General features: G+C 43.5%; 2 protein-coding genes across 2 annotated transcripts; both read left to right on the top strand.

Moving 5' to 3' along the window:
• Nucleotides 1-22,129: 22,129 nt before the first annotated feature.
• Nucleotides 22,130-22,533, top strand: LOC307057745 (dolichyl-diphosphooligosaccharide--protein glycosyltransferase subunit KCP2-like; the record flags this gene model as incomplete). The annotated part of the gene is given in 2 exon segments (XM_079710987.1): nucleotides 22,130-22,456; nucleotides 22,459-22,533. Coding segments are annotated over 2 exon segments (345 nt in total). The 5' UTR covers nucleotides 22,130-22,186.
• Nucleotides 22,534-27,747: 5,214 nt separating this feature from the next.
• Nucleotides 27,748-143,619, top strand: VWC2 (von Willebrand factor C domain containing 2; the record flags this gene model as incomplete). Its single annotated transcript, XM_079711145.1, has 4 exons — nucleotides 27,748-27,918; nucleotides 29,738-30,521; nucleotides 52,874-53,003; nucleotides 143,468-143,619. Exons 2-4 carry the CDS (start codon nucleotides 29,859-29,861, stop codon nucleotides 143,617-143,619), a joined length of 945 nt encoding a protein of 314 aa, XP_079567271.1. The 5' UTR covers nucleotides 27,748-27,918; nucleotides 29,738-29,858.
• Between the last annotated feature and the right edge of the window lie 560 nt (nucleotides 143,620-144,179).

The following is a 144,179-nucleotide window of genomic DNA, read 5'->3' as shown; positions in this document are numbered from 1 at the left end:
AAGCTACCAAAATGTCCTTCAGTAGGTGAGTGGATAAACTGTGGTCCATCTAGACAATGGAATATTATTCAGTGATAAAGGAACAATCACGCCGTGAAGGAACCCTAAATGCATATTACTAAGTGAAAGAATTCAATCTGGGAAGGCTACACACTGTATAATTCCAACTCTATCACATTCTGGAAAGGCAAAACTATGGAAACAGTAAAAAATCAGTGATTGCCTAGGGTTGGGGGGAGGTAAGGATGAATAGGTGGAGCACAGAGGAATTTTCGGGCAGTAAAAACACTGCTTGATACCATAATGATATATTCATGTGATTGTTCATTTGTTCAAACCAATAGAATCTACAACATCTAGAGTCAGCAGTCATGTAAACTATGGACTCTGGGTGATAATGACATGTCAGTGTAGGTTTATCCCTTTCAACAAATGTCCCCTCTGGCGGTGGATGTTGACGGCGAGGGAGCCTGTGTCTGTGCACATGGCAAAGGCTATACGGGAACTCTCTGTTCCTTCCCCTCAATCTTGCTATAAACCTAAAACTGCTCGAAAACATGAAGTCTTAATAAAATGATTTTTAATATATATAACTATTTCATTTATTAACATTTTATTTCCAACTTTTTATTCTCTCCTTCGTTGATTTATAATTATTGTTTGTTCATATATTAAGGTCTTACGTCTACTAAAACCTATTCTGAAGAACTTCTGTTTCATTGATCATGGAGGATTTCTTCATTGTTATACATGTATATGTTTTGTTGGGATGTTTTTGTGTGTTTTATTTCTTTTGGGGGTCTTTCATATGGTCTATCACTAGATACAACAGGCAGGCTGCACAATGTATGTTGTAATAAAGAATAAGATAGGTCACCTCCCATTGTCTTCATTTTCAAAATACACTTTGCAAATCATGGAGTTGGGGAGGAATTCAGGCAGAGTGCATTCAGCTTCTGGATTTAAATGGAAGATTAAACACAGACGTCCAAATTTGCTCCTTCCAGATACACTTTAAAAATAAATGTTCGTTTGAAAAGAGGCATAAACCCACAGAAACGGTGAGAACAGGGAAGGAGATAAGAAGAGGAAATTTCCAAGGCTTCAAAACAGATGGATGGGGTGGGAGCTGACCTAGAAGACCTGAACAAAGCGAATCCCGAGCAGGGAAGCAGCTGGAAGCTGAATGATTGACAGGGCAAAATCCTGAGTGCACACATGACTGATGACTCCAGTCTCTGTATTCAGAGCTGCTGTTGGGATGGGGCTAAATACAGAGGAGCGAGGTGGGCCATCCCTCCATCCTCTGCAGAGACCTGCCTCCCAACAGCTATACATGGGACTGTGTCTGTCATTCGTGGCAGACCTCCAGTCCCAATGGAGAACCCCTCAATACCAAACAAGAGTGGGATGCCTGCTGAGCTGACAGATGCACCGACCCCAGTAGCCTCCCATCCCAAGGCCAGGTGGGGTCATGGTCCCCAAAGGCTCAAGTATGACTAGCATATCACAGCATCAGGGACCTTCACTGCAAAAGACTAGTCACAGTGTGTAGCAGTGGTATGATGTGTCCACCTGGGCCAGACAGCCTGACAGGCTTGTGGACTCCCTATGCTGGGCAGCAAGACCAGCTTGCTCAAGCCCTTCTTCAGCGGTGTCCCCCAACTTGCTCATCACTCCTGCGGATGAGAGGAGGACCTAGTACAGCCCACAGTACCACAGCCCAGACCATGAACTGTGGAGTTCCAAGCACCACAGGCAGCATTGCAGCAAACAGGCACAGTACATGTTGGAAATGTGCAAAGGATGAAGTATCCTTACACATGGAAGAAACAGTTATGCTTTGTGAACAACACATACCTACATGGAGCCCAACCCACCAATATAATAGAATGCAAGAGAACAACTGTAACAAGCTTCAGTGCACAGCATCGGATGATGGCACCGCACGATCCCCAGCAATGGACAGCATTCAGAAAGACCCCAGGGAGCTTGCCTGTCTGCCTTGATCCCCAGTTGCCTGGAGTCATCAAGTCAGACCAACTCTGCTGGCTATCTGCAGCAACTGTGCTTTGGCAACAACAGGGTGCAGGTGGAGGTACAGGACTCTGTGCCTGGGATGCCCCGGGGGAGAAAGTACCTTTCTGTTTGGCAGTCACATGCTTGCATGCTTCAGAAATTGGCAGATGCAATTCAGAGCTCTTTTTTAAAGGGATTTTTTTTTTGAGACCAGATAGTCTTTTACTTCTAAGTATGTATTTCAGTATTTCTCAGGAAAAACTAGGATAAATATATTTCTTGGAGTGCTTTTAGCATTTTCATATCATACGTCCACTTCATTAGCTTACTTATAAAACATGAAGCAAAAATCAAGTTAACCTGCATTTTTAAAGTATTTGCCAAAAATCTATTAGATAATGTAATATGTATGAAACTTGTGAGCTCATGTGTTTTATGAGATTCTGGTCAACATTGGTGCCAACATACAATTAAGGAGAGTTACAGAGGATTTATAATGGTTACTAATACTGAATATAGATGAATATTTTATTTCAGATTTTAAAGTATTTCGGCATTTATAGAAACACAGTGAGTCACTGGTTACTGGCTAGTGTTCTGTAACATACAAATTCTTTCTTTTCACATTTTAAGCCTTTTTCCTCCCTGCAATGTCATGTAGAACTTCAGTATTTTTCATCAGTTTAATATTCAAAACAACATTCCATTTATGGACCTAAAGGTGGATACACTAAGCAAAGCACAGAAATATTCACATAATGTACAAATGAATTAACAAATGGGAGAATATATAGGGAAAGTAGCTTCAACAAACAACTCTAGGAACCAAATGACTTCCGTAACACACCATTGTAAAGCAATTATACTCTAAAAAAGATGTAAAAAAAAAATCCCTTCCTGTGAGGAAGCCTCCTGCATTGTTGGTGGGAATGTAACTTGGTGCAGTCACTATGGAGAACAGTATGGAGGTTCCTCAAAAAACTAAAAATAGAGCTACCATATGATCCAGCAATCCCACTCCTGGGCATATATCCAGACAAAACTATAATCCAAAAAGATACATGCACCTCAATGTTCATAGAAGCTCTATTTACATTAGCCAAGACATGGAAGCAAACTAAATGTCCATCAACAGAGGAATGGATAAAGAAGATGTAGTACATATATAAAATGGAATACTACTCAGCCATAAAAAAGAATGGAATAATGCCATTTTCAACAACATGGATGGAACTACAGGTTATCATACTAAGCGAAGTAAGTTAGACAGAGAAAGACAAATACCATATGCTATCACTTATATGTGGAATCCAAAATATGACACAAATGTATCTATGGAACATAAACACACTTGCAGACATAGAGAACAGACTTGCAGTTACCAAGGGAGAGGAGGGTTAGGAGAGGGAAGGATTAAGAGTTTGGGATTAACAGGTGCAAACTATTATATATAAGATGGATAAACAACAAGGTCTTACTGTGTAGCACAGGGAACTATGTTCAACACCCTGTGATTAACCATAATCAGAAAGAATATAAAAAAGAATGTATATATGTGTATTACTAAGTCACTTTGCTGTACAGCAGAAATTAACACAACATTGTACATCAACTATACTTGAAACAAAATAAAGTTAAAAAAAAAAAATCTGTTCCTGTGAGTCTACGGCCTTGTGTGCAGCTTTGCTGTGTTTGTGTATTTGTTCATTGCACTCGGAAGTGGAAGCACAAGGCCTGCGTGTGTTCAGAGGCCATCTGTGTTTCCTGCCCGTAGTCACTGATCCACCCAGATCTCCCTTCCCTTTCTTAATGAACCCAGGGAAAGATCTACATCTTTGAGAGTATCCTTAAAATTTATAAAAGAAGTTTTATTTAGAATAAAAAGTAACCTTTGGACATTTTTTTTCAAAAAGAGTATTGAGTGACAGCAAGAAGGGACGCAATGCTGCCCTAAGATGACTTCCACTCTACATGGCTAGACAAAGGCCAGAAGCCTGGAAGTGCCATAAGGGATTCAAACTCACCTGAGAGTACAGGTACGTACTCACCATTAAAGGAGAGTTCAGAGACAGGGCAGGGTCCTGCTGGGGACAGAGCATCCACCCCCCACTCCCCACACCAAGCTCCCCAGTGATGATGGAAGGATGGCTCTCACCCCACGGTGGAAAGGCTCTTCTCTGGCTAATTCAGCAAACCCAACAGGAAGGACCTAGAGATGAGATGTTAGTGGTTACCCCACAACAGCTCCCCTGCAGATGGGGTCAAAAGTAACAAGCCTCATCCATTTCAGAGCCTCTGATCAGCTTTTCAGCCCTCAGCCCTTAATTATGAGACAGCAGCCATGTATTATCACGTATCTGAAGAAAGCTCTTATCAGGGAAAAGAGAGACTTCCTGAAATAATAGGAACAGACAAAAAACCAACTTGGAGGCAATAAAGACCATGCAGGGAGGAGAAAAGTAAAACACAACAGAAGTTAACATGCTCAGAGGAAGAAAAGAACTACCCCATAAATGAAGTAAGTAATTATATATAATTAAGAGATATATGTGATAAATATATGACATCTATCTTGTATACATAATATATATAATTAATCATATAATCATAGCTAATTGTTAATAAATAAGAACTGTATGCACATCCAATATATGTATGTATTTGACATATGTATGGCATACATTTCTGTTGTATGTATTACATTCAGCAAAGAGTAAAGTGTTCATAAAAATTGAGACATGAGAGCGTGAATATAAAACTGAACAGAAGAATCTCCAAATAGGGTCTGATCAAGACTGCAGAGCAGGAAGACCCTGAGCTCACCCTCTCCCAGGGACACAGCAAAACTATGACTACATATACAGTAACTATCTCTGAGAATGACCTGAAGACCGGCAGGACAGGTTTTCTACAGCTAAGGATATAAAGAAAAGGCCACATGGGGATGGGGAAGAGGTCCAGTCAGAACCAGCACCCTCAGGGCAGTGACTCACAAGTGGGGGGCATATCACTACCACAGATGCACCCCTGAGGAACAGGGGTCCAAGCCCCAATTCGGGCTCCCTAGCTGGGGCACCTACACCAGGAGAATGAGCCCCGCCATAAGTCTGACTTTGGAAACCAGCCAGGCTTACATCCAGGCGAGCCTAAGGGCTGCAGGAAGCCGACCTTGCTCTTGAAGGGCTTCCATATGAACCCCCTCCTTCCGAATTCCAGAGCAGAGGCAGCAGCTTGAAAAGCACCTGGGTCTTAGTAAGAGGAGATACATTGACTCATTTTAAAGAGTGTGCCAGGGGGACAGGGATCTCTTGGAACCTTTGGAACTTTCTTAGGGATGGAAACAAGCACTGGCAGATCCGCTGTTTTTTCACTCTCCTTCCACCTTGCTGGCCTGTCTCTGTTGGGTATCATTTCTGTCGCTCTCCATCAAACTAGCTCACCCTGTGCACCCTGCCTTGTTGTTCCCCTGAGGACTTGCCCTGACCAACCCACCCACCCCAGCCTGCCCCTCCAAAGCAGCAACTGCCCTCCCCCCACTGGAGCAGGTGCCCCACTAAAGTGCCTCCCACCAGGGGGGCCAGACTCACCCCCCAGGCTGCCCGCAGCAGTCACAGCCCAACCACAATAGGAGCCCACCCGGGGGATAAGCCTGGGGCACCCAGCTCTGGAGACAGGGGGACTGTGTCACTGGACCCAATAGGACACCTTCTACATAAGGCCACCCCTTCAAGACCAGGACATACCTGAAATACCTAATACGAAGAAACAACACAGAGAGATTGGCAAAATGAGGACAAACAACGTTGATTTAAAAAGTGGGCAGAGGACCTAAATAGACATTTTTCCAAAGAAGACATGCAGATGGCCAACAGACATATGAAATATGCTCAACATCACTAATCGTCAGGGAAATGCAAATCAAAACCACAATGAGATGTCACCTCACCTGTCAAAATGACTATCATCGAAAGGACAAGAAATAACAAGTGTTGGCAAGGATGTGGAGAAAAAGGACATTCATTCACTGCTGATGGAAATGTAGATTGCTTCAGCCACTGTGGAAAACAGTATGGAGATTCCTCAAAAAATTAAAAATAGAACAACCATATGATCCAGCAATTCTATTTCTGGGTATTTTTCCGAAGAAAACAAAAACACTCAATCAAAAAGATATATGCATCCCTATGTTCATTGCAGCACTATTTACAATAGTCAAGACATGGAAGCAAAGAGGTATCCACTTAGAAGGATAGATAAATGGATAAAGAAATTGTGAGATATATATATATATATATATATATATATATATAGGTGATGAAATATTATATTAGATTTTAATTTAAAAAATAAAATCTCGCTATTTGCAACAACATGGATGGGACTAGAGGGTATTGTGCTTAAAAAATGATAATCCGAATTGTCCTATCTCTATTACAGAAATTAAATTGACAGTTCATAATCTTCCAGCACAGAAAACGTCAGGAGATGATGTCTTCACTGTTCAACTTTTAACACTTAAGAAAGAAATAATACGGAAACTACACAAACTCATCCGGAATACAAAAAGGAGAATATATTTTGTGATGCAAGCCTTACTCTGATACCAAAACCAGGCAAAGATGGTACAAATAAAGAAAACCACAGAATAATATCACTTACGAACATGAATGCATACATCTTTTTTTTTTTTTTTTTTTTTTTTTTTCAGTATGCGGGCCTCTCACTGTTGTGGCCTCTCCTGTTGCGGAGCACAGGCTCCAGACACGCAGGCTCAGCGGCCATGGCTCACGGGCCTAGCCGCTCCGTGGCATGTGGAATCTTCTCAGACCGGGGCACGAACCTGTGTCCCCTGCATCGGCAGGCGGACTCTCAACCACTGTGCCATCAGGGAAGCCGTGAATGCATACATCTTTAATAAACCCTCACAAATAAAATCCCACAATATGTAAAAATTGTCATATATCATGACCAAGTGTGTTTTATCCCTAGAATGCAAGCTGGTTCAACATTCGAAAGTCAGTCAGTGTCATTCATCATATATCTTATGTTAAGTGTTTTTACCACCATAAAATGAAATAATATTTTTTAAAAAAATAATGTGACTCTTCAAGAGTAATAGGTCATTTGGAAATTTAGGTGATTTGGGGAAATTTGGGGGGAGACCTACTGCCAGGGTTGCTGGGGTGTGGGGATGAAAGGTCAGGTGAGGTGAAAAGCCTCCACTGGCATCTCCCTGATGGATAAAGAGCCGAGTGATGGGGTACCACACTGCCACCTCCTGCTCTAATTTCCTCATCTGTGAGCCAGGAGTTAGAACAGAGTGGCACTCCTACAGGAATGTTCCCCAACATCAGGCTGAAGAAGAAGAATTATAGGAATAAAAAGGATGACAGGAGAAACATGAGCATTTATCTTCTAATTCAGAACTTAAAAGGGCGTAGCAAACAGTGAGGCATTTTACACATTTCAAGGCTGGAAGATGTTTGTATACTCACCCTCTTCTAGTGAAATCAATGAATGGGAGCACTGGCCTCCCCAAACGGTCCTTCTGGTGAGGATTCCAAAGCGCCTACTTACATTTGGAGAAGTAAGAAATAAGAGAGTCCTGAATACAGTTTTTAATTAAAATCAAGTATTTATATGTGGCTGCTAAATCGTGATTTCCCACGACTCTAAATAACAGGGGAGAAAAATTGTGTGAAAGCGTCTCTGGTGTCTGACCTGTGGAGCACAAATGTCAAAGGTAGTTTCATCCGCCAATTCCCCATAGAAGGAGAAAGGGAAAGTCAGAGACAGCAGTAGAATGAAAGGGAATTCCTGAAAGTGACTTTCAGGTGAGCAACGTATCGGCAGTTACCTGGACATTTTCTTCTTGGAAAATGTAACCCTACTCTATGTCTTCCGCCAACTTTTTTCTATATTGAAAACAGATTGGCTCATTACTTGCCAACTTCTCTAGATTTTCAAAGGTCAGAGTTTTCCTTGCTTACAATGTTAAATATGCTATGATTGGTATTGGTATTTTTCTTTATATATTGCTGCAGCATGTAGGCAGACTTTACCCTTCCTTTCGGAGCTTTCTTTCAACTGAGAAAAGTCTGGCAGGGTTTCTGTTAGGGAAGTCCAGCTACTTCTGTATCTGAGGCTCACTGAGCACCACATAGCAGCAGCTCCTTACACGTTGAAAAACAGATAATTGCCCCAAATTATGGCATTCCTATTTCTTTTTTTTACTTTAGCTGTGGCATTTCATTGTTTTCATTTTTTTTTCAATAAATTAAAGTAATATAGTCATTGTAAGAGAATAGGAAATGCAGGTAAACAGACATGGAAAAAAAAGTAACATAGAATTCCATTTTCTAGAAAGAACCACCATTCATGTATTAGTTTATATTCTTCCAGGCATATATGCTTATATGTGTATAATAATTCTTTGCCTTTACTAATCTACTTTCTTCGAATGCAAGGCTTTCCATGTAATAAATTAAATAGTTTTATCATTTTAAATAACTACTGCTTTGAAGATCCCATAATTTATTTTTAAATGGCTAGCTTGAGGCTAGAGAAGAAGTTTTATCAATAAAGATGGACTTTTAAGGACATAAAATGGCAAAGGCTCTTGGGAGACTGTGTGGGCAAGGACTTTATATTTTAATAAATGAATCAATTTACTAAAAACCATTTGCAGTGAGTCTTCTGAATACATGGCAATCTTCTTTAAAAGAACTAAAGATGAAACAGACCAGGATTCTGATCTCACAGGGTTTACTATGTAATGGGGAAAGAGACAAGTTCCTCAAAGAAACTTTTATTTGGCAAGCCACATGATAAGTGAGGACACCTTTATGGGTGCGTGAGATGGGTGTAGAAATGTGTCATGATTATACAGAGACGTTAGCTATGTCCCATTGGGGGACTGGAAGGAGGTTTTCTGGAAAAGATGGCATTTGATTGAGTGCTTGAAAATGATGACTCTCAGGTCCAAGTCGACTAGAAAAGTTCCCAGTGACGAAAGAACAGCCTATGCAGAATGCAGGGCAGGAGAGACAGACCAGAGCCTGGGGGTCCAGGGGTCACACCAGCTCCAGGCTGAGTGGGGAGGAGGGGGCCCAGGGTGGACATGTAGGGCAGACAGTCACCAGATAAAAGCTGGCAGTGAATTCATCAGACGTTCCGCAAACAAAACTCCCAACTGCTTAAGACAGATTCACTGGGCAGAATGGAAGAGAAGGAGGAACTTAAGCCCTTTGTGAATGACTTCTTCGTGTCGGGAAAAGATGTGCCTTAAATCACAAAACCGTACACCACCTGTTTGAGGGAACATCACTGACTCAGTTTTGTAAACTGAAAAGCATCAAACTTGTCCTTCAATCTATAGATAATAAGTGACGGAAGCCCATGGAAATTCATGTTCATTAGGTTTCAGAGACTATTTCAGTCCCATCATTGCCACCCTGAAAGTGATTTAAATGCAGGCAGTCACATGAAATGTGCTTTTCAATAAAAGGGAGGCCTGAGCTGATGGAGGAGTCCAGGAGGGGATCTAAAGAAAAAGATGAAAAGAGGAAGAAAAGAAAGCAGGAGGACTCAGTCTGGCCGACAGGCTTGCACCACTAACTGATGCTTCTTCTCAACTACACTGTCTGGAAAAAAGGTCTCTTATAAGCCACAAAATACCAGCAGAACCTCTTTTCCCAGTATGTTGACCACACTTCTGAGGGAGACCCAGAGTCTCCAGGGTGCATGGAAGCCTGGGTACCCAGGAAAGAAGGTAACCCTGCTCACATCCATAACTTACATAAGTGCAGACCGATTCAAGGAAGCTGGATTTGGGGAAAATCTGCAGCCGAACCCCAAGCACTTGAGCAGGGAGCATACAGGCCTGTATGACCATTCCTGGCCTGACCTCGCTGCCTTCCATGGGATCTTTTTGTTCTAGGAAGGAAAAGGCAAAGCTGAAATCCCTGTGTCACCCACAGCCCCAAAAGCTCTGCTGTGAGCCCCCTTCTCTGAAAGAGCTGGGTGTGCAGGGAAGAGTCACTTTAGAAGGCTGGGAGAGATTTGTAGAAGGAGAGGAGGGTGGCTCAGTTCCAGACACTTGGCAGGTGGAGAAATATTTATTCAGTGAATTTGGGACCAAGTATGGAAATGACTTTGCTCAGTTCCCTGAAGCAGGTGGATTTGTAAGACTTGGAAGCTTCCTTGAAAATTTATTTGAAGAAAAAATTGGGGGAATATCAAACAGGACTCCCTGGTAATCAAGACTCCTGAAATTTAAGCTCTATTTCCAGCCCATAGAAGCACCAATTTTTGAAAGCAGGGGCTTCCTTTCACTTCTGTGCCATGGTTCCCCAATGTTCATGATCTGTGGAGAGACTAGTTATTTTCAGGATGGGGTTTTCCAAAGCAAAGAATATCCAGGGCCACCTGTCAAATAAAGATATTTATTAATTTTAAGCACCCTATTACAATTGAAATGCTCTATGCACGGGCCAGGGATAAAGCCACAGATACTAACTATGCAGACTACCATATGGCCCCCCAAGTTCCTATTTGTCACTGCAGTAAAATTTTTGTGGACAACGTCCATCCTCCAATAAAGGGACATCAAAGGCTGTTTCTGAACTATTGAGATGGCCTTGTCCTACCTCTAAGAATTCCAACATCTTCCTCCTTTGGGTCAGTTGTATGGTTTCTTCAGCGATGGATGGCTTCCACTCTAGGTGACTCTTGCCCTCTTTAGCACAGGATGGACACAGCTCTTCCAACCGAGAGCAAGTTCAGGGGGATGGGAAAGCCAACTGCTGGCCGGACTCAAAACTGCAAAAAAGCAAGCAATTAGCTGCTGTGACTGGAACAGGTGGGTATCTGCAAGGGGAAATCCGAGAGATGCTAACCGGGAGGTCTGAGGTTGTCTGTATCATTTGGAGAAGCAAGCAAGAGGTCTAGAGTAACAGAGAAAGACAAATATCATATGATATCACATATATGTGGAACCAAAAAAAGATGCAAATGAGCTTATTTACAAAACAGAAACAGACTCATAGAACAGAAACATAGAAAACAAGCTTATGGTTACCAAAAGGCCTAGGGAGGGATAAATTAGGAGGTTGGGATTAGCAGATACACACTACTGTATATAAAATGGATAACCAGCAAGGACCTACTGTAGAGCACAGGGGACTATATTCAACATTTTATAATAACCTATATGGGAAAAGAATTTGAAATTTTATATATATATCTATAATTTGAAATTATATATATATATATATATATATATATAATTGAATTACTTTGCTGTACCCCTGAAACATTGTAAATCAACATTGTAAAACAACATTGTAAATCAACTCTACTTCAATAAAAAATAAATATAAAAAATACACAAAAACTAACCACCTCCAAATTTAAAAACAAATGAAAATTAAAAACACAGTTACTAAGACACAAAAGGCAGAGCCATCTTAGGCCTTCAGAATTGCACGTGTGTGTAAACAGGTATGAAGTCAGCAGGTAAAAGTTATCTTGCAGGCTAACAGAAAGCTGTTTCTGTAAACTCGCATAGAGCTATGGTCACAGTCTGACTGCTAGAATATGAGACATAGCAATTCTAAAAATATGACACATACACACCCTTCCTCTGTCTATAAAGAGTGAAAGGAATGGGTCAAAGCGTGAAGAAGCTTTTCTTGAGCGGTCACATTATTGTTTATTACTTTCTTAGACATTGCTATAATTCCCCAGATGTCCTTAAATGAGCATGTATTATTTTTTATTAAATGCCATTCTAATATCAGTAAGAAGAGTGTGCCCTTGTCCGCATGGAGGTTACAGTATAATGAAAGAAACTTTAGTTCCACAAAACATTTGCTTGGATCCTTTCCCCAGAAGTCAGGATCATAAAGTGACTTCACTAAATGTCAAAAATCTCTACCTATAAAGCTCTGGTCACAGAGAGTAGTAGAATGTTAAAATAGGCATTTATTTTTACCTTTAGACTTGGAAAAAAAGGAGAAGCTGTCATTATCATGTCTTCTTATAGAAACTCTTAACACAAAAAGTCAGCATTATGCAATGAATGGAAATAGGGTTGTCCGCTTCAGCAAATAAAAATGGAGGATTCTCAGTTAAATTTGAGTTTCTGATAAACAGCATACAATATTTTTGATACAAGCATGTCTCATAAGGTATTTTATACATTTATCTACAATCCCAAGTGGAAAGAATCCAGGCTAAGAAGCCTTATTTTTTAGCTCAGACTCTTGCCCTGGCTCTGAGGATCTTGCTCTCGGTTTTCTGGGTTAAATAAGAGGGCTCACCACTGACTGTTCCAATATTCTATATAAAGCTTGCAGGACAAGGAAAAGTTCCTTATGAACTTAGCCTCCCAGAGAGCTGTGATTTTCTAAAATAATTTTTTTTCTAAAGTGAGACCTGAGGATCCTGAAACTTTTGCACATAGCCTTTGAGGTTTTTGTATTTGTTTCATTGACTTTCAGTTAAGTTTCACTCATCAACTAATTTTTTTAATCATATGAGCAAATTTCACTTCAGTTAATATTTAGAAGGATGTGAAAAGATCACTACTATTATACCAATAAAAAGTCATAGGAAAGTGTTTTAATGAAGCATTGGGGAGTTGTATACGCAAAGAAATCTAAAAACAACGAGACTCCAGAAGCTCTAGGCTGTCCTAGCAATCAAGGGCTGGGGCATCCTTACCCAGCAGGAGAAAAGAAAGGAAAGGAATTTGTTTTTTAATGTTGGCCAAATTTGTTTTTCAAACTTGATCAAAAACAGCAATCCAGAGATACAGAAAGCTCTGCAATCTTTAAATAGGATAAGTATAAATGAAATGACACCAAGGAACAGCATAGTTAAATGGCTTAAAGCCACATATAGAAAATCTTTAGAGAGGCTAAAGACTTCCAAAACTATGTTGAATAAAAGTGGTGAGAGTGGACATCCTTGTCTTGTTCCTGGTCTTAGAGGAAACGCTTTCAGCTTTTCACCATTGAGTATGATGTTAGCTGTAGGTTTCTCATATATGGTCTTTACTATATTGAGATATGTTCCCTCTCTGCCCACTTTCTGAAGAGTTTTTACCATAAATGGGTTTTGAATTTTGTCAAAAGCTTTTTCTTCATCTACTGAGATGATCATATGGTTTTTATTCTTCAATTTGTTGATGTGGTGTATCACATTGATTGATTTGTGGATATTGAAAAATCCTTGCATCCCTGGGATAAAGCCCACTGGATCATGGTGTATAATCCTTTTAATGTATTATTGGACTTGGATTGCTAGTATCTGGTTGAGAGTGTTTCTCTCTATGTTCATCAGTGATATTGGCCTGTAATTTTCCTTTTTTGTGGTGTCTCTGTCTGGTTTTGGTATCAGAGTGATGGTGGCCTCATAGAATGAGTGTGGGAGTTTTCCTCCCTCTGCAATTTTTTGGAACAGTTTCAGAAAGATAGACGTTAGCTCTTCTCTTAGCCATTAAAAAGAATGAAATAATGCTATTTGCAGCAACATGGATGGACCTAGAGATTGTCATACTGAGTGAAGTAAGTCAGGCAGAGAAAGAGAAATATTGTATAATATTGCTTATATGCAGAATCTAAAAAAAAAATGATACAAATGAACTTATTTACAAAACAGAAACAGACTCACAGACCTAGAGAATGAACTTGTGGTTACTAGGGGGGAAGGGTGGGGGTGAGGGATAGTTAGGGAATTTGGGATTGACATGCACACACTGCTACGTTTAAAATGGATAACTAACAAGGACCTACTGTACAGCACAGGGAACACTGCTCAATATTCTGTAATAACCTAATTGGGAAAACAATTTGAAAAATAATAGATACATGTATATGTATAACTGAATCACTTTGTTGTACACCTGAAACTAACACAACATTGTTAATCAACTATGCTCCAATATAAAATAAAAAAGTTAAAAAAAGGAAGAAGCTGAAGAAAAATGCCATATTAGATACATGAAAACAAGGTTCAAAAAGTACTAGACTTTGTATTCAAAGCAATGGAAGACCAAAAATAATGAAACAACATCTTTAAAGTTCCAGGGAAAATAAAAATCTATCAGCCTAGAATTCTATATCCAGTGATAAGAAATTTCTAAAATGAAGATGAAATGTTCAGATAAATGAAAGCTGAGAGATTTTATTGCCAGCAGACCTGTACTATAAGACAAGCTAAAGGAAGTTTTTCAAGTTAGAAAGAAACTAAAAAAGGATACCAGATGGAAACTTCTATCTTTAGAAAGAAATGAAGAGCACTAGAAAGAATAAGCATGTGAGCAAATAGAAATGTTATTTTGCCTTTTTTCTCATTGAAAAAAATTTTGTGACTTTTCAAAGCAATATATATATACATGTCTTTATATATTAATTAATTATATTGGGGTTTATAACATATGGAGAAGTAAAATGTCTAACAATGGTAGCACGAAGAATAGGATAGGGTATAAATGGAATTATATTGTTGTAAAGTTCTTATCTTATACATAAAGTACTGTAACATTAATGAAGGTGAACTGGCAAGTTAAGGATACCCATTGTAACCCTTATAGCAACCACGACAAAAGTAACACAAAAATATGTAGCTAATAGTCAATAAAAGAGATATAATGAAATAATGAAAAGCACCTAATGAACCCACAAGAAGACAATAAAGGAGGAACAAAGGAGTCACAAACATAAGAGACAAATAGAAAACAAATAGATGATAGACATAAACCTGATTGTGTGAATAACTGCAATAAATGAAAATGCACTAAACTCTTTACATAAAAGGCAGAGATTTTCATTTAAAAGGACATAAAGAAGGGACACAGATGCTCATGCCTTGGGATGCTCACATTTATGCTGGTCCCAAGAGATGAATGTTAAATATGAAGGTCTGCAGAAAGATTGAAAGAACAGGAAAGACACACTATACAAACGGTAAGAGCTTAAAAGTTGATGTGACTATGTTAATATCAAACAAAAAAGAATTTCAGACAGGAGCATAGCCAGATAGGAAGAGGATCATTTCTTAATTTAGCAAGCCTAATTGTGTATGAAAATATATAATAATTTTAACATATTGCAAGCAAAAATGGACAGAACTAAAGGTATTAAAAGCAAATCCACAGTCATAAAGATCTTTTTTTTTAAGGTATATTTTTCCTTTAATGTTAAGTTCATAATGACAGAAAATATAAGTTCATAATAACTAAATAGAAACAAGCATATATAGAGGTGTGTGTGTGTATCTTTTTCTTTTTTCAAATTTAATTAATTTATTTATTTTACTTTATTTATTTATATTTATTTTTTTTATACAGCAGGTTCTTATTAGTCATCCATTTTATACACATCAGTGTATACATGTCAATCCCAATCTCCCGATTCATCACATCACCATAAAGATCTTAATACCTCTCTCTCAGTAAATTATAGGAAATATAAACAAAAAATCCCTAAGAATATAGAAGATATGCATAATATTATCAACCAACTTGACGTAAGTGACATTTGTAGAACACTACACCTAATAACTTCAGAATACACAATGTTTTCCATAGCTCTAGGAATATTGACCAAGGCAGATCACATACTGGGTCATGAAACAAGTCCCAGTACATTTCAAAAGACTGAAATCCTAAGTATTATATTTTCTCTGCTATTTAAATTATATTAAAATTCAATTTCAGTAATAATAAAATATCTAGAAAATTTCCAAATATTTGGCAAATTTGTGGCAGACTTTAAACAAGAAATAGATCAAAGGAAAAATAATCTCCAAAAAAATTAGAAAATATTTTGAAATAATGGTGAAACAACAACATGTCAACATATATAGGATGTAATATAGTGTTCCTTAAAGTAAAATTAGTAGCTTTAAATGGTTATATTTTAATAGAATAATACAAAATTAATTGTCTAAGCTTCCAACATAAAAACAGTAGGAAAAAAAATGGAACATGAAATACCCAATGAAACAGAAAATAAGCTACAGAACACATCAATGGAGCCCAGCATTTTTTTAAAAAAAAAGATTAATGAAATTTCAAGAAAAATAGAAAGAAAACACAAGCTGTAAGGATGAGATTGGAAAGACAACTACAGATTGAATTGTTCAGGTAGTAATAGGATAACAAGGCATAGTATGAACAACATTATGCCAAAATCTGACAACTTAAATAAAATGACCAAATTTCTTGAAAATATCTTACCAAAGTGGCACAAACTAGAATATCTGAATTGTGATATATTTATTTTAAAAATTGAATTTATAATTGAAATTCTACTCCCAAGTGTTGGGTTTGCAACCTCAGGAGCTTCCCAGGTGAGATCCGAAACTTGTCCCCCTACTCAGGGGGCAGGGAGAGAATGAAGAAAAAGGCAGAGTCTCCAGATGGGCAGGTGGGAGGTTTAACAAGCAGGGAACTTACTTGAGGCTTGTCTTGATCACCTCAAGATGAGTAGATCTCGGCACCTGCCTGCCAGAATCTTAAAGTTTAAGATTTTAAACCCAACAGGCCTTACCTGGGTTCAGTTACATGTACCATCCGAGTGGTCTAAACAACACTCTCTCTACTCCTCAGGCAGCTTCTATCCTGGGGAAGGCAAGTAGGTCACACCTTCCAAGGATGGGGAGGGGTGAGGAGCCTCCAGTTGCCTGGGTCCAGCTCAAGGGTCAACCAGCAGTCATGTCCTCTCAATGACCACCTCCAAAAACAAGGAAGCCCCCAAGTACCGATGGCTTCACTGGTGAGTTCTAGAAAACATTTAATGAAGAAATAATATGAATCTTAAACTCTTTCAGAAAAGAGAGGTTGAGAAAATGCTTCCCAATTTCTTCTGTGAAGCCAGCATTAACTAACAACAAAATGTGATAGAGCTTTTACAAGAAAAAAATATATAGACCAATATTTCTGTTGAACATGAACATAAAAGTCATCATTAAATATTAGAAAATTGAATCCAGCATTGTGACCTAGTTGGGTTTCTCCCAGAAATGCAATATTTGCCCAACATTCAAAAATCAAGCAGTATAATTCACACATTAAGAGAAGATCATACGATCAGGTTAACAGATGCAGAAAATAGACAAAATTCAACACTTGTTTACCATAAAAACAATCAGCAAATAAAAAAATGGGAAGAAATTTCTTCAATCTAATAAAGGTAATACACAAATAAACCTACAGCCAACATTATATTTAATCATGTAATTTGAATGCTTTCCATGTGGGATAGGAGACAAGGCTCTGAATCTTTTTTTCCACATTTTGTTGGTGGTCCTTAAAGAATACAGTGGAGCATTAAAGAAATAAAACATAATAGAGATTGAAAAATAATTAAAACTGTCTTTGTTTGAAGCCCATATAAATTTTTGCTTAGAAAATTATGAGCAATATACAAAATAATTATTAGAATTAATAAGTGAATTTACCCCGGTCAGTATGTAAAAACCAATTGCATTACTATATACTAGCAATAAACAATTGGAAAATAAAATTTTAAAGTGTCATTTACAATAGCATCTAAAAACAGAAAATATTCTTTCCAGTAAATTTAAGAAAGTATGCATAGGATTTTTACATTAAAAATTCCACAGAGAAAATAGAGCTAAACATATACAGAGATATACTATGTTCATGGATTAGAAGACTCAACGTTACTAAGTTGTCAGTTTTCCCCAAATGAATCTATAGACTCAACGCCATCCCAGCAAGCATTTCTGTAGAAATTGACATACTGGTTCAGCTACTCACATGGAAACCCAAAAGACTTATTAAAGCTAGTAAAATTTTTAAAGGGTTGGAAAGACTTACATTAATTGATTTCAAGGCTTACTATAAAGTTATTTAAATAGGGCAGGATATCTGTTGCCATACTGATGTTTGTATAAATCCACGCAACACAAGAAATCCAAAAAATACACATGGTGGTAAATAGAATTTTGACAATTCTGAAAGAAAAGTTGTCTTAACAGTGATGCTGGAAAAACTAGGTATCTATGTGAAAAGTAAAGAAATAAATCTTGACTTCTAACCTTGGATAAACCACAAAATTATCTTGACCTGAACATAAAAGGTAAAGCTATAAAGTATCCAGAAGAAAACAGGGAAGAAACTGTGCTCAGCCTCGGAGTAGGCAAAGATATCTTACAAAGCACATACACACACACAAAAAAGAGTACTAATGAATAAAACACAACTTTGATAGGCTATTTATGAAAATTAAAAATTACTGCTCTTCAGGAGACAGTTCAAAAAATGAGACTATGAACTTTTAAAACTTTATTTTAATTTCATTGTTAAAAATTGAAAATGCAACCTTTTAATAGTTTTTTAAAACAATGAAAATGGGAGAAAACATTCATGATACTTATAGGAATTCTATTGAAAATGTATAAACTCCAGAAATTCAATAAGAGATAGACAACCAATTTTAAAAAGGGCAATTTCAGACAGTCTTCAAAACGTAAGATACACCAAAGCCCAAAAAAGCACATGAAAAAGTATCCAACTTAGTCAATAGTTAATAAACATTGCAAATGCAAATGAAAACCACACTGAGATTCCACCTCACCCACTAGAGAGGCTAAAATTTTAAAAATTTGATCAAACTTGTTGATGAGTATATGAGACAGTGGGAACACTCATACTGCTGGTAGAAATGTACAATATTTACAACTATTTGGGAAAGTAATTTGGTAATTTCTTTTTCTTTTTTATTCTTTTGTTTTTTGGCCGCGCTGTGCGGCATGCGGGATCTTAGTTCCCCGACCAGGGATCGAAGCTGCGCCGTCTGCAATGGAAGTGCGGAGTCTTAACCACTGGACTGCAAGGGAAGTCCGCTGGTAATTACTTATATAGTTATGTACACACTTATCACAGACACAGCAATTCTACTTGGAAAAAAATGGAAACGTGTATCCACAAAAAGACTTGTATAAAAATGCTCATGTCAGCTTTTATTCTAAAAGCCAGCAACAGCTTAAATGTCCATTTGCAGGCAAGCGAAAAAACAAGCTATGGCAGAGCTATACAAAGGAACATGAGTCAGCAATGAGAATGAGCATCCTCCTGGTCCCCAAACATATATAGGAATCACAGACACATTGAAAGAAGCCAAGCACAGAAGGCTCTAAGGTGCTGCATGATTCCAGGTAAAGGAAGTCCTTAACCAGCAAAATGAAAGAAGTTTTTGGGGACTGGGGAGTGAGGGGTGGAGTTGGTAGTCAGATAAGGAATTCACTGAAGGTGTTAATAGGGCACTTTCTGAGGTGTAACCATGTGCATCTTGATCGGTGTGTGGTGACTCAGGTATATACATTGGTCAAAATGTAGCACAGTACACAAAGTCTATGCAAGTTACTGTTTGTAAGTTGTTCCTCAATAAAGTTGGTGAGAAATGTAATAATCCTGATCTAGACCCCCAGGTGACCACCTCACGGAAGACGGTGACATGATTCAATTCCCACAACTCAGTTACGATCATGAGTACGCTGACACCACACTTGGTACAATTTTAATACTCACAGACTCAATAAGAAATAGCGTGAATGAACTTATTATCAAAACAGAAATAGACTCACAGACATAGGAAAAAAAAAACTTATGGTTACCGGAGGGGAAAGGAGGGAAGAAGGGATAAATTAGGAGATTGGGATTAACGTACACATTTTACTATATATAAAATAGATAAGCACAAGGACCTACTGAATAGCACAGCGAACTATACTCAATATTCTGTATATATACATATATATATATATATATATATGAAACTGAATCACTTTGCTGCACACCTGAAGCTAACACAACATTGTAAATTAACTACACTTCAATTTAAAAAATGGTTATTGAAAAAAAAATGAATCAGCAGTGGGACTTCAAAAATAAATGTTGTAGTTGTGATAAGTAGAGGCCAATGACCTTAGAGGAAGCCATGCTCATTGAAGTAATTTGAACACAGGAAAATGCTGGAGGATCCAGACCCCACCAGGCACGAACCCAGTCACCATGCTGAGCTCAGAACCTACGTAATGAGGACACAGCCGCTGACACTGCCCACAGATCTTCAGCGGTGGTCCTCCCCTCTCTCCTTAAACTAATATGGTTCATGGCAGTTCTACTGGTTTCGTAGTTTATTTTTCATCTGATCTGTAAATTTACTTTTATAGGTACTTAAAAGCTAAAGGCCTAAGAGTTTCTAGTGTTTAATAGTTGCATATGTTTAAGTAAAATTACAATAAAAAGAATTGAAGTAAACATTGGGGGTCTGTGAGAATATTTCTCCTTTTAAAGGGATCAATACATTATTCAAGGCTGGGAGCTGCTGAGTATTTCTAAATGGTGTTATAACTGGAAGAGACCCAGAAAACTTGATTGAATGCTGGGGCTGCCAGAAAAAAAATGTAGCAGCACTGGCAATGGTGACTCTTTGTACAATTCAGAAACAGTTCTGCCTCTGAGCACACAGAGGCGGATTTGCTGGGATGGCATGAAAGGAATTTTTGTGTAGAAAAAGCAGTGGCTTCGTTTCTAAGTGAGAGGGCACTTTTGCGAATGCTGACAAAAGGACTAAAACCATTGACAGTCTAACCATTATAGTGGGATTTTGGTGTCTGCAGATATATTGGGCACCACTATTTGAATTATGATATCGTTGAATTCCATCAATGAACCATTATATTTGCCAGGGCTTTTGAGTTTGCAAGGGATAGAAAACTCCAATTCAAATAGACTTGGGCAAAAAAAGATACGCCTTGGCTTTGACCACTGAAGACACCAGTCTCCTCTGAGGCTGTGAGGACCTCACATAATATTTTCAGGACTAAATTTGTCATCTTTTTTTGCTTCGACTTTCTTCGGGGCTGTCTCCATCTCAGGTAGAGTCTACAACCAGTGATGCCCCTGGTAGGTCCAGCCTTAATTTTTACGAGACTCAAGTCAATGAGAAAGAGAAAAACACTTCAATTCTCAGATGATTCAAGCAAAAGTGATAGACCTGACTCACAGCCTCAGCAGGACCACGCGACCATCCCTGATGCAACCGTGGCCGAGGGACAGTGACCCCGGCCAGACCTGGTCCCTTGACCCATCTGACAGCTCTGCCTGAGAAGCAGGTGGTTGAGGATGGAGATGGGCTTGGTTCTCTAGAGGAAAACGGTCAATGTTTGTTATCAGAAGAAAGAGAACAGATATTGGATGGCAAATATCCAGTAAAATCAGTGTGAACATAAATAAGTAAACCTCTAATGAATGAAATAATAACAATATATTTGGGGCACAAGGGAGAAATATGATTTGAACGCAGCGTAGAAGGTGGGTTTGGAATTGTTTGAAAAAATGTATTCCAAGAATACTAATTAGTGAATCGGTTTCCATCTGGAAGCAAAACAGCAGTGGTACCCTGAGAAGACCCACCCTTGGCCACAGAAACACGAAGCTGTGCTCATCCCATCTCCGGATGAAAGAAACTTCGGCTGGTGAGTTAATTTATGGAAAGATAGAATGAGGATCACGAGAATAATGGACCAAATTGAATAACTTGATGTAAAGAATAAAATGAAGACTGATGATTGTGCACAGAGGACCAACTCCACAAGTATATGATGGAGCACCCTTGCCAGTGGAGACCCGAGTAACTCTTCACTGACCAGTGGTGGTGACCAGGTTTTGAATCCCTCAACCCTCAATCAATTCCTCAAAGGATTTCTTTCTTGAATCTCGCAAGAAAGTGAGGGATAACAGGATGAAGAGGGCACGGACTGAGCAGTGGACGAGACCTATTCTTGGCTCAAGACTACAGAGAAGCTTCCCGCTTCCCTATGCCTGGTGCTGGAAGAAAGGAGTTTCTCTCGAGAGCTAGAGATAAAACCTAACTTGCATATTTTTGAGTGAGGAGAAGAAGGGTAAGAGTGAAGAGCCTCGAGCAGCGCTGGTCGGGGAAGAGGGCGCTGCGTTCAGGCGCCGAGAGGGAGAAAGAGGAAGACGTGGGGGAGAAGCAAGTCCACGTCGGGGGCTGACGCATGCGCACAGCCAACCGTGCCCGGTTCGGCTCTCCTCTTGTACAGAGCGGTGGGTACAGGCACCTCGCTGGCGCTCTCCTGCCTCCTGTCCCTGCTGCTCTTCGCTGGGATGCAGATGTACAGCCGCCAGCTGGCCTCCAACGAGTGGCTCACCATCCAGGGCGGCCTGCTTGGTTCCGGCCTTTTCACCTTCTCTCTCACTGCCTTCAATAATCTGGAGAATCTTGTCTTTGGCAAAGGATTCCAAGCAAAGATCTTCCCTGAGATTCTCCTCGGCCTCCTGTTGGCTCTCTTTGCATCTGGCCTCATCCACCGAGTCTGTGTCACCACCTGCTTCATCTTCTCCATGGTTGGTCTGTACTACATCAGCAAGATCTCTGTACCACTCTGTACCAGGCAACAGCTCCAGTCCTCACACCAGCCAAGGTTACAGGCAAGGGCAAAAAGAGAAACTGACCCTGAATGTTTAATAAAGTTGATTCTTTATAAAATAAATAAATAAAAGAGTGACGAGAGCCTGGCGGAGGGCAGAGGAAGTCGAGAGGCCCCCGAGCGCACCTGCAGGACTTCAGTGCGTGACCAAGCACAGTGTGGAGGTCGGGGAGTAGCTGGAGATGCAAGCAAGGTGAGATCCTCAAAGATCACGCTGTCTGCATCTTCCCCTAATTCATCTGATAAACATTTGTCACGGCCCAGCTACATACTGCACAGGCCACAGGAGCTAGGGATACAGGAGTGACTTACGGTAAGGGGGTTGGGGCACAGAAGGTGAGAGGGCTCATTAAGCAAGTATATGCAACACTGTCTTAGAGATGCTCAGTAGTGTGGATTTGAAAATAAAAGGCTGTTGGTTGTGTGGGCAGTTTGACGGTGTCAGCCTTGTCCTGGTTTGCAGGTCCAAATCACCACCCCCACCCAGCGAGGACCATAGACGTGGACTCCACGGAAGGCTCTGTGTGCAGCAGGACCGGGAGGAATGAATGGTTAACATGAGATACCTGATGAATGACACTGACATCCTGTCCGTCACACGCTTCCCACACTCTCCTTGGTCCTTGATTCCTCCTGGTTTACGTGCAAACCACTGACCATTTCCTTCCAGCTGTATCTCAGATTTATGACTCAGACACCGTCCCCCTAAGTTCTGGATGTCTGGATGGTCCCATGTTTGGGGTCTATGCAGAAGTAGTTTGGGGCAAGGAAGCACTTCTTTTGATCGTTGTCAGGCACTTGCTCATGTTGGAAGCCCAGGGCCTGAGCCCAAGCAGTGTCCCGGGCCAGGTTCCCCTTCCTCTGGTGCTGGCATTGCTCCAGGAGCTGGTGACATCTGGAGAGCCTTGAGATCCCCCAGAGAACTTCAAAGTGCCCTTAGCATACCATGGAAGGGTCAAGAGGCCAGTCAGTTTGGGGCCTGGGGGAGAAGCCATCCCAGGAAGATACACTGCCTGACTCTCCAGCAGACATGTGTGCCAGGCACGTGTGCTGTGGGTCCTCCTAGAAATATGCTCTCCCCCGTTCTCTGCCTTCTGCTGTGAGGTGCCACGGCCCACTTTGGGGGACCTGAGGGCAGCGTACAAACAAAGCTAGGTCTCTGGTTGTGCCACTGCCCAGTCTGGTCCAGGACTCCTGGGAAGACCAGGAGCCAGAGATGCAGTCCTTAGAAAACACATCCCATCTCAGAAGTGCTCCAGAGTGGACCCCAGGCTCCCTTTATCAACCAAGGAAAACCCTGCCTGGGGTCAGCATGTCACCCAGCACCTGCCAGGCTGCCTCCTCTGGAGCTGTCCAAAAGGAGGAGGAAAACAACCTAAATCGTGTCGCCCAAGGCTTTTCTGCCTCGCTCGATGCACACAGACCCTCGTCTCCGAGGGCACGGCCTGTGCCAGCGAAGCCCAAGCCTTGTGCTATCCTCCTTAGGCCAATCCATGCTGAGGGGCCCAGGTTCCATTAGGACTATTTAGGAGACTTCTGTATTGGTCCACGTGTATGTGGTCTGGGGGTCTGGGATGTTAATGCAGCGCAGGCCATTATAGTATATTCGAAATGCATCTCTGGCCACCTCCTTTCAAGAAACATGCTTTTCCACTGATTTGAGAAGAATTATCTGTGAGTCATCCGTTCGATTATCTGAACAGATGCTGCTGACTTTGGGTAGAACAGCAGGAGCGGTGAGTCCCCGAGGTGTGGTGTAATCAGGCAGCCCGTGCAGAGGGCCAGCACGGGAACAGTAACTCTCCACCCCAGCCGTGGATCAAAGGCTGATCAGGATGGAGCTGTTGCCTCTGCTGACTGTTGCCCCTGCTGACCAGTAGCCCGATCCAGAGCCGAGCTTAAGTAGCCAGCTTGCTCTGTGCACATCACAAAAAGCCACCCGAGCGCCTCAGGTGGCTTCTCTCACTCATTACGTTGAGTTAGTGGTCCGCCTTCTGCCTGGCCACAAAAATCCTGCTGACCCTGATTTCATGTGCGAGTGCCTTTTATTCCCTCTAACCTGGAAAGATGAAGACTTTACAGCTTTTCTTTTCTCTGGCCCAAGTCCAGAATTCAAGGTAAATGCGGCTTTGCGAAGGTGTGAACTAAATAAAAGCAACCCTTAGGCATTGGGCCCAGGCAATCAGGGAACAGCAGGATTTTGTGAGAGGCTCGAGGCTTTGCATTTTATGCCCCGTCTTTACCTGGAACAGGAGTTTCCAGAAGGCTCTCCTTCCCACAGAAGCCATCTGCATCCCCTCCCTGTAAGGCTGCCAGCACCGTCCCCGTCCATGGCCAGCCCTGGAGAAGTTCTTCCTGCAGCCACAAGCAGCTCTTTACTCGTGGAGAAAATGCACAGGGCGCTCGGCCCCTAGCATCTGCTCTCCAGTCTCCACCAGGCCCTCTGTTTCGCAGCTGTTTGTTTTTTTTCTTTCATCCTCCTAACCTCATCCTATATTTTATCCCACGGTCTCTTTTCTACTCTCAAGCTGCAAACACCACCTCTGCCACTTCGATTCCCACAGACAACCCCGTCTCACCCCCCGGGGGCAGGGCCAGGCCCAAGTTCCCTGACATCTCCTCCCACGTTATCCTCTGATGTGCCTTCCTCCCCAGGGCACCCAGTCTGACTTTTTCCTCCAAGGAGTTACCTTCCCTCAGGATTGCAGGTATCACCCTCCCCGATTCCTCGGCGGACAGAGACTGAGCCCCAGGGCAGGTTGGTCTGGTCTAAACATGTGACCACAAGGACGTCCCCGGAGCGGACAGCTCTGGCCGTTCCCATCCCCTCTGCCTCTGTGCTCTCGGGAGAGTAGGGCCCAGAATGTGAAGTCACGTGGGATCAGCTGGATTGGGAAGCTGGGAGAACCTCGTGTCACGTACAGTAAGTCAGGGAGAGAGCGCCACCGAGGCAGGGAGCTGTGGTACTGGACCAGAAGCCCTGGAGTTAGAGTGAGGTTCCAGGGTCACCTGGCTCCTGCCCTGTGAGCTGGGACCTCAGCCAACTCACAAGTTCTTTGAGGTGTGTGGTTCCCCACGGGCAAAATGGCAAACAATAATGGTGTCCCCAAGACCAGGTGTACCGTGTGAAATAAGTGAGATGCTCTGAATGGGCCCAGGACTGTGTGAGGCATAAGCACTGTTCTCCCAGTTTTCCCTCCCTCCCTCCATCCGATCCTCCCTTCCTCCTCATTTGCCTCCTGGGCTGTAAGCACAGGAAGATGAACCAAGCACAGCTCCAGCCCCTTGTTTGATAAGCCACTGTTTCAGAGGTGGGTGCAGACTCCATGAAGCTAAGACACAGTCCGAGCCTACAAGACCTGAAACACAGACAGAAACAAGCCTTGGTGAAGAGGAGGGTCAATGAGATATGCCTCAGGCCACCGGAAAGGTGAGGAGGAGGCAACTCTGAACTTGGCCTGGGACCCACCTGCCCTGCCTGCTGCTCAGGATGGGCCTGGGGCTGAGCAGAGACTCGCAGACTCAGGGCTTCTGCTGGTTGGTTTAAGACTAATAAAGCAGATTCAAACAGGGCTGGGGGCAGAAACATGCCATAGTCCCAGAGCACTTTGGGGTTCCTACCCACTCGGAGATTTTTTTCTTCTTCCTTTTAAAGATGAGAAAATGGGGACCCTGAGATAGCAGTTGGCTTGTCCGAGGTCATAAAACTGGCCCCTAGTGGAGCCCAGTGAGACCCATGTCACCTTACTCCATGACCAGAGATCTTTCTGCTGCCACCTCTAACTCTGCAGCCTGAGAAGAATGTAGATAAAAGAAAGGAAGGAAGGAAGGAAAGAAAGAAAGAGAGAGAGGGAGGGAGCAAGGGATTGGGGGGCGGGGGAGTGGGTCAGATTCCCTGGATACCTGCAAAGTCCCTGCTACTTCCTTGAATCTCTCAACGAATCAAGGCGGCGTGGGCATTGCTCGCCATTAAGGACAGAAATCCTTCTAAAATGACTTCTCCCCTCATCTCGTCTGACCTTCCACACTGTCTCTGAGAGTCGCTGCCCAGATGAAGAGGTTGGGACAGTGGGCAGCGTGATTAGCCCCTCATTCCCTCAGGCCCCTTCCCGGGGGGCCCTACGGTCTCATCCTCAGGGCTCTCCACTGCGCCCACGCGCGCTGCCACAGAGGTTTTCTGATTCAAGGGCCCCGTGATTGAGGTGGGATCGGAAGAGACTTCATGATTCCCTCCATCGGGCCCCCAACCCACTTGTCAGCCAGAAGTGGAATCTTCTGCACATACTATTAGCGTCTTATTCTGATTCGTCACATCTACTTGGGGCCTATGTCAGTGTAACCTTCTGCGAGTCCTTTGCCAAAACAAAAACAAACATGACATGTAATGACTGGGGGGCCAGGTTGCCCTGTCCCACAGGCCAGTGCCACCCGTCTCTTGCCTCGAGGTGACAAGAAGAAAAGGGGGGTAGGGACTGCAAAGGCGGAAGTGCTGAAATCTTTCTGGACATTGAAACCCTCCACCCAAACCTTTTTCTTCATTTTTGGGGTTTTTTGTTTTTGTTTTGGTAGATAAGGAGAAGCTTCTTCTCGCCCAGTCTTTCTGCGGCTGCGAGAGGGCCTTTCTGCAGTTCATTTAAATCTGGTCTGTCCACTAACAAGAGGTGGGAGAGAAGAGGAACTGGTCGCAAAGCACCCACCCCAGCCCAGGGCCTGACCTTGTAGGGGAAAGGTTGTGTGTTTATTATACATCTGAGCATTTTCAGTGATTCTAAGATGACAGGGTAGGAACCGTTGCCTTGGGAATGGACATCTCTATAATAAAAATTCCATTTTAGGGGTTAATGTGAAGTTTCCTTTCCTCCTTTATCCAAGAAAAGTAGCACGTCCATTGAGCAAGATCAGAGAGTAAAAACAAGTCCGAACCACACAGGCCTCTGCTTGACAGTTTAACATTCCAGCGAAGTTAACCCGAAATGTTTCTCTTCGGTGACAGGGGAGTGTGGGCAGGAAAGGGGGAACATAGGGATCGACCGGGGAGAGACGGGCAGAGAGCCGGAAGGCACGCTGAACTGGCTTTTATGAGTTTCTGACTCTTCCGCGCCTATACCTCCGGGTTTCTGACTGTAAAGAGGAAAAAAAAAAAAAAAAACCTCCCACAGGCTGCTAGGCTAACACGGCCTTCGAATTCCAAACTGAACACACTTTGGTTCTGGTTTTTCAACAGTCGCAAGACCAAGCCGTCCACGGGGAGGAAAGCCAGAGGGGGCCAATTAGGAAGGAAGAAATTAAAGGGAGGAATAAAGGAAAGGAAAAAGCCCAGATGAAAGGTCCAGCGGAGAGTGAGTGACGAGGCCGGAGGATGGCAGCCGGCGGCGGAGGTGGGGAGGCGGCTGCGCTGCAAGCTGACAGGTGGGTCTCGGGCCTGGAAGGGGCCGGGTGGGCGGGAGGCCCTCCAACCCCTGGGCAGCGCCGGCCGCCGCGGCTACGCCTCCCGAACCCGGGCCGCAGAGGAGGGGCGGGGAGCGCGCGGGGCGGGAGGCGGGAGGCGGGCGCGCGGGCTCCCACTCCGGCCTCGGCGCCACTCGCCCGCCGCGCTCCGGGCGTCCCTTCTGCCTCCGACGCGCCGCGGATACCCCAGCCTCCGGCTGCCTGGTCCGGGGAGCTCCCCGCGCCTGCCGGAGGAGAGGAGCGAGGCCGAGCCGGGACGGCCCCGGGGCACGATTCGTCGCGGAGACGCGGGGACCAGACCTGAGGATGAGCGGCGGAGGGCGGCCCGGGCACTGACGCGAGTTAGGGCCACGGCTCCCGGCCGCCGGCGATGCGATGAGCCTGCCAGCGGAGACGCCCTAGCCGGGTGCACGCGCCGGGCGAAGCGCGCAGGTGGGGCTGCGCTCTCCGCGGTGCGCCCCGCGCCGGGCCCCCGCCGGCCGGAGGATGGGCGCCCCGGGGCCGCGCCCGCCGCTGCTGCCCCAGCGCCCGCCGCGAGCCCCGCGTCCGGCCGGCGCCCTGTGCTCATGTACGTAGGCTGGGCACCCGCCCCCGGGGGGTGAGGGTCCATGTTGGGTGTCCGCGCCCGGTGCGCCCTTCCGCCTCCCTGCTGCTCGGGAGGAGCCCCCCTAACCCAAGCCCAAGTTTGTACCTAAGGGTGATCGCCCGGGCTGAAGCCCGCCGGGCCGGGGATGGGGTGGGCAGAGGGCACGGACGGCCCGAGCCTGCTTGAGGGGGGTGGGAATGAGGGGGAGGAAGCCCCCCGGAGACGCGCTGAACGGGGGGACGAGGGAAGCTGGAGGGCTTGGTGGAGAGAGGCTGGGCGGCCGGCATCCTGCGGCGTCTAGGGTTCCATCGGCCCCTTTGGGCGGCATAAAGTTTGGGAACCAGAGAGGCTTTCGGAGACAGGCAGAGTGAAGAGGGCTCGCCCCGCCCGGCGTCCGCCACCCCCGGCCTCCTCCACCGCACACCCTAGTGCTGCCAGCCCCCCCACGCTCCACCGCCACGACCCCTCCCGGGTCAAAGAAATTAGGCGACTGCGCGTTGCGGCCCACGGAGGGGTCTCTGGTCTGCGCCCCGAGTCGCTGAGCGGCTGCCGGGTGGCTGGTGGAGGAGCCACAGCCTCCGAAAGCCCCGAACCGCAACCGGGAACGGGGGTTGGGCTGGGGGACAGTCACGGACCTTCTTCTGGGCAACCGGGCGGAGGGCGGGGAAGGGGCGTTTGCGCCCCGCACTGGTGGCGTTTGCAGAGTTGTTAGGATGAGTCACCGGGTCCTGGGAGCTTTCTTACCCCCCCGCGTCCTTCTTCCCCAAACAGCCTCGGGCAAGCGAGGAAGGGTTTCCCTCTTATTTTCCTGCACGGCCGTCAGCGCCCGCTCTACTGCGGAATTCTCCACTGAGTAGCGTTTAGGGAAGTGTGGCCGGGACCCGGAGAGGGCGCCGGGCTCCGGAGTTCTGTGGCTCCATCCGAGCCTTGCAGGGAGCGCGGGCCCCCCTAGCTGCATCCCCGCTGCTCCGCCACCCGCTAAGCACGAAGACACGGAGGACACTGCGGGCCGGAGTTTTTCTGGGACTCGCTTCCGTGTCCGTGTCCACAGTCTGGGATGTGTAGGACCCCGGGCCGTGCCCCGGCGCCGGGCATGCCGCCCCTGCCCTCGGGGTCCGGCGCGTCCATTCCCGGAGCCGCCGGGCCGGGCGCGCGCGGGCCTCGGGGCTCAGCTGTGCTGCTTTCTCTCCGCAGGGACGGCGGCTCCAGACTGGCGGCGGCGCGCCCCCGGGCTGTGAATGCGACTCGCCCCTCGACCTCGCTCCCCGCCCGCCCGGCCGCCGGGACGCGGTAGGGGTTGCCCAGCTGCACTGCGATGGCAGTTGGCGCGCTGTCCAGTTCCCTCCTGCTCACCTGCTGCCTGATGGTGGCTCTGTGCAGCCCGAGCATCCCGCTGGAGAAGCTGGCCCAGGCGCCCGAGCGGCCGGGCCAGGAGAAGCGCGAGCACGCGTCTCGGGACGGCCCGGGCCGGGTGAGCGAGCTCGGGCGCCCGGCGAGGGACGAGGGCGGCGGCGGCCGGGACTGGAAGGGCAAGGGCGGCCGCGAGGCGTGGAGCAGGCAGAAGCAGGCCTGGGCCTCCCAGGGCGGGGGCGCCGGGGCCGGGGACCTGCAGGGGCGGCCCCGCGGGGACACCCCGCACGAAGAGCCCCCGGCCGCCGCCGCCCAGGACGCGGCGGGCCCAGACCCAGAGCCCACGCCCGAGCTGCCGGAGGAGTACGCGTACCCGGACTACCGCGGGAAGGGCTGCGTGGACGAGAGCGGCTTCGTGTACGCGATCGGGGAGAAGTTCGCGCCGGGCCCCTCGGCCTGCCCTTGCCTGTGCACCGAGGAGGGGCCGCTGTGCGCGCAGCCCGAGTGCCCGCGGCTGCACCCACGCTGCATCCACGTTGACACGAGCCAGTGCTGCCCGCAGTGCAAGGAGAGGAAGAATTACTGCGAGTTCCGGGGCAAGACCTACCAGACCCTGGAGGAGTTCGTGGTAAGAGGCGAGCGCCCGGGCGACTTTGCCCGTCCCAGGAGAGGGTGAACCGGCTCTGAGTCCCCACTTTGGAGAAGAGACGCTCTGTGGCTCTCAGAGGTGGGCGGCGCTGTGCCCGCGTCCCCTCAGCACGACCCCTCTTTTTCAGTGCGGAGGTAATTTTTGAAAGCCGTGTGCCCAGTCCACATGCATTCGCTCGGTCTTCACGATAAAAGGGTTTCCTTAGAGTGAAGCCCGTGGCCCTAAGGCGAACAGCCCGAGCAAAATCACTGGCTGTACTTTTAACCTTAATTGGCCGCTCCTGAGTTAAAAGTGTTGCTGCCGAAATGCTCGCCCTGTTTTCAAACACAGGGTAATTTACCCTGCTGTTTGGGATGTGTTCTTGAGCTAATAGCTCATTAAGGGAGACTGTTCATCTAAATAAGCCGTTTCCCTAGATTATGTGCTGGGTATCAGGCAGATGTTCTAGAAATTAAAAGAAAAAAATGCTTGCTCAATGGATGCCAAAACACAGTCGACAGCAAAAACAAGAAGGCCAGGTTACAGTTAAAAATGGTTTTATTTTAGGTGAGTACTGGTAATAATATTAGTAGCGCTATTTCCTGAATGCCTACTGTATGTTAGGCTCCAGGCTTCATTTTTCACCTGTATTAACTTAGTTAAACCTCAAACCACGCAATAAAGTAGATTATTATCTACTATCCAGCTGATAAAGAAGAGGAAACTGAGACACAGAATATTTTAAAAAGGTGTCGAAGGCAACACAGCTGTTAAGAAGCAGATTCATGTGTCAAGCACGCTTTTACCCCCTACACTCTTAATTGAACCAAAAGCCCAGCCCCACAGGGGCACTGGCGTGGATGGAGATGCCATCCAGCACTTGTGCTGGCCGGGGGGTGAGCTCCCCCCGAAAGCCCTGCATCTTCACTACCGAGCCTGGGAGACAACTGCACGGCTGCTCAGTCATTCCAGTCCCCCATGGTCGGCTCAGTCCAACTGGACTTGGCCAGTTGGCTTGGAATGCCAGAGGTTTCCCGGGCAGCAGAGGGCATCCTGGCACCTCCAGCCCCCAAAGCTGAACAAGGAGGCAGGTGCAAAGGAATCCTTCAGGGTGCCCAGACCATAGCCTCTGAGATCTGCAAGTTAAGAAAGTGCCCAGGATATGACAGCGTGTAGTGAGTTTTAGGAATGAATTCCTGAGTGTTGTAGAAATATTAATATAAAGCCGAGAAGGATAGATCTATAGGTAATGTAGAAAGTGTGGAGATGCTGGGATTTGGTCAGAAAAGATGAGTTTCCATTCTGGTTTTGCCACTAATCGGCTGCATTATGGGAACAAAGCACATCTCCCCTCTGGCTTTCTTTTTCCTCATCTGTAAGGTAAGGGCCCGACATTCCTTAAGGCTCCTTGGAGTTCTAACAACCTGACACCCAGGGTTTATCTCCAGGCAAACCTGTTTAAGACAATTCTTGGCTTCAGCCCTTTGGAGAGGCAGACAACTTTGATGAGAACCTGCTAGGAACCAGGCCCTCTCCATACTACAGAAATAAGTCCGGAACCCTGCCCTCAGAATGCTCCTGGAGGACTGGGGAGCCTGACAGATGCCTCCCCGGATGTTCTGGGGTGCAGCCGGGAAGTGCATAAGTAAAGCTGGCCATGGGAGCTGGTGGAGCCCAGAGGAGGGGCCTTCTGTGTTGGCCTGGGACGGGGCTGTAGCCAAACGATTCTCTGGAGTTTTAAATTCATAGAAAAATCTAAGTGTTACAAGATCAAAGACAAGGGATTAGTTTTTAATTAATGCCATTTATTGTTTGCACTGTGTGTAGTTCCATAGTCATTTCTTATAAGTGTCCATGAGGTAGGCTGAAGAATTTCTAGCATTTTGATCCCAAAAACCCAAATGCATCCCAGAGCAGCCATCACAGGTAGAAGGAAGAATTCAAACTTCAGTTCTGGTTATTCATTGCTAAGTGCTGGAGGCCATGAAGCTACCTCTGTGTATGGGGGTGGGGGATCTTTTTTTTTTTTTTTAATATCTTTATTGGAGTATAATTGCTTTACAGTGGTGTGTTAGTTTCTGCTTTATAACAAAGTGAATCAGCTGTACGTACACATATATCCCCATATCTCTTCCCTCTTGTGTCTCCCTCCCTCCCACCCTCCCTATCCCACCCCTCCAGGCGGTCACAAAGCACCGAGCTGATCTCCCTGTGCTATGCGGCTGCTTCCCACTAGCTATTGGTTTTACATTTGGTATATATGTACATGCCTTGTATTGGATTTCTGTTTTCAAAAATTGGTGCATAAGTAGAATGCGTTTCCCACTCTGAGATGGGAGATGATAGCAACTAAAGGGAGATTGGAAAGATTATAATCTCAGTAAGAATTAAAATACCAATAAAGCTATTTTTAGAGTATTAAGCGCATCTTTCATCTTCAAGTGATCCTTTGTTCTTAACTTTCATCCAATCATTACCAGCTGCTAGGATGACACTGTGCACAGCTGCTATAAAATTTTCATGATATTCCTGCTCCTATGATAGGTACAACTGCATAACGATTGCATTGTATATATCATGCTTGTTCATTCTGTTAGTATCAGGAACACTCATAAGGCATTTCCCTAACTTAGTGTGGCTTTGTGCAAGTTTAATTCCATGAACAAAAGAGGGTGCGGTGCTTTCTGGGAGTGTTGGGAGGATAAGCCTGGAGGGATATAGGGTCAGCTGTGAGTCCAGGGGTTTGTGGGGCACAACTGCTCCTGTAGCTGCTCTGGGTCCTCCAGGCTTCCAGGAGACCCATCAAGGCCTGTAGTTTGCACAGCACGCAGTACATGGAAGACAGGAAAGGAAAGCATTTTACATCTGAAGCGCTTTGCGCTTCTCTGAAAAAAATGTAATTCAGTGGAGGTCGTGGTGCCATAGGGTCATGTCTGGAACACTCCTGATCATGGCCAGGTCAGGGGAGGTGAAAGGCAGGCCGGTTCTGGTCCTCTTTCCTTGGGAGGCACACAGGCGCTTTCTGTTCTCTGCTTTCCGAGAGAGAGTAGGTTACTGAGGGAGGCTGGGAGCTCTTGGTGGGTGCCTGAGAAGGTGGAACCCCGGATCCTTGGGCCTGTGATGCTATTGTGCACATGTTCCGGACAGAGGGTGTCTCTTCCTTGCCCTCTCGTGCTTCTCTGTCCTGGGTATGTGTCTGCATCCCTGTGCCCGGTGCACATTGAGGCCAAACAAACCGAAACGTCAGAGTTCGGAGCCGAGAAAGGTTTATTTATCACAGGGCCGGGCCAGGAGAATGGCTGGCTCATGCTCCAAAGACCCAGTGGGTTTCAGGGAAGAAGGTTTTATAGGCAAAACCTGGGGGGTGGGATTCAGGGTGTGTAACCCTCCTCTGATTGGTTGGTGGTGAGGTCACAGGGCGGTGCTCCAGGGATCTGTGCTCAGCCTGAAGTCACCATCCTCCACCGGGATAGGGGCCTTAGTTCCTGCAGAAGAGCTCAGGGATATGTACCAGATATCTGTGCCCACCCCTCAGGAGGAGCTGGGACCCTCCCACATCCTAGCCCTCTGTTTCCTTCTGCATTTCCTCACTCCCCTAATTAGTGACTGTTTGAATCTGCCCTTCGGAACTCAGGGAAGGTCTTGGAGGCAGAAACCTTTTTCCTACAAACAAGAAATAGAAAGCACAGAAAGGCTTTTGTACTTGGGGGGACCCCACAGTGTCCTGCTGGGTTTCTTCACTCTCTGCCCGGTTTTCTCTGTACTTCAGTCCTGTCTTTCCCCTTCTCACCAAGGCTCTTTACCCCATTCAAATCCCCGTTCCTTTACAGCCTGGTTGATCTCAGGCAGATGTCAGCAGAAGACCTTCAGTGAAATACCGTTAAGCTGCTAATAACAATTAGAGTAATACCCTCATCCCTCCAGGGATGTTTGCAGTTTAATGTGTATATTCAAATAAAAACATAGTTACCAGTAGAATGTCCTCCACTGCCTCTGAAAGTATACCAAGTGTCCTGTTCTTAACACCAGCAGGCCTCCAACTTTGAGTAAGGAAGCTGGTCTATTCGTTTATAATTTTTATACATGAATGCTATTTCATGTGCTCTCTTGCTTCCTGGGGCATGCCATTTGTATAACAAAGTACCACAGACCCGTTGGTGGCTTAAACAATAGAAACTTACAGCTTCACAGCCCTGGAGGCTGGAAGTCTGAGGTCAAGGTGTGGGCAGGGCTGGTTCCTCCTTAGGCCTCTCTCCTGGGCGTGTAGACAGCCGTCTTCTCCCTGGGTGCTCACATGGTCGTCCCTCTGTGCATGTCTGTGCCCTGATCTCCTCTTCCTATAAGGCCACCCCTCATATTGGATCAGGGCCAACTCATATGACCTTATTTTACCTTAATTACCTCTGTAAAGACCTTGTCTCTGGATACAGTCACGTTCTGAGGTATTGGGTTTAGGACTGCAACATCTGAGTTTGAGAGGGGGCACAATGCATCCTGTAACATAGGATCAGTGACCACAGTTGACCTCGTAGGCCTGGGTTCAAGGAGGTGTAGGGAATGCAGTGGGGCAAGGATGCATCAACAAGTATGACTGGAAGAAAGAATTAGTCGAGAAGGCACAGAGTGATGGGTAATACACGGAATGCCTTATAAACATAATTAAGCCGCCCCCCCAGATTATGGTGATTTAGTGTCTATTCCATTCTGAGATCCACTTCAGGAATTACTGTGCTACTTACTTATGTCAGTGGGTCCTTGTGTCATACGTATGAGGGCCTCACTTTTAAATTTGCCCTTGAGGGCTACCATACAGGCCAGCAGCAAGTCAAGTTTGAAATTCATTAATTAAAACACGATTCCATTTTGAGCAACAAAAGAACTTGTTCCCCTCCTGGGAATCCTGATTTCTGGGGAACTGTGAAGACAGAAACAGGGTCTGTAAGCTTGTTTCCATGTTTCATAGAACCTAACAGAATGCATGTGACTCCCCGAGATACAGGAGAACTGAAATTTCACTTTGTTTTCGGTTGGGATGATATCAGTTCTGTGTGTCCACGTTGGTTACCGTAGCCAATCAGGAGGTCTGACTGGCAATTGTATTAAGTCTTAGAAGAAAAAGAGAAAATGAATTATTGATATGTGTTGCTTGCTGGGCTGTCATGCAAAGCATGGGGACTGTTGGACAGAAGATCAGTGAACGAGGTAGTCACAGGTGAGATGACCCGGGACCACTGAGTCACAAGCCTCTCCTGGGGCCTCAGCAGCTGACTTGTTGCAAAATCTCCTCTCTCAGAGTTTATTAATGACAAACAACTCACATGAAATTTGGAATCAAAAGCCCCATCTCAATAGATCTCTACTGCAATTATGAGCAAGTGCCAATAAAGAGAAAGACACAATTCTCCATATTTTTCAGTCTAATAGTATTTATATTCTTTTGGCTGCTGTTACTTAGACCAAAACAGTATTATTATTATTTTCCTTTGCCGAGGAACATGAACTAAGTTGTGTAAAGTCGGTGTTCTTTCCTGTAAGTCAGTTTCATGTGTGTGCTATTGCTACGACTGAGTTTGTTTTGGCTTCTAGGAAGATTTGGCAAACTCTGAACTTCTTAGTTTCTGCCTTTCTGTTCAATGCCATTTAAATGTTAACTTTTATTTTTTAAAGAAAGGAGAGTACATATGGTTTCCCCGCACCTTTCAGATGTGTCCCTAACTCAGGTAGGGGAAACCTAATGTGAATGACTGCGCTTTTACATGCTCCATGCAGTACTTTATTTGCGTGTATGAGACAAATGCTATAAAAGTTCCCACAGGACATTTGGTCCTATCCAAAACTTCCATAAAACCTCTGGTCCATAAGATATTCCATCTCTGCCAAAAGGTCCTTGATATTTGCAAGACCATTTTGTCCAGTCCAAAACTTACATAAGATATTTGGTCCATAGCAGAAGGTCTTTGTAGCAACATGGATGGACCTAGGGTTGATCATACTAAGTGAGGTAAACCAGGCAGAGAAAGACAAATATCATATTATATTGCTTATATGTGGAATCCAAAAACAGATACAAATGAACTTTATACAAATAAGAAATAGACTCGCAGACACAGAAAACAAATTTATGCTTGCCAAAGGGGAAAGCAGGGGGAGAGATAAATTAAGAGTTTGGGATTAACACATACACACCACTATATATAAAATAGATAATCAACAACCACCTACTGTATAGCACAGGGAACTGTATTCAGTATCTTGTAAAAACTGTAATGGAAAAGAATCTGAAAAATGATATATACTAATATAATATAATACGGAATCACTTTGCTGTACACCAGAAACTAACACAGCATTGTAAGTCAACTATATGTAATAAAAAAAGAAGAAAGGTCCTCGATATTTGGTCTTGTCCAAAGCCATTTGGCATGGACTCTTTGGATAGGACCGAATTTCAAGGACCTTTGGGGGTGGACCAAATGTCTTATGGAAGTTTTAGACAGGACCAATATCTGCTAACCTAAACGTTTAGTCTTTTATGTTGGGAAGAAGGAAACCAACGTTCATCCATTGCTTATATGTTTTATATGTTGGGGGGGGCAGGGTTTACACAATAGACTGATGAGCTGGTGGTATTTTTTTTTTTTAAAGGAGAGAAAACTAAGGTTTAAAACAGTTAAGTAACTTGACTGAAGTCATCAAGCTAGTGATGGGGGAGCCAGGATTTGAGTCCTGGTTTGTTGGACACTTCCTTCCAACTGTGCCTCTTTACCTCCCTGATCCCGTGGGGATGGAGGGGCATTTTGTGTGTGGCTGGGAGAATTTCTGGTACATGGAAAAGGGAAGGCTTATACAGGCCTGGAGTGCCTCGCCCACTTTGTGTCTGGTAAACGCTGAATCAATCTGGGTAAGTGTTCGTTTACGTGGACTTATGTTGTGTTTTGCTCAAGCCATTGAGGACAAGATGTATATCCGTGGCCTTCAAAGTATAAAATCTTGAGTTGTAAGAAAAGGAGCACTGATCCCAGGAGCTCCCTGAGGGCAAGGAGGGAGGTTCCAGCAGGCAGTGGACCGGGTACAAGATGGCGACCGTGGGTAGGACCTCAGAGGTCATCAGGCCCATGCGGGGGCAGACTGAAGGTCCAACAGCCAGCCCTGGCCCAGGAAGGGGCTCTGCTTGGCTCAAGGCACATCAGATGTTTGTGTGATAGAGCAGACACTTAACACGTGAGAGGTTCTTACTAATACTCCAATTGCTGGTTTGTTGTGAGAACGGGGTGAGCCCCAGGTGGCAGCCATCTGCCAGGGCCAAGCTGCTCCTTGAGAAGGGCACTGGCTCCCCAGCTGACCACCTCCTCCCTTGGTATGACTTACCCGGGGTCCTGCCGCCATGTGGCTTTGTCATGCTCTCTGTTCGCAAGTGGAGAAATTTCACCCTAGAAAATGGGTACCTTCTTTAAGATCAGGCAAGCTGGCGGCATCAGAGGAGGGAGGGACCCTGGCCATGCTCTCCAGTCCTGTCCTTCAGTTGGGGTGGGCAGTCAGTTTCTAGAACTTGGAGCACAGAGTCCTTACCCTCTGACGACGTGAGCGCGTGTTCTGGTTCATCCCTGTGCCCATGGGCTATACTCAGAGCCTCCTTATTAGCTGGCGGGAAAACATGGAGAGGATGCTGCTGTCTCTCACTTTGTAAGAAGGAAATGAGAGAGATGAGAACCTGCAGAGCTCTGCACAAACAGCAGAACAAAAGCCTGCTGCTCTTGTGGCCTGGGGAGCTGTGCATCTCAGGGGTGGTCCTGCCTCAGCACGGTGCTGGGTCGCCAGCAAGATGGCCTGTGAATTTCCTCACCATTAGAGAGTGACTCTAGGGGACTGTGTGTTCCCAGAAGTATTTCCTTCTCAGATCGATAAGCCCCAACAGAAAGCTCATGCTTGCATTTATTTATTCAAAAATACTCTTTTGAATAAATATTTGCAGGCATTGGGCTACATCCTGGATATACAGTGACAAACTATCAGGTCCCTCCAATCAAGGGGCAGTGACCCTATAGAAAGTGATGTGCCCAGAGGTTGGTCAGGTGGGGTCGTGGTCTGCAGGGTAGGCAGGTGGAGGCCCCTCACCTAGATCCCAGTGCTGTTAATGCTTTGTGTTTAACTGACAGAGGAAGAAGGATCCTGGGGCAGCTTTCTAGGGAAAAGACCAGAGCCTGTTTCAGATAGCGTAGTTGTGAGACTGAGTAAAGGATACGGTTTTCCGCTCAAGTCTGCATCCCCTGTAGCCATCCTTCATGGCACGGTTCTGATTATGTAGCCGGAAATCCTTCTTGCTGCTTATCTGTTCCAAGGCTGAGATCCTGCCAGCTGGATCTCACTTCTCCTTCTATTTCTGTCGGGCACTGGGGTGCGTCCAGGACAGAGGGTGCCTTTCGAATGGATGCAGAAAAGGATGATGTCAGGCATCTGCCTGTGGCCCTGTGAGCTCCCTGGGAAGCCCTGGGCCCGTGGAAATGCACAACAATGGAAAATTAAGAGGCCGTGTGGCTCTGTGCGTTTCCCCTCATGGCAGAAATGATTTTACCTGGGAATATGGAAGACGCATAGGCTGAAAACCCACCGTTTAGAAAACTCATGAAATCCTGGATCTCATACAATAAAACACATCTTCTCAAATGCACAGCAGGAATGGCAAAAAAAAAAAAAAAAAGAGAGAAATTAGTCCATAGAGGTGGATGTATGAAACCAGAGAGGAAAGTCAGTCGTTCAGGGGAGGCTGTCTTAGGGTGTCCACTGATGCCCGGGGCCTGGACTCTTGGTACTCGAGGCCAGGCTGCGCCACGTCACAAGTCCAGGGCCCCAGGTAGGGAGAGTCAGATCAGGGTACCTCTCATAAAAGCAGACTCCCCGGAAGAGCCTGTCCTGCAAGAGGTCAGTGTAGACACACCCCCTGGATGGCCTCAGCACTGGGCAGAGCTGGAGGCTTCCCTCTCAGCAGTTGCACATGCCCTGCTCTGTATGTGGAGCTCCTAGTCATGCTTCCCTGAGTGCTCCGGATAATTCAGGTGGAATATTTTTATTTAAAGTGGTCCCAGGCTGGCAGGGCCCACAGGAATCTGACAAAGGCAAACACTCTCCAGCCACAGAGAATCCCCACAGGTAAGGGTCCAAGGAATGTGATGTCAAAATAACAATTACACACAAGAGGAAAAAGCATCAGAAACAAGAGTCAGCCGAGACAAACGCAGTCAGATCAGACCCAGATGTTGGGATACAAACGAGGATATTGTTTTATGCACAGAGAAATAAATACGGGAATCAAGTGGATGGGTAAACCACATCGGTATATACCAAGTACTTGCCAGCTTTGGAAAGGAATCACATCGAGCCTGTATAAAGGAATGCTACAGTAACTGGAACTAATCTTCAAGGGGAGGATGTGACAGCATGATAGGTGCAGCTTGTGAGATAATTTAGTGAATCTGGGGGTAGATTTGAAGAAGTTGCCCAGAATGAAACACAGGTGCACGGATGGAACACAGGAAGGAAATGTTTTGGTACATGGAGCATAGGGAAAGCAGGTCTAACATACGTCCAATTAGAATTTTGAAAGAAGTAGCAGAGAATGTGGAGAAGATGAAGCGATAGTGCCGGAGACTTTCTAGTTGAAAGACCCCTATTTCCTGATTCAGGAATCCCAGTGAATCTAAAGAAAGATATATGTATGTGTGTGTATATATATCACACACACACACATATATTAAGTATATATAAAATATTTATGTATATATATACATATATGTGTATATGTATATATGTATGTATATGTATAAAACCACACCTAGTGAGACTGCAGAACACCAGAGAGAAAGGAAACATTTTAAGAGGGACCACAAAGCAAAGACTTTATCTGCAAAATAACAGTAACTAGGCTGACCCCTGACATCTTGTCAAGAAGAGAAAATTTCCGCCAGGATTTCCCTAGCAGTCCAGTGGTTAACAGTCCATGTTCCCACTGCAGGGACCATGGGTTCAATCCCTGGTCAGGGAATTAAGATCCTGCAAACCACATGGCGCGGCCAAGAAAAAAGGAATAGAAAGCCCAAAGCTGTAGAAGAACATCTTTAAAGAACAAAGAGAAAATAAGCATTAATTCAACTTAGGTACCTGGCAAAACTATCTTTCAGGAAGGAGCCTGAACAAAAACATTTTTCAACAAAAATAGAGTGCATACTACCAAAAAACCTTTACTAAAAGAAGTTCCAGATGCAATCTAAAGGTTGAAATCCAGGAAGCAAAACGGGATCCCAGAAGCAGAGGCACAGAGTTAAGAAAGAAGGGATCAAAACCCATCCTTCACTAAACTGCAGATCAGTAGTTCTCAGCTGGGGTCTACATTGTCCCTACGAAGGAACTTTGGTCACATGTGGAGGCATCTGTGGTCGTCATAACTGGGGTGGGCAGATGTTACCGGCATCTGGTGGGTGGAGGCCAGACAGCCTGCTGGAATCCTACAGGGTACAGAACGGCCCAAACAACCAATATCAAGGGTGCTGGGGCTGAGAACCCCGACTGCCGATTACAAAAGCGGGGTTCTCCAGGGTGGTGACAGCTGAGCTGGTGGTAGGGCTGATGTTCCCATGCCTTGCAGGGGTTGGTGTGTCCTGCACTGAATTTTGAGCTGTGAAATTTATCCTTAGGCAGGAGATGCCATTAAATACAACGTTTAAATGTTCTTGGAAAAAAATGATCGTTGGGGAGCTGGTGCAGCTTGAGGCCAAATTCTGAAATAGGTGACCATTTTCAAAGGCTCCTTCTGTCGTCCAGGGCTACAGGTCACAGATGGCACCAAGCTCCAGTAGGCCGTGGCCAACTTCTCTGCCCTTCCTGGAAGGAAATTCAGACCCCTTCTAAGTGATATGCCCCCTGCTCCTGAAGCAGCTCAGAAAGAAATACTAACATACACCGTGCCAGACAGGTTTGCCCTCTGTATCATGTCTTTGCTTTTGTCAGAGGTTGACATTGCTATACTCATTTATATCTATCTCCCTGGTCCAACTTTAAAAACAGTTTCTTACTTACATTTTACTTTTAAATTTCATGCATTTTTTGAAAAAGTGTCTCAATATGTTTGTTTCCGAAGGCTTGAGACAAAACACGCAATTAGTTCCAAGCAAGCCAGGACTCCTATGTATTCATTCCTGCTAAGGTGTCAGGGGACATAGCTCTGTCCCCGGTCATGCTCTCATTGTTGACAGTTATGTTCTGGGGACACAGGGCCCTTGGCCAGTGGACGGCTGTCACCGTGGCACCTTTCTCCCCTGGGGCCGCAGTGTAGGGAGTCCCCAGCTGGTCAGGCTGCTGGCAGTCCCTTCCCACATGAAGCAGGGCCCCCCTGAGCACCTTTGCCTCAATCGACTGGTAGTTCAGCCGTGTCACACTTGGCAGAAATGTCAGGGAGAGTGGGCTAGGGAAAGAGAGAATTCTGACAAGGCTGCTGCCTTTCCCTGGGCCTGTGAGGAGCAAGGGACGCTGGTGGCCTGAGGGATAAACTGTGCTGTGATGTCAACCCCTCAGCTCAGGTCACCTCCTGCAGCAGAGTCCCCTCTGGCCTCCTGTGCCCTCCAGGGAGTCAAAGAGATAAGCTCATCTTGCTCTAGGGTGACAGGACGCAGCAGGCGACACAACTGAGTGGTCAGCTCTCAGGGGTGCATCTGAGCTCAGAGATGGACCCCTTTCTTGTGAGTGAGCCCCACGGCCTCTTAAACCCCCGTGGAAAGGGACCTCATTAACTCGAGAAACCACTGGGCTGGCCTGTTATAATGTCAGGATGCTTTGGAAGAGGCTCAGCTTCAAGGGGAAGTGCAGGGGCCAAAGGTGTGAGCCGAGGATGCCTGTGCCCCGTTCTCCCGCCCTGGTCCAGCACTTGCTGGGTGATTGGCAGCTGAGGCAGGCTGATGGGAGCCAGGCTCCGACCTCAGATGTGTCCAGGTGGCCACATCCTAGTTGGTGATGGTGAGCCTTGTTCCCGGAGCTGGGTCAGCTCTCCTCTCGTTAGCACAATTTTGTGTGCCGGACGCGCGGTGAGGCCAAACAAACTGAAACATCGGAGTTTGGAGAAGAGAAAGGTTTATTGCAGGGCCACGCAAGGAGACCGGTGGCTCACGCCGTAAAAAGGCCCCCGAAGGGTTTCAGCAAACAGTTTTAAAAGCCAGGTGAGGGAGGAGGGCCGGTCCTAGGGTATGTGATCAGCTCGTGCACGATTCTCGGATTAGCTGATGGTGAGAGAACAGAGCAGGGTCACAGGGCTTCACGTTATCAGACCTTAGGCTCCAGGAGGCCGGGGGCTCTGGGTTTATGGTCATCAAGGAGTTAATATCTTCCATCTGGTGAGGGTTTTAGCATCTGCAAAACAACTCAGGAAATGTGTGTCAGATACTATTATCTGGGTACTTCAGGGAGGCCCCACAGCAGAGGACATGGGGAGGGGTCTGTCCTGGGGACAGACAGACCCATGGGTCCTGCTCAGTTACACTCCGTCACCTTCACTGCTCCCTGCTTAGCGTTTGAACGTTGTTACTGCCATCTCAAATGAAGAATGATGAAAGGGAGCAGCATGGTTTTGTTTTCTTCGTGTGCGTGCGTGTGTGTGTGTGTGTCTGTCTGTCTGTCTGTCTATATTAGGAAGAGATACGCACATGGGTTTCAATGCATTAAGTGTTTTCCCCGTTTGCTGCAGTTCCCACCACTCGCTATTAGGCACCTAGTTCACTGCCTCGTTTTCTTACATGACGAATCCCTGAAAGAATCTGAATTTGTGATCCCTGAGAGAACCAATCCCCACGTCACACCTCACACCCATCTTTTAAAAGCCTACTCTTGGGGCTTCCCTGGTGGTGCAGTGGTTGAGAGTCCGCCTGCCGATGCAGGGGACACGGGTTCGTGCTCCGGTCCGGGAAGATCCCACATGCTGCGGAGCCTGCGCGTCCAGAGCCTGTGCTCCGCGACAGGAGAGGCCACGGCAGTGAGAGGCCCGCGTACCGCAAAAAAAAAAAAAAAAAAAAAAAAAAGCCTACTCTTGGAAGACAGTTAGTTTTAGTCATTTATATGTTAAAGGAAAACCATTTCCTTTTCATTGTTTCTTTCTGCTAAGGATGACTTATCCTTAATCTTTTATACTAATTCTAAAAAAAAGGATTTAGTGCTTCCCATGTTTTTGTGGTACGCGGGCCTCTCACTGCTGTGGCCTCTCCCGTTGCGGAGCACAGGCTCCGGACACGCAGGTTCACCGGCCATGGCTCACGGGCCCAGCCGCCCCGCGGCATGTGGGATCTTCGCGGACCGGGGCATGAACCCGTGTCCCCTGCATCGGCAGGCGGACTCTCAACCACTGCGCCACCGGGGAAGCCCGGTATTTCCCATGTTTTAAGAGGAGTTTGGCTTTAACAAAAGTGCCCCCAGCCCCAGTCCGTACGTGGTCATGCCCAGTTGGCATCACATCCGTTCTATTAAGGTCTTAATTTACAAATCTGTGACTAGGCAAAGTATCTATTAGAGATACTCCATCAAAATCTCACCATCACCCATGCTCCCAAGTGGGAGGAGAGAGGCCCCACCTAACTGGGCCCAGGGTCCAGGGTAACACTCCAAGCCTATCTGCCTGTGGCCCTGGGGTTACTCCGAGCCTTGCTGGCCCCTTCTCCTCCTCTCTGAAAGGCTCTGTTTGCAGCAGGCCAGGGCTGGGTGCCAGGGGCGGGTCCAGTGTGGGCACACACCTGCCTCCACCACAGAAATGGGGGTGCACCTGCTGTCTTAGCTCAGGCTGCCAGAGCAAAATGCACGAGACTGGGTGCCTGAAACAACAGAAATTTACTTCTCCTGGTTCTGGAGGCTCAAAGTCCAAGATCAAGGTGTCTGCAGGGTCTGGTTCTGCTGAGGACCTGCCTCCTGGCTTGTACACCGCCGCCTACTCACCATGTCCTCAGTTGGCGGGGAGAGAGCCCTCCTCCTCTCCTTACAAGGACGCTAATCCCACCCGCCGAGGGCCTCACCCTCGTGACCTTGGCCTCATCTAACGCTTATGACCTCCCAAAGGCTCCACCTCCAGAGACCATTGCATTGGGGTTGAGGGCTTCACCATATGAATTTAGGGGGAGCATTCAGTTTGTAACAGGAAGCCAGCAGGTTTTTGCTACATGTGATTGGACTGTGTGATCTGTTAGGTCAGCACCCTTCCAGGACATTCCCCAGGTCTTCAGCCCAGAAGAAGCAGCCTTCTTCATTTTCATGTTTGCCACCAAGTGAAATACACCATGTAAACACTGCCTGCATCTTTCCCCTCGTGAGTTCCTGCATGATCCATATTTATCTGAGGGAACTATTCACAAGAGGATTTGAAAGACATTAGGGGGTCTTGCCTCAAGCTAAACTATAAAAGTCAGTCTTTGGTGGCTGAGAAGAAAGCAGTGCCTTGTCGGGTTGTCAGACTGTTGTTCTGTTCATCTGCTCTGTGTGTGTGTGTGGGGGGGGTGGGTGTGGGTGTGTGTGGGTGTGTGGTGGAGTCGTATTCTTCCTGAGACTGGAAGCTGACAGCTCCTGGGGACAGTTCTTAATTAAGTCCCTTTGTGTGCAAATCCATTCTCTGACAGCCAGTAGAAAGACAAAAAGAACAAAACAAAACCAGAATCTTCTCTGAAGGCGCAGGAAGCAGCAGTTTGCTGTAGCTCCGTAGCCATCGACTTGTGCTGGAGGCTGGAAGGTCGCTGTGGATCAGGTTCATGTCAATTCGGGGCTGCTATTCCCAAGGGAGGGAAGATGGTGGGGTGGGGACGGAGGGGCTGGAGCCCTCCCTGCTGGCCCTGATGGACAAGGGGAGCTCAGACAGCGGGCGGAGCCTGGGAGACATGGGCTGCTGGGTGGGCTCCTCTGTGTCTGGGTAGGACCCTGCTGCTTCCCAGGGTGGAGACAGAGCCTTGCTCTAGTTTAAGATATTTCAGGTCGAGGAAACTTGAGTAAGGTTGGGAAAGGATTTAGTTTGAGGTGACTGTTGAAAAGAAAGCTGGGACCTGCATAGCATCTTCCAGGCATCTTGCAGGGAGTCAGGGGAGGGTGGTCAGAGCAGGCAGGGTGGCCCAGGACATACTCATGAAGATGATATGTGAGCAGAGCCCGGTGGCCTGACCAGACCCTGCGTTCCGGCCGCTGCCTTTCCTTTCTATGTGGGTTTCTTGACAATTCACCAAACCCCTGAGTGAGTGTTCACCCCATAAAAAAGCAGAGTTGAAAAGCATTGCTCCTACATTTTCTTCCAGCTCCAAAATATCACAGCTCCGGGTTATCAGAAGCTAATGAGACCTGTGGTTTAAGTAGAAGGGGATTCCCCTTAAGTGCATCGCACTCACCAGTGTGACCCCGGGCACTTTTGGGAAGACACTAAGCAGCTGGAAGGACACTTTCGCCATCTGGTGACAAAAGTGTGACAGTGGCTTTGGGAGGATGCTAGTCATCCAGGGCCAAGCCAAGGAAGGACTGCTTTCAGCGAAGGGCGATTTTAGCTCCTGCCTCTTGTTTCTTCTTTTTTTTTCCTTTCTTTGTTTTTATTATTTTCAGATATCATTTGATTTTATCACATTACATTTTTGTTAAAATAAGATGAACATTATCCTATTAAAATATAACGCCAGAAAAATAAAGAGAGATTATTAAAGAAGTCACCATCCTTTTTGGGGAGAGAAGATATGCTTGAACAGAGGAATTCTTTTTTTTTTTTTTAAGAAGATTAGCTGATTGCAAAACTTTAACTTAGATTGTTGTTTTGGAGGTAAAGGAAAAAATGAACTGATAAAACGATATAGTCTCCAAACTCTAAAACACTTACTTTAGATTTTTATTTTGAGAACTACTGAAAAATTACTCCTGGAAAAAAAGGTTAAAATTTGTATTTATCTCTGTACACGGCAACTTGTCTCTTAATTGGAAGTTATCCGAATAATTATACAACAGGGTCATAATGTGTAAACAAAACTCAAATGCACAAACACTGAGATCTTGTTCTTTAGTTTTAGAACAATTCTTTTAGTTCTGCTGATGGTGGGAAACGTTATGCTTTCCAGTTTAGATTTCTAAGTCTCTTTGGGGTAGGTTCTCAGCCCCAGGAGGGAACCGTGGCACCGGCGAGGCCCCTCCTTGTCTGGATGGTGCCCCTCTCTACCTGCTCTACCCTCCCCAGCTGACTTATCCACATTCCAGTCTGATCCCTTTCCTCTCCCTCCCACTCCAAGAAACAGCTTTGCTTTTAAAAGCCATAATATGCACACAGCTCAGCTGCCATCTGCCATTGCCTGCTTTTCTGTTAGTTTCTCTTTTTATGTGTCAGCTCCCCAGCCAGACTGGGCACAGAGGTGAGCGACTTGGGTGTGTCTTTGTATCTCTCTGTGAGAATACAGGATTCTGTTCGGGTCTTGAGCCTATGGGATTGGTCAGTGGAGGGTGGAGGGCCTGGTGGTGGGGCTGAGACGCCTGCTCTTGTATCCTTGCCCCGGAACCACGTGTGCAGAATCCCCAGCCAGCAGGGTGGGTGTGTCCACATTGTATATCTCCCACTTTTGGATTTGAAGTTTGTCCACTGGGTAAGTAGGAGAGTATGAGTTCTCAGCTACCCCTTATAAATGTTAGAGATATATAGGAAACACTGACACACAGAGTAGAATAGTTAGGAAAGATGTAATAGGCAGAGGGTGGTGTGACACCTGCTCCCCACGTGCAGGACTGGATTGCTCCAGAATCTCGAGGTTTTGCTTCCTGATCTCAGGCTGTGCACTTCGGGACCCTGTTTCTAGCCATGCCCTTTATGCACTTGTCAGATCCCTTCTGTAAAGCCTCTGCTTTCGTGTTTATATCATCCTAGCATCTGTATCTTCTCTTCCATTTGTGGATTAAATGTGTAATCCACATCCTGGTCCCTCATAATGGAAAGATTTCTCTTTCTTCCCTTTGCCTCGTGTGTGGGTATCTAATCCTAGAGCAGCTCCTTACCGGGTGGTGAGCAACCCTTCCGGAAGCAAAGCTGTAGATTTCATTTTGTATGTTTCTCCTCATGTGCTGTGCAAGTTAATTTCAGCTCCTCTGTCTTTCAATGGTTTCTTCCTTGACTCAGTCAATATTTATTGAGCCCGTGCAGCTTTTTGCATCAGCTCAGTTGCTCTAATCATCCGGGATGTGACAGAGACGTGACACGCCCTGGCCCTTGAGTTGCACTGAATCTAGTTGGCAGCTGACTGCAGGCTGGGAGTCGGGCTCTAGTGACAGGACACAGCGCTCTTGGCCAGCACGCCGGGAGGAATTCAAGGGGTCCTGGGCTTATGGAGATTCAAAGGAAGGGGTGGATCGGGAACTGGGAAAGAGGAAGGGAGAGGGAAGCCCGGATTTCAGGGTTTCTCTTTGTTTTCGTGTTAATCTTAGTTTGTGTCATTGTAGAATCCAACACTATGGGGGTTAGAAACATAAACGGAGCCTCTCTGCTGATGGACAAAATAGAGAAATGGAGAGAAGACTTTATTTTAGGTGGAATGGTTTTAACTGAGAAAGGTCTGGGCTGACACCTCTTAGCTCACAAATTAATCCCATCTATGAAAACGTTACAATTCCTTGGGAAGCTATGCTGGGATTTTCATGCCTCTCATTTGTCTGTTCCTGAGGAGGAATCTGCATTCAGCCTGGAATTAGTGGGGTTTCATGGCACCCACGCCAGCAACCACAGGACGAAGTTCCAGATCGGAAATATAATGTGGTTGCTCGTCAGAGAGTAGGATTCAGGTGACACAAGGCATCTTTGAGTTCTCACCCAGGCCACTGGCCTCTTCTGGCAGCACAGGACAGAAAGATGTGTTGAAGCTGGATTTAAGAAAAGTATGTTGGCCTTCCCAAGTAGGTGGGCATTCTGCTGGGTGGTGGAAGGTGCAGCTATGTAGGCAGGATAGAGCAGGAGGAAGTGTCTGGAAATTAGTTTCTTTTTTTGTGCATGAATTTTCATAGCAGCTTGATGGGTAACAGCCCCAAACTAGAAACAACCCAAATGTCCATAAACAAGTAAATGGATAAACAAACTGTAGCATGTCTATAAAATGGAATATTGTCAAAAAGGAATGACAGGATACAGCACAGACACATCTCAAAATAACTATGCTGAGTGAAAGAAATCAGGCAAGAAAGAGTACATGTATGAAATAAGTTTCTGCCTTCCAGAACGGAAAGACATTTGGGACACAGACAAGAGTGGGATTCAAACTCAACCTGCCTTCTGCTGTATTTCAGAGCCTGGTCCTTCTCATGGTTATGAAATGACACAAGGCAAAGCTCCTTATAGATAGATATCTGACTGCACCTGAGGCCATAAATGTGAAATATATGAGATAAAATACAACTGCCTACAAACAACTAGCATAGAAGCTCCTCCCAAGCCACCACTTACTTCCTGTAGATCCTTTATGTATGAGGCCCTGAATGTAAGCAGTATCCATTAGGAAGGGCTCATTCTACATCTGAGAACTGTTTCCCACGTAAATTGTATCGCTTGTTCCTACTTAGTTGTTTAGAAACAGGCTCAGTATGTATTTTACAGTCCTTACTGCCTATGTACATGTGATACAGACATGTATGTCATTACTGAGCATTCTGAGGGTCTAACTAATTATGAAAATACTTTAGCTACCATCAGGTTAAGATCTTTCTTTTGCCTCTGCTGTGCACTTTGTATTCACGGCTGCTTCGTGGAAAACATGCTCAGACGTGTCTGTTCTTCATGGTTTTGCTGCAGGTTAGATCCACTTTGCAGCACTGTCGTTCATAAGCCACAGTCACTGGGGTGACTCTGAAAGCAGAGGGGGCCAGTGAGAGCCCTCAGCATCGGTACCTGGATCCGAGGCTGGTCCAGGCGCTGGCCCTTTGCCAGCCTTCCTAACCCCTCCCCCTCTGCCCGCCAGCCATCACCCATGTTCCCACCTTCCTGGAACTAGCATACGTGGGTCTCATCGGTCTGGGCTCAGGACTGGGATGAGTGAATGAAGAGCACAGAGCTTCCCTTTACTCTCACTCCCAATTCTGCAAGACTGAGCTCTTTTTCTCCAGCACAACGGTTGACTACTCCAGCCCCTAGTGGGTACCTTGAGAATGGCTCCTCTTCCACAAATGCCCGGGTGCTTTATCTAAGTTCTGTACAAAACTTGATTTGCAACTGGAAGATGGCAGAGGATGGCATTTCTGTCATCAGGCGTGTTAGACAAGGTGTAGGCGGCTATTGCTAGCAGGAGGGTTTGCAGAAACACACCTTAGAAGCTCACGTTCCTGCTCGCAGATCCAGCAACGCACTGGGCATTCTTACCTTCGGTTTGCACAGAAGGACAAAGAACGTGGGTTGACAGGAGGCCTTCTGGTGCTTGAGCTGGTACCTGAGGGCTCTTCGGCTTGGGTGATGCTCAGACCTGGTGCCTGGAATCAGAGCAGTAATGTGGAATCCAATCAGGGTCTGGGCAGGCCGACCTCCCACCAGGGTCCCAGACGCCGGAGCTGGCTGCCCCACCTGCTACCACCATGGGGTGTGGGGTGGATCCCAGCCACACGAGTGGTCTGGGGCAGACAGAGCAGGGCTGGGAGCTGAGGCCGGGGAGGGACACACACACACACACACCCGTGACCCTCACTCTAAGCCTCAACTCTGATTTTTGAGAAGTAAAGAAACCTCCACATAGTTACACCAGGATTTCCAAATGGGTAGTGATAGTAAAACCCACAGTTCAATTTTTGATCACGTTGCAGACCTTTCAGAATTTAGCAGTCCCGGCTGCGTGTGTGGGTTGAGCATGTCTCTGTGGTGGAAGAGGGCAATGTTTCAGGCCCAGAGCAGGAAGGAGGGTTTAGTTTGCAGCCCTGCCCAGGAAGCGGCCAGGAGGGGCTCCTCGGGGCCTGTGACGATGCCTTTCTGGTTTGAAGTTGCACCTTTGTTGTTCTCCTGAAGCCCTGTCCTGGGGACAGCACAGAAGGGCCCTTCTCTCCTTTCAAATTCCAAACCCAAATGGGGCTTTTTCCTGCTCCCTACAGAACAGGAAGCGGGTGGGAAGGGCCAGGGGCTCGAGCCGGAGCCCCGTCTCTGATGAAAGGTCCGCCCACAGCCTTCCAGAACAGGAAGGGCCGCGCCCCTTTCTTGAGGACAGACCCGTCATCCCCGGCCCTCTTTGCTCCTTCCTGACTATCCAGCCCTCCAGATGGGACCGTCCTCACCTCACCCGGGGCAGGGGCTGCCTCTCCACCGTCTGACCCAGCGGGTGAGTGCCCTCCAGACTGTGTGTCCCGCCCTGGAGGGGGCAGTGAGGAGTCTTACAGTGTTCCAGAAGCAGGGCGTGGTCAGCTCCTGGACATTCTCTGATTGGCTGCTGGTGAGGTCATCGGGAGTCGGCATCCTCAACCTCCTGGTTCCAGCTGGTCTGGGGTCTCCGTGCTGGTGAGCAGCTTGCAGCTAACTTCTCCCACCCGGTGGGGATGTCAGTATCTGCAAAACAGGTCAAAGGACACAGCTCAGAATATTGTCTATAGGCCTTGAGGAGGAACTAAGATAAAGGTCCTTGACTTTGTTTAATGGCTGAAGTATTATTTTGTCTTGCTTGACTGTTTTCCTTTCTTTCTGCATTTTCTCACTTCTCTGATTAAATTTACTCTTTGGCTAAAGTTTTTCTACAGACAAAAGACAGGTTGAGGACACGGGTGAGGGTCTATTCTGGGAAGGACCCATAGTGTCCTGCTCGGTTACATCCTGTGCAACTCAGGGTCTCTGCTTTTAAAATTCCGAATCCTTTTCTTATCCTGCTTGCTGAATAAACCCACCCTGGACACAAGGATGCTACAGGCTGAAAAGAGAACTGGAAGGAGACAAGGACAGGAGGAGAGCGGAGGCAGAGAGATGCTTGTTATGGTAGCGAGAGAACCTTCTCGCGCCAGCACTGCTTCTCAAAAACGTGCCTTTACATTGTTGTAAGATTGATTTTTAACTTCTAAGGCTATAATGCAGACCAGGTCAAGATTTTGTCCCGGGCCACTCTAAAGTTTTTTCTCAGTGTTTTCTTTCTTTTGTTACTTTCTAAGCATGAACACACACACACACAGAGACACACACACACACCCCTAAGTCGTGACTCCCAGCCAGACAGTGGTCTAGTACCTTTAAGTACAAATTGAGCTTTTGCTTCATGCAGTAACCAGGCCACTTGGTGGAGATTGCAGTTTTGGGTTTTTGCACGGTATAGACCAAGGGAGCGTCCGAGAGTGCTGTTTGTGTAGTGCTGGTCGTGCCACTCGTGTTGTACGCAAAAGTCAAGTGGGGCTTCCCTGCCCAGAAAACTGTTTGGCACCCCCCGCCCCATCCGCACTGTCCTTTAAAGCACGTGTTTCCACATCACAGCTCCCGATTGCTGGGTCCACATGTGCTGTTTCTGCTTTGTCATGGGTCACCCCAGATGAAAAATCACTCTGTGGGTGGTTTCCAGGAAAAAAGAAACCGTCCCCATCACGGCCTGCCTGAGTGACTACAGGAGGACTTGTTGGCAGTGTCCAGCATTGCCAGGAATGGCCGTTATGCTTGAGTGGAGCCGTCCAGAAAGGTAGAGTTGGGGCCAGTGGCTGGAAAGGGCAGCAAGGCCAGCTGGAGCCTGGAGGTGAAGGCCATGGGGACGCTGGGTGATGAGCCCTGAGAGGCCCTGGACTCGAGCCGGAGCCCTGTCTCGGACGAAGGTCTGCCCACAGACGGTGGCCTGATGCCTCTGGGTCTCAGTTTCCTCGCCAGAAACCAGGGCGATCATGTTAGTAGGGGTGTTTAGTGTTGCCATGAGACGGACATGAGATCACGCTGGGCCGGCCCCCGGCCGGGTCCCCGGCCCTGAGAAGCCCCCGTCTCCTTCCCTTACCCCAGCCTTCCTGCCCTGCTCTGCTGTCTTCTCACAGCAGAGGTGCTGGGGGTGGGCCGGGCTGGCTGGGTGGCCCTGGGCGGAGCTGTGGGAAAGGGGTTCACCTGCAGGATGCCTGGCTGGGCAGGAATCCAATATGACGTGTTATTTACTTTTTTAAGAAACAAAACCCTTTCTTCAACAGAAAGCTTATGAAGAAGCTCACTATGTGGGTTGATAAAGATACAGAGGCTCCGGTGTGGAGCTGGGAGGGATTGAGCATCCCAGGCCCCATCGGTGTGTCCCCTGCTTCCCCCCAGGGGAGGCTGCTTAGCCCCAGCCCCGTCCTCACGCTCTGGGACCCCGGGGCTGGTGAGTGCATGCCGTTCCGGGCCGAGGATGGAGACACTGCCCTGACCGTGGCCTGTGTTGCAGGTGTCGCCATGCGAGCGGTGCCGCTGCGAGGCCAGCGGGGAAGTGCTGTGCGCGGTGTCCGCGTGTCCACAGACCGAGTGCGTGGACCCCGTGTACGAGCCCGACCAGTGCTGCCCAATCTGCAAAAACGGTAGGTGGATGCGCGTCCGGCCCGCGATCACGCAGGGGTCCCTGCGCGCTTCCCGCCGATGAAGCACGGGATGCAGTGCGGGATGCAGTGCAGGAGGCATGTGAGTTTCAGTATTTGCATCCACGCCCTTGCACGCGGGTTCCTGCTCTCTGGGCCCCGGGGACCCGCGGGAGCTGGGCTCCAGTAAGGCCTGCTCTGTCTTATCGGTGTCAGCACAGTGTTTTGCACCCGTTTAGTTCTTTGGGGGAAAATTCAATTTCCACTCTTGAGGAGAGTCGCTTATTTTAATTTAACTTTGTTTGTTCTTGCAAAGCAGTTTCTCTCTTTCCGAGACAAATCAAACATGCCGGTTGGGCTTATTTACTTTTCATTACCAAGTGGATTAAGCGTGAAACATCGTTGAATATTTTTCATAAGCAACTTTGGCAGGAAGAGAACCCCCTCTTACTCCCAGTGAGAGCCGGTGGGAGATCAAAAGCCTTGTCTGCTTTATGAAAGAAAAATGGCAGGATGGCTTTGGTTAGCAAGGGAGAGTGTTTCCTCATCCTGAAGGATAAGTACTTTGTACCTGAGATGCTGCGTGCATCCGGGCATCACTTTAAGAGGGTGTTGAGAAGAGTGGGTTCCCGGGGAGGATGGGATGAAGACCCGTGGCCCAGGATGGTGGTTGGATGAAGCAGTTGAGCGCAGCTTGGAAAAGAGTGGACTCTGGACATAAGACCACATCTTCAAGTACATGAGGGTCCTGCCTTGGGAGAGGGTTGGGTCGTCTCTGTGTGGCCCCAAGGCCACGGTGCTAGGACGAAGCCAGGGCAGAGTGTCTCAAAAAGATGAAGGCAACTCCATGGCCTGAGCATTTCAGAGACGGGAGGGGCTCACCTGTGAGGTTATCAGCTCGTCATCTGTGGGGTTGCTGGACATCAGGCCGTGTGGTGTGGGCTTTGTCAGTGGCTGATGGTTACACGAGGCCGCTGTTAGTGTCTGAGGCAATTCTGAGATTCTGCAGTCATGCCCGCTGCGTGGGCTGTGAGGTTCCATGGATACCTTTCACCAAGTGCACCCAGATACCTAGATTTCACCACGAGAAATTGTAAAATTCTTGGGCTTCCCTGGTGGCGCAGGTTGAGAGTCCGCCTGCCGATGCAGGGGACATGGGTTCACGCCCCGGTCTGGGAAGATCCCACATGCCGCGGAGCGGCTGGGCCTGTGAGCCATGGCCGCTGAGCCTGCACGTCCAGAGCCTGTGCTCCGCAACGGGAGAGGCCACAACAGTGAGAGGCCCGCGTACCGCAAAAAGAAAAAGAAAAAAATCATTTTAAAACTCTTGAAAGCAATCAACAGAAGTGGACGTGAAGCTTCTGTGGAAGCAGGACGGTGGCAGCCACTCCACCGGTGGTGTGGAGTGAAGTAAGCGTGGGGAGGGGGCGCTGGTGCCTGGGGTTGGTGAGGAAACCACACGACTGAGGTCCAGGCTGCAGCACACTGCACGAGGCGGTATGGCTGAGCCTTCCCGAGTCAGTGATACTTAGTGAATGTCTTGCATATAAGTGGCTCAAATAGTTGGCATCTTAGGTACGCAAGATATTGTGTCGCTCTTGTCAGTTATGACAAAAAAATAAACACAAAGTTTTGGCCTTAGGCAGTCAGGGAATTCTCGTTTGGATGTTTACAAAAGATGGAAAGACATGATTTCAATCCTTGAGGATATTTTCAATCCCCGAAACTTTAGAAAGGTTTCAAACCTACAGAAAAGTTGATAAATAGCACGAAGAACAGAGGTGTACCCTTCACTGTATTTACCTGTTATTCACATTTTGCCGTTTTATTTGCTTTATCTCTTTTGAGCTCTGTCTGTCCCCATCTCTCTCTATCTCTGTATATCACCCACCACTGTCAATACATTTGCTTATTTGTTCTTTTTCATAATACACACAGGATACCTTCTATTTATACCACAACCAGCATGAAACCTACTGGTTAAAGTTCAAGATTTTTTTGCAGTTCTTTTTGCCCTTAAGATATATCCCAATTAGGGTATAGAGTTAGAGAACTTAGAAATTACCTGAATTAATTCTTTATCAAGTGTGGATATGTTAAAATTTTATAAAGATTTAAAGTCACTTATTTCTGTTTGATTCCGTTTTTAACATTAAGATATAATTTTATTGTTTGAATAAGCAAACAATGTTCAAAAGTAAAACCTGTATAAATATGGTGTAGTCAGAAATTCACAGAATGTTTTAAAGTTGCACTGATGGTTTGGGGAGAGAGATGGTTGTTGCCTTGATAGCAAACTTCTAAATGCTCTGCCATTGCCTTTACACTTTGAGAGACAGCATAGAATGAAATAAGGCAGGATTGGGGGTATTGTATTAAAGATTCTTAGAAGGAGGATGAATATGTTTTGTAAAACTAGATTAAGAAAGATTACAGGATACAAAAGGATTTGTATTCAAATGTTTGATCCAATTATATCAGAACAGCAACAACTTTTTATTTTCAGGAATACACACAGAAATAAATTTAAATGTCTAATCATGTAAGTACTCTTAAGTTTTGTTATAACGTATTCACTAGATATAATCTGTCTTTCATCTGTCTCTAGCTGTAGGGTATTCTGACCTTGACAGGGCAAATGGTGTTCAGAATTCTTACTGAAAAATTTGCTTGAAAAATGAGGACAGTTTCTATCAGAAATGAACGTCCTGTAATAATTGGTTGAGATTAGTGAATAATTGACAGTAGTCCATCCCTACCGCTGCGCACAAAACTTAATGTTTTCAATAAGAAAAAGTTATGCATCTGATAGATCACAGATTACAGGACATCAAAAGTGATGCCTTGTAAAATTAAATGCTTAGATAGACTTAGCTTGGATGGAAAGGAAAATCACGATTCAGTTGCAAGCTGCCAAAGTCACTTGCATCAAAGGAACAAAAGTTTGAAATCAAGAATGCCTGGAATATAAATAAATGATCACAAGTCACATACAACTTAAAATAATCACTTTGTTGATTTGTATAGATCAATCTCCCAAGGATTTTATTTTCTTTGGGACTGGTTTTCGGATTTTTCCTACTGATACAAACAGTGAGTGTTCTATTGACTTTCAGGATTTCAGGTTTTCTCTGGTGCTGGTGTACCTCAGATGAGGCTCACGTTCACAGCACACATTCCCTTCAAGCCGGAGATCAGAAGACTTCCGTCCTGCATGTGTGCACCTTACCTTACTTTAAACATTCAAAGGAAGGAAACTGACAAATGTAAGACATTGATGTTGACATACGAGGGCCTTGTTGGGATTAGCGCTGATTCTCCAAAGTGGAATATTATACCCAAGAGGGAATATGTACACCAAAATCACAAAGGCACTGAGTGTAGAGATTGTATGTCTCCCTGAAGTATTCAGTACTACTTGATGGGAGTTATTTAGAACTTTATTTCCACCAGAAAATGAATATGGCTATTTTTGGAGGAAAATGAAAACTTTTATGAATTTTTTAAGATAAATATGGAGACTTCAAATTATTAGAAGCCCTTTCATGGAAAACATGTGAGAAGCACTAAGAATTAGACATGGTTGTTTTTGTTTTTCTCTTGTGTATTTCAGCCAGTAGGATAAGATCATAATTAAACCACATGTAGTGAGTTGGACAGAACTGAATGATGTGTGTGTGTGTGTGTGTGTGTGTGTGTGTGTGTGTGTGATTCATATCAAGATCCTTCTCACAAGGAAAAGCCTACTCTCATCATATGGCTTCAACATTACATTTTTCCAAAATTTTTACCAAAGAAATAATACCAATCTTGTGGAAACACTTGATCATTATTTAAGATGACATGATCCTGTCCATAAAAAAAAATAAAGGAAACTACAAATATCAGCATTAATATTTGATTATACCAAGTTTGTTTTACAAAATCAATATGTAAAAATCAGCTGTATGTCTAGATACCAGCAACAAACAAATAGAAATGAATTAAAAACTACTCTTTCAAATAACATCATACTTACCAAATAATTAGAAGTAAACCTAACACAATTGGAGAAGAGTGCCACACTTAAAAATCTTAAAGCTTTATTGAGAGAAATTAAAGAAATCCTCAGTAAATGGAAAGATAGACAATATTCATGATTGGAAAACTCACTAATGTAAAGATGTCAGCAGCCTCAAATTATTCTATTAAATAAATAAAATCTATGTATTCAGCAGAATTCCAGTAAAAAAAATACAATGACTTTTTTGTGCAAATTACCAAATTCATTTTAAAATCCACATGGAAAGACAAGTTAAAAACTGGCCAGTGAAATACAGAAGAAGAACAACAAAGCTGTAAAATGTATACTGTAAAAGTGATTAACACACTGTGGTACTGTCTCAAAGATCAAAAGACTGACAAACCAGAGCAGAATAGAGTAAGAAAAGACTTAGGAATAAAAGACCTCTAGATACACGATGAAGCTGATCCTGCAGTATAGTGGGGAGGGGGGTGATCTTTCCAATTAATGCTACTAGGTCAGTTGGGAGCAATATGAAGATAAATGTTGATTTCTTCCTCACACTGTACAAAAAAAAAAAAATGACAGTTCCAAATAGACTACAGATTTAAATATGAAAGTTAAAATAATGCTTTTGAGGAAAACATAGAACATCTTTATGATTTTGATTAGGCAAAGGTTAATTTTAAAAGATACTAAAAGCAGGGCTTCCCTGGTGGCGCAGTGGTTGAGAGTCCGCCTGCCGATTCAGGGGACACGGGTTTGTGCCCCGGTCCAGGAAGATCCCACATGCCGCAGAGCGGCTGGGCCCGTGAGCCATGGCCGCTGAGCCTGCGCGTCCGGAGCCTGTGCTCCGCAACGGGAGAGGCCACAACAGTGAGAGGCCCGCGTACCGCAAAAAAAAAAAAAAAAAAGATACTAAAAGCACTAACCATATGGAAAGAATTGATACATTGGACTTTATTAAAATTAAAAACCTCTGTTCATCAAACAACACTACTAAACCAATGCAAAGCAGCGCACATGTTGGGAAAAATACATGCAGTGCATATATCTGACAAATGAATAAACCATTCTAACACAGCAAAACAAAGTAGAGAGATGAAAAAGTAGAGGTGAAAAGTAGAAAGAAAAATATAAAGGGATTCCAACTCTCTGTGGACCTCTGTGTCCTTCTTCTAGTTCCACTAATCATACACACAAGTTTTCTCACTGAGTTGTATGTACAGGGATGCTGCCACTCACCACTACTTTTGTAACATTGTAGTTCTGTGATAGGACCTGCTCTTGGTGTCGAGTCATGAGAGAACAATAAATTGGATTTCCTATTTTAGTGAAATTAATCTAGTATCAATCTGAAGTAGATTGTGATAAATTAAGATGCATATTTTAATTCTTAGAACAATCACTAAGAAAATGAACAAAGGAATTAAACATAGCACATGAAAAATATTTATTTAACTTAAAAAGGGCAGTCAGGGAGAATCAGAGGAATATAAAGCCAGAACACTTGTAGAAAACAAATAAAAAATGTATATGCACTTAATAATAGAACCTTAAAATACAGAAAATAAAAATTGACAATTCAAAGGAGAAATAGAAACTTAATCATAGTTGGAAATTTCAACAAGCTATTCAATAATTCACAGAAAATCTAGACAGAAAATTAGCAAGGATATGGAAGACTTGAATGACACTGTCAACTAACTTGACCTAACTGACATATATGTGGAACATGGCACCCAACCGCTGAAGAATGCTTTTCAAGTTGGTGGACGTTCTCCAGGGTAGACCATATGTCAGGACATAAAACAAATCTTAATAAATGTAAAGAACTTACTCATACAAACTTTATTCTTTGAACATAACTGAGTTCAGCAGAATTGATAACGGAAGAAATCTTGGAAATTTGCAAATATTTACAAACTATATAGCACACTTCTGAAATACCCATGTGTCAATGAAGAAATCACAGAGAAATTAGAAAATATTTTGAACTAGTACAAATGGCAACAGACCATACTAAAATGTATGGGATGATCCTAAGGCAGTGATTAGAGGGAAATTTACAGCTTTAAGCACCTATATCAGAAAAGAAGAAAGCTCTACAATAAATATGTAAGCTTCCACCTTAAGGAATGAGTGGAAGAAGAGCAAAGTGTTCTAAAAACATAGCACACAGTGAAAGAGAGAAAGTAACAAAAACGTGAGCAGAAATAAATAGGATAGAAAAAGCTTAGGAGAAAGTAAATCAGTTAAGTTAGCTCTTTGAAACTTGGGACTTTGAAAACATCAGTAAAATTGACAAAACTTTCACTAAACTAAGAAAAAAATCAGAGAGACAAATCAAGCTGGAAAGAGGGGACATTACTACCAACCCTACGAAAATGAAAAGGAATATAAGGCGATATTATTAACAACTTTATACCAACAAATTGGACGAGTTGGAAGAAATGGACAAATTTCTAAGAGAACACAAATTACTAAGACTAACTCAGTTCATTTCTGAATTGCCCTAAAAGAAATAAAAATTCAAATTTGTAATCAAAAGCTTCCCACAAATAAAAATCCAAACCTACATGGATTCATTTTAAATATTTTGTCAAATATTTAAAGAAAAAATAACACCAATCCTTCACAAACTCATTCAGGAAATAAAGGTGAAGGAACATTTCTCAATTTATTCTCTGTGTTTTTTATGGTCCTGGTACTAAAGCAAAGCAAAGGTATCACACACAAAAATACAACTACAGATCAATTTCTTTCATGATTACATATGGAAAACTCCTTAACAAAATATTAACAATCTGAATCCAGCACCATAAAAGGGATAATACATTATAACCAAGTGAAATTTATCCTGGGAATGCAAGGTTGGTTTATTATCTGAAAAATCAATTAGTGTAATATGCATATTATCAAAAAGGTAAAGAATAAGAAAAATGACCTCAAAAATGGAGAAGAGGTATTTGACAGTATTCAACACTCATTCATGATTAAAGCTCTCAACAAAATAGCAAAAGTGAAATTTCTATCCTGATAAAGGGCAACTATGAATAATCTATAGCTATAGCTAACATCATACTTAATGGTGAAAGACTGGATGTTTCACCAATAAGATCAGGGAGAAGGCAAGAATATCCATTTTTGCCACTTTTATCCACTACTGTAGAAAGAAAGAAAAAAAAATACAATAAAGCAAATTAAGAGGTAAAATTGCCTTTACTCAGATATGTCATGAAAAATATTTGAAAAATTCCAAGGATTACACACACACACATGCAACTATTAGCACTAATGAAGAATAACACCAGATTAATATATACAAAGTCATTTTTTGTAGCAAGCAGTGAACCACTAGCAATGGACAATAAAAAAAAGAAATTGACAAAATAGCTCCACTTGTAATAGCATCAAAAAGAATAGAATACTAAGAAATAAATTACCAACAGATGTGCAAGATTTATACACTGAAATCTACACATTATTACTGAAAAGAGATATAAATAAATGGAGAGATATTTTATGAGTAGAAGTCTTAATATCATCAAGATTGCAGTTGTTGCCAAATTGATCTATAAATTCAATGAAATTCTATACAAATCCCAACACACTTTTTGGGTAGAAATTGACAAGCTGATCTTAAAATTCTTATGGACCATAAAGGATAGACAAAACAATTTGAAAATGAACAAAACTGGAGAATTTGCACTATCCAATTTCATAACATATTATAAAGTCTTAATAATCAATATACAGTGGTATTGGTGTAAGGATAGACATGCAATAATGGAACAGAATTGAAAGTCTAGAAATAAATCCAGAATGTAAATCCTTACCTATTTATTTTTCACCAAGATACTAAGGCATTTCAACAGGGAAAGAATGAAAGAACAGTCTTTTCAATAAATGGTGCTGGGGTTATTAGACACCCTTGTGAAAAGAAGAAAAAAATTAACTTAGATCCTTACTTAGATCACCCCGTATACAAACATTAACTCAAAATGAGTCACAGACCTAAATGTAAGGGTTTAAACTATATAATTTTTATATTATTAAAAATAGAACATCTTCATGACCTTAGGTTGCGCAAAGAGTTCTTAGATTCAACACCAAAATCACAACTCATGAAAAGGAAAATAACTGATAAATTGAATATCATAGAAATTAAAAGCTTTCACATTTCAAAATACCTCATTACAAAAATGAAAATATAAGCTACAGACAGTGAGAAAATGTTTATAAATTATATACTTGATAAAAGTCTTGTATCCAGTTTATATAAAGAACTCATAGAGCTCAATAAAAAGATGAACAGCCCAATAAAAAATGGACAGAGGATTTGAACAGACAATTCAGCGAAGAAAGTAAACAAATGGTAAATAAGCACTTAAAAATATGCTCCACCTCCTTGGTCCTCAGGGAAATAAAAATTAAAGGCACAGTGAGATACCAGTATACCACCTCTAGAATGGTTCTAATCAAAAAGATAGACAACATCAGGTGTTGGCACAGATGTGGAGAAACTAGAACCCTCAAGCATTGCTGGTGGGAATGGTCCATGTGCTTTGGAAAACAGTTTGACATTTTCTTAAAAAGTGAAACAAAAACTTTTATCTGTCCTAGCAATTCCATCCTGGAATTCAATCCCAGGAAACTGAACACATGTCTATGCAAAGGTGTGTAAGTAAATATTCATAGCAGTATTATCCTTCATAGCCAAAAAAAAATAGAAATAACCCAAATGTCCATCAGCTGGTGAATGGATAAACAACATGATTATATCCACGCAATGGAGATCCACCAATAAAAAGAGATCAGCAAATGATAAATATATGCTACAAAATGCATGAACCTCAAAAACATCCTAAATGAAAGAAGCTAGTTGCAAAGACCACATATTGTATGATTCTACTTATTTGGAATGTCTAGAGAAGGCAAATTTACACAGGGAGAAAGCCCCTCAGTGGTGGCCTAGAGCTAGGATCAGAGAGGAGAATTAATCACAGATGGACAGGAAGGAATTTACTGAGGTGAGAGAAAGTTTATTAACTGGGTTGATTACTAAGATCATTAAATTGTACATTTAGAAGGGGTGAGTTTTATGGTGTTTAAAATATACCTCGATAAAGCTGCTAAAAATATGGATAGTCTCTTTAAAAGATAGACAGGTGAAATTTTTGTAATTTCCTTTGATTGACTTCTAAGGCCAGCCTTGATTACACATCTTTTCATCTTCCCTGAGAAAGTGCCTTTTCAAATCCTGCACTGGTGCCTTTGATAACTATGAAATCTTTTCATTAAGCCTGTAGTAGCTGAGGCCCTTCTAAGTATATACCGTTATGTACCTTGAAGAGCTAGGAGGCCATAAATGGTTGCAGACACACAAACCCATAGAGGCCCATGGGGTTTTCTAGACTTCCTGTGCTCTGGAGCCCCATGCATGACACAGATGTACAGCCCACACAAACCCCTCTTCTGTATTCTTCACCCGCGGTGTGGACACCTCTCTGCCCCCTTCAGTGCTGTACTCCCCTGTGTCATTCTAGACTCTCCCTCACAATGACCCAACTTCCCAGGACACGGGGCGGCAGATGCAGGGAGAATGGAGGTCGCTGGGTACATCCAGATCTCATGCAGGTATTGTGCTCTTCTGGGATCCCAGAGCCCAGGAGGCAGGTTTCACCCAGCTCAACCCTGGTGAGCATCACCTTCAGGACTTGTTATAACACAGATTCACTGACGCGCCCCCTCTCCAGAGTTCCTGATCCAGTTGGTCTGGCCTGGAGCCTGAGAATTTGCATTTTTAATATGTGCCTCCCTTGGTGTTTTTGGTGCTGCTGGTCTTGGGACCACCCTTGAACCACTGCTTTGAGGTACTCATTTTCTCACTTTTAAAAAAATTTTTCCTCCCAGTCAAGTTTTATAAGAGAAGCACACAGTGGAGCTGTGCAGCTTTAGGCATGAATGAGATCTTTTTGAGATTTTCATGCATTTTTGTTGTTTTTCTAGAGATTTTAGAGTTTATAGAAATATGTAGTATGTAATATTTTAAAAATTGAAATCTCAGGGCAGAGAGAAAATGACTGTTGAATGGCAAATGAGAAAAAGTTAGTATAGACACATACTCCCCATCACCCTGTGTTTCATAACAACTCGTTGTTAAAGATGGTCTGCAGAGTTGACAATAAGTTTTCTAGCAACCGAAGCAGAAAAGAGAAACTTAATAAATATCACCTACACAGAGAAACACCCCAGAGGAAATGACTTCCTAATAAGCAATTTTCCTAAAAAATAATACCTAAATAAAGTTTTTTTCTCATTTCAATTTACAGTCTCTGGAGGTGTAGAATTGTTTATTATTGGCCTTATTTTTTATGTTAAAAACCTGATCACAGTGATTTTGTAACTTGCTGATATAAGCTATATGGTATATTTTTTCCTGGTTCAGTGTGCTTTTTTTCTTTCAATTTTATTGAAGTACAGTTGATTTACAATGCTGTATTAATTTCTTCTGTACACCAAAGTAACTCAGTTTTATATATATATTCCTTTTTATATTCTTTTCCATTCTTGTTTGTTACAGGATATTGAATATAGTTCCCTGTGCGGTACAGGACCTTGTTGTTTATCCATCCTGTATATACTAGATTACATCTGCTAATCCAAAGCTCTCACTCCTTCCCTCTCCCTCCCCACTCCCCCTTGGCAACCACATGTCTGTTCTTTATGTCTCTGAGTCTGTTTTTGTTTCATAGATAAGTTGATTTGTATCATATTTTAGATTCCACATGTAAGTGATATCATATGCTATGTCTTCCTCTTTCTGACTTACTTCACTTAGTATAATAATCTCTAGGTCCATCCATGTTGATGCAAATGGCATTCTAAATAGATTTTTTAATGTAAAAACTTTATTCACCTTCTTGTTAGCATTTCCCAAAGTAGACCAAGAACTTAACTCCAAAGTGCTAGCGGATTTCTTATCTGTGTGTTTACTTACATTTTGGTTTAGTGGGAGTAATGATTCAGATCGTATTCCATGAATCCTCACAGAGCCCAGTGAGCATCGATACTTATGCTTTAGAGAAGCACTTGCATGCCCCATGGTGTTCCTCCTCCTTCGAGAACTAAGATCAGCTCTGGGTTTGCTGAGGTCCACGCCAGGCTAAGATGCTGGGTGTCCTGAGTGCAGACGTCTCTCAGGTCTGCTCAGTTCTGACAAGTTAGACACAGAGAAGGGTTGGGTCCGGGCTGATCTCTTGATTTCAGGAACTTAATTTGTCTTCATCTCCTCTGGAGATCTTTGAATTATCAGCTCCTCTTTGCAAATTTGAGAATAGCTTAAAATGACACTTTTGTTTGCAAACATTGGGACAAAACCTTCATTTTTAAGATAAATAAATCAAGTTAGTCACAGACTGTCCTGAAGTCGTTGCCACCCAGTTATCACAATGAAGTTCTTTCGTGAGTTAGGTGCTCACATGAACCTAGGCAGAAAGTGTAGGACCGTGGCTTTATTTGTATGTTTCCTAGAGTCTGGGTGCATTTGGCCATAGATTTTAGACCAATCTGGGGCTCAGGCCACAGACCAGCCTCCACGAGGCTTGGCCACTTCCAGTTTACATGGTGCCCTTTGAACTTGCTGAGGACCCGCCTGGAGTCCCTTCACAGTCTCCCCCTTTCTATAAAGACTGGCACTCAAATGTCCTTATCTGGAAAACCTTCTCTGTCCTGTTTCCTACAGGAGGTTAATTCCCCTGTGGGTCCTTCTCACAACCCAGAACCCGAATCACATGTCTTCTGATGTAATTAAGCATGTTCTTTTGTTGAACTTTTGGCTCTTTTGTTGAACGCTGGGTTCTTTTCTTAGATTTTTGTAGAGGAGTCTGTGTGTATGTATGTGTGTGGGTGTGTGCTTATATATTGCTTTTATAAAAATTAGAGGTACTTATTATATATTTTACATCAAATACAAAGATGAGTCAGTCTCTGGTTCCTGCCCTTATGAGCTCACCATCTAGAGGGGAAGTGGTCTGTAAATAACCTGTCTGCTGCTTTTGTTGAATGATGAGGAAAGTGGTGAGGGAAGCAGAGGAAAAAAACTGAGTAATACTGCAGTAAAACATCACCATGTGTGTGGCCTCTATTTGCTTTTGAATTATTTCATTAAGATAACATCACAGGAGTGAGATGATTAGGTCAAAGGCTTGGAACATTTTTATCATCTTGGTACATATTGCCATGTTGTTTTACAGGAGGTCATGCACAGTGTAAAATCTCTGGTTCTATGATAAAATTGCTAACTTTCATTAATTTAATTTATAGAAAATTGTGCCCATTGTTTGAATATTAAGACTGAACACTCTACAGTATTTCGATGCTATTTTTCCTACAATGTGTTCTACTTCTCTACCTTCTTAACAAAATAACTTTAAAGAGAACTTTCATGGTTCTTGTTTACTGAAAGTCACTGATGTGAAAACCGGTTATTGGACTGCCCCGTTATACAATGAGGGCTTCAGAGTAAGAATTTGATCAAGTAACCTGATTTCTCTGTATCCTTTCTGGAAAATGGACATATTAAATGTAGCTACATCTGTAGATGTTTCGTGACAATTAACTAACATGATGGATTTAGAAGAGTTTCATTCATTCAGTCAGCAGATATTGATTGATCCTGTGCCGTACGCCAGGAGATAAGATGGCACTGGGAAAGAGCATGAGAGGGGAAGGGGGGAGCTCCCCGGGGGGGAGGAGGCTCTGAGGGGGCCAGGGAGGATTGTGGCCCCGGGGGTGGCTGGGCAGTGGAGGGGTGAAAGTCCCCCTGTTTGTGGGCTGGGATAGCCCTGCAGGCCTGGAGGTGGAAGCAGAGCTGGGGCCTGCCAGGCAGGGCCACAGGGATGGAACAGACTAGCTCTCGAATGACCATTATGCCTTGTTAGGGGGTTAGATTTAATCTCGAGGCTACAAGGCACCAGAGAAGGGTCTTTAGGATGGAAGAGGAACACTTGTATTTGAATGGGAGAAGTTCTTCTGGTGGTGGGCCCAGAGCCCGCAGATGGGCAGGTCTTAGGCTCTCTTGGAGGAAGGACTGCGTCTCACAGATGCTCTTTGTCCAAGCTGTGGAGCTGTCAAGTTAGACTAAATTCCTTGAAGAAGCAGCTTGGAAAACCCTGGCTTTAGAGCTAGACAGATGTGGCTCTCCAGCTGAACCCGTGTGCCCTGGATGGACTCGCTTATCCCCTTCAGTTTCTTCAACTGCAAATGGGCTGATGGTCCCTGGGTGCCTGGCAGGCTTATTGTGAGGATTAAATGCAAGGCGCCTGCTGCCCAGTCACTTCTCAGGACCATCTTCTCTCTCCCCACTTGGCCTCCTAGGGGCCCCACTTAAAGGTGTGCTTCTTATAAAATAGATAACGAACAAGGACCTACTGTATAGCACAGGGAACTATACTCAATATTTCATAATAACCTATAAGGGAAAGGAATGAAGAAAGTAGATATGTATGTATGTATAACTGAGTCACTTTGCTGTACACCGGATAGTAACACAACACTGTAAATCAACTATACTTCAATTAAAAAAAAATTTTTTTTTAAGTATTTACCACAAAAAAGTTGTGCTTCTTAAAAATACCCTGGGAATTCCCTGGCGGTCCAGTGGTTAAGACTCTGTGTTCTCACTGCTGAGAGCCTGGGTTCAATGTCTGGTCGGGAAACTAAGATCCCACAAGCCGTGCAGTGTGGCAAAAAAAAAAAAAAAAAAAGAAAAAGAAAAAGGAGAAAATACTACTCATCACCAGATTTTCTTTCATGGAAGCCCTAAATCTGTACCACAAACGCTGTGGCAGCTGGCCTAGCCTCAACCAAGAGGGAGGATCGTAGCTGTGGAAGAGGTCACATTTCCAGCTGTATTTCACAGGCAAGGCCCTTTGTCCTCGAGAAGATTATCCATTCATACTCCTTTGTCATCATTCATCTGTTAAAAACCACTTGATCGTTAATCCAGTGGTCTCAGATACCTCCAGCCTGTGTCCTCAGCAAAAGGGAAATCAACTTTCACAAGATACAATAAAGCCATTCATCCAAGGCAGGCAGATACCTGCACCCCATCCACAGCTTGATCAGTGGCGCCATTACCAGAGGTAACTTGGAATTGCACCCAGAACCCTTCCATGGGATGCGTTCTGGTAGAAATGAGCTGTCAGTGGCTGACAGCGTGAGACAAATGGCCCTGTGGACAGCTCGCCCAATCTCCAGGAGAACAAGGCGATGAATATTCTCAGCCAGGACTTCCAGTGGGTGCGTCAACGGGATGTAAAATACCCTCTGTGTTGATCAGAAGGAGCATTCTGCTCTTACACTAACAGCAAAACCCAAACCTCTTATTTGTCTTTCAGGAAGATAAGCTCCAGGTATAAAAGAGCCCATTACCCCAGGAGGTCCCCCTAAACCACCCGTTCTGAAAACTGCATCTCATCTTTTCTCAAACAAATGCCTTCGCTTAAGAGTAGTTACAATTTGGTAATCCTGACAGCTGTGAACTGAATTTATCTTTAATCACACATTCCCTGAGTGTCTATGGAAAGCACGTCAGCCATCACTGAGTAAAGCATTATTATAGGAGAGAAAAACATCCCCGCTCTTTACTTAGGAGCGTTCACGTTAGATAATAAGAATGAAAGGCCTCTGAATAGAGTGTCTGTATTTTAACCTGTATTATAACCTGACTCTCATAACCCTGGATAAAAATGCGGTTGTTTGGGCAACCTTTGGTCACCTGAGGCGGTGAGGTCATGGTGGGTACCAAGGTACACTTTAAACTTCACCTCCTGAGAGCACCAGATGCTGATACGTCTGAATCCAGGTCACCTCTGGAGGGACAGACTGAAAATGAGTGGACTTTGAAACAAGGCAGACTTTTCTGACCATTAGAACTCTTCCTCAGCAGTGTTCAGAGGCTGGGAAGCCCAGTTCAGAGATAAGTACTTTCCAACTTGGACCAGATGACTTAAAGAGCACCTCAGGGCTAAAACTGATTATTCTTTGACACTAATGCATACATTAGTCAGGATGTCCCGGGCATCCTGACTCAGCAATCCACTTTGGGGGCACAGAAAGAACAAGCTCCCTTTCTTTGGTTAATTGGGACGTTATCTTGTTTTTTCTCATCTTCGTTATGTCACTAAGTCATTCTGTAAATTAACAAGATAAACAGTTAAGACAAGAGAAACACTTATTCTCTGAAGAACAACAGAGACAAGACCCCGTATCACCTTCCTCTAAAGCACATGGAGAGAAACATAAAAACTGGGCAGGGGGGATCTGCGCCTCCCCAAGGGGCCTGGAGCTGGCGGCAGGGTTGCTGCCTCTGGTTCCACCCACCCTCTGCTGCTGCCACATCTGGACCTCACTTTCCTTATCTGTAAAGGGAATAGATAAAATAGGGGAGAATATATATGAACTTGCCTTTGCAAATTAAAACCTATTATATATCTGTCATTTAAAGGAGGGATATGCCTTTGCAAACGAAATACATGTGATTAATATTTACGAAAAGCCTCAAACATTTCCCCCTAAAAGCCCCACATTCATTTATCTCCTAATAATTAGATTTTTGAAGCCCCCTTGCTGCCCCTTGGACAGGCCCAACACTCACACAGCCGCCCAGCTTGCCCACAGGGCGCCCGCCTCCCCACCACGAGCCTTCCTGGGCTGAACCTGCCCAGAACTGTGGCCACACCTCACCTGCTTCTCTGCAGTTGCTCCCTCCACCTGAAAGGCATCAGAAGCCTCTGGAACCAACAAGTCTACCTGTTTCCAAGGGCCAGTGCCGATGTCTGTGTCCCACGTTACATGTGTTCCTCACCTTCCTATGACAGGAAGCACTGCGGCCCCCGGACCTTTGTGTTCGCCACCCCCAGGAGTGATTCCGTGTTGGCTGGCTTTTTCCTGTGCAGCCGTGGACGGCCCCGGGGCCAGGGCACAGGACTTGCTCGTTTCATCCTCCATTCTTGGCTGTTTAGAATAAACTGTCAAGTATATTGTTTCTTTACATGTTTCCAAGGTCTTAATCCCTTCTAAATAAGACCAAGCTTCCTGCCTTTACTTTGAGAGACTGACCATACCAAGCTCCCCCAAACCCTGGAAGCAAATTTTGTCATTTCAGCTCTTGTAAATACCTTCCTGACCCTTGACCCCACTGCCTCTTCGGGCTCTGACCCATTTCTGAGTGCCAGGAACATCTCACATCAACCACTTCAAACCCCCAGGCTCCAGGAAACAATGATCACCAAGGCAGCCTGCTGTTCATTATGTAAAATACAGCATCGGAATAATGAAGATGTGAGACTGTTCCCTCTGGCCCTGTGAGTAATGAAAAGCCTCCAGGAAGGGCTCATTCATTAAGATTTTATAAGCAGGGGGGGAATAAAAGGATATTTGTTTTAAAGAAAGCTATTTTCATCCAGTCTGGTCTTACTTTAGAGGAAATTTGGAGAGAATGTAAATTTATTTTTAAAAAACAATAAAAATGAAATCCAGTGCCTGCAAAAAGTCTTTCACCTGCCGGTAAGATGCTTCACTAGTAAGATTTTGTTCACAAATTCTAATCAAACAGACAAGAATCTGATTTTTGTTCTGTGTTCTGATGGCATGTTAATATGTTTAAGTGCCTATACTGGGAATACAGAGGAAAGCTGAAACTGGCTGTTCTTCCCTGTCATTAAACTTACAGTGATTTACAGCACCTCACTCAACAGGCAAAAACCCCAAATGTCAAAATCCTTTTTGAAATTACCAAAAAGGTGAAAACGGACAATCCTACCCCAAGGAAGCAGCACTCTAGCGGGACAGGAGTCACTGAAAAGGTGATTGGACAGGGATGAGAAGCTGAGCTGTGTGCCCCCATTCCCCCACCCTGCATGGAAGTCTGAATAATGCTTTACTGTTTGGCAAATAATGATTTCCCTAGCAACGAGCTCAAAAACATTTTTTTAAAAAAATGAATGAAATTAGGAAGAAAGTGAACATTTAACAGACCTTTAGTATTGATTTTCTGTTTCTCAAAGCTATTGAAGATGAGCCTGTAATTTGCGCAAACGTTGTCCAGTCATTTTAAAGAGCTGTAGTGAATCCACTAAACAGGAATAAACTAGGAAACATCCATCTGTTTAAGAAGTATCAGCTTGTAGTTCATAAGTTGGTAGTCATTTTAAGAAGACCGTCTAAAGACAATGATTTAGGGACTTCCCTGGTGGTGCAATGGGTTAAGAATCTGCCTGCCAATGCAGGGGACACAGGTTTGAGCCCTGGTTCGGGAAGATCCCACATGCCGCAGAGCAACTAAGCCCGTGCGCCACAACTACTGAGCCTGCGCTCTAGAGCCCGCGAGCCACAACGATTGAAGCCTGCACACCTACAGCCCGTGCTCCGCAACAAGAGAAGCCACCGCAATGAGAAGCCTGCACACTGCAGTGAAGAGTAGCCCCACTCGCCACAACTAGAGAAAGCCCGCGCACAGCAACGAAGACCCAAATGCAGCCATAAATAAATAAATAAATTTAATTTAAAAAAATAAAGACAATGATTTAACAGGCATGACAGCAGAAAGCGTGACTTACCTGTCACCATCTGAGCCACGGGGTCTCACTGAGAGCCACTTACTCTAGATTAACTTTGCTCTTTTTCAATTGCAGGGTTTTTTGTATTTGTACAGAAAGTAAAACATAGCTGTTAATATGTTGGCTCCAACAGCAGTAGAAAAACATAGTAAAAACTTAATGTCAGTGTTGCATCAGTTTTCCATGTGCTTTGGATAGAAAATCAATTCAGCTACTTTCAAAAACAAAGTCAGTTGTCTTTTTTTTAAATTCAGTTTCTGGAATCAAAGCAAAGCTTTTGGAAATTGAAATCAATTAAAATCAAAGGGAAAACATCTAATGCTATTGCTAATTCTGTTTTAGTTGCATTTTCAAAATTCGATGTTGAAAGTAAAGTTATTTTTGACTGCTACTATGAATACGTTTTTAGCAGAGCAAAGCATCATTATAAAAACATGACCTACCTAACTTAAGGAACCAGTAGGGTAGAAATACATTTGAAGTTGACTGAGGTACACATATTATTCATAATTGTGTCCAAACAAATTGATATCCTAGAAATAAATGTAGAAGCTATAATTGTCAAAAGTATTAAATAGTTTTCTAAGCATGTCTTTTTGTGAGTAAAAAAAAAAAAAATCTCAGCTTGGCTAGTGTCTCTTTTGCCAGTTGGATTTTTTCTTTAGAAATGGTTGAACCTTGGAAGAACTACAGTAAAGTCAGTCTAAGTGCTTAGCAACATTTTTTGACTTATTTCTGTAGATGAATTCTCTGTATTTTGGTTGCATGTTTCTTTCAAAATCAACTGGAGATCCTTAATCAGTATTCAACAAATAGAAAAAAAAAATCTGCTTTTGAAAACCATTGTTGCAACAAAACCTGTGAACCAGACAATGGGGAGGTGTCTCCAGAACACCTGAGGGAATGACACAGTGGGACCTCCATGTGTATATAAGGTTTAATTTTCAAATTTTCTTACTGTGTTTTGGGCTGTATCAGTTTGTGGGTAGAATGTTTTGATTGAGCTTATATGTTTAATTGGATCTCTAGATATTTTGTACTGAGAAGGCCCATGATTTTTCCAACATTTGAACTCAGTGACCACTCAAAAAAATCAGAGATGAATTATTTGGTGCTTTTGTCTTCAAACCTATTTATTAAGGAAAGTTCCTCTACAGTGTTCTAAAGATAGTACCTGTGAAAATATTTGGCATATCCATGAAAGTTAGTGATTAAAAAGGAGGATGTTTTCCATTTAACAGATTTTTTCTAAGTTTACCCAGCATCTCAGCATCTGTAGAGAGAGAGCATTTTCTCCATTAAAAATATACTCTTCAGAGGAGTCAGTTTAATGCGCCAATAATTCCAGATGTATAAAACCATAAAATGTGACCTGAAAAAAATGCAGATGATTTAATGAAACATTTAAAATAACAAGACTATTGGGGGAAAAAAAAAAAGCTCTCAAAAATGTGATTATATAGTTAAGAAACAGAACGGATTTTATGAAATATACCAAAAGGAAAAATTTTTCTTGACCCTCTTAGGGTCCGTGGCTGGGTCTGAAAAGAAAACTGAGAAAGACAGATTAACAGGAGAAAAGCATACAGACTTTATTAAAATTTTACATGTACGTGGGAGCCTTCACAAGAGAATGAAGATCCTAACAAGCAATCAGAGCAGGAGTCTTTTCTACCTTTAGGCAAATAAACCATAAATTTGTGAAGAGTTGACAAGGAATTTGGGACTAAGGATAGGTAAGTGATGGAGTAACTAGGAAGATAAGGGCGAGTTTAACAAGTTCATTTGTACAGATTTTTCTTCATGGTTCAATCAGTTTTGTTTTATCATGTATAAATTATGTAGTGTTTTTACTTTAGTTTTAGAGTTTTTAATTTTTTCTAGCATTTTTAAGTTACATATAACAAAAAGCCCCCTTTTGACTGTGTGGTACAGTTCTCAGTTATCCCTTCCCAAATACGCAACGCATACACTCTGTTCCCAAGCAACTGCTGACATGTTTTCTGTCATGATAGTGTTTGTAACTTGCTTTTTATGGAACTTCATACACCTGGAATCAGATAGATGAGCCTGCGTCTGGCTTCTTTCATCTGCTGTGTTTTTGAGATTCATCAACACTGTTGTTGCATGTATCAGTCACATCCTTTTCTTGTTGGGTAGCATTCCATTGTGCGGACACACCGCATTCTATTATATTCCATTGTATGGATATGCCACTTCATACTGTATTCCATTGGAGGGGTTCACCACATCTTATTATATTCCTTTGTAGGGATACATCACATCTTATTATATTCCATTGTATGGATAAACCACATTTTTATTGCATTCCATTTATGAGTATACCACAAGTAATCCATTTACTGCTTGATGGACATTTGAGTTGTTTTCAGTTTCTGACAAATATCAATAGCACTGCTCTGAGCATTCACATATAAGCCCTTGTGCAGAAATGAGATATCTTGGTTAGATACCTAGGAATGGAAACTGTTAAGTGTGAGTGTGTGTGTATGTTTAACTTTACCAGAAACTGCCCAGCAGTTTCCCAAAGTGGCTGTTCCATTTTACATTCTCTTTAGGATGGGTGCTCCAGTTTGTCTCATAATTAAATGATACTGGGTTCTTTGAATAAGAGGCATTTGGATGATGAAAGACAGAACTCTGTTACTTACAGCTCCAAAGGGGATACCTCCAGGGTCAGGATGACAGCAACCTGGAACCCTCCAGGGCACCTTGTACATGGGGGTGGCCTGCAGTTGGCACGTGGGGCTACTTGAGCTTTCTGGGTATTTTGGGTATTTTGAATAATTCCATGGTCTCTAGTAAAAGGAGGCCATTCCTGTGTGGGAGGTGTCGGGACCTCTGTAGGTGGGGTGTGTGTTTTCTAACTCAGGAGTGTCAGAGCCTGAGAAAGGAAGAAGTTGGGATGGGAGCTTAGTAACTGCCCATAGAGTGGACTTGAGAGATTTCAGCCCTGATTTCAAAACGGGATCAGCACAACACTCGTGACACATCATAATACACAGTTACTCCATATCCTTGAAAACACTCGGTTTGACAGTGTTTATTTTTAGAAATTCTGCTGGTTCTAGTAGACGTAAATTTGCTTTTACCTTATGACTGCTGAACATCTTTTCATGTGGCCGATGACCATTTGCACAGCTTATTTCGTGAAGTGCCTTTTCAAATCTTTGGCTCAATTTTTGTTGAGTTATTTGATCCTTATTATTGACTTGAAGAGGTTAATACAAATTTTTTGATATATAGTGAATATTGTCTCTCAGTCTGTGGATTACAATTTCATTCTCTTAATGGCATCTTTCAAACAGCAGAAGTATTTCATTTTGGTGGCAGCTACTGTATCAATTTTCCTTTTGTGGGTTATATTTTTTTGTATTCTATTGATGGCACATTTGACTAACTCAGGTTACAAAAGTTTCTCTTGTATTGCTTTTAAGAAGTTTTGTGATTTCAGGTCTCAGACTCATTGTCTGTAATACATACGTTGTGTAGATGGTGGGAAGGTAAGGGGTAATGTTTGATTTTTCCCCAAATTGATATCAAGTTGTCCCGACACTGTTTGTTGAAAAGATTATCTTTTCTCCATTGAATTATTGTGACATTTTTGTCAAAAATCAGTTCACCATATAAGTTTGGCCTATTTCTGGACCATCTATTTTGTTCCATTGATCTGAACACTTATTATTATGCCAGTGTCAGACTCTGGATTACTGTAGAATTATTTAAATCTTGTTTTATAGATTGCTTTGGACTTTACATTGTCATAAAAATTTTAAATCAGCTTTCAGTTTCTACAAAAAGACTGTTTGGATTTCGATTGGGATTACATTGAGTTTATAGATCAATATTGGAGAATAGACATCTTAACTAGATTAAGTCTTCCAGTCCATGAACATAGCATCTCTCTCCATTTATTTAGGTCTTCTTTAATTTCTCTCAGTGATGTTTTATAGTTTTTATTGTATAGGTCTTGTACCACTTTTGTTAATTCAATTCTTCATATTATTTTTCCTAATATTAAATAGAAATGTTATTACAGTTTATTTTCTAGTTGCTTGCTGCTTCCATATATAAATACATTTTATTTTTGTTTATAAATCATTGTTTTACCACCTTGCTAAATTCACCAACTTTGTGAGATTTTCAACCTTTATTTCTTCAGTTAGTTTTTGTGCTTCTTTTTCTCTCTTCTATCCTTCCTGGACTCCAAGTACACAAGTGAAAACTTCTTAAATTGTGCCAAAGGCTTTGAGGGTCTGTTCATTTTTCCTTCACCTTTTTCCTTTCTGTTTTTCACTTAGATGATTTCTATTGATATACCTTCAGGTTCACCGACTCTTTCTTCTGCCTTCTCCAATCTGATGTTGAGTTCATCTAGCGAGTTTTTTTTCATTTCAGTTATTGTGCTTTCAGCTCCAGAAATGTTACAGAAGTATTTTTACAGTTCTCATTTCTCAGTTTTGACTTTATATGTTTACCCATTGACTCATTAAGACCACATTTAAAAAAATTCTTTCTGCATATTTTAATACCTGCTTTGATGTCTTTGTCTGCAAATCCGACATCTAGACCCTGTCAGAGTCAGTTTCTGCAGCCTTTTTCCTTCAACTTGGGGTAGATATATTTGCGGTTGTTTCTTTTTATGGCCTATCATTTTGGTTTAAAAACTATATATAGAGAGAATGGACAAACAACAAGGTCCCCCTGTAGAGCAAGGAGAACTACATTCAATATCATGTGATAAACCATAATGGAAAAGAATCTGAAAAAGAATGTGTATATATATATATATATATATATATATATATATATATATATATATATATGTATAACTGAGTCACTTTGCTGTACAGCAGAAATTAACACATTGTAAATCAACTATACTTCAATTAAAAAAAAAAAACTGTACGGTGTAGATAGGATGCTGCAGCACCTCTGGATCTGTTGTTTGTCTGAGGATCACTGGCGTCCTGCCCCAGTGGGCACTGGCTTTCCTGGACTCACACTGTACTTGTGGATCTCTCCTGCCAGGGCAGGGGCTCTGCCCCAGGCGTTCGTGCCTCAGCGGCTCCTCCCCAAGCCCGATGTCCTGGGGTCTCCCTGTACCATCTGGAGGCCCCGTACTTGTTCTATCCCTGCTGGTGCTCAGGCCCAACCTGTCTGTTCCCTGCTTCAGGTTTCTCTCCCCAATCTCCACCTCTCTGCCCATCACACCTGTGTCTTCGGACGCCTCCAGCCAGGAAGGCTTCAGCCTACTTCTGCACGAGCCGCACATGTGTTAGGAGATGCATCCAGCTTATTCACAGACATTACACAGGGCTCTGTCCTTTGGGATGCACTCCCCTCTCACACACCTCCTTCTGGTCAGCCTGTCAGACTCTCCGCCGCAGATGCTTGCTTACTGGTTGGCCAGGAGACAAGTAGACTTTGTGCTCAGCTTTTGTGTCTCACCTTTGTGAGGCTCTTTCACTGCAAGGACTTCCCCCCTCAATTTCCAGCTCTCCCTGACTCTGTCCTGGAGGCAGTAACACTGGTTTTTCTGTGACTGGAGTAGCAAGTGGGTGTTGGGATCACCATCAGCAAAAAGACACAAACTCATGATTCTTACCCTTTGTTCTCAGTGTCTGTTCAGAGCGAAGTCTCTCAGGCTTTTGTCTGCTTTTGGTGACTCTCCAGTGCCTTCTAATTGTTATTCTTTTCATCTAGTTTTCATCATTTTCATCTGTAGAGGATTTTTCAACTGTACCACCACCATTACCAAAATCTTCTGCTTTTAGTTTTCAGGATAAAGGTATGAGAATTCTTTAACAAGCTGTACTCTGTATTCTCACAAAATCTTATAGTCAAAAATGAAAATAACTTGCTAAACGTCTTAGAACATTTAAAAAATTGATCATATACTAGGCCCCAAATGAATTATTGATGGACTTAAAAAGGTAAAATTTATAGTCAGTGATTTTCAGTTGAGGACTAAATCAGGTGGGATTCTAAGGGTAGGATATGCAGATCAACAAGCCACAGTCTGTGTCTGGGAGTACACGCATGTATGGCCTAGGAAATTCCAATGAAACAAAGAAAAATCCTCCTCTCAGTTATTTTTAGCTTGAAGAAGAAATCATACTGAAATTATACACTATTTAGAGATGAGTGGAAATAAATATTACATGTCAAAACCAGTGATATTTTTATTATTAAAGTTTTTAAACACTATGAGACTGGTAGGAAATTTTCAGTAGTTACATTTAAAAGGTCTTTAGTAGATTTCTTAGGCATCTGGATTGACAGAATGAATTATTTAATTGAAAGTTTAAAAAACATTATCACAAAAGCTGGCTTAAGTTCTTTAACGGAGTCTGGCAGTTAACAGGTATATTATATAAATATACATGTGTGTTTTTTTTCAGCAAGTACTATGTATTATTGGCCTTATGGTAAATCTATTATTACGTGAATTCAGTATATTTTCTTAGGTAAAATTTTCGTCTTCAGCCACTGAGAAAAAACTAGTTTATCCACAATTATTTTGTGTTTGTCTTGTATTTACTTACACATCAGTGGCATCTTGTCCCTATTATCTTCACAGGTTTTCATATGTTTATTAAATTTTCAGATATTTTTATTACTTTTTGCTTAGCCTGGTGTTTTCATACTCTGCTAACACAATTAGATATCTCAGCTTGCAACTGTATTTTTGAGTAGGGCTTGCATTTTTGTTTGTTTAGATTTTATGTAGCTTTTAATATTCTTGGGTTTTGGTAGTCAATTCTGAAGCTTTTATACTTATGCAAATAGAATGAAGCTTTGCCCATTCTAGAACTTTAGAATATGTATTTTGATTTTTTTTATACTCAGCAAAGTTGTTTTGACCAGCTTTAATTTGTTTTGTTAACCTTAAATGCAGCAGTATCTTCTTTTTCGTGGAATAGTCTAGCCCATTTGAGTGTTTTACTAATACTGAACCCATTTTCCCATATGTTCAACATTGTTGCTGGCCTTTATAGTCTCTTTTTGTTTCTGTATTTATTACTCATTGGAACAGCACCCTCTTTTCTTTGTATGAGACAAGAGGTAATTGTATGTGACTAAATGTATTTGCTAGGATTTATGATGTTCAAAGAAGTTTCATTCATTATTTTCTTCCATTGTTACCATCACATCCTATTTTTAAGACTAACCACATTTAGGAGATCCACTTTGTACAAGGAACTATCCGTGGTCTCTGCATGTAATGGCCCAGGTACCCCACCACCTCCCAGGAGACTTCTGTGGTGGGGACAGGCCCTCTGGACAGCTCCTCACATCTTAGTCCTTCAGTTTTCCATCAAGAAATGCAACACTTTCCCCAGGCTGTTCTGAGAATATGTGTCCAGAATGAACTTTGTTTGCATCTATGTTCTTTTAGTGAGGCATAATTTAGGTACAACACAATGCACAGATCTTAATCATCCGGTCTAAGTTTTGATAATTAGGTCCATCCACCTAACCATCAGCCTGGAAAATTCCTTCATGTATATTACATTTTACTTCCCCCCTGCACTCACCAGAGAAACATATTTTCTGGTTTCTATCTCTATAGCTGATTTCTGTGTGTTTCTAGACTTCACATAAGTGAAGAGAAATTTTGTGTGTGGTTTCTTCCACTCAACATAATATTTTTAGATTCCTTCATGACGCTGTGCTTATTTGTATTTTGGCTCCCTTTCCTTGCAGAGTAGTATCTATTGTACAAATATCCTACAATCTGATGGACATCTGGGTTCCTCCCATTTGGGCTGTACTGAGCACAGTGCCATGGACATTTCCATGCCAGTCTTGTCATGGACATGCACCTCCAACCTGACTCTTAGGTAAATAACAAGTGGGTCGTGGGTTAGGTTTCTGTTTAAAGTTACAAGAAGAGTTTGTGCCATTTTTCACTTCTCTCAACAATTTAAGAAAGGCTCGGGGGCTAACCCCTACACCAGTACTTGATCTTGTGACTTTCTAAATGTAGCCCATCTTGGGGGCAGGTGGTGGTCCCTCCTAGTGTGTCCTGGCCCTGCTGTCACCCAGGTGGGTTCAGTTCCCCACTGGCTTCAGAAGTTTTCAGAGTGGGATACGGACTTTCCCTCTAGCAGGGCTTGGGATTTGAACACAGTTTGACTTGATATTTTTTTGTTGAGTCTTTTTTTTTTTTTTTTTTTTTTTTGCGGTACGCGGGCCTCTCACTGTTGTGGCCTCTCCCGTTGAGGAGCACAGGCTCCAGAAGTGCAGGCTCAGCGGCCATGGCTCACGGGCCCAGCCGCTCCGTGGCATGTGGGATCCTCCTGGACCGGGGCACGAACCCGTGTTCCCTGCATCGGCAGGCGCACTCTCAACCACTGTGCCACCAGGGAAGCCCTTTTTGTTGAGTCTTAAACTTCAGTGGCCAGCTTTCTGAAATGTTGAGTCGCTCTGGGGGTTGCTCCCAGCTGTGGTCCTGGCTCCCTGGCTTTAGGAGTTTCTCTGCTCTGCTGGCCTCCAAGGCCGGTGTTCTCCTGGGGTCTAAGCATCAGCCGGTCCACTCACAATCATTCAAGTCGGTGACCATGTTGACTGCCTTCTCCTCGCCAGTCGTTCTGCTGCCATAAAGGCATCTCTTGTCTAGAAGCAGGCTCATCCCTTTCTGGATTTAGTCCACTTGGGTCCTTCTGGGTCCTCGGCTCTCTAAGGATTAACATGTTAGACAAACGACAACCACAGCAAACTAGGTTTCATAGTTTCCCCGGCTGCTTCTCCTTAGGGTGGAGACGATCACGTCTTGAGACTTTGTATACCCGAACTGAAAGCAGAGCGTCATAGTGGCTCCTGTGAATCTCACCCACTGTCCATTGGGTTAGTGTTATTCTCTCTAGTTAAGCTGTTCTCAGATCTCTATTGCTGCTTGTAATGATTTGTTTTTACAATCTTGGGAGTGTGTTTACAGATTATTCTCGTGTCCTCCAGCGACTGAGACATTTTTCTCCTGCCTTCAGAGGAACAGTCAGCATCATGGGATGCATATTTTCAGGGGGGCTTGACTTTCTTCTGACTGTGCTCAGCACATTTCTGAAGCTTTCCCCTTTTTCAAAGTCTCCAGGAAGAAACCTGAGGTTTTCTCCTTCTTTTTGACCTGGCATGTTGTAGGATCTTCATTTTTTTTCTTTAAAGTTTTAAAAAATATCTTTGCAAGTAGGAGTCCTGGAACAGAAGAGAAGCAGTTTCCTCCAGAGTCACTCCTCCACGGCATGCTGGGAGCTCTGTGCTGTGAGGATGCTCTGATTTCTCTGGTGTCTTGATTTCATCCCAGGTGGGGTTTCCTGGATGCAATTTCAAAAGTGTGAGTTCACCTCGTTATTACTGTGATTCATGTCTGTTGATAGTTGGCTGTTGATAGTTTTCCTGAGCTGGTGTTTATCTGACATCACTCTTTCATTATTTCTCCCTCTTCAGTATTTTTCACCTCATAGAAAGTTTATTAATCCCTGAGTCCCCTGGAATTCGCTGCTTTAGCATGCCCGTGCAATAGCGTATGCTTGTCTGCTTTTTCCAGGGACTAACCATTCTTTTGCTTCGAGAAGCTGCTCTGGCTCCTGAGTGGAGGGTCCCTGTCCCCTGCTGCCCTCTCTTCTTCTGTTGACCCTTCAAACTTGTTTGTCATGGGTGGTTTTGATTTTTTAATTTCTTATCGGTCTTTGGGGTCAATCTAATTTATTTTGAGGTGGATGTTCTTTTTGTGAAATCATATCCTGTGCTTTAGATTGTTGATAGCTTAATTTTTAATTTTTTTTTTCAGTGGCAGTCATAAAGAAGATCATTCCATACTGTAGACAGCAGGATTTGGGGACAGTACGACAAACATTGTATGTCTTTAGTGTAATTATTTAACCTAGAGAAAGGAAGATGTTGAGGTTTCATGGGAGAAATGTAATAACTGAGTACTTATTTCCTGGGAAACGGACCAGAATTATTTTTCTTAGCTTCTGAGGGCCTGCCTGTGCAGAATAAACAGGTGGCAGATTTTGTCTCAGTGTATTTATTTATTTATTTTTGGCTGTGTTGGGTCTTTGTTGCTGTGAACGGGCTTTCTCTAGCTGCAGTGAGCAGGTGTTACTCTTCATTGCGGTGCAGGGGCTCATCATTGTGGTGGCTTCTCATGTTGCGGAATACAGGCCCTAGGCGCACGGGCTCTAGAGCGCAGGCTCAGTAGTTGTGGCACACAGGTTTAGCTGCTCTGCAGCATGTGGGATCTTCCCGGACCAGGGCTCGAACCTGGGTCCCCTGCATTGGTAGGTGGACTCCTAACCACTGCGCCACCAGGGAAGCCCCTGTCTCAGTGTAAAGAGAAGCTTCTAATAATGGGGGCTTCTCCCCACTGAGGTGGATGCTGCAGAGGCTGTGACCTCCCACACTGGAGTGGGCTGGGTGATAACTGGGTGGCCATGCCTTTGTGACAGTGAGGAAGTCCTGAGTAGGGCAAGGACAAATACCATCCTGTTCTTCAACAAGGCAACAGACTATCAAAAAATTCCCAACTTAGTAAGGAGAGACATTTACTCAGAAGGATTATTGCAAGGGGGGGAAGGAACCATTGCCACAGGCAAGAACACTGTGCCCGTAACACCTGCATGTGTTTCCAGCCTGGCCAAGTAGGTTTGCTGTGATAGAGAGGAGTGATCAAGGTGGAGAGAGCTGGGTGTGTGTGTGTGTGGGGGGCGTGGGGATGAAAGGGGGATGATGGATAGAAGGTCAGAGAACATTCTACCTGAGGCCAGCTTCTCCTAGGTGCTGCAGGGTGGGCTATCTTCTGCTCAGGCTGAAAGGTAAAGAATTATCAATCGTTGATGCTCAGCTCTTCCATCAGGAATTGAGAGATGGTTTGGGAGTGAGAAAATATTTTCAAGAGATTTCATGGAAAGGCTTCTTTTTGGATTTTATTATCCTTCATTTGTATGAATGTGTGTGTTTTAATAATTTGACCAAAGATCACATAACCATGATTTTTAATTGATCATGGTATCCTCACAATAAAATATAAATGGTTAGTTCAGCTTATGCACCTAGATTCTTTGCGGCTCTATTCTTAGAATTTTTAGTTAATATGAAAATTATCATTTTATATATTATTTATTTCTGGGTCATTTTCTCACCATCTGAAAATCAAATTAGAAGATGTAATATGATGTCAGGGGCTGGGAGAGAGGTTAACATGCATTTTGTTCTGCTGGATTCCTGGGGATAAAACAGTTCAGCTAATCGTTTATGAGGCATGAATGGGAGGGTCTGGGTCTGGCCTTTTCCTGGGTAAACAAGCAGGCATCTGTGAGTTTCATCTCACAGATTGAACTCATGGGGAAGTCACATGGGGAAGAGATGCTTTGCAATCTGCTGTTTACTAGAACACAAGACGGTGGGGAGATTTCTTGACCTTCAGATGAAACTCAGCATTGTCAAGTTCTATTGCTTCTTGACAACGAGATGTTCCCAGGGGTCATTTCACTTCTCTACGTGATTTGCAATGTGCCTGCCAGGCACTCCACCAGGCCCCAGGGTTAAAATTGCAGACACCAAGGAGATCATACTCTACAAGTGTCTCAGGGAGAAGGACATTTCCAGAATTGCAACTATAGACCATGTATGTCTTGAGTTGGAAATGTGCAAAATCCAGGAAACCAGGCTGAGCAGAGAGAGGGCTGGAGATCAAAGAAGATAAGACCAGTACTATATGCTGATGGGTTGAACTGGGGCATTCAAGACAGAGAGGGGTCAACAGAGAGGTGAACTGCAGGTAGTTCACCCTGAGCAACGAGATGAATGGGATTGATATTTGCTGATTCTAAGAGGAATGTGGGCACAGCAAGGTGGTGGGTGGGGTTGGTTTGGAGTTCAGTTTTGGATGAGTTAAGTTTGATAAACCTATTAGAAATCCAAGTGGTTTTATCAAGTAGGGAGTTAGATTCTGGAACTCAGAAGAGGGCTTCAGACCAGAGAGGTGGCTGTGGACATGGCCTTTGGATCATCATATCCAAGGGTCTAGAAGGTTGGCCTGTATGGGGGGCTGGTGTATTGGTGGAGCGAGACCAGCAGTGGTCCTATGTTGATGGGTAGGATTTGGGAGTGAGGTCGGCTTGCATTTTCCCAAACAATCTTCTCTCCTCCTTGGGCAGGGCTGTTCTGATCCGCTGAATAACATTTTATGGGTTATGTAGGCCTTGGGGCAAACTTCAGGGTTGACTTGATGTAGTTGTTTGTCTGTTCTTCTGTCCTCTATTCATTACCCCCAGAGGCGAATTCATTTCCATGAGGGACTCTGTGGGAATCAAATAGTTCAATTATATGGAGGATGAACCTGGGCACAGAGCTTTCTTCACACATTAAGAAGCCCAGGCTGGAAACAAGAATCAAAGCTTATCGGAGTCGGATTCCAATTACGTAAATACATACGCCTGTAACAAGTTAATGTGTAAGTTGATTATTCAGCAGATTTGTTAGTCCTACTAAGTGTCTGTAAAATATCCTGAAGAATTGATAGAAAATACAAAGGTTTCTGACAACATGGCAGATGGAACTGAGGTTCATGAAACCCCTCCTACTGGAAATACAAAATGCTGGGTAAATATATATATATAGAGAGAGAGTTATTTATTTATTTATTTTTGTTGTTCTTATTTTTGAAAAATATAGCTTTGTTTAAAAGAAGAAAAAGTAAGTAAAATCATCAGGTGCTAGAAATGAAGAGAGATGTAAAAACCCAGAGGAATATCAGACAGTCAGTGCCACAGTGACTCTGGGAGTTTGAGACTGGCTGGTAACCCTGAGGATTGACTTGTGATCCCAACAGGAAAATTGGCTGTAGACACTGTGAGTAAGAAGGCCGAGAACATACCCTTTGATTAAAGTTTTCTAACTAGACTGTGTGTGATGTTGAGTGAGGGCAGAGATATTTAAACAGATGACGCATGTAAGGAAGGAAAAATAATTTTTCCTCTACCTTCCATAGCTCTTGCCTGAGACCCCCTATAACAACAGACGGATTAGCAAGAGAAACACAAACAGGAGTTTATTAACTAAAAAGACCAATGATGTTGGAGGCGGGGACCGGTTATGAGGTGAAAGGAAAAGCACAGTAAATAGGGGTAAGATTGTCATGCAGATTTAAGTTAGGAGCCTTCTCCTTGGAGGAGAGTTTCTTAGTCATCCTTCTTCTCTTCCTGGTATGGAAAGGGAGACACCCTCACAAATGGAGATTTCCCTTATAAATGTAAATTTCCTTCACAAAAGGGCAACTTCTGTTTTCTGAGATTCTCAGGTGTTGGCAGCCACTCAAAATAATCAGCCCCCAATAATCCTATTCCTAAGAGGCCTATTCTGCTCCCCGCCACACACGTGGGCCAGGGGTGCAAATATTCCTGTGTGCAAGGGGTGCAGAGTGGATAAAACAGGGTTGGAGACTGTCCTGGAGCAGAATACTAGGCACTGATTAAAAGCAGCAAGGCTAATCCTTTTCAGACCACAGCAGTGGGGGAGAGACCAGTGTAGACGAACTCAGCTCCCACTGACACGAGGTGAGGGACCAGAAGAGAGAGCAGAAAGGGGATGGGGGTTCTGGAGAAATAGAATTTGACAGAAGAGGGGTGAGGGAGAGTTACTGCCTGTGGCTCGGCTCTGGAACTGGACAGGGCCATTTAGCAGCTTTGCATTTTCTTGAGCAAAAGACTCAGCAAAGACTAAGGGCCTGGAGTGGCCTTAGGGACAGCAGTGCAGGTGGCAGCCAGGCTACCAAGGGTCAGGTCTCAGCACTGCAGCGGGTGGTCCTGTGTGCTGCCTGGGGGGTTCCCAGATCACAGATGAACACTTAGATGTGTGGAATTCTGGCAGAAGGAAGCTCAGACCACGCGATGGCATTTTCACAAGTCAGAATAAAGGAATCCCAGAAACTATAAAACTGCACTGAAGGGGGGATCGCGATTTAAAATAATAATAAACTTACAAGATTGAGCATAAAGCAGAGAAAAGACAAGCGATATTTAGAAGGAGAAAAGATCTGAGACCTGGTTACAACTATAATTGAAGTTATAAAAATTTAGAAAAAGAATACAGTAAGTAATTTATGCAAAAATATTGAAAACTTAAGTAAAATAAGCATGTTTTGAGAAATATATATTTCCAAAATTGACCCAAGGAAAAAAAATTAAATAAAAGCCCTAAATAGCAATGTAAACATTAAAGAAATAGAATTGGTGATTTAGTTTTTAAAAATCTGTTCACAAAAAACAGGTCCCATTTGTTTTACAGGTAGGTTTCATCAAACTTTCCACAAAGAGGTGGACCTTGCGTCTTTGAATAAAGGATAGGAAATTCTCCCAATTCTTTATGAGGCCAAAAAACCTTGAAAAAAAGACAGTATCTGTAACTCAATCTCACTTAAAAACATAAATAAAACAAATACTACATAAAATACCATCCTACCAAATCCATCAATATGAAACAGTAACCACATTATGATCAGGTAGACTTTATTCCCTGGTTTAGAAATGGTCAAAATAAGAAAATCATTGAGGTATCGATCACATTAACACATTAAATGAGAAAATGTGTGATTGTTTCTAAAGATTCAATAGAAAAAAATGACAAAATTCTGTCCCCAATCATGACTAAAAAATAAAAATCATGTTAAATAAGAACAAAAGCAAAGTTTAAAGACCTGAATGTAGTATTGAAAAAAAAAACTGTAATTAATGCTGAAACATAAGTATTCTCTTCAAGAAAAAGAAGAAAATAACCATTCTCACCATTTTTTAAAAATTCAACACCTTACTGAGGATTCTAATAAACATAATGAGACAAGTAATAATCATAAAGGGAATAAGAATTTCAAGGGTAAGAAAGAAGGTTTTATTCACAGAACACAGAATGTAGAAAATCCTAAGAATCTACCGATAAGCCATTACAGATAATAAAGGAGTTCACTAAATTGTTGATACAAAAAATCATTAATATTCCTATACACCTGGAACAACTAATCAGAAAATTTAATAAAATAGGCTATTGATTTGTTGATTATCACTGAAAGACATTAGTTAATGGTATTGGCTATCTTAGAAAGTTATTAATACTTTTTGTTTATTAACATATTTCTTCCAGTGTGTTATAATGACCACTTTTTGAATCAGAAGAAATTGTTAACCTGAAATAGACTTGGGTTTATTTGGGATTGGTAGAGAATTGCAAGTCAGGATCTGCAACCCTGGTGAGCGAAGTGCAAGTTCTCCCATGGGGAGGATTCTTTTATAGAAGAAAAGGAAGGTGGGTGGGCTTAGTAAACAGAGTCCCAGCCTCTCATTGGCTGAGTCCCTGCCTGGAAAGAGGACAGGTCTGTCTTCTTCCTGTTGGGCTGGGCTGTGGTCTCTGGGTATAAGAGCTCCTCCTGCTGGCCTCCCAGCTCTATTTATTTGGGGTTTCTGTTTATTAATTTTTTATTTAAAAAAAAGCCTCTAAAATAATATCATGACTAAGTTCCTTATACAAGACAGTCGAAGGTAAATTAAATTGTTTTGGGAGAAAATGCAACTCTTTGGTTATCCATTCCTGGACATTCAAGGATAACTTGAATATGATCATGAACAGAAGCCAGAGGAAGGGACTTAGTAGGCATTTTGTTTTCATTCTGGTTTTAACCAAAGTCTGGGATGCTGTTCCCAGATTAATCCAACATGGCATTAAGTCATCAAATTTAATTTAGATAGAATATTTTAGCCAGGTAACTCAAGGAGTATATTTATATCTGAAAAATGAACTGGTAAAATTTTTTGAATTAAAATAAATTAAGAGATAAGTGTGTAGGTTGATGGCATTCATGAAAATTTTTACACTTAAAGTAATGTCTTGTCTATGGCTTTATTTCCAACCATATTTAAAATCTATACTTAGGCATGCACAGAATTTATGAATTTTTTTCTTGGGGTCAGGCAAAATGTTTCAGAATTTCGATATGCCAAGAAAATAAAAATTATATATATATATATATATATATATATATATATATTTTTTTTTTTTTTTCAGAAAAAGAAACCAAACCATTGTTTAGTTACAGATATACCTATACTGTATACCCTTCTCAGAGAGAAGCCAGGTCAGAAGTTCACACTACCTTTGTTCTGCCTGTGAACAAAATTTCAAAAGATGTAAGAATGAGTGGGCAATTAATTGCTAAAGAATATAGTCACTAATAACTTGAAACTTTAGTCTTTGAAGTCTCAGTTGTTTGGTTTGTGACATTAAAAATTGGCTTTACAGATGAAAATATGTGGCAGCTATTGAAGTGAGTTCAGAGCCTTAACAAAAATGACCAAGTTCTTTTCAAATATTTTTTTAAACCTATTCCATAGAGATGTGAGGACTTTAAATTAAGAATTGCAACCGTGATATTCAGTGAGGGAATATTTAAATAACCAGAGCTCTGTGAAACTCAATGGACCATGCAAATGTTTCTCATACTGCCTTGTGTAATCAAACTTAATTAAATATAGACATTCTTAGAATAATTGCTGAAAATTGTCTCTATCAAAAAGATAGCTACAAAAAGAAAACTGGTATTAAATGCAAGGACACCAGTAACGACAACTAACCTCACATATGAGCTTGCCGTGTGGGAGCATGGGTGTCCCCAGGACACAGGAAGGACCTTTAGGGTCCCCTCTTACTGGCTAAAAATGCAGAGTGATCCTTCACTTGAAGTGTTGCCTTGGAATCCTGAAGGCTGGGTGTGGGAGTGGAGAGAGTTCTGGGTGTGGATCCAGGCCGCCCTCAGAATAGGGTACCTGGCCTGGCCCAACCTTGGGGGAATCATTGGCTTTGTGTGTGTTCTTTGGTCAAAGTTGGGAAGCTTACATGAAAAAGGAGTTTTATCTGCTACACTACACTTCATTTGAAAATGTTCTTGACAAGGCTCATGCAAGATACAGAATATGAAGAGATTTAAAATTTATAAACTGATGCAATTTTTTTTCCCACATCACTTGGTCTTATTTCCCTTATTGTGCAGTCCCTGAAAAGGCCCTCACAGTGCACTTGTGTCATGTTGACTGGAGCTGTGAAACACTATAATAGCCGCTCTTAAGATGGATACTGGCACTTTCCCTTTCATTTAACCTTGACATTGTAAGTTGTTACCTATACACAAATGTATGGGGAATGTTTGATATTATTCATTGTCACTGAATGGTATCAGCAGCCCTAATAATTACACAGGAATAGCAATACAAGAAAAAAAAATTCCTGGGGTGATTATCATTATTCAGATGATTCTGTCATGGTGAGAAAAAGGACAATAAAGACATGCTCAGGAATGAATTTTGCCCTTTGTTTCCCGTCTTGATCATCTAAACTGATGCAATTTGAAAAGGAAGAAAAAACATAACTCTAATAGCAAAGTCAGCACCCCAAATGCTTTCTGAAGGTCATATACACTTACTGGAGACGGAATACACATTTTGTTTTGCATTTCTAGTAGCCAAGGGGGAGAAATCTAACCCCTTCCATGATCCGTGGTGTTAATAATACAAATAAAACATATTGCTGGAAGAGGAGCATATTTATTTCTTCTTTTGAGGCCCGAGAGCAATTTTCCCATGAGTTTTTATGATATATCATAATAAAAACCATCTTTGAAATCCTTACAGGAAATGCAACCAAAAGGTTTGAATATCTGCTTATCACCTTCTACGTCCATGATGGGATAGTGACAGGCACAGGTCAGTGAAAGCAGTTCCAAGAGAAGCTGGCTCCCCAGGGTGGATAAGCAAGTCTCAGATGGTTGGGTTAATCCAAGCATTACTTTACAGCATCTGTGGGATGAGCCTGGATGTCCCAAAGGTGCTCTTCCACACGGGACTCCTGAAGGATCTTGTGTCAAAGACATATAATCTGATTTACCTATAATCTCGTCTTTAAATAATGTATTTTTGGCAGATGGGTCCTTGGTTTCACTTGCTAGGAACTGGTTGGACTTTGCAGGGAGTCTGGCCCTTGGCAGAGGTGGGTGAGCCAGGGCAGGATTTGAGCAGACTCCTGTCTCTCCAGGTCTTGTCTGTGGGGAAGCAGATGTTCACAGCTGGCATCCTTCCAGGGGTTGAGGGAGGAGGGACCCTCACCATTGGAGTGGGGAGCATGGGTTCCAGGCTTTCCTCCTGGAAATTCCCCCTCTTGGAGCAGGGGACAGCAGGGTGTGTGTGAGCAGAGTCCTGAGGGAGGGATTAGCCAACATAATCAACATCCTCGTAACATTAGGATGGTCATGATATTAACTATCATGCATTTTTCAAGACCCAAAATTTTCCAGGATTCTCTGTGAGCTTTTAACCTATATTATAGCCTTTAAACCTTTTAGTGACTCTATGAAATAAATATAACATACATTTCGCAAATCAAAAAACAAGGCTTAGAGGTGGTGTGTAAGGTGCCCAGTGTCACACAACTAGTACTGTTTGCTATGGACTGAATTACTTCCCTTTGAAATGCTTATGTTGAAGCCCTAACCCTTGGTATAACTGCGTTTGGAGATAAGGCTTAAATAGGTTGTACGGGGGCCCTAATCCAATAGGGGTCCTTATCAGAAAACGAAGAGACACCAGCACCCTCTTTGCACCATGTATGGACACGGGGACGAGGTGGCATCTGCAGCCCAGGACTCCCTCAGTAATGGAATCAAGAGCACCTTGACTTCCTATCTCTCAGAACTCTGAGGAATAAATTCCTGTTGTTTAAACCACCCAGTCTGTGATGTATTGTTATGGCAGCTTGAGCTGAGTGAGACAAGATGCAAAGGCCGAATGTGGATTCTGTCTGTGTGTCCCCTGAGGCCTTTCATTCCTGCCAGGATGCCTCTGGGTGATGGTGGTAACTTACCATTGGCAACATCCTGTCACCTGCAGGGCTCCGTCCCACATGCTCTCATGCCATTGGCACTGAGGGACATCCAGGCTTTTCTTGTTCCTAAATGTCTGGAGTCCTACCCAACTTCTTGTTTTCACTGAGTTGTGTTTCACATTCTTGTGACTGGGTTGGAGAGAAGCCTGGGACTTACCCCAGAGGAGACCTGGGAAGGATGGCTGCCTTCAGTAAGGGCAGGGCTGGGATGTGGAAACTCGGCCTAGTTTCCGTTCCTGAGACCAAAGTCCCTGTGTGGTGCCTGGGCCTGGAAGGTCCAGGACTCTGTATGTTGGACCCTGGGAGTCCAACAGTGTAGCTGGGAGCCCCTGGAGTAGCTGGAAACATCCTGAGATTGAAACCGCACAGGCCAGTGTGGGACCTGAATCCACCATCTTTTAACTGAGATCACACACCTGGTCTCAGGACTTACTGTAGCTCAGGTTCTTGATGTCTCATTGCAGAAAGAATTTAGTGAAAGACAAAGTGATAGGTAAGAAGTAGATTTATTTAGAGAGAAACACACTTCACAGAGAGAGTGTAGGCCACCTCAGAAGGTGAGAGGCCCCGAAATATGGAGTGATTCGTTTTTATGGGCTGGGTAATTTCACAGGCCCATGAGTGGGAGGATTATTCCAACTATTTTGGAGAAGAGGCAGAGATTTCCAGGAACTGGGCCACGGCCCCCTTTTTAACCTTTTCTGGTCGGCCCTGGAACTGTCATGGCACCTGTGGGTGTGTCATTTAGATGCTGATGTATTATAATGAGCATATAATGAGGCTTGAAGTCTAGTGGAAGTCAAATCTTCTGCCACCTTGGACCTACTGGTTCTAACCAGTTTATGTTGTGTCCTCAATGGCTATGTCATTCTCTTAAAGGTTGTGCCCTTCCCCCTTCCCTGCTGTTTCAGGCACATGTGAACACAACTGAGAATGCAATGTGACCTTGTTGTGAAAACTAGCATTTGGTGAAATAGCCTAAGATGTTTACACATCATTTTTTTTTTAATTGGCCATGCCGCATGGCTTGCGGGACCTTAGTTCCACAACCAGGGATCAAACCCTGGCCCCCATCAGTGAAAGCACTGAGTAGTAACCACTGGACCTCCAGGGAATTCCCTACATCAATTTTCTTTTTTTAAGTAAGAGAATCAGCTAAAAGTAATAAGCAGAACTGTGAGCTCAGAGTCCTGTAGGAGAGCAAAAATAAAAGATTTCAGAGTGGGGAGAAGAAATTAAACATGTTGGTGAAGTTCAGGAAGGGTTCTCTGTGTAAATGTGGATGTAAAGTCCTCACTTGAACACAGCTGCAGGGTGTCTCTTCCTTGGAAGCTCACACCCAAGCTCTAGTGTGGCAGTGTGACTGCAGATCTTAGAATGGATCACAAACTTCCAGAAATGGTTTGGATGTGGAGCTTTTTCCCTCAGACCTTCTAGTAGGAGAGATGGGTTGTGGGACGTAGCTGGGGCCGTGGTGGAGACCGTTTGAGAAAGGCCTGCTTTTCTTCTAATCCTTCATCCTATTTGATGTCCTTGCCCACAAGTCTGAAAATGTGTCAGTTTATGGAGACATGTTTCATATCGCCTGTTTTTGTGAGAAATCAGTGTTCGCCTCTCAAAGGTTCTGAGTGTGGAGAGCCTGTCTGTGAGGGCTCTTTTCACACATTCCTTAGTGATGACCAAACAAATTATACATTCTGCTTGTTGACAAAAAAAAAATAGTCAACCTAAGATATGGAAGATTGTATTCAAGCCAAATTTTAGGATTATAACCTGGGAACAGCATCTCAGAAAGCTCCGAGAACTGTTCTGCCCATTAGAAGTCAAGGCACAGTTATATAAGTTTTCTTAAGACAGAGGGCTATTCGTTAACATGATGTATTATTGTCAGTTTACACAATCCAGATCTAAAGGTCATGTGACCCCTTATCAGGAAGGAATGTTATCAAGAAGGAGTTGTCTCACTGATGCTGGGAGAATGTTGCTCTTTATGGTTGAGCAGGTATTTCTGCCGATGGGGGAGATTTGGTCCACACATAATGCAGATACACAATGCACGGTGGGGGGAGAGAGGAGGTCAAAGGACAGAAAATTTTTTTTTTTTTTTTTGCGGTACGCGGGCCTCTCACTGTTGTGGCCTCTCCCGTTGTGGAGCACAGGCTCCAGACGTGCAGGCTCAGCGGCCATGGCTCACGGACCCAGCTGCTCCGCGGCATGTGGGATCTTCCCGGACCGGGGCACAAACCCGTGTCCCCTGCATCGGCAGGCAGACTCTCAACCACTGCACCACCAGGGAAGCCCCAGAAAAAATTTTTATGTTTAAATTTTTCTTGTCTTGCCATAAAACATGACTTTTATTTCACATGCTTCATAGAAAATGTGCAACTCTCATGAGGCGAACCTTTAAACTCTTTTAAGTGATGTCATTAACATCATATTCATACTCAGTAAATATATGCTAAATTTTAGTGTACAGGCGTGAGCAAAAAAAAGGTTGCAACATCATAGTTTATATGAGAATAGATCATTCAGAAAATAAAAAGAAATCTAAAAATATGACCCGTCCACTTTAACTCACTTAGAATAAAAAATAAAATAAGTTTGCTATAACTGTATTTTTAAGTGCATGCCTGCTAGGTGTGACCATTTAAACTATCTATAAACGCTATAGGGAAAACCCTAAAAACTCTAAAAACTTAGAGGTCATGTGAGAACAAAATAGGGATTAGGATATTAATGCTGGGGAGGGCCACCCAGTGATCCTGTCACCCAGTGACAGTGAATCTCATTTGTAGGATCTTTCTTGAAATAGATCACCCTATAATCACGTGGTACTGATGCCTAAAACTCAGCCTCTGCGCACTGATGCCAAATCAAATCTCAGAGATGGTTTTGGGAGAATTAGAAAAGAATACCTTTATTGCTTTGCCAGGCAAAAGGGGACACAGTGGTCTAATGACTCAAAAACTGGGTGTCCCAACCCGAGGGGATTTGGTGAGGAGTTTTATAGCAATGGTTCAAGGGCAGGGCTGCTGATAAGGATCAGAGTGTGTGCAGGGCCTGCATTCCTTTAGTCTGGACTCAGGAGATACCCTGTTGAGCTTCTCGGGTTTATCAAACTGTGATCTTCTCTGGAATGAAGAATGCTAACATCTTCCATTTATGGGGGTTTTAGTTCTTCAGAAGAGCTTAAAGATATTGGTATGTGTGTCCCTTGAGGCAGAACCAGGACCCTGCCCCAAGGCTGCACCATTGTTTCCTGACTGCTCCTCCCTTGTCTCTGTGTCCCCTCCCTTCCCTGAATAGCAACAGTTTGAACCTGCCCTTTGGAACTCAGGGAAGGTCATGGAGGCTGTGGTCTATTCCCTAAAAACGAGAAATAGGGGACACAGAAAGGCTTCCATGCCCAGGAGCCCCACAGGGTCCTGCTTGGTTTCAATAGTGGGTGTTAGAAGGTTCTTGTCAGGAAGAGTCTGTACACTTGTATCTAATAGTCATTAACGTTATGGGGGATAAATATGGAGCATGATGTAAAAAGTTGTGCAAATCCACTGTCACTGATTCCCATAGAGATGCTGAAATAAAGGAAAATGTTGGAGTGTGAATTTGTCCATGTAGCCTTAAGGCTGTTCCCCTAGAGCCTGGCTAACATGAAGGCCAGTGTGACCTCACAGAAAAGAGTCATGTTTCCCCTTTTTCCACAACTTACTCAAAGATATCCCATAAGGCTATCCATTGCCTCTTCCTTTAAATTTTCTTACTATAACCGTAAGAAGTGGCAAATATGGGAATTCCAATAACATGCCTAGTCATATAAATCCAGATTCAAATTATGGCTTAAACTTCTCTCTCTTATGGATGAGCTGCGTTTCTTAGGGCCTCATAACTCTGGGCACAGGAAGCCATCAGGCTGCAGATCAGAAACATCAGACCCCAGCCTCCACTGAGTGAAGGAGAGACACAGGTCTTGCAATTATTAAACACACATTTGTGAAGATTCCATTCCTGAGCCAGTTCTTATTCAGGAGATAAAGGGGCCTGTGATGAAGGAGCTTAGTCGGCAGTGGCCCAGCACAAACCCCTAACCCAGAAGAGTTGAACTATTTTACTTAAAAAAACCCACCAAGAACCAAAAACCCAAAAATCTAAGGATCAGTCTTCAATGAATTATTTCAACACGTGCAGGAAAGGTTTTTATCCATGATGCCTACACTTCAGCTACTTCGGTTGCCATCATTTTTTCCACAACCCCCAGAGAAGCAGCAGTGGGTCCTGAGCCTGAGTGGTAGGTGAGGCTCGTGCAATGCTCAGAGGAGGAAAGGTCTTGGAAACATGGCAGATGTGTCCCCGGGACAGTCTCCTGGTGAGCTCCGGGGCTCGCCTAGATCCTCAGGACATCGCTAAGGAGCAACATGATGTTGGCAAACAAAGGAGTGCTTATTTTGGAAGCCACCTCAAGTATTTTGGGGAAGTACAAGGACAGGTAAACTCCCTTGGGTGCGTCCCTCTTTCAGGACCGTGTCAAGGACGCCTGTAGATCCAAATACGTCCTGGGCTGGTTTCAGGGACTCATGAGTGAAATATCCTCATTGATCCATGCCCAAGAGAAATTGTGTACATGTGTACACACACACACACGCACACACTATCTCCCTCTCCTTCCTGCCTGGATGCTGCCCTGTACCTCTCCTAGTGACAAGGTCTTGTGTCTGTGGCCCCAAAAATTCTTCCATAGAAAAGGAGGAAATGGACCCTGTCATTCTGATGTCACTTTTGTACTGGGAGGTGCGCTTGGGTTTCATTTTGTTTAAATGTCAAGACCTTTTATCAGGAATTGTAATTTGGCTCTAAAGTATCTTGGAAGGTTGGTGTCTTGAGGTTTGGAATTTCTGTTTTTGAAGACTGACTTGTGTTTCGTGGGAATTCCTTTTGGCCCCAAAGATCCTGTGTTGCATTAGCATCTGACCAGTTTCACACAGATGCAGCGGCCACCTCTCTGTCAGATGTATTCACTCACCATTCTACACCTCATTCTTTTGTAGGTAGACCATTAAATGTCAGGGGTTTGTTATCTTACTAGTGTATTGATGGTTATAATCACAAGTCGTATTATGGAAATTATTGATGGTATATGGAGATGTAAGTCTACATAGAAATTTCAGACTCTAAAAGCTGGGTAGAGGGCTTGAATTCACGTTTTCATCACCAACCTTTGTAAAGGAGGAAACCAAGGCGCAGACATGGGAGAGGATGGACTTGCCAGGTGAGGTGGCCTCTGGACGCCAGGTTCTTTGACCCCAAACTGACAAGGCCAGACTTCTCTCCCCTCTTCTGTCCTCTCTCTCCATTCAGGGACTTGTATTTGCTGCTATTTCATGGCTTATTAACAAGTATAGATTTATATTCCTTAATGGGCGTACAATTGATTGAGTAACGTGGAAGCGAGGTGGCCCATGGAACAATTTACAGGAAGGGTTTAGAAGCACATCTGGAGTCAGCTGACTCCACTGGAGCAAAGCCCACCATGCCCATGGGCTTCTTACCTGGAGCGGTGAGAACGGGGCCCTAGTAATTTAGCAAGACTTCCCAGATGTAACACTGCAGGGTTCTAAATTGCTTGAAAGGTGGAGAGGTTAGAATGACCGCCCTCAGAGGGCCCTTACTTCATCGTCCACAGTGATGTAGGGACGCCTTGAGCTCCCAGCCTGAGTGCCAGGACGCCCTTCTGAGCCCCAGGAGGCGTCTCTCCCTCTGGCCCAAACCCAGAAATCTTCATGGACTTTGTCCCTCGTCCAGTTAGTCCCACACCTCGCCTTTTCTGTCTCCTCCATGTCTCTGCTCTCTCCTTTCTTCTCCACCTGTCAGGCCCTTATTACTTTGGCCTCCATCTCCTTTTGCCATTCACCAGCCACAGGACTGCTGAGCCATCACCTAAGAAGAGACATGACCGCATCCCTGCCCAGTGCATGCCCTTCCTGATGCTGGGAAATCTCGGATGGATGGTCTCACGTGGGGGCTTCTCGCTAAAGCCCTTCTGTGCTCTGGCCTCCACCTTGCTGTTCCCCAGGGCGCATTCTGATGCCTGCAGAGCAGCTGGCTTCTCCCTCACCTCGGTTTTTGCACTTGCCCTCCCCTGGGTTTGGAGTGCCTCTCCCCGCCTTCCTCATGTGGCCGTGGCCCTGCCGAATGCAGATCGAGCACTGTCTCCTAGAAAGCCTGGGAGTCTGGGACAGACGACTGGATCCTTGGATCCTAATCATGCTGTGTGACTATTACTGACTTACTTCCTGCACTGAGCTGTGAGCTCCAGACAGAGTTTTGTCTTGTATCCAAGGTGCCCAGAGGTGCTGACACAGAAGTCCACCCCCACTGCATATCTGTCGAATGAACTCATAATTTCACAACATAGGAAGGTGCACATTTCCCCGTCTTGTGTATGGATGCATATGTAAATTTCCCGAGCAGCCTTTGACAGGCAGAAAAGTAGGTTTCTTAATCATGCTGACACCTTGGCAGTTTTGCCTGGATGAGGTAAAAATATTATGAAACAAATATCTGATTGTTTTTCTCTGAGGGAATAATTAGCAGTTTGACAGATTGCATATGTGAATTATTCAGCGTGAGGCTGTGAATTTCCTACACGCAGAATTTAACTCTCTAGCTTGCAGGGAGCAGAAGGTCTGTGTTACAAATCTTGGATGTCTTTGCAAATGTTGGCTTATTATTTGCAAAGTGTTTCAAAAGAACAACAAGCCGTAGAGATGGCCTTGCTATAAGAATAGATGAATTTTAGAAGGGTCACTGCCAGGGGATAAGAATCTTCTATGGGACACAATATTAAGAAACTAAAAGAGCATTTTCTAACGTAATGACTGATGAGGCTATAAGTTCCATTTCTGATTAGTTATCAGCTACGTGAGCTCTGACAGGTTATGTATTATCTGTCAGCCTCGGTTTTTCCTACTGAACTCGGCTTTGTGATGTTACCTGTGTTGTAGAATTGTTGTGAGCCTCACACGGTGAGCGTACATTTGAGCACAGACCTGGGCGGTGGTCCGTGAACGCCGGCCCTGTTCTCTCCCTGCGATCTGCGTGAAAAGCACACGCTTCACAATGCCAGTTTCATGATTATTAGAAATGATGAGGCCAACAGATCAGCAGATGACTGCCGTTTACAAGAGAGCTTGAAACATCACATTCCCAGGGGGAGGGGCACTCACGCCACGGGCGGAGGCACCAGGGTCAGTCAGGGGTCCGAGGAATGAGGACCTGTGGGCAACAGGCTTGACTGCGGCTCCCTGGGAGGAACAGGTGTGGGACTGGCACTTTGAATCATTTCAGGGCTGGGGGCACAGGGCTGCCCCTAGTTGTCTGGAACCTGGCACAGGGGGATTAGGGCAGGGGAACAGTGGCCCCACAGAGGAGATGGGGGTGGCGGGGTGATCTCTGGATGGAGAGCCCTCTCAGGGGGGTTGTTTACTATGTTTAGGAATTAGCCAAGCCTGGGAGGGGCTTCCCTCCAGGGTCAAACCTCAGAACACAGGAGATAAAGACAGGCGGGTGGAGGGCTTCCCTAGTGGCGCAGTGGTTGAGAGTCCGCCTGCCGAGGCAGGGGACACGGGTTCGTGCCCCGGTCCGGGAAGATCCCACATGCCGCGGAGCGGCTGGGCCCGTGAGCCATGGCCGCTGAGCGTGCGCGTCCGGAGCCTGTGCTCCGCAACGGGAGAGGCCACAGCAGTGAGAGGCCCGCGTACCGCAAAAAAAAGAAAAAAAAAAAAAAAAAGGCGGGGTGGAGCCGGCCCCTCCTACGGGCCTCTTCTGGGACCCGGGTACCAGCCTGGACCAGCCCCCGGGGAGAAATCCCACAGGCGTCCGTTTGGTGTGCTGGATGCCCTGCCTCACGCGTGGGGGCTGGAGGGGCTGGAAAGCGGGACCGGGCCTGCAGTTGTGCATCTTACGTACTCATCAGACCTGTGGCACGAGCGTCCTGGGGATGCGGCTGGCACCAACTGGCCTCCCATCCACGACCGGGACCCGCCCTTGAGAGCCACCGGAGGCCGCGCCCCCCTCGGGCCCTCCCCGCTCCCCGCAGGTGCCCCTCTTCCGGCACCGCCCCTGCATCCCTGGTCTAGGGCATCCCGCACCTGGGTTTGCTCTGTAGGACCCGGGACAGGTCCCGGGACGGGTTGGCCATCGTAGGTCGCCCCGCCTGCGGACCTCCGGGACCCAGTGGCTGTGGGTCACGCGCTGCTGATGGACTTGAAGGGCTTGGCTCCGCCCAGCACGTCAGGGAGATGATTCCATTCCCTGTTAAACCGAACCTTTGTTTTTATTTTAAACTTGGGGGCAGAAGGGCTCAAGCCCGTCCCCAGGGAGAACGGTATTTAGTGGTTGTTCTGTTTCTGCGGCTTTTTGCTTTTCATCTAATTTTGGAGATGATGGGGGTGTTTGAGGGCGAAGAGCCTGGTCGCCTGAAGTCACTGCGGGTTTGGGCCTCGTTCCTCTAGACCTACGTCTAGGGTGCGGGGGTGTCTCTGTCTTAATTAACTTCCTCCAGAGCCTGGGCCTGCACAGGCCTTGGGGACCTGGGCTTGTACCCCACTTGCCCTAAAGGACCCTCCTTTGTCCGGCAAACCCCCAAATGGAACGCGTGTTTGGGGGCGACCTGGACGGCGGCGCCATCTGGTGGCGGCATCCTTGAACTACAAGCGCAGACAGCAGCGTGCTGCGGGCGACCCGCCGGTGACTCCCGAGACAGTGATGCAGAAGGTGGGCGCGGGGCCGTCATTAGGCTTCCATAAACTCCCGCATTACTACACGTCTCTTCTGATCCGACACCCTCCCCACTTCCTCCCCACACGGAAAACAACAGCAGTAACAAAGGACAGAAGCAAAAGCCACAGGACCTCAGCGTGGCCCGAACGGCGCTGCAGCCTCCACGGGGTCACAAGGCGGGGGCAGGCGTGACGTCTCTGAGTGGCGACAGTCACCGGGAGGGCCGTGCTTGTGCCCTGGATCCCTGCAGAATCAGGGAGCAAGCCCAGGGAGGCGGGGCCCCTCTGCTGGGGGGCGAGGCGGGTCGGGGGGCGCAGGCGCGGCGGAGCACACCTCCCGCCAGGAGGTGACGGCTGGGTGGGGGGCTGGTCGCCAGCACCCGCGTGGGGACGCCCACCTCGTCCTCCCCAGGGCCCGTGGGGATGAGCTTGAACCGACCTTGGTTGGCCTGGGTGGATGCCCGGGGCTGGTCTGCGCTCTGCCTGTTGGGAGAACACTGCGGCCCCAGAACTCAGTCAGCCCTCCGGTGTCCGCGGTTGCAAGGATGCAGTGGGTAAACCAGGTGCTAACATTTCCTGATCACGGTAGCACCTGAACCCTATGATGAGGCTAAATGAAAGAATTTATATACAGGGTTTTGGGGGGTGTTTTTCTGGGGTGGGGGGTGTTGCTGCGTGTGCAGCATGCAGGATCTTACTTCCCTGACCAGGGATCGAACCCGCGCCCCCTGCAGTGGAAGTGCGGAGTCTTAACCACTGAACTGCCGGGGAAGTCCCTCTACAGGACTTTTATGTACATTTACTTTTTTCTACTTACCACTTATATTTCTAGCATGCGACAAGCATTGTGCTAAATGCTCTAAGTAGGTCACATTTCTCACAGCACTGAGAGGGCAGTTGTCCACACTTAAGTGCAGATGAGAAAGCTGAAGCTCAGAGAGGTTAAGGTATTTGTCCAGCGAGTGGCACTAGTGACTGCCTGGCCCAGGGTCGAGGGAGGAAGTATTAGTTATTGTCCTAAGAGATGCGAGGCCAGGTACCGTGTCGTGTCTGTTTGGGAGAGAGAAGGAATTCTCAGCTTCTGCATTTTAAAATGGAAAAGTCTATATACCTCAGTAAAGCTGTGAAAATAGAAATCAGTGAGATTGTGTTGTGAAGAGCTTGCTCACCTCAAGTTCTTACTAGAGCAATGAGCATCCCTCATGGTTCCTAAAAGACACCGCTTTCTTTTTTGCATGTTATTGTCTTTGAAATTGGGACGTTTCACAGTCGGTGGTTGAAGAAGACCTTGGGTCACAGTTTACTGACAGTCCAGTTTCTTTCTTAGTGATATTTCAGGATCCTTCTCATCATCCCTGGCAGCTTAGATTAATTAGATGCTGCATCGCTAGTGGTTGAGTACATTGACTTGACAGGGACCCGACCAGTGTTTCTGAACAGGAGTTCATCTTTCCCAGGATGGGGTCTGAGGGAGGATGTCGGCTTGACTGGTCCAGGCGTGAAAAAGGTTGGGAGTCCAGGTGGGGAGGTGAGGATGGAAGGCCAGTCAGGACGGTGTGAGGGGAGAGAAGGGGTTCTGTGGACTTTGGGGAGATCCTGTTCCTTTACATCAGGACAGGAGTCATGCTCGGAGCTGGAGGAGAACAGGGAAGTTCTCCCAAACCATTTCTGGGGGCCTTGTGGTAGCAGATGGTGAGCAGTGAATCAGCCAAAAGTAGTCCTCTGGGGCCAGCTCAGTCCTTGGCCTCCCGCAAGGGGCAGCCTCCCCCCTCCGGGCAGGCCGGCTCCCGGCTGGTGCCCAGGGATATGGTGAGAGTTCCAGAGCTGTGGCAAGAGGAGGCTGATGGTTTTCTCAAGTCAGTGGAGGGACTAAGCCCTGAGGTTTAACCTGGCCTCCTATGTGTGCAGATGTATAGGGCTGGCTTTTGGGACTGGTGCCCCTTCTGCGCCCACAAACGCCCCTTCTCAGAACCTTCTAGATCTTCCTCCCAAGGCCGCTGGGGTGGTAGGACCCCTGTCATCTCAGGTCCGTCCCCGCCTGGCACGGCTGCTGTCCATGGTCTTGATTTCTTTGGTGAGAGACAAACTGATTATGAACAGATATCTCCCACCAGTCCGCCCTGGCCCACCAGTAACGCTATCTGGCCCGAATACTGTGACTTGCAGGTTTTTTGACTTGCAGTTTTTGTTGTTGTTGTTGTTGTTTTTAGGAACAAAAGGAGAGTTTATTCATTAATTCATACAGTTCATTCAATAAATATTTATTGCAAGCCTCCCACTCTAGACACAGCGGATAGATGGATAAATGATGCAGATGAGTTCCCTGCTCTCCTGGATCTTATATTCAGAGAAGGGTATTTGCCAGTATGGGAAAGGCAGAAAGGAGATGGGAGATTAATAAACAAGTAACTAAGTAACAATGAAGTTATTCAAGTCCTTTGCCCATTTTTAAAAATTAGGTTGTTTGTCTTTATAGTTGAATTATAGGAGTAATACAGATTCTGGATATTAAGCCATTATCTGATAACACGATTTGCAAACATTTTCTCCCATTCTGTGAGTTGTCTTTTCACTGTCTTGATAAAATGTCCTTTGATGCACAAAAGTTTTTAATTTTGATGAAATACAGCTTATCTAGTTTTTTCTTTTGTTGCTCATGTTTTTGTGTTATATATAAGAATCCACTGCCAAATTTTGGGTCATGAAGATGTACACCTTGGCTTCCTTCTAAGAATTTTATGGGTTTTGCTGTTATATTTAAACCAAACATCCATTTAGAATTAATTTTTGTATACTGTGTGAGGTAAGGGTCCAACTTCATTCTTTTGCATGTGGTTATCTACTTGTCCCAGTGCCATTTGTTGAAGAGACTATTCTTTGCTATTGAATGGATTTGGCATCCTTGTCAAAAATCAATTAGCCATAGATGTCTGGGTTTATTTTTGTTTTTGTTTTTTTTGGCTGCATTGAGTCTTCATTGCTGCACACAGGCTTTCTCTAGTTGCGCCGAGTGGGTGCTACTCTTTGTTGCAGTGTGCAGGCTTCTCATTGTGGTGGCTTCTCTTGTTGTGGAGCATGGGATCTAGGTGCATGGGCTTCAGTAGTTGTGGCATGTGGGCTCAGCAGTTGTGGCTTGCGGGCTCTAGAGCACAGGCTCAGTAGTTGTGGTGCACCGGCTTAGTTGCTTCATGGCATGTGGGATCTTCCTGGACCAGGGCTCAAACCCATGTCCCCTGCATTGGCAGGCAGATTCTTAACCACTGCGCCACCAGGGAAGTCCGTGAGTTTATTTTTGGACTCTCAATTCTGTTCCATTGTTTTTTGTAGTCCACACTGTTTTGACTACTATAGCTTTGTATTAAGTTCTGAAATTGGGAAGTGTGAGTTTCTGACTTTTTTTTTTTTTTTTTTGAAGATTATTTAGGCTAGCTGGGATCCCTTGCAATTCCATAGGAATTTAAGGTTTGTCTCTCTATTTCTATTTAAAAAAAAAACTGTTGGAATTTTCATAGAGATTGTGTTGTATCTGTAGGTTCTTTTGGAGAATGTTGCCATCTTAGCAATATCAAGTCTTCTAAGCCATGAACATGGGATTTTTCTCTGTTGATTTGTATCCTCTTGAATTTCTTTCAGCAATGTTTTATAGTTTTCAGTGAACAAGTTTTTCATATCCTTGGTTAAATTTATTCCTAGATATTTTATCCTTTTAGATAAATGGAATTGCTAACTTACATTTTTTTCTTGTTCAGATTGTTTGCTGATGTTTAGAAATACAACTGATTTTTGTGTGTTGATCTTGTAACTTGCAACTTTGCTGAGTTCAATTATTAGCTCTAGTAGCGTTTTTGTGGATTCTTCAGGATTTCCTATGTTATCTGAGAACAGAGATGGAAAAAAAAAAAAAAAAAAAACAGCCTCTGCAGGCTGGCTCAGTCTGTGCTGGGTCCCTACTTCAGTCCATAGCTGGGCTTCTGCTGAGCATAGGGATCAGACTGCAATGAAAGCTTAGGGTTCTTTCAGGAATTTTCTGAGCGTGTATCTTGCCCTGGGCATGTGTGTGGTTTTCTAGAACCCCCTTGAGCATGCGCACTTTTGATTACCTTAACATGCCACATAAACTCTTCCCAGCTTCCTACTCCCTTGATCTAGGTGGGCTGTTGCCTGTCATGTTTTGATCCAGCAAAGGGGTCATCTGTTGACCCCGGTGGCTGCAGGTTCATTGTCCTTTACAGTGTCTGCTGCTTTTCTGCCCTCGTGGGTTCTGAGCTAGCAGAAGCAGAGACCTTGTGTGTCTCCTTCAGGTAGGCCCAGGCAACTTCAAACAGACACACACAGTAACGTGCAAATACAGTCAGCTCTGCTGCTCCAGGAACCAGGGGCTGTGTTCCCACCCAGCGAAGGTGAGCTGCAGTCTTCCACACTGCAGCTGAGGTGGGGAGGGCAAGTTAAAACACCACAGATCTTTTCTACCATTTGTACAATGCCTCTTTCTGGCTTCAGTATTCATTGGTTCCTGTAAACCTTTGAAAGTTGTCAACAGTTCCAGCAAAATTGGTTTTGATGGTTCCTGCTTGTTTTCCAATGTTTCTGTGGGGGAATGGAGTGTGGAGCTGCCCGGTGTGCCATCTTGCTGACACTACTCTCTATTTATTCTTAAAGGTCTTATTTTTTGTTTTAAACTTTTATAAGTGAGACATGTTTTATGTGGTGTTTTCTACCTGAATTTTTTTTGTGTGTAGAAATGTAATTGATTTTGTAAGACTATGAAGTTCAAGAAGAGGGGACCATGGGTGGTGATTCATGAGTTGGACTCTGAAATCAGATTACCTTGGATCAGACCATGGATTCTCTCCCATCCATTTTGTAATCTTTGATAAGTTACTTAAAAATTTCAGCCCACAGTTTTCTCAGCTGAAAAATGGGAATAACATGAGTACTGAGTAATTGGCTTTTGCTGCATAACCGACCACCACAAAGTTCAGTGGCCGAGGTAAGACTTATTTTCTGTAGCTCATGACTCTGCAGGTGGTGATGGCAGTGGGGCTTCTCTCTGCGTGTTCTTAAAGGTCTCTCCTTACCCCATGGTCCACAGTAAAAATAGTCCCCTCTTTCTGAACTTCATATTCTTACAAAATCAATGTACAACATCAATTATATTTCTACACACACAAAAGTTTCAGTTAGAAAACATGACCGAAAGTATGTACCTTTTACAATTGTTTAAAACAAAAAATAGGACCTCTAAGAATGGTGGTCTCTCAGGAATTCCCTGGTGGTCCAGTGGTTAGGACTCTGTGCTTTCACTGCAGAGGGCCCGGGTTCAATCCCTGGTCTCGGAACTAAGATCCCACATCGCGCAAGCCCCGTAGTGTGGCCAAAACAAAAGGATGGTGGCCCCTCTCCATCGGGGAGGCAGGTAGCCCAGGATTCTTCACATGAGGGGCTCCGGGCTCTGCAAAGCAGCAGGAGAAGACAGCCCTCAACCTGCCTGTGCATCACTTCCTACTGTCTCATTGTCCAAAGCAAGGCACAGGGTGAGCTGAGAACCAGATTGGTGGATACCCTGCAGGGATGCGGTCCGGAGAGATGTCGGCAGAGCAGGCAGTCCCGGCAGTGGTCCAGCCCCGTCCAGCCTCAGCACCAGTGACTCACCCTCCTCCAACACTCAAGCAACAAGCTCCTCCCAGCTCCTCCCAATTCTCATCCAGGACCACACTGGTCTCAGCGCCCAGGAATCCCCTACTGTGGGCAGCATCTCATTGTGTTCTGGGACACAATGTCCTTGTGACCCTCAGTGCCTTCTGTCCAGCGAAGACCCTACGAGGCACCACCTGAAGTCCTTCTTAGGTCTTCATAAAAGACCTTACAGTCATTCCTTGATTTTATGTTTTTTTCCAAGGCCATTTCTTCCTTTGAGACTTTTCTACCAGTTGGGGATATTGGACACGTGAAACTTTTATTTTTCAAGTCCAGAAGGTTCTGGCTTCCCCATTTTTGCTCTAAATTCTGCTTGTAAGCCAAATAGTTCCTTCTTTGGCTCACCTCTTTCCTGTCAGGGGGACCAAGGAGGCAGAGGTACATTTTTTCTCCAAGTCAGTGTCAATGTCAGGGGTGCTAGTATTTCCTCATTCGTTAGAAGGAGGGGATAAAATATGAGTGGCTACGTCACAGGATGGTCGTAAACACCACCTTGGCAGCTGAGGTTCTGTGCAAAGTGCAGCTCTGCTTTAGGACCTGCTGGCCCCTCTGTTGCTGGATTGGATCTGCATTTGCTTCCTTTCAACTTGGACATCCTGAGGCAGGAACAAGCCTGGGGTTGTTCCAGTGGGCAGGGGCCAGCGAGGCATAGCCCCTTCCCCCTGAGGACAGAGAAATCCAGAAATCCTCCTCTTGCTGAGAGACCCCAAGTGAGCCTTAGCCAAGAGCAAGGATCATCCAGAACCAAGAAATCATTATCCTTATAACAGAGGAGAGACAGATAGCTCATGAAATTTAAATGGCAATACCCAGTGGTCCCGCAAATATCCTGGAGCCATCTCTCTAGGGTCCAATGGATACAGAAGAGTGTGGGAAGAAAACTTTTTCATTTTAGCAACTTCCTGTGAAGAGATTGAGCCTTTATTTGTCCCACATCCTTTAACAATTCCACAGGGAAATGATATTGACCAAGATATCACTGAAATACATATTTAAAGAATTTTCACTCCTGGAGATCACTGGGAAGGAAGAATTAGGAGAAAATGAGACAGGCTGAGTTCTCATTAAATTTTTTTGTGTCAAAATTTGCTGCCCGGCACAGACAGGAGGGGTTGAGGGAGCACAGCCTGGTTTAAGAAAAGTGTCAGGAAAAGATGCACCACACTAAATAAAACATGCCCCACGTACTGACACTTACTACTCGTTTGTTAAAAATAAATGAATGTAAAGCAAGGGGAACTCTTCAATATTCTGTGATAAACCATCATGGAAAAGAATATGAAAAAGAACATACATATATATATAACTGAATCACTTTGCTGTACAGTAGAAAGTAACACAACATTGAAAATCAACTCTACTTTAGGAAAATAAATTTTTAAAAAATAAATGAAAGGATAGACAGCTAAAGGCTCACAGAGGCCTGGGCTGTGCCTGAGGGACAGATAGCCTGAGGCACTCACTTCTCTGAGCTCTGGTTCTTCTGAGCTCTGGGCTGAGGACACAGGAGACTGGTCCTAAGGTACACCTATCAATCAACCATGAACTTGAGACCATGGGGATGATCCCAAGCCCCGTGTACAGAGACAGGAAGATCAGAAGCCCTGCCCAAGTGGATTCAGGTGCCTACTGCCTACACCAGCATGGATTTTATTTCAGGAAAATTCCATCAAAGGGGAGAAGGACTCAGGTAATAATCCATTTCCCTTACAATAACTGTGTTCTTATCTTCTGAGGTAACGTTCGTGGATTCTCTAGAACTTAGGGAACGATTAGGTTTAATTAGTAGGAGACATGTACTCTCTGTTTTAAAGTGGACACCAGGTTTGATCCACTTTTGCCAAATTAATTTTGCATACATTTCAAAATATCAATTGGTGGTTTATTTCCTTGATCACAAATCAGCTGATGACAACACTTTATTAGTGTTTGTGAGATGACATGCCTCTAATTCAGGGCCACTATGTCTACTTGTGTTTATAAGTAGATTATGTTTATATTTTATAAAACATCAGAATCACCTAGTAGAGAAAATGCCTACAAATGTTGCCATAAGTGGCTGATCATACACCTATGAGCAATTTTTCTAAGCATTCACATGCATCATTTAAATAATCTCATGTAGGGAGGTAGAGAAAGGCATTATATGGAAGGAAGTTTTCTTGTCTCGAATTTATGTAGGGTTTTCAGGAATATAATTTCCAGAAGAATAAGCTACAAATTAGGAAAATGACAGTTGTTTATCTTTCTGAATGACAAGGAATTTTTGAAAACCCTACAACTGAGGGGTCATTTACTCTTTCATTCATATTTTTTCTGTGAATATTCATGGAATGCTAGGTGCTTAAATGCTGCAGTAGGTTGTGGGTGTAATCTGGAAGTTTAGGAGAAGAGGTGACATTGACCACAATTCCACGTTATAATTGCTGTAAATTAAGCATTTGTGAATAACACAGTGGATGGAGGACTTATGCCACCAAGGGCCTCAGGGAGGCATGGTCGAGGGGTCTGAAAGGCTATGTTCACCTGTCCAGGTGGAGAAGGTGGGAGAAAGTATTCCAGATAGATGAAAGATTTTGAAAATTAAGGCCTACACTAGGGTAGGAAAATTCCAGATAGGAAAAAACAATGGTCTCAGATACTATAAGATAGGTGCTACAATCTCTGTGTCGTGGTTATTTCTAAGTTTTAAATAGCTTAGATTTTTATATCGATCCTTTTGCAAAATTTTAAATCCTTACTTTGATATCTTTTGGTCAAAGGAGTTAAAATAAAAGATAGTCTTTAAAAAGGATATGTTCTTCCCCACACTGTTGAAAATTAAGAAGCCTGTTGATAGAAAGTGATAGCAAGGAGGTAAAGCAGCTGGAGTGTTCTCTCTCTATTTTTTAAAGTTTAAAAAATGTAAATATAGTTGATTTACATTGTTATGTTAATTTCTACTCTATAGCAAAGTGATTCAGTTATACATATGTATATCTATTCTTTTTCATATTCTTTTCCATAATGGTTTATCACAGGATATTGAATATAGGTCCCTATGCTATACAGTATGACTTTGTTTTTATCCATTCTCTATATAGTAGTTTGCATCTACTCATCCCAAACTCCCAATCCTTTCCTCCCTCCCGTCCCCTCCCCTTTGGCAGCCACGAGTTTGATCTCTGTGTCTGTGAGTCTGTTTCTGGTTCATTTGTGTCATATTTTAGATTCCACATATGAGTGATATCATATGATATTTGTCTTTCTGTCTGACTTACTTCACTTAGCAAGCTGATCTCTAGGTCCATCCATGTTGCTGCAAATGGCATTATTTTATTCTTTTTAATGGCTGAGTAATATTCATATATATATATATATATATATATACCACTTCTTCTTTATCCATTCATCTGTCAATGGGCATTTAGGTTGCTTCCATGTCTCAGCTATTGTAAATAGTACTGCAATGAACATTGGGGTGCATGTATCTTTTTGGATTAGGGTTTTGTCTGGATATATGCCCAGGAGTGGGATTGCTGGATCATATGGAAGCTTTATTTTTAGCTTTTTGAGGAACCTCCATACTGTTTTCTGTAGTGGCTGCACCAATTTACATTCCCACAAAGAATGTAGGAGGGTTGCCTTTTCTGCACACCCTCTCCAGCATTTATTTGTAGACTCTTTGATGATGGCCATTCTGACTGGTGCGATGTGGTACTTCATTGTAGTTTTGGATTGCATTTCTCTAGTAATTAGTGATTTGAGCATCTTTTCATGTGCTTGTTGGCCATTTGTATGTCTTCTTTGGAGAAGTGTCTATTTAGGTCTTCTGCACATTTTTTGATTGGGTTGTTTTTTGTTGCCGTTGTTAAGCTGTATGAGCTGTTTGTATTTATTGGAGATTAAGACCTTGCCAGTTGTATCATTTGCAAATATTTTCTCCCAGTTGGTAGGTCGTGTTTTCATTTTGTTTATGGTTTCCTTTGCTGTGCAAAAGCTTGTAAGTTTGACTAGGTCCCATTTGTTTATTTTTGCTTTTATTTCTATTGCCTTCGGAGACTAAGAAAACATTGGTATGATTTATGTCAGAGAATGTTTGGCCTATGTTCTTTTCTAGGAGTTTTATGGTGTCATGTCTCCTGTTCAAGTTTTTAATGCATTTTGAGTTTATTTTTGTGTATGGTGTGAGGAAATGTTCTAATTTCATTGATTTACCTGTAGCTGTCCAACTTTCCCAGCACTACTTGCTGTAGAGACTGTCTTGTCTCTACTGTATATTCTTGCCTCCTTTGTCAAAGATTAGTTGACCGTAGGTGTGTGGGTTTATATTTGGGCTCTCTGTTCTGTTCCACTGATCCATGTGTCTGTTTTTGTGCCAATACCTTACTGTTTGGATTACTATAGAAAAGCACCTGGTGCTCTCCTAACCTGATGTGGCAAACTTAACCCCATGCCTCCCCATGCACACAGTTCTCCTCCTAGATACACACCCAAGAGAAACAGTGCATGTGTCACCAAAAGATGTTTATAAAAGTGTACGCATCTGCTTTAGTCAGAATAGCCCCAAACTGGAAATAGCCTCAGCACCCATCAAGAGGAGAATGGATTAAAAACTATGGCACATTCATACAGCAGAGAACCACTCAGCTATCAAAAGGAATCAACTACTTCTTATATGCAAGACAGGGGTTGAGTCTCAAAAATAGTATGCTGAATAAAAGAAGCCTTAACAAAAGAGTACGTAATCTATGATTCTATTTATTTGAAGTTCAAGAACAAGATAACTAATGGATGGTGAGAGAATAGAGAATAGTGCCATAGCAGTGAGGGGCATTAGGGAATTTTGGGGGGACATAGAAAACCTTGTATATTATGACCAGGGTGGTAGCTTCACAAGTATGTACATGTGTAAATATTCATGAACCTGTAACATTTGTATATTCTACTATATAGAAAACTGAAAATTGTAAAAAGATGAGTAAATGATAGTGGTGACAGTTACTTAAGTAATAAAGGATAAGGCATGTCTTAAGGGTTGAGATTTTCACACCTGCACAGGTGAGCTGAGGCTGCAGCTCCCATGTGCATCTAGAAGGTCAGAGTAGCTTCCCCTTTCAAAACAAGAGCTGGGAAACCATGACAGTACTATGAGTAAATAACAGAAAATTTCCCCCATCAATGTAGACTGGTGAAAATACATTATGCATAGTAAGTCATGATTGGGTAAGAGTCACCCTCAAGGCAGGAAGTTAGAACCACTTCTTTTCATAATGATCTTTATGGGGGAAACTTAATTCAAGAAACTATCAAAAAACTGATTAATAACAGGTGAACTCTCTAGTGCAAGGGCAAAGTGACCATGAAACTGCTCCAGGATATAAGTTGGGCTTTTTTAGAAGAAAACTCCTTTGGAATATGAGTTTTTATCAAAAATGATAAAACATACTAAAAAACTACAAAGCCATGAAAAATAAACTACAGAACCAACAAATTGGAGATTTGCCCCTAAGGATGTCGAGAGAATGGAACATTCCAAAATGGACATGAAAAAGGTATTTTTAAACTAAAGTGATCAAGAAATACAGTATCAATTTATAGCAAGATTTGAGTAGTAGGGACTTCTCTGGTGGCGCAGTGGTTAAGACTCTGCACTCCCAATGCAGGGGGCCCAGGTTTGATTCCTGGTCAGGGAACTAGATCCCGCATGCGTGTCGCAACCAAGAGTTCACATGCCACAACTAAGGAGCTGGCCTGCTGCAACTAAGTGCTGGCACAACCAAATAAATAAATAAATAAAAGAGTAGCAAAAATAAAAGTGAGTGGTGGTATCTATTGCTGGTATCTTAATGAGACTTTTTACTGCCTTCAGGGTAAATAGGAGAGTGTGGTTGCCTAGAGCTGAAATTTCGTACCTTTCAATCCAACAGTTCAACCCTTGGGACCACCATGCAGTGAAAACCCCAGCATGTGGTGGTCTGTGCCATGGGTTTATTATTATTATTATGTCATTGCTTGTAATCAGAGAAAATAAGGACTTATGGTGAATGCTCATCTGTAATGGAAAAACTGAAAGAAATATGGTGCATCCATTCATGAGTGATTAAAAGAGATGATAGTGATAGATGAGTTACTTGGTGGAGTTTCCACGATGTGTTTTTAGGTAGAAAAATAAGAAAGAGAAAAGTTGTTTTTCCTAAGAGAGGCATTGCACAAAACAAAACAGAAACCTCTAGGGACTTCCCTGGTGTTCCAGTGGTTAGTGCTTCCACTGCAGGGGGCACAGGTTTGATCCCTGGTTGGAGAAATAAGATCCTGCATGCTGCGTGGCATGGACAAAACCAAACCAAAACAAACAAACAAACAAAACTCTATATGTTTTGATTCATTTTGTTCCTATATGATGTGAGAATGGACTGTTATGGAAGGAAACACATTAGGGTGATAACTTGGTTTATGCAAATGCGAGGCAGGGGATTTAGATTAGTTAAGGGGGAAAAAATTGAAACAAATCAATGGTTTCTTCAAAACAAGTAGAGACCACAGGAAGTAGAATGCATTTTATAATCAGGCTTAAGGGAAATTACACCCCCAAACACACATATATGTGCATATATACATAGACAGAGACAGAGAGGGGGAAAAGGAGGGAGGAAAGGAGACAAGAAAGAATAAGACAAGGTGTAGGAGAAATTAATAAAACTAAACAAAACTAAAACTAATGAAAGAATAACACGTCTAAAGAACAGCAGACTATGAAACAGAAAACGTAGTTAAGATATAGAAAGAAGTAAAAAAAAAAAAAAGGCTACAAGTGAAATACATGGTCATTGAAAGTAAAATTCCAATTGCCTAGTGACAAGTGCCTCCCTTAGTGAAGGGGGAGGGATGGGTTGAGGCAGAGGGGCAACTGATGAAGGAGCTTTGAGAAGTGCTGACAGATGCGAGGTCTTCACTTCACAGGGTCCACCACGTGTCCGGCTAGGACACCCAGCTGCATCCCAGTGATGCTGCAGCAGAAGAGATTCCTGAAAAGCCCCAGAGAGAAAGTGCAGGTCCCTATAAAACACCAACAATCAAAAGTGACATCATCGTGCCCTCAACAATAATGGACGTGAACAGGCAACACACATTTTAAATTTTTGAAAGTGCGGTGAGGACAGAATTGTAAACTAAAAGTCATTAGTGATTAAAACTCTCTTTTGAGAATAAGGCCGAAGTGAAGGCGTTTTTACATTTACAAGAGCCAAGACCGTGTGACCCCCTCAGATTACGGCTGAAAGATGTAGAGAAGATGCACCTCAGCCAGAAAAGCATCTGCAGGAAGGAAAGATTCGCAGGAACATCCCAAAAGAAAAAGATTTACAAAATGGTGATTTTTAAGAGACAGGAGTGGGGATATTGCAGTATAGAGACTTCCTGGCTCAGCCCATCCCAGCCCGGGGTCCCCGCTGGAACCCAGAGAAAGAAAGGCCCATAAGGGCAGCTGCCGGTGCCTGGTGCTGGTGCTCTAATCCCTGGTGCTCAGAGAGTCTCATCCTGTATGAAAACACCAATCCCAGGTGGTTTAGGACTCCACATGTGAAAAATAGTCATTCAGTCTATGAGAATCTGTAGCATAAGGGGTGGTGAATTTTTTCTCAATCAAGATAAAAAATATATGTAATATTTTTCTGTAATAAAATACAAAAATTCCATGAAAATAAGGATTTGGTATCCAAAATGAATTAAACCCTAAATTAGTAAGAAGAAATATTTGGGAAAAGGGCAGGAGCAGAAAGGAGATATTGATGACCAGAATTATATGCAACAGTGTTCCACCTGAGTAGTTTTTTTGGGAACGCAAAACAATACAGAAGAAAGCTAATTCTCACCCATTATTTCGAAGAATGAGAGTAACAACTTGGCTCTGGGTGGGGGAACAATGCTGCAGACAGCTGGGGCGAACGTGCAGCGGAAGAGCTGCTTTGGGAAAACATTTGGCAGAATATTTTAAAATTGTAAATGTGTATGTATAGCAAGGCAATGTGCAATGATCGTGCGTTTCTGATTCTGGGTACATAGAGGCCCTCATGGATTTTGTACAAGGAGACATGAACAAGTATATTTGTTAAGTCATTGTTTTTAACAACACAGAAAATGGAAACAGTCTACGTAGTGGCCATCAGTAAAAGAATGGATATGTTCATTATGGTCCATTCTTTCATATAATGTACCACTCTACAGAATTTGAACTTATGTCAACATGGAGAAATGTCAAACATATAACCAAGTAAAAATTTAAAAAGCAAGTTCTGATAGTATTATATATTACAATATGCTTGTTTAAATGTAAAATCCAACAGATTAAAATCAATGCACTATTGTGATGGGAGTGTGTGTGTGTGTGTGTGTGTGTGTGTAGTTTTGTTGATCGAGCCAGAGCACACACAGCGTAGATTGATACAGGTTTTCTCTGGGGAAGGGCAAAGAATGGCATTGGAGTTCATGGGCAGAAGAGACCCTCACCCTGGGTGTTGTAGCCAAAGTTCCAAAATCAAATAACTGCACACACCCACACATACACGTAAAACAATTAGAAGCTGATAGAGTTGCTAGGTCTGGGTGGGAGGATTGTGGCATTTATGGTTTTCTGTTCTCTTTTCTGGGATTTATAAATTCACTGTACACATGGAGCGACCCCATTGGCAGCCCTGGGCCAGACCACCTTCCTTCTAAGCGACATGGGATGATGCGAGTGAGCCATCCTTTTCCAGCCTGACCTCTGCTGAAGATTCCTGCCCTCCACCCGCCCCCCTTTGTAGGAGGGGGCCAGATTCCTGGAATTCCCATTTCCTATGGAAATGAGCTTTAAATTGTGCAAAGATGTGGTTGAAATAGTTTTATCATTCTAGTGTCATTTCAGATGGGTAAAATAAGTTTTGGAGACAAGGCTAGAAACTATTTATGATATTGTTTCTAAGAAAAGAAAAGTTTTGGGGTTTTTTGTTTGTTTGTTTTTTTCTTTTAAAGAAGACATTGAGGTAGGAGTTTATTAATTTATTAATTTATTTTTACTGTGTTGGGTCTTCGTTTCTGTGCCAGGGCTTTCTCTAGTTGTGGCGAGCGGGGGCCACTCTTCATCGCGGTGCGCGGGCTTCTCACTATCGCGGCCTCTCTTGTTGCGGAGCACAGGCTCCAGACGCGCAGGCTCAGTAGTTGTGGCTCACGGGCCTAGTTGCTCTGCGACATGAAGGATCCTCCCAGACCAGGGCTCGAACCCGTGTCCCCTGCATCAGCAGGCGGACTCTCAACCACTGCGCCACCAGGGAAGCCCAAGAAAAGTTTTTGATGAACTTAAATAACAGGGAAAGGTACAAGTGTTTGGATCCAGCCCACTCACGACGTGGGACCCCTGCACTGAGCTAGCAACAGTCTAGGAAAGCCGTGTCCCTGGGGAGCTCCCTGGGGTGGGACACCCGTCTGAGCGATTATTCCATTAATCGAAGGAGACTCCGAATGCAGGGAATACGCACCCTTCCTTCTTAGCTCTGGGGCCCAGGGTCACCACGTTACCCCTATACCCACCTCCTCTTCTGCACAGTGAGGGAGTCGTGTGCATCTGATGGGACAGGATGAGGGTGGCATCACTTATATGTATTTAGTGCCTGGACCCCTGCCCGGCCCAGGTCAGAACACCCAGACAGTACCTCTTGCTGTCGTCGGTGTCCATAGTATGTGTCACCCTAACCCTAACCCTAACCCACCAGGACAGGAACCACGCCCGGGGTTTTCAGTCTGGCATTTTCTACAACAGCTAACAACTAGAGGCACCAGTGTTGTGTGTGCTCAGGCACCATCCTCTGCACCAAGAACGTGAAACCATACACCACTTGACAATGTATGTAAAGTATTAGAAACGTTTAGAATGTGTGATCTGGATTCTACTTCTAGAAGTTCATTCTAAGGAAATAATCCACTTTGTAGGCCACAATTTATATGGAAGCTGTCTCAGGAGTGTGAGTAATCGGTGAGGACCTGGGCTCCAGGGTCAGTGGTTGACTAAGTCGTGTCTATGTGGAAGGACACTAAGATGTACTGTCCAAGAAAATTAGAAAATACGGGGAGAGAGGCACTTTTCCACATGGGGAGCAGTTATGGTTGATGCAATGGAAAATACATATGATTTTCACTTAAAAGTCCAGATTTTGATTTTTCTCCTTGCCACCTGTGGTTGACACCTCTGACGAGTCACTTAAGAGCCATGAGCCTCAGTTTCCACATCTGTAAAGTGGGACCATGGCACCTGCTTCACAGAGTTCTAAAAATAATCAAACGTGTGTAAAAGCTCTTCTAAGACCACAAACTCATATCTAAATATAAGGTAATTCTCAAGGTGTATTCAGGGATATGCTTTTTACCTAATTCATATTTAACTTAGAACTTCAACTAAATAACCTATTTGGAGAAAGTATATGAGCATTAACAAAGAACAGCTGCAGGGTGGGATCAGGGTAAGAATTTCCTTTTCAGAAGCCTTGACATTTTATCCCATCTTCAGATCCGCCTTCTTCCTCCCTTTCTCCTGACAGCCTGTTTCTGTATTCAATCATTACCTGTCAACACAGCTTCATTTGGTATGCGTAAATACAGCTTAATCAGCTTGAAAACGATTCTCTTAATTACAGTGGTAGAGTTCCGTTATTTGCTCAGCCTTCATATCTAAGGAGTATGACACAACCTGCCAAGTCAACTTAAAACACAAAGTCTAAATTTATCAGTGTGATGCTTCTGGTGTGCCCATTTCACGGTGGTTTGGCCCAATTCCTTCCGACAGGTTTGGCGGGTTCAAATGCATTTAACCACATTTATTCCTTAGGACACCCTGGAGTTGAAGAACTATTTGTATGTCAGATTCTGCCAGAATGAGAGGTGATGCCAGAAGGAAGCGGGAGGAAAGATGTTGCTGCCGGCATCCCTCACTGTGGTGTGAAAATCCAATGAGAAAATACATTGGGAAGAAGGACGTGGCTCTTTCCTGGCACAGAGTTGGTGCTCAGAGATATTCGCCGAGTCACGTGTTCATCCACTCATCCTTTGCCTTCCTCTGTTAGGCCTTACCATGAACAAAATCCAGACTCATGGATGGACCAATTCTGGTGTGTAGTTGCTGTGATTTATCCATCAGGGAGGGAGAACAGAGAGAACCTCATATCTGGTCCTAACTTATACCCTGGAGAGTCACCATCACTTTCAGGCATTGGCTGCTTTTATGCAAGCCTTTATTAGTATCATTTTGAAACAGGTGCTGGTCTCCAAAGGTGCCTCCAACATTTCCCGCCACCACTGGTGGGCACTTGTGCCTGCTCCATCTGCTTCCCCTCCCCTGGAATGTGCTCTGAGTTTTGTGAGTGTAGTTAAAGAATGTGTATTCCTATGTCATGGGGGTCAGCATCCTGTATCCTATATCATTTGGAGTAGATTTTCCTCTCCTTTCTTGATTTCTTTTTGGCTGTCTGGGGGTCTTTTATTGTCTTCCCCCTCCATTAGCTCAAGTTTTCCATCACCTCACACGGTCACCTTGTTGGTTTTTTTTTTTGTGTGTGTGTGAGAACACTTAAGATACATCACAAATATGCAGTGCTTTATTATTAACTATAGTCACCATGCTCTACATTAGATCTCCAGAACTTATCTTATAACTGGGAGTTTGTACCCTTTGACCAACACTTCCCCATTTCCCATCCCCTCCAGCAGAACCAAAATTCTGCTCTTTGCTTCCATGAGTTCTACTTTTTGAAATTTCACATATGAGATCATGCTGTATTTGTCTGTGTCTGGCTTATTTGACTTAGCATAGTATCATCTAGTTATACCCATGCTGTTGTAAATGGCAGGATTTCCTTTTATTTTAAGACTAAGTAGTATTCCATTGTATATATATCACATTTTCTTTATCCATTCATCCATCAATAACCACTTAGGTTGATTCTTATGTTGGATATTGTGAATAATGATAACAGTGAACATGAGAGTGCAGGTATTTCTTGAGATAGTGATTTTATTTCCTTTGGATATGTACCCAGAAGTGGGATTACTGGATTATATGACAGTACTATTTTAAATTTTTTGAGGAACCTCTATACTGTTCTCCCTAGCATTTGTATCAATTTACATTCCCACCAACAGTGCACAAGTGTTCCCTTTCTTTTTCCACACCTTTGTCAACACTTAATTTTTTTTTAAGAATAGCTATCCTATCAGATGTGACATGATATCTCATCATGGATTTGATGATGATTAGTGATGTTGAGCATCTTTTCATGTACTTCTTGGCCATTTGTATTCCTTCTTTAAAAAAGTGTCTGTTCCTGTCCTCTGCCAGTTTTTAAAATTGGGTCATCTGTTTGTTTTTGCTGCAGAGTTGTATAAGTTCCTTACAAATTTTTGATATTAAACCCCTATTGGAAATATGGGTTGCAAGCATTTTCTTCCATCCTGTATGTTGTGTTTTCATCTTGTTGTTTCCTTTATTGTGTAGAAATTTTTCAATTTGATATAGTCTCAGTGTTTATTCTTGCTTTTTTCCCCCCGGTGCTTTTGGTGTTACATCCAACAAATCATTGCCAAGACCGCTGTCAAGGAACTTTTTAACCTAAGTTTTCTTATTGGAGTTTTATGGTTTCAGGTTTTACCTTCAAGTCAGGATTTACCTTAAGTCAGTGGTCAAGCTTTATCCATTTGCATGTGTAATTCAAGTTTTTCCAACACCATTTATTGGAGAGATGATCCTTTTTTCATTGCGTATTCTCATGCCTTTGTGGAAGATAAGTTGAGCATATATGTGTGGGTTTATTTCTGGACTCTTCAATCTGTTCCATTGGTCCATATGTCACTCTCTGTGCCAATACCAGTATGTTTTGATTATTATAACTTTGTAATATGCTTTGAAATCAGGAAACATGATGCCTCCAACTTTGTTGCATGTACAGCAATACATTAATATTGTCATTTTCTTCCTACAATGATCATTTATATTAACTCGCATATTTATGATTTTGCTGTTCTTTTGAGTGTCTGCCAATCTGAGCTCCTTCTGGGAAACTAATTTTTCTCCTTGAAGATTGCCTGTAAGTAAGGGCCTGGTGGTAATGAATTTCCACAGTACATGTTCATTTGAAATGGTCTTTCACAAATACTGCATGATCTCACGTATATGTGAAACCTCAAAAAGTCTTCTTGAAGTTATGTAAAGAATTTTTAAATCATGTTTCCTCAGTGTATCCTCTATTTTAACTGTCATTTTCTTTCAAAATTCTGAAGACATTTTTTTCATTGTTTTTGATTCCCAGTGTTCAACTTTACAATCAGGCAGCTTTTTGCTCTATTTTTCTCTGGTTGATATAAAGATTTTGTATTTCATTATTTTCATTTGTTTGTTTATTTGTTTCTCGGCAGTTTTATAATGATATTCCAAGCTGTTTACTACATTTTTTAACATCTTTATTGGAGTATAATTGATTTACTTTGTTGTGTTAGTTTCTGCTGTATAACAAAGTGAACCACCTATACATATATATATGTCCCCATAGCCCCTCCTTCTTGCATCTCCCTTCCACCCTCCCTATCCCACCCTTCTAGGTGGTCACAAAGCACCAAGCAGATCTCCCTGTACTATGCAGCTGCTTCCCACTAGCTATCTATTTTACATTTGGTAGTGTATATATGTCCATGCCACTCTCTCCCTTGGTCCCAGCTTACCCTTCCCCCTCCCCGTGTCCTCAAGTCCATCCTCTATGTCTGCGTCTTTATTCCTGTCCTGCCCCTAGTTTCTTCAGAACTTTATTTTTTTTTTTTAGATTCCATATATATGTGTTAGCTTACAGTATTTGTTTTTCTCTTTCTGACTTATTTCACTCTTTATGACAAACTCTAGGTCCATCCACTTCACTACAAAAAACTCAGTTTCATTTCTTTGTATGACTGAGTAATATTCCATTGTATATATGTGCCACATCTTTTTATCCATTCCTCTGTTGATGGACACTTAGGTTGCTTCCATGTCCTGGCTATTGTAAATAGTGCTGCAATGAACATTGTGGTACATGATTCTTTTTGAATTATGCTATTTTCAGGGTATATGCCCAGTAGTGGGATTGCTGGATGGTATGGTAGTTCTATTTTTAGCTTTTTAAGGAACTTCCATACTGTTCTCCATAATGGCTGTATCAATTTACATTCCCAGCAGCAGTGCAAGAGTGATCCCTTTACTCCACACCCTCTTCAGCATTTATTGTTTGTAGATTTTTTGAAGATGGCCATTCTGACCTCTGTGAGATGATACCTCATTGTAGTTTTGATTTGCATTTCTCTAATGATTAGTGATGTTGAGCATCCTTTCATGCGTTTGCTGGCAATCTGTATGTCTTCTTTGGAGAAATGTCTATTTAGGTCTTCTGCTCATTTTTGGATTGGGTTGTTTGTTTTTTTATTATTGAGCTGCATGAGCTGCTTGTATATTTTTGAGATTAATCCTTTGTCACTTGCTTCATTTTCAAATATTTTCTCCCATTCTGTGGGTTGTCTTTTCGTCTTGTTTGTGGTTTCCTTTACTGTGCAAAAACTTTGAAGTTTCATTAGGTCCCATTTGTTTATTTTTGGTTTTATTTCCATTTCTCTAGGAGGTGGGTCAAAAAGGATATTGCTGTGATTTATGTCATACCGTGTTCTGCCTATGTTTTCCTCTAAAAGTTTTATAGTGTCTGGCCATACATTTAGGTATTTTATCCATTTTGAGTTTATTTTTGTGTATGATGTTAGGGAGTGTTCTAATTTTATTATTTTATGTGTAACTGTCCAGTTTCACCAGCACCACTTATTGAAGAGGCTGTCTTTTCTCCATTGTATATTCTTGCCTCCTTTATCAAAGATAAGGTGACCATATGTGCATGGGTTTATCTCTGGGCTTTCTGTCCTGTTCCATTGATCTATATTTCTGTTTTTGTGCCAGTACCATACTGTCTTGATTACTGTAGGTTTGTAGTATAGTCTGAAATCAGGGAGCCTGATTCCTTCAGCTCCATTTTTCTTTCTCAAGATTGCTTTTGTTATTCAGGGTCTTCTGTGTTTCCATACAAATTGTGAAATTTTTTGTTCTAGTTCTGTGAAAAATGTCATTGGTAGTTTGATAGGGATTGCATTGAACCTGTGGATTGCTTTGGGTAGTATAGTCATTTTCACAATATTGATTCTTCCAATCCAGGAGCATGGTATATCTCTCCATCTGTTTTTGTTATATTTGATTGCTTACATCAGTGTTTTATAGTTTCCTGAGCACAGGTCTTTTGCCTCCTTAGGTAGGTTTATTCCTAGGTATTCTATTCTTTTTGTTGCGATGGAAAATGGGATTGTTTCCTTAATTTCTCTTTTTGATCTTCTGTTATTAGTGTATAGGAATGCACGGGATTTCTGTGCATTAATTTTGTATCCTGCAACCTTACCAAATGCATTGATTAGTTCTAGTAGTTTTCTGGTGGCATCTTTAGGATTTTCTATGTATAGTATCATGTCATCTGCAAACAGTGACAGTTTTACTACTTTTCCAATTTGTATTGCTTTTATTTCTTTTTCTTCTCTGATTGCTGTGGCTAGGACTTCCAATACTATGTTGAATAATAGTGGCAAGAGTGCACATCCTTGTCTTGTTCCTGATCTTAGAGGAAACACTTTCAGTTTTTCACCATTGAGAATGATGTTTGCTGTGGGTTTGTCATACACGGCTTTTATTATGTTGAGGTAGGTTCCCTCTGTGCACACTTTCTGGAGAGTTTTTATCATAAATTGGTGTTGAATTTTGCCAAAAGCTTTTTCTGCATCTATTGAGATGATCATTTGGTTTTAATTTGTTAATATGTTGTATCACATCGGTTGTCTTGCGTATATTGAAGAAACCTTGCATCTCTGGGATAAATCCCACTTGATCCTTTTAATGTATTGTTGGATGCTCTTTGCTAATATTTTGTTAAGGCTTTTTGTATCTATGTTCATCAGTGATATTGGTGTATATTTTTCTTTTTTTGCGATATCTTTGTCTGGTTTTGGTATCAGGGAGATGGTGACTTATAGAACGAGTGTAGGGGTGTTTCTCCCTCTACAATTTTTGGAAGAGTTTGAGAAGGGTATGTGTTAACTCTTCTCTAAATGTTTGATAGAATTCGGCCGTGAAGCCATCTGGTCCTGGACTTTTGTTTGTTGGAAGATATTTAAATACATTTTCAATTTCATTACCTGTAGTTGGTCTGTTTATATTTTCTAATTCTTCCTGGTTCAATCTTGGAAGGTTGTACTTTTCTAAGAATTTGTCCTTTTCTTCCAGGTTGTCCATTTTATTAGCATATCATTACTTGTATGATCTCTTATGATGTTTTGTGTTTCTGCATTGTCAGTTGTAATCTCTCCTTTTTCATTTCCAGTATAATTGATTTGAGTCCTCTCCCTTTTTTTCTTGATGAGTCTGGATAAAGGTTTATCAATTTTGTTTATCTTCTCAAAGAACCAGCTTTTAGTTTTATTGATCTTTACTATTGTTTTCTTTGTTTCTATTTCATTCATTTCTTCTCTGATCTTTATGATTTCTTTCCTTCTACTAATTTTGGGTTTTCTTTGTTCTTCTTTTCCTAGTTGCTTTAGATGTAAGATAGATTGTTTATTTGATATTTTTCTTGTTTCTTAAGGTGAGCTTGAATTGCTATGAACTTCCCTCTTAGAACTGCTTTTGCTGCATCCCATAGGTTTTGGATCATCGTGTTTTCATTGTCATTTGTTTCTAGGTAATTTTTGATTTCCTCTTTGATATCTTCAGTGATCTCTTGGTTATCTAGCAGTGCACTGTTTAGCCTCCATGTATTTGTATTTTTTACTGTTTCTCTCCTGTAAAGTGATTTCTAATATCATAGCATTGTAGGTGGCAAAGATGTTTGATACAATTTCAATTTTCTTAAATCTTCTAAGGTTTGATTTGTGACCCAAAATGTGATCTACTTTGGAGAACGTTCTGTGTGCAACTGAGAAGAAAGTATATTCTTCTGCTTTTGGGTGGAATGTCCTAAAAGTACCAATTAACTCTATCTGGTCTATTGGGTCATTTAAAGCTTGCATTTCCTTATTTACTTTCTCTCTGAATTATCTGTCTATTGGTGTAAGTGGCGTGTTAAAGTCCCCCACTATTATTGTGTTACTGTCAATTTCTCCTTTTATGGCTGTTAGCATTTGCCTTATGTATTGAGGTGCTCCTATATTGGATGCATAAATATTTATTATTATTATGTTTTCTTCTTAGATTGATCCCTTGATCATTATGTTCTGTCCTTTCCTGTCTCTTGTAACAGTCTTTATTTTAAAGTCTATTTTATCTGATATGAGTGTTGCTACTCCAGCTTTCTTTTGATTTCCATTTGCATGGAATATCTTTTTCCATCCCCTCACTTTCAGTCTGTATGTGTCCCTGGGTCTGAAATGGGTTTCTTGTAGACAGCATATATAAGAGTCTTGTTTTTGTATCCATTCAGCCAGTGTCTGTCTTTATGTTGGAGCACTTAATCCATTTACTTACATTCAAGGTGATTATCAATATATATGTTCCTATTACCATTTTCTTAATTGATTTGGGTTTGTTTTTGTGGGTCTTTTTCTTCTCCTCTTGTGTTTCTTGCTTAGAGAAGTTCCTTTAGCATTTGTTGTGGAGCTGGTTTGGTGGTGCTGAATTCTTTTAGCTTTTGCTTGTCTGTAAAGCTTTTGATTTATCCATCAAATCTGAATGAGATCCTTGCTGAGTAGAGTAATCTTCGTTATATGTTTTTCCTTTCATCACTTTAAATATGTCCTGCCACTCCCTTCTGGCTTGCAGAGATTCTGTTGAAATATCAGCTGTTCACCTTCTGGGGATTCCCTTGTGTGTTATTTGTTGCTTTTCCCTTGCTGCTTTTAATATTTTTCTTTGTATTTTATGTTTGCTAGTTTGATTTTTATGTGTCTTGACATGTTTCTCTTTGGATTTATCCTGTATGGGACTCTCTGGCTTTGTGGACTTGATTGACTATTTCCTTTCCCATGTTAGGGAAATTTTCAACTATAATCTCTTCAAATATTTTCTCAGTCCCTTTCTTTTGCTCTTCTTCTTCTGGGACCCCTATAATTCGAATGTTGGTGCATTTAATGTTGTCCCAGAGGTCTCTGAGACTGTCCTCAATTGTTTTCATTCTTTTTTCTTTATTCTGCTCTGCAGCAGTTACTTCCACCATTTCCAGTGGTTACTTCCACCATTCTATCTTCCAGGTCACTTATCCATTCTTCTGCCTCAGTCATTCTGCTGTTGATTCTTTCTAGAGTGTTTTAAATTTCAGTTATTGTGTTGTTCATCACTGTTTGTTTGCTCTTTAGTTCTTCTAGTTCCTTGTTAAATGTCTCTTGTACTTTCTCTATCCTGTTTCCAAGATTTTGGATCATCTTTATTAACATTACTCTGAATTCTTTTTCAGGTAGGTTGCCTATTGTGTCTTCATTTATATGGTGTTGTAGGTTTTTACCTTGCTCCTTTATCTGTAATGTATTTTTTTTATCATTTCATTATTTTTTGATGGGTGGGGCTCTATTCCTCTCTTACGGGTTGTTTGGCCTGAGGTGTCCAGCACTGGAGTTTTCAGGCAGTTGGAGAGAGCCAGGTCTTGGTGCTGAGATGAGGACCTCCAGGAGGCCTCATTCCGATTAATATTCCCTGGGGTTTGAAGTTCTCTGTTAATCTAGCAGTTTGGACTCAGAACTCCCACTACATGAGCTCGGGCTGGACCTCTGGCCTGGGAACCAAGATCCCACAAGACGTGTGGTGTGGCAAAAAAAGGAAAAAAAAAGAGAAAGAAAAAGAAAAAAAAGGAGTGGTACAATAAGAAAGAATAATACACAAAATAAAATTAGAAAGATAAAAAATATATTAGGAAAAACAAAAATACAATTGAAACAACTGCAACACGGTAAAATAAAACCACACCAGAGGAAAAAAAAATGGGGGTTGGGGTGGGGAACAAACCAAAAGAAGAGAACAATAACAAAGTATAAAGAATAAAATAAAATTAGAAAAATAAAAGATTTATTAGAAAAAATAAAAATATAAATGAATCAACAACAATGAATCCACTAAGGAAAACAGAACCCCAATGTAAAAGATGAAAAAATATAATAAAGCCTTGGCTATGGGGGCAGAGTTTAGGCGGAGGTGGAACTTAGGCAGGGGTTGGGGTTTTGGGTGGGGCAGGATCTAGGCGGGTGGTGGTGCGACATTTGAGTGTGGGGTGAGGCCTAGTCTCAGAACCCATGCAGCTGCAGCCAGAAAAGGCCCTGAGGGCGGGGCCTAAGCAGGGCGTTGTTCAGGCATGGGGCGGGGCCTCTACTTAGGACCTGTGTGGAAGGAGAGTGGCAGGACATGGAAGGAGGGCCTCTGGAGTGTGGAGTTATGGAGTTTGGAGGTGGGGCCCTGAGTGAGGGTGTGTGGGTGGGGTTTAGGCCCAGCGTGTTGGAGGGGTTCTCTGAGTGTAGAGGTGGGGCTCTGGGTGGGGGCGTTGGGGCGGGGCTTGGGCTCTGCCTGGTAGGAGGGAGGCTCCGAGAGCAGAGTATTAAGCTCGGGAGCCTGGTAGGTTCCCTGGTGCCTAAGTGGACAGGGAAAGCGCTGGCCCCGTTCCCTTCCATTCCTTCACTCCCCTCCCCCACCATCTCCCCCAGGGTCTCCCCCATCACTGCTGGACCCCTTACCATGGGTGGGTCCCGCTGGGTGTAGGAACTCATCCCCTCCCCCAGCCACCCCTCAGGGGTGCCAGTCCCTGAGGTCCGGCTTTTGCTTTTGCTCCCCCTTCCCTCCCTCCCTCTCCTTCAGGACCCGCGTGGTGGGAGGGGCCTTCAGTGGGCAGAGAATCAGGCCTGGGATCTCAGCAGGCTCCTGGGGGTCCACCTGGGCAGGGGAAACCTGGCCACGCTCCCTTTTGATCCTCTGCCCTCCCAATGGTCCCCCAATTTCCCCCTTCAGGTGTGAGATCCCTTCCCCTCCCCCAGCCACCCTTCACGGGTGCCAGTGTTGTCCCACCTCCACTTCTCCTCTCCCTTCACTCCCCCCATGCTCCACATCCTACCCAGTCGCTTGGGGTTCCTTCCTTCCCCTTAGGTGTCCATGGTCCCCCACGGGTGCCTGGTAGGTACCCTAGTTGTGCGGAGACTCAAATTCCACATCCTCCTCGTGTGCAATCTTGACTCCGCCCCCAAGTCCTTGATTTTAACTGAAATGATTTTAGTGCCTCCTCATTTAAGAGGACAACTCTCATTAGATTTTGTTGAACAGCTTTCCTTTTATTTAAGAGCTTTTCTGCCTTTGCAGTGTTTTACTAAGAGTATCTGCTAAATGTTATCAAATGACTTCATATGATACAGGATTTGCTTTTATAGGTATTAGTATAAAACATGTTGATAAGTTTTCTAATGTTGAACCATACTTGCATTTCTCAGTGCATCATTACCATCTTTATTAGACTTTGGAATTTAAGTTTTTCTGGCTTCATGATATTACTGGGGGGCTTTATTTTATCCTATGACAGAATAGTTTAAATAGCTCTAGGGTTAAAGGTTACATTAAAATCAACCATCAGTTTACCTGGCATTGGCATCTTTTTTGAATAGTAAGACTTTTTATCCAGCTTTCCTATGGTAATTGATCCATTCAAATGTTTCAACCTTTCTTGTCTCCTTTTCTGTTCCTTGGGGGCTGAGGCCTTGCTCAGAAGTACCCATTCCTGGTCCTGGTTCTTTTGGGCCCTGGGACCCAGTTTTGTTTCACATGAGTGCAGTTGTCCTGGGGCCTTAGGAGCAACTGGCCCAGGAGGTGAAGGTACATGAGCTTGAGGAGAGGAGAGTCCAGTTTGGCCCCAGCTCTCCAAGTCTTTTTCTCTTTTTGTTTTACTAGTTCACATCTTTGGAGTGTTGCCTGCCTACATAGCGACTCCATCCCATCTGACAATACAGCTTGTCCTACTTGAGACATTCACAAGGCCAGAGCAGAAATTATAGTTGGGGTAACAGGAAATCTGGAATAATGGTGAATTATTAGAGTGTTTAAAAAATAAAGAGCTCATTTGTCCCCACCCCTATCGTACCTCTATGTTCCTTTGTCTTCTTCTGTTATGGTTTTAGTTGTGTGGGTTGTCCTGGGAAATAATTAGGAAGCTAATTAGTTATGTAATTACAAGATATGTGTGATGAGACCCACAAAATGTGCCCCATAGTTTTATTGGGGAGGAAGAAAATGTCCTCTAAGTTCTTCTGGCTGGTCCAAGAGTAAAATGGACATGAGAGAGATTAACTGGAGAAAATAAAAAAAAATTAATAATATGTATACATGGGAGAGACCCAGGAAAACTGAGTAACTTGCTAAAATGGTCAAAGCCCTCATCTTAAATACCGTCTTCAGCTAAAGATGAAAGAGGATGTTGGGAGTAGTGGCTTGGAAATTCAAAGGGGGTGAAGGCCATTCACATGGAGATGGAAAAGCAAATGTTGGTAAACAAATATTTGCTGGGACAGTGGGACACAGAGTGGACTTTGGCCTCTGAGCTGTGCCAGTTCCTCCCCACCCCTCACCCCAATTCTTTGCAGACACCCCTCCCTGCTGATAACTCTGTTCCAAGGACAGTCCCTTTATCTCAGATCTTTAGGCAGCTAAGGGGGAGGTAAAAAGAAAGACCTTCTGGGCTTCCCTGGTGGCGCAGTGGTTGAGAATCTGCCTGCCAATGCAGGGGACACAGTTTCGAGCCCTAGTCTGGGAAGATCCCACATGCCGTGGAGCAACTAAGCCCTTGCGCCACAACTACTGAGCCTGCGTGCCACAACTACTGAGCCTGCGCTCTAGAGCCCACAAGCCACAACTACTGAAGTCCACGTGCCTAGAGCCCATGCTCTGCAACAAGAGAAGCCATGACAATGAGAAGCCCACACACCACAACGAAGAGCAGCCCCTGCTCGCTGCAACTAGAGAAAGCCCATGCACAGCAACAAAGACCAACGCAGCCAAAATTAAATTAATTAATTAATTAACTAATAAGAAAAAATGTAAGACGTTCTGTGTCTTCAAAATAATCAGCCTAAATCAATCCTCATGCCAAGGAGACATATTTGGGGGTGGCGCATGTGCAAATTGTTCTGCTCTACAGTTTCTTCAAGACATTCTTATTGTCTGCATCTGTCATGCTTTGCCTGTGTCCTTGAAACATACCACCATGATATTGTTCTAGGACGTATCAATTTTCCCTAAATGTCTTTGGTTAGATTTCTATTAGCATAACCATAAATAAGCTTGTGAAGGGAAATTTCTCCTTTTTTAATAATGATTGAAATTGTTTTTATATAATAATAATGTTAACTGAAATAATTAGTAATTTATTTTTGTATTATTAAACAGATATATATCTGGAGTTGAATTTACAGATATATTTAGAAAGGATGAACAAATACTAAAAAGTTTTTATTATTTGGTATACTCTGCAACTGATTAAGTTTTTCTATTCTTTGTTGAAACTTGTCTTAAAAATAAATTGTATTTTTGCATCATTTTATGTGCCTGAGAGAAAAGGAAAACAGCCCCTAGGTAAGCGTCCAAGCACCATCTGCCTGCTTAACTGCTAGTCACAGATTATTTTTCTGTTTTAGAAATTATTTAACATGGAGAATGAGTGTATATAAATATTTAAGAGTGGATTTACATATGCCATAAAACTGGAGAACAAACTGGTGATGCAATCAATATTTGTTCTATTCTTTTATTGATTGAACGGAAAACAAAACTAAGGGAAGTGACCCACCCTTACAGAGAAGTTGTCCAAAGTTGGCAAATAGAAGTAGGATAGATTTCTGGAATGTTCCATTTGTTCTGTAGAGCCTGGCTTCATTCCCCACCCCCTGCCACCCAGCCTTAAAACATCTACACGTATATTATGGCAATAAAAAAATTAGAGAACAACACGCTACTATTTCCTATCAATAAACCATCCACTGTCTTCATTTTGGTGTTCTCTTCTAGTCTCTTTCCCCATACATCCTGCAATTTAGAGTGTCATTATAATAGTTTGGATACAACTCTGCAAGCTGTGTAGGGAAAGGCGTGGAGAGGGACAGGGGAGGGAGGGAGAGACGGGACAGGTGTTGGAACACAGTGTTGTGTCGATTCCTGGCAAGCTTGTAGCTTCCGCACCCCCAGACTGCAGTTGAAGAGATTAATGTGGAACCCTGAAGCCATGAGATCAGAATTGTCTCATTCCAGAAACACAGACAAAAAAATTATTAAAAGGAATCTGATTCTCTACTTTAATTCCTAAAAGGGAATTAAGGCAATTTATAAGCTTCATCTACATCTCTTTCCTGTCTGAATTTTCCTCCCCCTTACCTGCTCAGAAGCAGCAAGCCACCCCAAGGCTCAGTCCTCTCAACACGCCTTCAAGTGTTTTATGTCACCCCCTCGCTGCCCCCCCACCCCGACCTTGTAACCTGGACTTTGTCTCCCTCCTTGTGCTAGTCTGGGCCCTCTGAGTCAGAGATGCCAAGACAGGATTAGACAGGCAAGAGATTTTCAAAAAGAAACATCTTTGAGGAAATGAAGAGGGAGGCCAGGGAGGTGTCTGACCTTGAGGAGAGAGCGAAGAATGGCAAGTCAGGTGATCCGTACCCTCAAGCAGAAACCTGGTCCAGGGAGACTCCTCCCAGATCAGAGGCTGGACATCAAAGCAAGGCCCTGCCATGGAGAAGCAGCTCAGGCAGATGGATGCGTGACCAGTGCCCTAGGGATCCAAAAAGAGAAACTCATGTGCAAAAATAAATGTACTGAAAGAAATGTACTGAAAGAAAGAGGAAACAAATTTGGAATAAAAGGTAATTTAGATTCTCAAAATAAACGTTGAAAAGAATGATCAATCTATGAAATTAGATTTAAAGTAATTCAGGGAGATAAGGAAAGCTGATGAGAAAACTAGAATTTTATTTTCCAGTGTTTAAAAATTGCACTGGAGAAGTGAAGTGAGTTAGCTCAGAGGTGTGCACATGGCAAATGGTGTAAAGATGGAAAGGAAAACGTTGACAGACAAGTCAGGAAGAGCATGAAATCTCACTTCCTAAATGAGATGTCAGAACAGTGAACAGATTGAACACAAATTAACAACCAAAAAAAATGTTCTTAGTTAAAGAGACTCTTGAGTCTGTGAATAGAAATGCCTCACGAAGCATCAGTGAAAAGCAGTGAAAAGAGTCCAGTATGGAGACATAAAGTAGTTCATGTTTGAATTTCTGGAGTAAAGAAAGAAAGAGTCCAACAAAGAAGAGAAAGTCTTACTGGCCTTGGATCTGTCCTGTGCAGAGGAGAGAACAGTGGCCAGCAATCCCCCGGAACCTGATGGTGAGAAAAGCACTGTGATGCTGTAGGGGTTAGGACAGCCAGCTCTCAGGAGACAGGTGAACTGCAGACAGAATTGTTAAGCAAAAGGAAATCAGAACTTGGAGGTTTGGAACATTCTCAGCCTATCCAGTGTTTCAGAAAATTAGAAATCTTGTTCTAAAGAGAATACTAGGGTTGCGGCTGAAAAACTTTGATAAAGTGATCCTGGTGAGCTGTGGATTTAATCAGCCTTCTCAGCAGAAGCTGGGAATGGAGACGGGATTATACCAGCAGGAACATGGCCAGTTCAAACTAAAGGGACACAGAGAACAGAATGAAAGAAGGGATTCTACACAATAAACCATCGAGCTAGTCAGCTGTGAATGTGTACTATCCTTCAAGGAACTCATTGTCTTAAATATTTCCATTTCTAAACAAGGGTAAAACTAAATCAAGCAAAGATTCCAAAGGAGAAAAAAACAAAAAGTCCAGAAATAACACAGAAGTTAGTAGCTAGTAAAACAAATAGAAAAATAATGAGTTAGAAAATTTTAAAAAATAGAATTGATAAAACCAAAAACTATCTTTGACCAAATCAACAAAATTATGACTGCTAACAAGTCAAATAAAGAAAAAGATGAAAAGCACTGATTTTATAAAACTAGGGAAAATAAAGAGAAGATACTAGCTGTGGAGCTGAATTTAAAGGTATGGGAGAATACTTTGTGCAATTGGAACTTTTATTAATAAAAGAGGAAGCTCTCAATGAAGCAGACTATTTCTGGGTCTACTGAAAATGTCTCATAATTTTCTGTCCTGTGTGCCGTAGGTTTTGTCTTCCCATGGAATCGAATTAGATAAAATCATCGAACAACCTTGCTGCTAAGGGCAAGTTTCTCTTACTTGAGCAGCCTGGGCTTCATGCCCAGGAGGTCACTTCTGTTCCCAAGTCTGCGGCTCCTTCCAAAGTCACATGTTGGCAGCTCCGGGGTGGACTTGATGAAACTATAACTGGCAGTTCCACTTCCTGGGTCTTCTTTCACTTTCCTTTTTCTATCTGAGAGCCAGCTGTGAAATGCCTTCCAGACCATCACTAGATCTCCTTTCTTCTCTTTCCTCCTTAGGTTGAATCCTGGCTCATGTGATATAACAGGCAATGCTTGGTTTACTTTTCCTAATTTGTTCACAATAACTTAGTGTTGATCCATGTTGTCAGCTCTGCAGCTGTGGTTTAGACACTCGCTGATTTCCCAAATCCAGTTCTTGTTCAGATATCAATTTATGTGTTGAAGAAGGTTAGAAAAACTGTGGTTTCAATACATTTTATTCTATTATGAGTATAGATTCTGTTCTAATTCATAACATTATTCCTGATTGCAAAGCTTACCATTCAGAATTGATGAGACCCTCTCGGCCTTTGTACAAGCCCGATATGAGGGGGAGGGGCGTCCGACCAATCCAGGAGCCATCTCGGGGGTGACTCAGAAGCTCACCCTAGTGCCTGGATGGCCGGGATGTGCGGACAGGCCAGCTATGTCGCTGTCCACACACAGTATTGCAAGGGAGACCAGATGTCCATGGCCCGTGTACCTTTTGTTGCTGCTGATGCATCATGGTGGGCTGTTCCCTCATTTCTGACCTCACAACGTTCACTTCATATTCACTGCTGACCTTGTGTATGTTTCAGGTGACTTTTTAGATACATCAGCTGAAAAAAATGCACAACCTAAAAGTTGGAATTATGCTTTATTTGGCAGACTTTCCCAGGACTTCAAGCCTGGAAGGTAGTAGCATCTCAGATAGCTCTGAAGGATGGCTCAAGGGGGGAAGCCAAAAATAGGGATCTTTGCAACAAAGACCAGGCAGTTGGAACATCAGAAGATTACTATTTAAAGAAAACCAGCTATCTTAGGTGAAGGAATTTAGTGTTTTTCTATGTATGGGAAGATGCAAGAATCTGGGCTCACTGAAGTCATTCCTTTGATACACACCTTGACTACCTAGGGCCAGTATCCTGTTTTTCTCCATCCTGAATTCCCCTCAGGGTGCATAGTCTGGGGTGGCCACAGTGGCTGATAGCTTGGTGGTCCCAACATTCATTGTTTACTGGAAGGACAGGTGACATTTTTTGGTCCACAGATATATTAATGGAATTTGGGGAAAGGCTATTTCCTGGAGCTGCCATTTTGCATAGTCTGGGGCGGCCACAGTGGCTGATAGCTTGGTGGTCCCAACATTCATTGTTTACTGGAAGGGCAGGTGACATTTTTTGGTCCACAGATATATTAATGGAATTTGGGAAAAGGCTATTTCCTGGAGCTGCCATTTCTTCCATTTTTTCAGGATGCTTCTTAGGCTTCTATTTTGAAGGTTAAATTTGATGACGTGCAGTAGTATTGAATAAAGCTAGCTAGGTCTAACTACCAGGGTAAGGTGATGAATCATTTAAACAGTCTGGCAACAGCGCCAGTGTTTCCCCACATAGGTGAATGTTTGTGCCTTGTGTGAGCGGATCAGAGGGAAGCACAGACTGCAGAAGAAGGTGGAAGATGCTCGCAGAATCTGGGAGCTTGGGCATTACACTGGCCCTTGAAGGAGGAGGTCCCAGGAGCTGAAACCTAGAGCCATCAAAGGGGAGGAGACCAGGAGGCAGCTGCAGGGTGGTAGCCTGGATGGAATATGGGGACACACACGGGCATCCCTGTGGACACTGCTTGCACCCTGAGAATGAGCAGTGTGTCCCAGGAGCTCCAAGGCTGCCACACCAGCTTTCCACGGTGACCACTAAAACTGTATTGGGAGAAATGGTCTAAATTGGAAATAAATGAAAAACTTGATTTACATGTTTTAAAAATATTCCATTTGAATTCAAGAAGCCTTAGTAGGCCTTTGGCAACAGCAAATGGGTGCCCTGTGGTCGTCATTCACACTTGCAATTTTGAAACAGGCGGGCCAGCTGGCATGTTAGATTGTACCAGAAACGCTTGAGAGACAAATCCATGCCTTGCAAAAGAAAGTCTAATGTACAATCTCAATTCTAATCTCTTGATACTTCTAGGTTTCAGCTTTCCCATCTCTGTGTTGAGGGAGTCTGAATTAAAGATCTCCAAGGTCTAATATCTGTGGTGCGAACATTCTCCACATCAACTTTCCCACCCCGCATCTCCTGTAGGAACAAAGGGAGGGTAAGCAAAGCAAAGCAAGACTCTGAGTTCCTAGCAATAAAGAACCACATACATTTACGCTGTACATATAATTATCCTAATAATTGTTGGTCAGATGTACTTGCTATAAACTGTGAAACTGAATCCTGATATAAATTATATTTTTACATAAATGGATAGACAACACATGCAAAATTGTGTTTAATTTGCTAAGGATAGAACCAGCAGGAAGACAAAAGAGCCTGTTCAAATACAGGGATGCATAGAATCATCCAGGAAAGGAATGCATATAGGAGATTGCTAAATTCCATAACCTGCTATCTGACTTTTTATAGATCAATAAATCCATAGCATCTTTGAGTCACCATCCCCACTTGCCTAAACAGTGAAAACATCTGACCAGTTTTTACAGGTTAACATCCTATCTTACAGGGCTACTTAGCATCTTCTCCTTTCTCACTTGGGAATTGTTAGTGTCAACTGATAAAAAAAATGCACAACCTAAAAATTGAGAATTCTGCTTTATTTGGCAGACAAAACTCAGAACTTAAGCCCAGACAGGCTCTCAGATAGCTCTGAGGGACTGCTATGAAGAGGTAAGGGTGGGCCATGATATAGAGGGGTTTTTGCAACAAAGACAAGGTAGTGGGAACATCAAAAGATTACTGTTAACTAAAGAAAACCAGACATCTCAAGTTAAGGAATTTAGCGCTTTTCTACATATGGGAAGATGCAAGAGTCTGGGCTCACTGAAATCATGACTTTGATGTGCACCTCAGTTACCTGGGGCCAGTATCCTGTGCTTTCTCATCCTGAGTCCCCTCAGGGTGCACCATTGGTGGGGTGGGCTGCAGTGGCTGACGGCTGGATTGAGGGCATCCTGCTTCCATCCTGAGTTCCATCAGGGCTCACCGTCAGGGCAGCTGTAATGTGATGGCTTGATGGCTGCACCATCCTTTGTTTACTGATGTCATAGTGACATTTTTCATTCACACCATGATAGAGTGTGTGGAAAAACTCTCCCATTGAGATCAACTCTAAGGTTTGGATAAAATATACATGCATTAAGAAAAAATGGTTTGAAGATATCAGAGTGCAAAGGACTTGGAGGTCTAGCTGTCAGAGAAAAGGCAGGCTCACTGAGCTAAGCTCCATACTCACCTCCCCAGTGTTTGCTCAGGGCATTTGGAGGATCTAGAGCAGGGACAGATGTCCTGCGGAAAGCCATAGCCCAGGGTGGCAGCTTCTGGCTGAGCTGGGAGGTGGAAGTTGGTGTTGGGGCCACCATGGCGTCTGGGAACTGAGAGGGGGACTGCATTTGAGAAGAGGAGGGAACCACAAAGAAGTGAGGCCAAAAGCCTTCATGTAATTTTCCTTCAAGGCATTTGCAGACTGCAAAGCTGCAATGTGCCAGGCAAGAGAAGCAGAACCCGAGCAGAAAGCAGCAGCTGGGTGGCTGGAGCTTGCAGAGACCTGCCAGGACTACAGTGCTCAAGGGAGCATGTGGAGGGGCCCCAGCAAACAGCAGGAGTTTTCAACCAAGACTTCAAGAAAGGCTGTGCCCTAGGAGTGAGGGGAGACTGGAAAAGACCAACCCGAAAAAAGCCTCAAATCCATTCGCGGCCAGATCACTGTAGCCCTCCTGTACGCTGTCAGCCAAAAGGCTCTATCCAGGGCCTGTACAATGTCGCTTTCACAGTATCTGTTATTTAATTCAAAATTGCCAGGCAAGCCAAGAAATACCAAATGACCCCAAACCAAGAGAAAAGCAAAATAGGAAATGACAGACTCACAGGTTATCAAGATATGGTGACTATTTCAGAAGGTTTTTAAAGTAACAGATAACATGCACAAGAAGACAGAAGAAAAGTTGGAGAATTTCACTGAGAACTGGGCTATACTGAAAAAGCTGAAACTGGAAAATGCAATAACAAATTAAGAATTCAGTAGATGGTTTGCTAAAAATATGAGGCCGAACAGAAGCGGGTATCACTGATCTAGAAGATAAATGCTGGGCTTCTGGCTGCCTGGGTCTCCCTCGCTCACCTGCCATCCTGCTGTGCTGGGCTCTTCCTCAGTGCTTAGTCCCTGATGGGGGAGGAGGAGGTGCCCCCAAACACCCACTTAGGCCTTTCTTCATTAACGCCCTGTCTTCTTGTGACTCACCATTCCGTGTAAAAATCTAAAGCATGTTGGCAATTTACCCTTCTGTGTAGCCATGGCAGTTTTATTTTCATTGTGTCAATTCATTATTTAATTCTAAAACTGTAACTCAGTTGTACATGCCCTGAGTTCCAGCTCTGTGCTGCGTGCAGCACTAGACGCTGTGATGACCCTCCCTCCTCCCTGGCGGGGAGACCCTGAGGGCCCCTGAGGGCGGCACTGTGACAGGCAGCTCTGCCAGAGACACAGGAGCACCCAGGAGGGATGCTTAATTACAGATGTCCCCGCAGGTTCAGGCTTGGTTTGGAATTTGTGAGCCTCAGCCCAATTTATTGTCAGGTCAGTGGACACATGATATCATGGGCTGGATTGTGCTGGTGTCAACTGGAAAAAAAAAAAAAAAGCACAACCTAAAAGTTGAGAGTTACGTTTTATTTGGAGGACAACACTGAGAACTTAAGCCCGGGACGCAGCCTCTCGGGTTGCTCTGAGGGACTGCTCCAAAGAGATAAGGGGGGAGCCAGGATATAGAGGGTTTTTTGCAAAAAGGACCAGGTAGTGGGAACATCAAAAGATTACTGTTAATTAAAGAAAACCAGGCATCTCAAGTTAAGGAATTTAGCACTTTTCTATGCATCTATGGGAAGATGCACGAGTCTGGGCTCACTGAAATCGTCCCTTTGTTCTGCACCTCAGCTACCTGGGACCAGTGTCCTGTGCTTTCTCATCCTGAGTCCCCTCAGGGCGCACTACTGGGGGGTGGGCTGCAGTGGCTGACTGCTAGATGGCAGGCATCCTGTTTCCATCCTGAGTCCCCTTGGGGCTCACCATCTTGGAGGCTGTAACGTGAGGGCTTGATGGCTGCAACGTCCTTTGTGTACTGATATGGCAGCAACATTTTTTCACTCGCACTGGTAACTAGGGCAAAACTGGGGGCTTGACACAGACTCTGCATTTCGGGAGACTGGATGTGGGGCCCCTATGGGTATCAGAGACCTCCTTGGTGTTGAGTCCCCCACCAGCACCTCGGGTCCTGGGCTGGGCCTGATACAAGCTATTCTGACACTGCGAGTCAGTCACTGTGCAGGTGATGTGAAGGAGGTGGGGACTCCTTGCTCTGAAGTCAGAGCAGCACAGAAAAGTTCATCTATATATATATATAGATGACTTCATTAGTAAGTAGGGGAATTTGCCCTTTATTTGCCACTGAATAATTATAGTGACCAGACTGCTTTTGTACATCAGGATTCTCTTCAGTAATTTATATTTTAGCCCATCAAGTTATCATATGTGTTTTTTTTTTCAAGTTTCTTAGCGGTTCTTGGACTTCAAGTCTATAAATTTAAAGTAAGTGTTTCATGAAAATGAAAATACAACTACCACACATCAAAACCTACGAGACCACAGCTAAAGTAGAACTGAAAGAGAAATTTATGGAGCTAAACGCTTACATTAGAAAAGAGGAAAATTCTCAAATCAATAATGTAAATCACCAACTCAAGAAACTAGAAAAAGAAAATCATGGGCTTCCCTGGTGGCACAGTGGTTAAGAATCTGCCTACCAGTGCAGGGGACAGGGGTTTGAGCCCTGGTCCGGGAAGATCCCACATGCCACGGAGCAACTAAACCTGTGCGCCACAGCTACTGAGCCTGTGCTCTAGAGCACGCATGCTGCAACTACTGAGCCCACACACTGCAGCTATTGAAGCCCACGCACCTAGAGCCCGTGCTCCACAACAAGAGAAGCCACCACGATGAGAAGCACATGAATTGCAACCAAGAGTAGCCCCTGCTCACCGCAACTAGAGAAAGCCCATGTGCAGCAACAAAGACCAAGGTAGCCAAAATTAATTAAATAAATAAACAAATAAATAAATTTATTAAAAAAAGAAAAAGAAAAGCAAACAAACTGAAAGTAATAGAAAGAATAAAATAGTAATGATAAAAACAAAACAAGTCAATAAAACTGCAAACAGAAATTCAGTTGTGAAAATTAATGAAATAAAAAGCTGTTTTTTTAAAGATCAACAAAACTGATAAACCCTTAATACAACACAGGAAAAAAAAATAGAGAAGATGCAAATTACTAATATTAAGAATAAGGAGATGTCATTACAGATCCCACAGAAATTAAAAGGATAATAAAAGAATACTAACAGTTCTACACACATAAATTCAACAATTTAGAGGATATGAACCAACTCCTTGAAAAATATGAGCTGCCTCAACTTACCCAATATGAGACAGATAATCTGTATGAAAGCTACTAAGGAACTTGAATTCATAATTTTAAAAGTCCCCTCAAAACCCCAGGTCCTGATGTTTTCATTGGAGAAAAATACCAGACATTTAAAGAACTAATATCACTTCTATAAAATCTTCCAACAAGAGAAGAGGAAGAAAGACTTCCCAACCCATTCTATGAAGTCAGTATCATCCTGATACCAAAACTAAATGAAAGACAATATTTTTAAAAGTACAAACCAATACCTTTAATAAATAAACAGCATTTCTTAACATTTCTTATTAGCAAATGAAATACATCAATATATGAAAAGAATTTTATGTTATGACCACAAGGGATTTTTTTTTTCCAGGAATGCAAAGTTGGCTCAAAAGTCAATCAGCAGGGTTTCCAGTCACCTTTCCATCCTAAAAACAAGTAAAAAGCTCAACAAATGGAAAAATCAGTAACACTTCTTAGATCCATCAGAGAAGTAAGGTCACAAAGCAAACTGAATCTCCCTAAAATTTGGAGAGACGTAGAGACAGATGTAGAGAATCAAACCCACCAGAGCAGAGACCTCCATGTGAATCAGCACCAGGTCAGGAAAACGACGAATTGCTGAAAGTCAAAACCCCCGGGGGCCCCAGACATGGAGAGTCCTCACAGTTACGTGAACTTTGACATCTTTTGACAGAAGAAGGGGGTACGTACCCTTTTCGAAATATTTCAGAACCTTCTGTTCTTTTAAAAAAGTTCTGATCTCAGGAGAAACTTGACCAGAGCCTAACCTGTTGAGGTTTTATCAAAGTGCAATTGAAGTGGGGAAGGGAAATACCCAACTCCAGCCCCCGGAGCCATCCGTACAACCAAGGAGGAAGGTTGGGGGCTAAGAAACACTTGTGAAGCTCACAGTCCAGAAGCAAATATGAAAAGATTAAGATCTAATTATGGGACTGAGAACCCTCCCATCACCTTGCTGTCAGGGCTACTAAAGTTCTATTTAGAGTACTTCCTCTTCCCCAGTGCATCATGGGTGAACATTCAAAACGAAATTAATGAGGTACACTAAGAGGCAAAAAACAAACAAAAAAACAGTTTGAAGAGACCAGAACCAGAGTCAGATAGGACATGTTGGAATTATCAAACCAGAATTTTAATATAATTATGATTGAGAATGCAAATAAACTGACTGCTGATAGGAATGTAAATTTCAGAGTTACTCTGGTAAACAGTTTAGCAGTTTCTCATAAAACTGAACCTACAACTGCTGTAGGCTCCAGTAATTGCACTCCTGGGCTCTCATCTCAGAAAAAAATGAAAATTATGTTCACACAAAACACATACGTGAAATTTTATAGCAGCTTTATCCTTGATAGCAAAAAAACTGGGAAAAAATCCAAAATGTTCATCAGTAGGTGCATGGATAAAGTGGGATCCATCCATAGCATGGAAACATCTTCTCTGTAAAAGGAATGAGCCATTGGTACTTTTGACAACTTGGCAAGGTCTCAAGGGTATTATGCTGAGTTTAAAAAGCCAACCTCAGAAGTCACTTACTGTTCCATTCCACATATATAACATTCTTTTAATGACAAAACTATAGATATGAAAAGGATAGTGATTTCCAGGGTTAGGGTTGGGGGTTGGGGAGGGTGATAATAGTGACTCTAAAAGGAGGCATGAGGGTGATCTTGGTGGTGATGGAGCGGTTCTGGATCTTGGTCTGGTGATGGTCACACAAAACTACGCATATGATAAAATGACACACGTGTGCACACACCCACTGTACCTGTCAGCTCCTCCCACTGGTTGTGCGATAACTATGTAAGATGTAACTTGGGAAAACTGAGTGAAAGGCACATGGGTTCTCCCTGTAGTACCATTTCCTGGTTTGACTGGAATCTATAACTTCAAAATAAAAAATTTTTAATGTAATATGGTTCATAGGAAAATAATTTGTGTGTGTGTGTGTGTGTGTGTGTATACACACACATATTCAGAGGGAGTTGGGTACAAGAGTCTCATAATTTGGTTAATTTATAGGAACATTGCTTTTAAGATGGAATATTTAGAAATTTTCAGTAATTGGAATCTGTTATAGAAATATCAATAGGTTGTACAAATTATATTTTAGTGAAGTGTTCATAATTCACCAAACACTTTTATGTGGTTTTGATTCGAAAAGAATTTACAAAGTACAGGAGTAGTAACTCTGTTGAACTCTGTCATAAGTAAATATTTGAAGCAGGAAAAAATAACAACAGTGCCTGTAATTCTAAAAGTCATGTGATTAACCCTCTACTCAGACTAAAATCATTTTAGATGAAGAAAGCTTATTTTTCTTCTTTTTTTATTTTTTATTTTTTATTTTTTTTTTTATTTTTTTATTTTTATTTTTTTTTTTTTTGCGGTACGCGGGCCTCTCACTGTTGTGGTCTCTCCCGTTGCGGAGCACAGGCTCCGGACGCGCAGGCTCAGCGGCCATGGCTCACGGGCCCAGCCGCTCCGCGGCATATGGGATCCTCCCAGACCGGGGCACGAACCCGTATCCCCTGCATCGGCAGGCGGACTCTCAACCACTGCGCCACCAGGGAGGCCCTTTCTTCTTTTTTTAAATTGCAGTATAGTTGATTTACAGTGTTTTGTTAGTTTCAGGTGTACAGCAGTGATTCAGTTATATATCTATGAAGAAAGCTTATTTTGTAAATTCTTCAAGGGTCGACACTTGTACCGCCTAACTCTGTGTCACTGATACGACCACACAGAGAAAAGAGTTAAGTGGCTTTTGAACAAAACGCACGAATTTGGAACACAGTTCCCTCTCCCCTCCTGTCAGTCTTGCCACGTCAGACAAAAGTGTCCCCACATGGTGTCCAAACCTACACCGACAATTCTACGAGGGGTTAGGAAGGGGTTATAGCATAATCCAGATGCAACAACGGTCAGAAATTTACAAATTATGTCATAGTAAAATCTTTTACCAGGAATAATTACTCTTTTTTAATCACAGGCCTGGGAGACAAATACCTGACAGTCCAGATGCTTGTAGCACCTTCGAACTGAGTTTAATCCGAAGTTCAGGCTCAGTGAAGACCCAGAATCAGGGTTTCTTCTCACTATTTATTAAGCAGTAATAACGAGATGACTTTATATATAAGTATTTTGAAAGCTTATGAAACAAACACTTTCTTATATGAGACAAAGTGTAAATTGTTGCTTTCTCCCTCTAGGATTAGGTGTTTAAATTACCTTTTTGAACACTTGGTGTTTCTGTTGGATTTTGCTTTTCCTCGTGAATACACATTTTACTAATACACTACCAGCACTTTCTTGTGAGCCTCACTTTACCATATCTCTTCCTTGACTGAAGCAAAAGATAATAAATGCTCTCAGCATTTAAGCATTTCCTATACACGGCGGGGGGGGGTTTGGGAGGCCGGTTTCCAAATGTCCACTGACCTTGCTTGTGACGGGGACACAGGGGCGCTGCGTCACACGAGCCCTGTGTATGGATGTGGAGTGACCCCCTGGGACATATTTTTAAGTGAAAAAAGCCAAGTACGTAGAGTTAGGAGTATGCTACCTTTTATGAAAGAAAGACGAATAAATAATAATTTGCTTATTCTTTTAAAGAAAGTTACACTAGGGGATACATTAGAGCTAGTGAAGCTGGTCATCGCAGTGGCTGGGTGGGAGAGCACAGCTGGGCAAACGAGGCTCACGCTATACGCCACTGTTCATACAGCCACGTGGAGAGAAGAGCTGGGTGACTTTTGAACAAAGGGCACCAACTCTAAGAACTAAGAATATCTTCCTGTTAGTTAGGAATAGCACTTACGGTGTCTTTTTTTTTTTTTTTTTTTTTTGGCGGTACGCGGGCCTCTCACTGTTGTGGCCTCTCCCGTTGCGGAGCACAGGCTCCGGACGCGCAGGCCCAGCGGCCATGGCTCACGGGCCCAGCCGCTCTGCGGCATGTGGGATCTTCCCGGACCGGGGCACGAACCCATGTCCCCTGCATCGGCAGGCGAACTCTCAACCACTCCGCCACCAGGGAAGCCCCACGGTGTCATTTTAAAACTCTTTTACGTAACTGTGAGAGAGAGAAAATAGGTGAATATGCTAGTGATTTTAATAAACGAGTCTCAGTGGAAGACAAGGTACATAATTTAAAATCTAAGTAAAGTTAAGCAAAGAGTTAATAGGATCAATTACATAAATAAATATGTTCCATTTGAAGTGTTTCATTGTAAGAGAAAAGATGTACACATGTAAAATCTAGGAAGAAAGAATTATGAATCCTAATAATGTCAACTCACAATTTAAAACCTGTGTGTGTGTGTGTGTGTCCCCACCTGTGCCCACTGAGAGGGGCTGGACGCAGTGACACCCCAGTAATAATGAGCATTTGCAATAATCAGGCCTTGGATCCTCAATATTCCTCTCCACCAAAGGAATCTGGGCCCCTCGAAGAAAAGGCTGATTTCAGATGTGGGCAAAGTGAGCTGAAAATGCGTTGTTGGCACAGATGTGGCGGAGGCTGGTAGCAGCTGAAGGAGTGTGTCTGAAGGACACGGGAGTTGCCTAAAGCTGGGGCCACTCAAAAGCCGAATTGGGACAATTTGAGTATAAAAAAGTATAAAGACTGCAGTGGTTGCAAATCATTGAAAAAGAAAGATCCAAAGTCCTACAGTGATATAGAAAATAGACACAAGTTAATACTAATAAAAACTCATTAGAAGTGACTACTACAATGACATAGATTAATTCCGGCAAGAGGGATAGGAACTGTTGGATAACTTGAGGGCAGAGGTGTACTATCTATTCTAGTTTAATCCTCAGGACCCCGGTGATGTATGGCATTCCCATTCTGCCGATGAGGCCATTAAGGCTCAGAACAATGAAATCCCTTAGTCCAAGATCTCATAACTAGTAAGTAGTGGTACCAGATTTTGAATCCAGATTTTTCTGAAGAGGAGGCAGGTAACTGTCTGTGAATATCTGTATCTAAAGGTACAGGTTTTCTGGGCAATTATGGAGTACCCTCTATGTGCAAAGCACACTGATAGATATTAGGGCAAATTAGAAGGCGATTGGACCCTCAAATTAAACTCTGAAAAAGAGACGAAAAGAAACAAAGAAAAAAGCACACCAAAGAGACCTGGTGTCAAATGTCAAAGTCAGGGCATCCCAGGAGCCGAGTGGGACCAGTGCTCATAGGGGGAGGTCCCACCTGGAGCTGCTGCTGTGGCCCTTTGGCCTCTGACCTCACAGAGCCGAGGACACGGTCCAAGGCCGAGGAACAGGAGGTGGCCTGGGTGGGGGGTTTGGAGATCAGGGACCTCCTGTTGGCCTACAGGTGGGGAGGGTCTGGAGTTCAAGTATTCTGATTCACCAAAGCTGATGCAGGAGTGACTTTACCACCAGCACAGCCATCACATGAGACCGAAGAGGCAGTGGTTCCAGGCGTGTGAGCGTGGAGTGTCAGCAACCTGCAGAGACCGCTGCCCTCTGGAAACCCAGGAGCAGTGCTCAAGAGAGAAAACCGGGTTGGATCTGTGTTTGGGGTCCTCCTCAGCTGGATGACTGTTAATGCTTCGAGGTCGTGGGGAGACAGGTGGGGGTCAGGGGAGGAATCTAGGGCGGGTCTGAGTGGAGGGGCCCAAGGAAAGCGGAGTTCCTGGTGGGAGGAGGGGCGGTACCCGGGGGTGAGGTCTCCAGGGCCACCTTCAGGAGCCCTGATCCTCGCCACTTGGCTGACACAGAAGACAAAGCCACTGAAGCATGAGTTACCCTGCTTAGAATTATTCTGACTAGAATTACAAAAAAAGCTAGTTTTTATCCTAGAGTTTTGGTGGATTCATTTATTTTTTTAAATTTTGTAGATGAACATTTTTCATCTCTTTGATGACTTGATACAGTGTCGTTGGACGTGCTTTGGTGTGAGCACGTTATCAAAGGCTGTAGAAGCAAAGGAAGGGAGGATGAGCGTGAGAGACCTGTGGTCAAGGCTGCGGTAAGGACCGATGTCTCTGTTTCAGAGAAAGGTTTGGAGGCTGAGCAGTTGGTCCCATATGACTGAGTGGTATGAACTGTTAACACAGAGACCATTTGTTTCAACCAAAACAACTCACACTGGAAATCTCCCTGATAACCATTTCTTCGTGTCCTGGATTTTACATGGAATAAGATGCACACATGGCACCTTTGTTGGTGGAGAAGCTGGTAGGTGATGTTGATCAAGAATCGAGGGGTCTTCAGTTCTCAAGGAAGACTGTGGACAATGTACCCCTGGTTCATGCTGAGACAGTGCCTCTCAAAGTGTGGCCCCAGGCCAGCACCAGCATCACCTGGGCATTTGTTATCCAAGCAGCTTCCCTGGTCACAGCCCAAAACTGAGTCAGAAGTGCTAGGGGGTGGGACCACTAACCGGTGTTTCTAGAGCCGTCCAGGTGGTTGTTCCATAAACTGACCTTTGAAACCTGATCTAAAAGGTGTGGTAACACTGGATTGATGTCACTTCAACCAGTTTGCTCGTTTCTGCTCTCTCTCCTGATAAGCCTGGTTCTCTGAAAGTCCCCGTTAATCAAGTTTTTCTATGACTACTTGGAATTAATTGAATCAAACGATTGCAGATCCAGCCCATGTAGAAGGCCCCCAAATTGAAAATCACAGTCGGTGAAAAACACAGGATTGTCATTCATAAAAATTTTATTTTTTTAAATTTCTTTTAAACTTTTTATTTTATATTTGAGTATAGCCAGTTAACAATGTTGTGACTAAAAAAAAAATAAAGCAGGGCTTCCCTGGTGGCACAGTGGTTGACAGTCCACCTGCCGATGCAGGGACACGGGTTCGTGCCCTGGCCCGGGAAGATCCCACATGCCGCGGAGTGGCTGGGCCCGTGAGCCATGGCCACTGAGCCTGCGCGTCCGGAGCCTGTGCTCCGCAACGGGAGAGGCCACAGTGGTGAGGGGCCCGTGTACCACACACACACACACACACACACACACACACACAAAAAGCAATGTTGTGATAGTTTCAGGTGCACAGCAAAGTGACTCAGCCATACATATACATGTATCCATTATCCAAACTCCCCTCCCATCCAGCCTGCCACATAACATTGAGCAGAGTTCCCTGTGCTCTACAGTAGGTCCTTGGTGGTTATCCATTTTAAATACAGCAGTGTGGACATGTCCATTGATTCCAAACCCCCTGAATATCCCTTCCCCCTCTGGTAACCTAAGTTCATTCTCTAAGTCTGTGACTCTGTTTCTGTTTTGTAAATAAGTTCATTTGTGTCATTTTAAATAACATGGCTTTCATTTCAGGAAAAAAGTGGGAACACTTCATAGTCCTGAAATGGTAGCTTTTTCACTGTCCTTCCTGAAAGGGAGTGGATAAAACATGCAGGGTAAAGCTAACTCCCTAATTAAGTGCAACCTGTTTCTTCTTTCCAGGCCCAAATTGCTTTGCTGAGACCGCTGTCATCCCCGCTGGGAGGGAAGTGAAGACGGACGAGTGCACCGTCTGCCACTGCACCTACGAGGAGGGCACCTGGAGGATTGAGAGGCAGGCCATGTGCACCAGGCACGAGTGCCGTCAGATGTAGGGCCGGCCGCACGGACCACAGATGTTTTCTAGGATCCTTTCCCGATCCATCTGAACGTTCTGGATGCCTCTGGGAAATATCGACCGAAAGGAGCAGACTTTTGATGAGGAATCGTGGAAAACTGTTGGTACTTTTTCTTTTCTTGGTCACAACAACTGCAGGAGAAGGAAATGGACATATTTCAAAACATCGACAAGAACTTTGGGCAAAAAAGTCCACTTCTAAATAAATGTGCTATTTTCACAGTAAGTACACTAAAGTACACTATTATATATGAAATGTATTTCTATAATCCCTCTATTAGAGAGCTTCTATAAATGTTTTCTATAGATACAGATTAAAAATGCTGTGTTGTCAACTGTCCTCACTGCGTACCTGCATTTCTTCTGCATTTCTGATTCCATCACATGAGATTATTTGTGGTCGCTGATTCTCCTACGAATCTTGGAATAGTGCACCCATTAATGGATCATAAGATAAGGGAACTGATTTTCCCTGAGATCCTTTCCAAATTCTATTTCATTACAGAGAGATATATAGCATCGATCCTTAGAAGATCC

Source organism: Hyperoodon ampullatus (assembly GCF_949752795.1).
Source record: "Hyperoodon ampullatus genome assembly, chromosome: 9".
Lineage (NCBI taxonomy): Eukaryota > Metazoa > Chordata > Mammalia > Artiodactyla > Ziphiidae > Hyperoodon > Hyperoodon ampullatus.
Note: the sequence above shows the minus strand (reverse complement) of the source record. Positions and strands in the feature narration are given on the sequence as shown.